Raw genomic sequence first — 135114 nt, 5'->3', positions numbered from 1 at the left:
GTTCAGAAATGCCAATTTGGAACCGACTCATTAGACTTTCTGGGACACACTATCGATGCTCAAGGTATCCGACCCCTTAGAACCAAAGTGGCGGCCATTCTGGATTACCCAGAACCGACCACGATCAAGCAACTACGAACGTTTAACGGCCTGGTAAGTTTCTATAGACGTTTCATACCCAAATGCGCATTACTTATGAAACCTCTGACCGACCAACTTCGTGGAAATGCGAAATCCATTAATTTGGACGACACCGCACGAAAAGCATTCTCCACAGTTAAGGAACTGATTGCTAAAGCAACAATGCTCGCACATCAGGACACCCGAGCACCCATTAGCATCGCAGTAGACGCATCCTACTCGGCAATCGGAGGAGTCTTACAACAATGGGTTAACAACTCCTGGCAACCTTTGGCATTTTTCTCTGGAAGGTTGCTAGACACCGAATCGAGGTACAGCACATTCGGTAGGGAACTCCTAGCTATGTATTGTGCTGTACGGCATTTCCAACACTACATCGAAGGTCGTGAATTCACTCTTTTCACGGACCATAAACCGCTCACTTTCTCGTTAAGCTCTCCTTCTGACAAGTACTCTCCCCGTGAGTCTCAACAACTGGACTACATTTAGCAGTTTACTTCAGACATTCAACACATCTCTGGAGCAAACAATGTAGTCGCAGACGCCTTAACTCGCATAACTTCCTTGAACAGTTTCCAAGGAATCGACCTTCTTAAACTCGCCGAGCTTCAAAAAGAAGACAGTGATCTTCAGCACGAGTTATCGTCCACAACACTTAAACTACGCACCAAAGAGATGGGAACAGGTAAGGAAACCTTACTTTGTGACACATCTACAGGTAGGGATCGCCCAATCGTGCCGAAACATTATCGACGCAATGTCTTCAATACATTGCACAAACTTTCTCATCCAGGTGTTCGTGCAACCATCAAGCTTATAGCAGAACGATTTTGCTGGCCTGGAATGAATAAAGACGTGAGGGAGTGGGCACGCTCCTGTGTAAGCTGCCAAAAATCTAAGGTTATCAGACACAATAAATCTCCCTTAGGCTCGTTTAAAACTCCCGATGCTCGTTTCGACCATGTTCATCTGGATTTGGTAGGACCTTTACCAGATTCAAATGGATACCCTTATCTCTTAACCTGCGTAGACCGTTTCACTCGATGGCCAGAAGCAGTACCTATCAAGGACATCACTGCTGAAACAGTGGCTCACGCCTTCGTCGAACGATGGGTAGCAAACTTCGGCTGCCCTTCAACCATCACTACAGACCGCGGACGTCAGTTTGAATCTGATCTTTTCCGTCGTCTGACCACACTTTTAGGAATCACTCGCTTCCGAACGACCGCCTACCATCCACAAGCAAACGGGTTGGTAGAACGTTTTCACCGACAACTGAAAGCTTCGCTATCAGCTGCAAACGTTTCACAATGGACCGACGCTCTTCCACTCGTCTTACTAGGTATCCGCAATGCAGTGAAAGCTGACATTGGATACACTGCGGCTCAACTCGTTTATGAAACGACACTTCGACTTCCAGGAGAATTCGTGGATCCTTCATCCTCTTCAATGAACATGGATCTAACCTCCTACACGAACAGGCTTACAAACGCAATGCGTTCAGTTAAACCTGCTTCCACTCGACCTCAATCAACTGATGTTTTCGTTCAACCTAACTTACGATATAGTACACACGTCTTCGTGCGTCGATACTCGCATCGACGACCATTCGAATCAGCATACGAAGGACCCTTCAAAGTTCTTCAATGTGAATCTAAGTACTATATAGTCGATAAGAACGGAACCAACGATAGCATCAGCATCGATCGCTTAAAAGCAGCGTATTTAGAAGGAAATCCTATCCACGTCGATTTTCCTTCGGTACAATCGAACGACATGACTCCGACACTTATAATACCTCATCCGACAACCAACACACGCGATGATACTTCGACAGTATCCGAAAATAAACTTAAAACGACGCGTTCTGGAAGAAGGGTGAGATTTCCAGAACATTTAAACGACTATTGCACGTAAGGCACTTTTCGACACTTTATATTATTTTTTAAAAAAAAAAAATTTCAATATGCTTATATATTTTTATTTCTATTAAAAAAACAAAACAAAAAAAAACAATTTTTTTAACGCTATTACGTGTTCATGAGTTTATTTTCCTTTTTTTCCGCCGACATTGTGTTTTTACGCACATACGAGTGTATTTTCGACATGCAATTACATTTTCTTTTTTCTTTTCCAGGACGGCTGGAAAAGAACGATGACGTTTATGAGGATCCGAAATTTTCATTGTACATTTTCTTTTTTTACTATGTTGTACCTCCGTCCCATATAGTAAGAAAAGACGACCAGACGCTGCTAAGTTTAGTAAGCTATCAGAAGAGTGTTTACCAACGACAAACTCGTTGGGTTTAAACTTCTGGCTGGCCACGTCTTAGGGTCGTCACTGCCCCACTAGGGAGGGAGTGATCTGTAGCGGTAAATAAATCCCCAAAATAAATAGCACTAAGTTTTCGACATTGGATGCTGACCATGTGTTTTAGTGAACTCATCTAGCTGAAGGCGCTCGGTCAGGCATCCGCACCAGATCACGTGTGGTAACGCCGTGCTCAACATCAACCGCAATCGCTAGCCAGATTAGATCAGAGAATTCCGATATATTGGTCATCGCCAAATATACTCTTCCGATCTCCTCGACTCTGTCTTTTGATTTCTCTTGGTGGTTACGAATTATATTAGAAGGTGTTACTGGTAGAAGCGTTGTCAAACACTGAATACCTGTGGCATCAACACAGGCACAGTCAGACCGTTACGCCGTGGGTTTTCGCACACGTGTAACGTTTTATCGAGGATGTCGAGATATCGTTATTTGTCAGGTATTAACGGTTTTTCCGTTTTACGTCAATTTTCGTAATGTTTGTGCTAGTTACATAGCTTTTTCGCAGTTTATTAGTAGTTTGACGTATTTGTTTCTCACAACCTGAGTGAATGTCCAGTCAACCTAGTGTGGTTATTCGTAACAATACAAACTCAAGCGAGTAAACTTCGCCATTTTTCAGGTCAAAATTAATCACAAATAGATTTTTAAAGAAATTAAGCTCTGAAACCTTTTACATTTGGTTCACCTCCTTGATTATGGTGACGATGAACATGGATTTTGGTAGTTGTTTTCAAAAGATGTTAAGGCAGTTAAGCGTTAAACGTTTTATCAATTTTATATAACTTGCTAATATACAACAATAAACAGTCATATCGATTATAAATATAATCTTTCAAGGTCGCCAAAATGAAACAGCGGGCAGATTCGAAAGACTCTGACGTTTTATGTGCCATCAATGCAAGTAACTTGACAGATGTTGTGCATAAATAACATAAGATGTAGGACAAAACTCAGTACAGTTGTTTCAGTACATCAACTACTATATATTAATATTTGATAACTGATCTTCAACTATATATATATATGCATTCATATATATATATAAGTGTATTATTGTATCCAGGTGTTATTCTGTTATAAATAGGTCAAAATGTGAAAGTATCACACAACCAATACGGTTTATATTTGTACTTTAGATATTAGACTTTTCCTTTGGATCGTCTGGTTAATCTAGTGAGAATCATTCAATACGTAATCCTAACCAGCTTTCACTTTTAAAAGAAATGGACAGTGCTCCTTTTTATATTAGACCTTTTTAATTGATGTGGAAGTTATTTCCACCATCAAATGGTATAGCTGGTATACGAACTGCAAGTGAAACCTAATGGTTCACATTTAGTAGGAAACACTTCAATAGTAATTGGTTTTCGCTTTGTCCATTCTTAACGCAACTGTGTCATGACATGAACGCGAAATAATAGGCAACGTTTTATTCTAAGCCTAAACTGCTAATCTTCACAATCTCAAAATCTTTTAAGAGGTCTGAATTTTTATTAGTTCATACAAATCTTAACATCATTTATTCGGTTGCCGGCGAATTCACATAAATTTTAAAGCAAATTCGTAAAAATATTTGTAGTCGCACGTATAACCTGGGAACGAATTAAATCCCTTTGTGGATAAGCTTTTGTAGAGGAAAAAACTAGAAAGAGCGAGGAATAACGTTTAAAAACTACACAAATATGATCGCAAAATAAAAAGGAAACGCGATATGGGCAAGCACTAGTCATACTATTTAGAGTTCAGAATATTGATAGGCAGATTAAAAGTAGTACATTGATAGTTTATTTCGTTTTCATTCTTTACTTACTTACGCCTGTTAACCCTCATGGGGGAGTATAACCCGTCCACCAGCATCCTCCATCCAACTCTGTCCTGGGCAGTCCTTTCCAGTTGCTACTCATCCTTTTAATGAATGCTTCCAATTCCCAACTCAGTGTGCTCTTTGGTCTTCCTCTTTTCTTTTTCCATTCAGGATCCGAAGTTAGCACTTGCCTCATACGCAGTTTGGTGGTTTCTGCGATGTATGTCCTATCTACCTCCAACGTTTTTTCCTAATTTCCTCTTCAGCTCGAAGCTGGTTTGTTCTCTCCCATAGTAGGTTGTTTCTGATGGTATTTGGCTAATGGACATTGAGTATTTTGCATTGACAATTGTTTGTAAATACTTATACCTTTTTGATGATGGCTGCAGTTGTTCTCAGAGTTTCATCTCTATACAGCAAAACTGTCATGATGCTCTTACTAAAGACTTTGACCTTTATGTTGGCTAACAGTTGTCTTGAGTTACATGTTTCCTAATTATAACAATGCTGCCCTTGTCTTACCAATCCTTTCCTTCACATCTACATCAGATCCTCCTTGTTCATCGATGATACTGATCAGATAGGTACGTGAAAGGTTCCACATCTTCCAGAGCTTCCCCATCAATTGTGATTGAGTTGGTGATCTCCGTGTTGTACTTGAAGATCGTTCTTTATCTCTTGTATGCTGGGGCCTATTGCTGCAGAGGCTGCTGCTACACTGGCTTTCTTCATCTGCATTTGCTGGTGTGTACTCCGTGCTTACCTTCAGATGTCGAGGTCTTCATAATCCAGTCAACCATCAGAAGAAAGAGAAAGGGCGATTGTAAACAGCCTTGTCTGACACCGTTTCTCACATATAATGCATCTGTTAGATTTTAGTAGCCCGTGGATCTGACTCCATTTAAATCGTATGGATGTTTGCTATCGCCTATTCTCGTATATCGTCGTCGACTTAAATCACGTTAGTCAATAACGGAATTAAATAAGTCGAATAACGAGAATTGATTTGTGAATACATATATTTTGTATATAAAGCGAATGAAACAGAGCAGAGCGAAACGACACGCAGGGAAGATGGCTGGGAAGCCAACTCCATTTCAGTCAAGCGTTACTCAATATTTATAGCCAGATAAAATAAAGCTACAGACATGTGATTAATAGGATAAAAAGGGCACACACATATATGCTCATATAAAAACAGTCTAGATTGATAAGCGAATAAATAACAAGGTCAAAGTATTGCTCGAGTATAATGAATAGAATGGGATGTCCGGAAGCTAGAATAAGGTATATGGGCTTGGCATAATAACTGACACTACAAGTTGTCCTTCATGCACGACTTTGCAGTATAGTTCATTGTATGAATTCTGGATGGTGTTGACGATTTTCTCATGTACATCATGGCGTTGAAGAACGTTCCATACTGTCAAGCGCTTTCTCATAGTGAAGGAAGTTAGTGTATAGTGACAAGTTCAATTCGATTACTTAATAATGGTGCTAAGAGTCGCAATTTAGTCAGTGCACGATGGATCCTTATGGAATCCGGACTGTTGATCTCAAAGTTAAGCGTTTACTGGGTCTTTCATTCTGTCCAGCAACACTGTTAAAAACTTTTCCTGATTCTGACAGTAGTGTGATACCTCTGTAGTTCTCATACTTGCTCAGACCTTTCTTTGGTACCGTGATGAGCTATCTTTCTTCCTAGTCTGTCGGTACTTATTCCTCTTCCCAGATCTTCCTGAATGGAACGTGGAGCATGTTTGCAGTTACTTCTGTGTATGACATTAGTACTTCAGCTGGTGTGCTGTCTGGTGCTGCTGTTGCTTTCTCACTCTTGATTCGTCTGATGGCCATCCTGATTTCTTCGATCGTTGGTGGAGTCACATTTGTAGCGAGGTCTATGTGTACTGCTTCTATATCCGATGGATTTAATGGAGCTGGCCTATTCAACAGTATCTCAGCGTTCTACTCATCTGTGATTGTCTTGCCTTCTTTGTCCTTAACCGGTCTCTAGTTCACTATCTTTCTCTACCAGCTTCCTTGTTGTGTCATATAGTTGTTTCACACTTCTTTCCGTCTCAGCTTTTTCCTTTATCGTTGCTAGGTCTTCCACATGTTTCTGCTTGTCAGCTCTAATGCTCTTCTTCACTTGTTTTTTTGCTTCAGTGTATTCATCTTGTGTCTTTCTCTGTTCTTGTTCAGCTGTTGTTAATTGCTGTTTTATTCCTCCTTTTCACGGAGATCTATTCCTTATGATAATAATCCTTGCGACCCAGAACGTTTAAGTTAGTGCTTCTTTGATCTCTTTCCAGTTGTCCCCCGTAGTAGTTTCTTCTTTCAATAGATCTCGTTAGGCTTGGAACCTGTTATGGAGAGTTGTCTTGAATTCACTGAGTTTGTTAGTATCTCAAAGGAACGCTGTATTGAACCTTTGTGATGCTGTTCCCCTGATTGTCCATTGTTTCTTTAGCCTCAGTTTCATCTTTGCCACAACTAGGTGGTGATCTGAAGCTATGTCAGCTCCTTTCCGGGTTCTAACGTCTGGCATCGACCTTCTGAATATCTTACTGATGCCAGTATGATCTATCCGCTCCCCCGTGTTGTGGTCCAGTGAGACCCATGTAACTCTGTGTATGTGTTTGTGGGGGAATATTGTGCCACCTATAACCATTTTGTTGAACGCACATAAATTTTCAAATCTGTCACCATTTTCATTTCTTTCTCCCCGTCAGTTCATGTCGTCCCATGATATCTTCATACCCGGTGTTGTCCGTTCCGACTTTGGCACCCGACAACCTAGTCAGCACCTGTTAATGAATGTCTTACTAATGGTATATCGGCCACTGAATCTGTTTTTGAAAGATACTGTAGTCTTTTCAAGTTTAAACAGCTGCTGCAAAATTATCCGACAGTATTTGTCCGTTACTGTGTAAGGGTTTATAATGCTTTTTTCGTCGACATAAACCAGGAGCATTTAAGTTGCAATATTTAGTATCTTTTGAAAGGATTTCACTTTTGATATGTCTACCGTCTTCATCCGTTCTAGGAAAGACAATATTCAACGACACCAAAGCGTTTAGAGGTGACGACTATACGTATCATCATTTGAATTTTGATTGCCGTGTAAAACAATAGCTTTTTGATTGAACTTTTTCAGAAGATATTCCTTGACAAAATCAAACAAGCAACTATTTAGTCAATCGTCCAGCTTTGCATTAATATTTCCTATATCATTACACAGCGTTCAAGATTAGTAATGAATGATCAACAGTCTGTTGGTGGAAAATTATCCCAATCCGTGCACTTTAGTGATGGTGTTTTCGATCTCACTGATGAACACAATGAAGAGTGCTCGGACTCAGTAAGCTTTTTCCCTTTTAAGTGTTCTATTCAGACTTCCAATATCTTTCATTTATTTATTTCAACACATAAACATTAGTACAAGGAAGCACCAAATAGATATGCGCCACATAAATCATTCGATATGTGTGAGGGCTGGGATGCTGCCCAGGTGCCCAAACCGAAGCAGGACTTCCAAAATCAAATTAGTGTGAATCCTTTTCAAGGTAGAGATCTATCTACTCAGTTTGGGGTTACACTTTCAGGATGGTGCTATCTGGGTGCTCTAAATAAAATGGGTGGATGCGAGATTCAAACCTCCCACTTGTTGGTTAAAAGCTTAATCCATTAATCACAAACCGTCTGCTTTCTAAGATTTTCTGAAAAAGTGCTTATGATTTATCATAAAGTTTTAAGGAATGGAAATCTAGGATTTGCGTAGACGTGGCTAGGTTGAAACGTTGGTGAAAATAGCTTGTATTGACCCCACAGTGGTTTTGTGTTTTATTAGTCGTAAATGACAAAACACCCTTGTGATGAGCCAAAGTATGGTTTCATGTTTGTATTCTTGTTATTTTCCGATTCTTCCAACATTTGTATCTTCACGACATAGTTTTCCTTATGAGATTTCTTTGTCCGCCATTGTCACAAGCCTTTTTCTGTTGTAAGCAATAAAAATGAATCATAGGAAGTATTACAGTATGGTTAAGCTACACACTAACAAGACTAAACCCGCTAACGTATTTCACAACTTAGTAAACTCCAATGGGGACAACGTCACACGCTCATAACCATAACCTGTTTGATTAAATAAAATATGGACTGTAGCATGAAGCGAAAACGTGGCCAAAAATCATACCGTATCTGACCAATCAACATCATATGATGTCCGTCAAATCATAGATTTGTTCAAATTACTACTTACAAACGGTAATCGGCTGATCGCTGCCTGTTTCTACTTACTGATCTGAGCCATCCAAAATGTAGGCTATGTGTCTTTATTTGCTGAGTGGTTAGAAATCAGTAACTGGAGACCCTAAGTAGCATAACTCATAACTTTTCGCCATTCCGTAAGCATGTTTGCTACTTTGTCTTTAGTTGAATATCACATATTTTATCAATCTATTCTATGCGTAACCAGCTTGTTGTAATATTCCTTCACTCATAAAGACTTCATTTTGCGATACTTTGAATTGTGATAACCTGAAGCATTGAGACATATGTTATTGTGTGTGAGTAACGTCTTCTCAAGGCCTTTTGGATAGATGATACAAGTTCTCTGAATTGTGAATAAAAAATGTGATAAATCCTCTTATATCTGTATCTATTTTAACTTTGATCATGAGCGATTTTGTTTTTTTGTTGTTAGTCCAAGTCTAACAATATTCTGTTGCGTGTTATTGATTGGTGTGGGGAAAAGTTGGCATGGAGTTTTGGCATTTCCTCACCGAAATATTATTATATAATTGAGAATGCCAAAATGAGAGCGTCAGAAAGAGATTTCATTGACTTGGGTGATATGGATGATCCACATGTCGCCATTCTTCAGGTAGTCTACTTGTTCATTATCAATCTCACATGTTTTAATTATTGCAAGTGCACTAACCGCTTGCATATAGTCTGTTTTTGTGTGATATCATGAATGTTTAGCTTTTTTGATTACATAACTATACATAAGTTCAGACTTGACAGGACCATCATCATTTGCGACTTATCTTGTTTATTCTAATACTGATAAATTCAGTGAAAAGTATTAATTATTAGCATTTCAACTAAAAGTAGTCCAATGGTTACCACTCTTTAATGTGATTGTTATTGTAGTTTTCCAACCAGACTGAAGGCAGATCAGCTTATTCTGCATTTATTTATCGTTTCTGCTAGTCATTAAGTTATTTACAATGTAAATAAATAAATAATATATTTGTAATATCCCGATGAGTAGAAAAATTAGATTTTCTGACGTTTCGTGATCTAGTGTAAGCCACTTCTTCAGAGAATAAATAACCAAATTAAAATTAATTTAAGTTTAAATAGTACAACGAAACAACACGAATTTTATGTGATCAATCTACTCATTGGGATATCACAAATATATTATTTATTTATAACCGTCTACCCAATGCTCAATTTATTCGAAATTATCAAATCAAACCTTGGTAATAATGCCTACAAATGTAAATAAATATTTCGTCCTGTAGTTTATACATCATATATACTACAAACCGAATTGAAATATAACTTATTTCCCTGTAAATCCTTTATGTAGTTATAGCACGAATATCTATAAATTTATCTCATTCTCCTACAAATTAAATGATTATTTGATGTAAAAATATTTATTATCTGGGATCTCGAAGCATTAAAATCTAATTATAATATCGATCAAGCTGTCGTTTAATTATAAATTAACACAACAGATTTATTTCGGTTAAGTTAATCAAATTTTCAAACTGTGGTGCTGGAAAATGTTATTTCAGGGCTGCCATATTTCGTATGAAATTGTTTTCAGTATGTTCAGTTTTTATCTTTCCATTACAATACAACTACCTTGAAAGCTTTCTCTTTTTGTTCATTCAAACTTAACCTTACCATCAACCATGCTTCTATGCTTTTTACGTTTTGAAAATATGTTTAATATATGGTCTCTGAAGTCGCATTTCTCTTCTTTTTCTTCCTTTTTACAGTGTTCGGTGCCAAATAAAAACTATACTCATCCATCAGTTCTTTCATCTGGCTAAACGTATCGTGAATAGTTTGACTAATTTTTCTTGAATCTTTGTGACTTTTCATTGTTTATTTACTATCTATAAAACAATCCAGCCCTTAAAGTAGTATTGTCAGATATTCTATCACATGTAGAATATATCATATTGTTTTAAGTATTTATATAATTCACTATGAACGTACTAATTACTTTCTGGCTGTAATTTTTGTACAATTTTATCTTCTGTTAAAAATGTGTAAAAGATGCTTATTTATTGTATACTTCAGAAGTGGTTTTTCCTTTGCTTATTGATACATATATTTCATCATATACTTTGTAGGCATTGCTTTTTTGTAACAATTATATTGCATCATTGTATAATTTACTTTTTCATTCTGTCGACAAATTATTGAAACTCAATTATCAAACAACACAAGGTCACGTAATTCAACTTCAAACATGAAGTATTATGTTAGGACAAATTCTTTGTTGCCCGAACCGAAGTGGATAGATCGTGGCTCAAATCTTTGATACGCTGATGAAAAGTCAGATCTTAACCATTAAGCCACAGCACCAATCTATCGTATAATATATATGATTTGACTTTTCTGACATCCGAACAAGATTCAGCGTAATTATAACACTTTAATGAATTATTGATAGCAATTCTTCCACTTAGTAAGAATAAACTTAGTAGTAATTTTTTGATTGAGATCATGAATCAATTGATGTTAGACCACCGTTGGAAACCTGGAAGCACTGGACGGCCGCTCCGTCCTAGTATGGGACTCCTCAGCAGTGCGCATCCACGATCCCGCTTCCCGCGAGATTCGAACCCAGGACCTATCGGTCTCGAGCCAGGCGCTTAACCAACTAGACCACTGAGCCGGCATCCAATGGTGTTAGTGTCTAACATCAACCAATCCACGAAATTGCGCGACCAACTTCCATTGTACTGAGATAGATACCTGTCTCTACCCGACACGGATTAGCTCCACTGGTCACGGCTTCTCACTAGAACTCCGAGAATTCCCTCACGAAGCTTGTCACTAGTGAGCACATATTAATTATCAGTATGGGGGTTGTGGATGCGCACTGCTGAGGAGTCCCATACTAGGACGGAACGGCCGTCCAGTGCTTCCAGGTTTCTAACGGTGGTCTAGCATCAATTGATTCATGATCTCAATCAAAAAGCTTAACAATCTCCACAACCCCCACACTGATAATTAGTAGTAATTGCTGATTATATTCATAACTAAATGGACATCCCTTCACTATTTGTTTAATTCTGAAAATACTGTTTACATTACTTCGCTATTATACTATTAATCCATCAGTTACATTTGTGTGGTGTTAAATGTCAAATATCAAAAATTGACATCTAAAGTTTAGTAATAATTTCGACAGGGAAACCCATCCACTTGAAATTTCGTAGGTGAACTGATTTGAACTAAATCTGAGGTCAAAGTGGGGTTTTAAGTTAGCCAATTTTCGCGAAAAATTCCAATTCGTAGCTTCTTTCTAGCTATGTGTATACATGTATATAAAATGGAAATTCTGCAACCTAATCTTTTTGGTCATAATTCGGAAAAGATACGGTATATATTGAACTACTAGCAAATTGTCAGTAGTTAAATGATTTAGACGAAAGCATATACCTTCTTTCTAATTGTACTGACTACCTCACCACCTTTGTCATATATTGACTGGAAGCAGTAAATTAGATCAGTAACCGTTTCAGAAAAGTTTTTTAACTACATGCCAGTCCATAATAGCCTTGCCGTGGAATATAAGTTGTTTTATGGTTTATGTTTCTGGTTTATAGAGCGTTGTAGGGAAGCTTCATTATTTATGCACTCAGTTTTACACGACAAGTAGGAAACCCAAAACGGTATGCTCATAATCTATTCCCATAGTTAATTTGTCGGTATGAGGTCTAGTTATTTTTGTAATGCTTATCACCTTGAATATAGTAATTGCAAAGATTTATCGTTTAATCACTGAAAGTCAATACCCAAAGTGCTAGTTTATTTCGAGTTACAAAACTTTGTTTTCTGTCCCATGGTTGGTACTGTCTCCAGTTTCTACCTCACTCATTGTTTATGTCTGTACGTAAGCTAGTGATTGGAGGTAGTCGTCAGGAAGTCTTGGGTTTCGTGCTAGTTGAGACGCGTTAGCAAATTGATTGGTATAATTAAGTCGCTATTGAGAAATAAATGACATACATGATACTCGCCACTAATCGGTGAACAATCTATTGTAAATATTTTTATGTCATTGAATTGACAGTAGTAATCATTATATACGTTTAAAAACTAACATCTAGAAGCATATGGATCACGAAAAAGTTCTAATTGGGGCTCCATTTCTTTTTAATACACTTCAAAGAAGTGATTTGAAACCATTTTCTTGTAAATCCTTTGAAGGATTACGGTAATTAAGTTCAAATCAACATTTTAACCTATATGTAGCATGTATGTACTTTTTATCCGTAAGTCCTAGTCAGAGTATTGATCTAATTTTCATTCTTCTTGAACTCCATAATTTCGTCGACTTTATTTATATCCGTTAAACTAAACTATATTAAAATAAAGGAATGATGAAAACATTACAACTGCAGGTGAAGTTGTTTCATCCTAGTATGCTGATATTAATTATTTGTCAGTTTTTAATCTCTGTTGAGGAACCAGGAAATACTGAATATATATTTCGTTCTAGCGCACGAGACTATCTACAAACTAAACGGGACTCCACAGGTCTATAAATCAATTCATCTGTCTATCAATTCAATTCTCTGGGGCTTTTAGTGTCATGTAAATTCTAGATTTCAATATTTTTCAAGCCGAACGTGTGTCCATGATTGTCTATATGCATTAACATAAGCAATGATGTTATTTTATATTCGTTCAGGATAGAATAAAGGGGGAATTTCGAAATCATGGATAGAGGACGTACTAAGAACATCAGAGAATTTGTAGAAGCTAGGCAACCAAGTCAGTCAAAAAACATTGGAATTGATCTAACTTATCAACCAATCACAATAATCGTTGACAAATATGGGACTAAGAATCAGGTCAAGAGGAGAAACAATCAAAATAAAGTTGCAAAGAATAACATGTTATGTCTACATTAACCAATCACGATCGAGGTCGACAGCATAAGCTGTTAGTCATCAACAAAGAAATCCGAATACTTCACTTCTATCTGAAGTTTATGCTGATGATGTTCAGAAGAATAATGAAAGCTCCACGACCAAATCATCCAGCTCAAACAAAAGAACTTCACCTTTGTCATCCACCTAAACTACACGTCTTCTCTACTAACTTATCCAAATTCACGTCATTAAGAATTGAAGTCACACTGAAATAAATAAACAGTTCAAAAAAGATTAGATAGAAGAACAAAAATATTAAAACCATATTGTAATTAGTTTTTTTCTTTTTGTTTCTTCAAGTGATTGGCATAATGAAGTAATATGGTAACACAGCTTTAGCAGAATAGATTATATTTATTGTGTAATCATCAAGTGGGAAACATAAGAACAAGAATAGAAATGGTAATAACAATATTAAAATTAAGTGAAAGCTACTGTAAACCATAATTTGTTTATTTGAAGTTCTCCTTTTTTTTCTTACGGTCCTTTTTTATCTACGAAATAAAGGTGTTTCACTTGGTTCTTAATTATTATGAAAACGAAAATGTAATTGGCATTTAAATAGCTTTCTTTATTTAATAGTTTGAATAATTATATATATATATATATATATATATATATATATATATATATATATATATATATATACTTGGGAATAAACATGTGTGTTGCAGAAAAAGCTGAAACTGTTCTTCTTTATTAAATTAATAACTAGGAAATATCATAACAAGAATAATGTAGATTAGAAAAAGCAAAATAGGAGTTCAACTGAGAGAGTAATAAAAACATGAAGAACAAAATCAAGGGATTATCAATTTGAATAAGCATGCGGTATAATATAAGTTTAATAATAATAACAATAATCACTTCAAACACCAAGTATATGGATTCATTATAGTCTAATTGAAGTATTTATGCGACTCCTGTTGGTAGATAACGATAATAATGAGGATCACGTCGGGAACGACACAAAAGACGTTTAATTCTTCCCCTTAGTTCAGAAGTCTGACTACCTTCAGGATACACTAATCCCTTCCCATAGCCCTACAAATAAAATACAAACATATTATAGGAAACTAGGAGACTTTGGTTATAACAAATATTTTACTTACATGCATACTTATATTTCATATCTAGGGATAAGTTTAAAATTGTTAGTAGCTCATAGTAAATCGAATTATATCAACAATATCCACTAACATTCTAGTTCTGATATCGCTTCTGTAAATATACATTTTACTGAATGCAATTGTAATTGAATACTTTTGCTTCAGAATTCTTAAATTTTTCACAAAAAATTCCGTAATTTCGTCTTACAAATATAAGTGATTAATAACAAGTTTAGTGATTCCAGTCACCCAATAATTTTGTTTATCACTAATCATAGGTTGTTTTTTTTGTGCATAGAACTTCATTCTTTCCTAATAGATTACTTGTTAACTACTTATCTTGATTGTATTTTATGTCACAGTTTGAATATGATTTATGTATACGGTTTATTATATAAACCATTATACTGAATATTCCTTTACATTACTGAATGTATATGATATTATGAACTGAATCAAGTATATATAAGTAAAAACATTTTCATAACTGTTACTTTTAAACAATTATGATGGGATGGCAAGTAATGTTCGTAGAATTTTCCTTTCAAACTACACACATTTATATGAATATATGTTATATGTAGTTTATTTAATGAAATAAGTAGCATTCCAAGAAATTTATAATATTTTCTATAATATCTGTTAAATTATTTGAATGGTTACATTTTCTTCCAATACATAGGCACATTTATAATACACATATTCATGCATCAAATAGGAATAGTTGTCTATTCAATACAATATATATTATGAAAACTAACAGTTTATATTGTTAGACTAAACAATATTGAATAATACTAAGAGTTAAAGTAAATCGTACCCATGCAAAATACATACATATTTCATGCATAAATATCAATGTTTCAATGTATTTACGATTGTTTCATTAAATGAATTCAATTTTAACTTATAATTACGAAAATTAAATAATCAAAACAAATGAGTTTTTCATTAAATCTATTCAATCGAATTGTTATACATTTTCGATAGCATTTTATTAAAGTAATAAATATAATAGTAAAGGGGTTTCGATATGATGATTACGAAATACATCATAATATTACTAATTATTTAGCAGGTATTATATTTCGTCTATAGGAACAACGATTTTCTTTTAGTAAGTTATTTAAACTAACTGTGTATCATAGCTGTATCTTATTAGCTTCAGGAGTAAACTACTTATTCCCTCTCTAACTAATATTAATCACAAATTATTATTATTATTATTTTTCCGACTATACCATCGTTGTTTTTGGACTTGTATAATAAAGATTTGTCTCAAGCTCCGATGTATTCAGACTTGGTCCATGTGATCTATATCCATTCATTTCTGGCATTCTAGTATGGAACAAATACTCCATTTGTTTATTGATTTATATGACCAAAATTATCATCAAGGAAGTCATATATATATTACATGCATTGCAAACAGTAGTTGCATAGGAATTTAAATGGTATCAGAGCCAATAACAGTGCACAGGTCAGCGATTATTCGATAAATTTTGCGGTGATATATAATTTCACAGCAATAATAGAAGAAGGTACAATTAGTTATATTAATATTGTAAAGACAGTTACGTAATTTAACGTATGTAATTTTAAATATATATATGTACATATATATATGTAAGCGTATATAGTTTATGGAAATAAACGGTATAATTGTCAATATCATGCAGGAGAAATTGAAAGAAAAGGAGAAAAAACAAATATGATAAAAAGAACAAACGAGAATCAATGAATTATTATTAAGATTAAATTATTTTAATGCTCAATTTTATAAATTTTCATTGGTTAAAGGAGATAAAGAACAAAATGGTATTACTTGGCTACGTCTAATAAAGTTATTTATTTTCATCATTTAATGACTTAACAAAAATACAATCCATCGTAATAACTGAGAGTAGCTCACTTATTTCTAGTAGTAGTGGTAAAAAGAAATACCATTAGAAAGCTTCTTATTGTTTTTAATTAGGGATAGATATCATCTTCAAGTGGCATTCTTATTGTTTATACCTAATATTATTGTTATTAATGAGTATACTACTCATATGTGAAATCATTGATGTAGAAATATATGCGTTGAAATCGATAATCATCAACCATACTTTAGAAGAGGTAATTTAATAACTAAAGTAAATGAATTCAAGCCATTAAGTTTCAAGTTTAAATCCTCTATCATACCTTCTTTAGTTTAGATAACCACTAGCATTTACATAGATACAAATAGAAAAAAAACCCCAGTGTGATTCAAATTTAATAGATGGTATGCAAATATCTAAACTAAATTCAATGAACAAATCACAGTCAACATAGAACTAAGGTAACAAATTTATTGGAAAACTTTCAATCTATAAATACATACAAATGTTAACAATGAAATAAAGCCAATCAAATAAACAAGCAAAACAGTGGAAGATTTTTTCTACTGTATTTTGTTTTCCATATCATTTGTATTCAACTAAAATTTGTGCATTATGTTCATAGGAGAAACGATGTGAATTCATATACAGTTTATTTTGCAGTAAGAATGTGACATAAATATTTTTCAAAGCAAAATTCGTTGAAAAATAAACATTTTAAGCAGTAACATCATGCTCATCCCTTTTTTTCATCAACCAAAATTAGCAGCGGTTTTTTTAATTTTCAGCTAGTCATATGCAGAACTCACGTGGTTCGACGGCCCATTCTATTGAAGAAAAGCGTGTTAGTACACTGCTTTTTGTTGTTGTTAATCTTATTAAAATACGTTAGTACTATGAATAAATGAGTTGTGGTCTTATTTATAAACCTAATTCTTGAATAACTTGTTTAATTTCCTTCCTTTCAACTTATTATTTCTTCAGTCTTAATGAAGGGTCTTTTAACATATACAATGTCTCAAGAAGTCTTAGAACAGAAATGACATTGACTGCGGGTTGTAGAGGACTTAATTCAAAAATATTGAATTCCTTACCAGTGACTTAAGCTTATGCTGGTTATCGTAGAATCTGTATATCACGGGTTTGATTTCGTGTGGGATTTTAGATGTGTATATGTGGAAAGTCCTAACTTGAAACAAAAACAACTGTTCTGTTTTTATTGGTTCTCAGTTATTCTTCAGCTAGCATTCAGTCTTGATGAAATTTGTATTCAAATATACGGAATATATAAACGTTATTTGTATGAACAATCACTACTATACAAGTGGTTTCTCATCAAAATAGAAACATGGTCGAATAATTCACCTTTCTGAATGTACTGAAGTAAAAATTACTAATAAACAAAATATATTACTAAACGTAAATTCATGTAGATCTACTTCAGAGTTGGATTTTCTTTTTAACCGAATTATTTATGAACTTGTTATAAATTAGTGTAATATAAAAAACAAAATTGGATACTTAATCTTGTTTGACGTAACAGACTGTTATTAATCTTCCAAACGATAATATTTACAATATTATTTATCAGTAGTATTAAGAAACTTGATATGTTGTTTTGATTCTGCGTTTGAATGACAACGTTTAGCGAATTGATGATAGTTTGTTATTATAAATCCTATTGAAAAAAACTAGAGAATCATTATCATAACAATTGCTGATTTTCTCCTCAGTTGGAGTAAAACTCCCTGCTGATAGATAGTTTATCAGCTCTGATTTACGAATGAATGCCATTTAAGCTTTCTTTTTAACCAATTACTTCCAGTCGGATATATTTTCATATTTATAAAATTTAACAGTTCCTCTCTCAAAACTGAAGTTACTTATTAACTTAACAATAAATTACCAATTTATATTTTGGGAAATTTTTTTAAGTATGAGATTATTAAGAATATTTGTAGGTTAGGATAGATATTCACAGTTTATTGATCACTAGGTGGTGATCAATGCCAGGTCCTTCTTAGTGCAGATCGAATCCTATCGACCAAGTATCAATATGGCTACCAGTCTAGGTGACTCGACATTGCGTGAACTATGTTGAGATAAGATGGTGGTTGGAGGTAGTCAACAGGAAACCCTGGACCTAGGTTTTGTGCACTAAGAAGGACCTGACATACATGACATTGATCACCACCTAATGACCAGTCAATTGTAAATACATCTCAGTCCTACAAGAGACCACTCGCGGCCCAGATAGCGCCTCTGATAATGAAGTTGGGTGACACGGGATGGAATCCGTCAGGGAGCATCAGTTCCCTCAAGATTACAGGTACGCCTTACTGACGCGTGCCAAGTGGTTAAGATAAATTATATGGAGTTGTATTCTCTCAGCTGGGTGGTTTATTTGTGAAGCTTCCATGATCCTTTCTATGACAAAATATATTGGAATAAGTACTTATGGAGAAAACTTAATTATTCTCTTGTAAATGCCTACCTTTTAGAGAAGTTCCCTAATACTTGAAAGATTCATGACTAAATTAACTAGCTCAGAGAATACTTTTTCTTTTAAGATTTTAAGTTATTCAGCCGGAGTTTGACATCGTAAATCAGCACTCTATATTTAAAGACTGAAGCATGTAAAATTGGATACAGTAATAGAAAGATTTTAGTTAACAAAACTTTGATGTACTAGCGCAACAGTGATAATAAAAGCCATAGGATCAATCTACAAACAGCCTGTGTAAGAATGTACTCAAGTCTTAATAAGTCAACAGTTAAATTTGTCAAAGTGTTATTTACACAAAAATTTAAGTCCGCTACAATGCGTACTCTCAGATAGTTTTTCCTTATACTAAATCCAATTTTGTGTCATTAGTTTTGACTGTTTTACATTAAGTTTAATGAGTAGCTTTACTTTTCCTCATTATCCTAGATGTTCTTATCTCGTAATTCATTTCATCTGAGTTTTATCTTTCTTAATTATCTTTCTTAATATCCGAACAATTTATTACGTAGTCAGGTTGCACAGAATGAACTGAGATGATACATGTATGCTACATGGTTCTGAAACATCTTGTCTTCTTGTCATACACTATCTAAATGTTTGAGAAAGACTATTTTAACACTCTTCAATTATGTTACCATTAGTAAATATTTTTTATACACTATTAACATATTCAATTTTTCGTGAAATCCTTACGTTAACCATAACGATGGTTTAGTGCTATGTTACTATGACAAGTGGTATATAGACATTGGAATTTGTTTCCAGGTCCACCATAAAGACCTAAAATACTTCTTGACAAGAATTGCAAACCCTCATTTTATTTTAAATTGTCTTATTTTCAAGATCACAAGATATCATCATCCGTTAACCACTAACGGAAAATTATTTCCGGTCCTTCAGAAATGTGGAAACTTAACAGAAAACAATCATTAATATTTTTAGATAGAATAATGTTTAAAGCATCAAAATATTTAAAGTTGAAATAATTATAAATTCAAGAAATGTACTTGTTCATTATTACTAATTAAGACTGGTTTTTTTTGAATAAAGCTAATAGTATTACTTAAAAAAGGAAATCGAACTAAAGGTGTAATGCTTAAATACGATAGCAATGACTATTGGTATTTTTTTATCATGGTGAATGAGTCAGTACCTATGAAGCTGAATACCCTATCACACTTAACGTTTCTTTTTTTTGGGGGGGGATTTTCAGTTGAATTATTTCCACTTAAATTTTATGAAACTGGTATATATGTCTATATATAATAAAGTGTAGTGAAATTCTTCCATAAATTAAATATAATACTCTTTGTGAAGTAGGTTAGTGTGACAATGTAATGTTTGTCAATCCATAATTTATTCCAGGAACTAATCATTGGAAACGTTTAAATAATTAACACTGGCTCTGTAATCGTATCATGAACTAGACTGAAATATATTTTACACCTTTTATAACTTTACCATCGATATTTTTGTATCAACTCTTTTTTATAGATAGAATGTTAACACATTCACACAAAACAATAAATTATAGGAGGTATTTACACACCCATCATATAAAACTACTCTATGTATAGCATTCATATAACAGTACATAGAAAAAAGTAAATAGCAATAAAATTTTGTTAGATAAGTCGTTTGTTAGAAGATACCAAATTCAAATATCTGTCCACTCAACGAACCTGCTTGCAAGTTGTTGATATTTTGATTCGATTCGATCTTGTACTGATGCAGTTGTAGCGTTCATATCAATTCCGGAGTAACGATCAAGCATTTTCCGATGAACATCTAATTTGTCATTCAATGCACGTAGGGATCCCCTCATTTCCCTGTAGTATTCAGGTGAGGGCAATTTGTATTCCAGTAAATCGTCCATACGACGCTATTGAATAGCGTGAAATTACATATATACGATGTACAATTATAAAAATATTTGAAAACTTATTTTTGACATAAAAATAGTGTATATTAGTTTACATATTAGAATACATGGAAATTGTACACTGTAAAATTAAAAAAAACTGGTAACAAATCATATTAATCTAGTCGATAAGCATCAGTCTACATATTGGTTGTGTAATTAATGTTCATGTTGCAGCTTATGAATAAGCAAGTGATATTGCAAAGTATTCACGCAGTTTCATAATCTACAAACAAAATAAACCCATGCTGATGACCAATGAAAATAGTTTCAGTGAAATTAAATGCTTTAATTCAAATCGGATTTGTGTAAATTGTAATTATTTATTGATAACAATTACTCCTGTCAAATCAGGTAATTTTTGTTATTAGTAATAACCAACTGGGTGGTCTAATAAATTTTCAATGTTTCGCAGTCATGTGTGATCCTGATCTTTAAAGGATATAATCTAGAATAGTAACAGAAAGAAAGAATGTCTAACAGTTGGTGAATATTAGAAAACATAAAGTGAACTATTATCCTGTCTGTTTAACATAAACAAACAAGATGTAATTTTTTTCAAAACATCAAAATGTATCTGAATAGATGTCTGAGTGAAATTTACAGTGAGAATGAATAATTCAGTCTGTGTTTATATTGGTTATATTTTTTCAAACAAGTTGAATGGGATATTTATGACATATAGTCTTATTTATTTGAATGGCTTCTATGTTTAGCACAGTTGAAATAAACATTCATTGGAGTGTCTTGTCTTTCTTCATACTTACTAAAGAATGTTTTGAATTAAATGTTCTCAATACTGACCTTATGTTTACTAGCTTTATCAGTCAAATATAGTCTATTCAGATGTTCAGTTGGTGTTACAATGTACTATCATGGTTTCTTCTTTAATGAAGTAGTTTTTGAGTACTATGTAGGAATGATATTTATTTAATGTCTTCTGAACTTTGAAGTCAGCGGAACATTCTCTTGAACATTTATATAATATAGGAAGTCCTCGTTTTTTTGAAAAATGAGACTAAATCTGATAAGTGATTTATCGTCAATAACCAAACATTCATGATCAAATATTACAGCTTGAAGAACTATTCAACAATCGTGTAAAATTGACACACTTTACAAGATACGTTTCATCCAAGTCATTTTGTAAAATATTGCAAACATTGTGAAACCTATGAATAATTGTACAGTATAATACATCTCGTGAAAATAAATTCACATGATCAGGATTCAATAATAACTACCTCTGAATTATTGCTATTAGTTTAATTCATTTTATATCAAATTTTAGATATCAGTAGGAAAGATTTTAAAAACAGAATTAAGACTAAACTTCATTTATAAATTGAATGACATTTTAGTTTGTATATTAACTTACACACTTGATCAGATGCCAAACAACAAAGAAAAGAAATGGAATCATTCAACAGATAATGAAATATAAGTAAGTTATGAAACTGATTATATGTAACATGAAAAGTTTATCAAAACTGTAACCAAACGTTTTTTTTAAAAAAAAACAACAGGAAATTGAGAATAACTAATTATCAATCGAATACCTATTTCTAGAACAAGAATATGTTATGGGTCATTTTAATCCAGAGGATGCTAATAGACATACACAAATTATTGAGTCTAACTAGTCCGTTATATATTTTAATAGAACAATGAGAAGACGGAGTTTATCTGAAAAATGTGATGTATTTGCGCTATACATTTCGAACAATCTGGTCCATTATATATGTTTGAAATGTATTGTAAGAAAATGGCTAAGCAGAAGTGTGCTCGTTTTAACATTTAATGTTTTCCAAACGAACATATTTTCTATGAAACTTCATGCAGAGATATTTGTATGTTAGTTGATATTGAATAAATTCTATATGACTATTCTCAAAACACTGGTGAATTCATAAAGAATCAATTATGAGATTTATTGGAAATATAACATTTAAGTTTAGTAAAAGTCAGTCATATAAAGAAGGAAACAAATCAAGTAAGTAATCCTGAATCATTAATATTCAAAGGTAACAGAACAGTTTGTGGATATATATTAAATGTGAAACATCTTCAAATATTGTCGAGCTTGTAGAGGATCAACTGATGGGCTTTAAAAAATGATTGTAAAATAATTAATTACACAATGTACTTGCTTCAATCTCAGATATGTCTTTTAGCTATACTTATTGGTGTCATTACCCAGCTGATCATTGTTATACTTTGTTGAATGTATTTGATTGTGTGTCTTTAAAATTAGCGATATGCGTTCCTGAATTGTATTAATTACTACAAACAAAAGTTTGTTACCATAACGTTTTAGGGATAACATTTTTCAACTAATTTGATAATTAGTTACTTTTGATAAAAATCAGAAGTGTTTTGAAATAACATTGAAACACAACAATACAAGAAATTATCAACTATATATACTTACATTGTTTCTTTAAAAAGAAATATAACAGAAGCTACCGTTTTTAAATAGATTTGTCATATGTGCCTATGAAGCTTAATAGTATATCAATTTGAATGAGAAATGGAGATTTTATTATCAGAATGGGTTTTGTGGAGATTTTTAGAAATTTCAATGGTTGAAATCATGAGTCAATTGAAGCTAGATCACCATGGATTGGTTGAAGTTAGGCATTAACACCGTTTTGTGCTTCCAGGTTTTCCATGGTGGTCTAGCTTCAATTGACTTATGATTTCAACCATTGAAATGGAGAGTTATTTATTTATTTATTTAACAAGGAAATTGTTTTATCAAGAATTTCAGGAAAATATTTGAGATCATCCAATATAAAGATTATGCTATCTGAAATTGAAATATACAGCCATGTTTATAAGATTTCGTCAAATATAGTTTGCCCTTACGTAAATGATTAATAATATGTTCCCAAATTCTAGAGATGCTACAGAATGAAAGAATTGTACAAACTAAGTATTATATAGAAACATTAATTTCAGTGTTGATTAACACATTTCTTCTGTAGATTTACTATTTGTTGAATTAAACTTAAAATCCAATATTTGAGTTTCAGTGTAACTATAAGTATCGAATATTAAGCCTAATGCTTTGTAAAGGCTGTCATATATATAATACAAGTGTTTTTCAATGTATGGGGTCATGTATATTGATATTATCTAAATTCAACCATTATATTATTATCTTCAAGTTTTACTAAAAAATATCATATTCATTTGTCATTCCAGCATTTACTCTCAAAGTAATTGAACAACTGACAAGTTATTCAACTCAATGTTAACACGATGACGTAATAATCATACATACAATTTAGTATCTTCATTAGAATGTAGTTTATTCAATAAGAAGAAGAGAATTCAGCGAAGAAAATTTTCTTTTCGACGAAATCATTTACTTAAGCTGTACATTCGTATATATATAGTTATATGGAATATGTATGTCTATAGAAGGATAGAAAGGATTGTATCACAAAAAAAGTGGATTCGAGAATAAATAACAAATGAGGTTAACGTACTAATCAAGGGGTAAGGAAGAACAGAATTTATGGGTCAGATAATAGTCCAATATACGAATGTACAGCTTAAGTAAATGATTTCGTCGAAAAGAACATTTTCTTTGCTGAATTCTCTTTTTTCTTATTCAATGACGCTATGGGTTATTTTAATTATATAGTTTATACATTTATTTTCTTTTAAACTACCCTTATATTGAAGGGATAATGATATTTATAACATTTAATTAAAAAGTATTCATTGCATAATCAGTTTATGATATTGCTACTACCGTTAAGTTGTGTGATGTAATTTCTGTATTTCAACTTAACTATAACTATGACGCGATTCCAAATATTCAGTAAAGAAAAAAATTGAAAAAAAAACGTAACTTTATTATTTTTTTTTCACTTTTTCGAAGTTCACCTATTTAGATGTGAATGTATAAGTGATGTTGTAAAGTGTTTTAGAATAGAAACTGTTATTATTTTCCACCCCTTAACAAATCTTTATTGATTTCTAGTAATTGATTTGAAATAGTTACCAAGAGTTTAAGATCTATATTATATTGATCAATGTTTTATTTGATGAATCTACTTTTTTAAAGGTCATTTGGTGTAAAATTTATTTTAAAAAATCTTTGGTAGACAATGATAGTGTTTTTCGCATATTTAGAAAAGTACAAAACTACTGGTAATTATGTAAAAAAAGGTGTTATAGAAGAAAAGATAGCATGAAAAATATTTGTAAATTTTGTAACGTATATCGTTTATGATACTGGTTAGGTGAAAGAATGTTAAATGTAGTGTGTTCTGTCTACAAATCTACTTAGAGTTGAATCAACACATTTTTATACAAACATGATAATCTCATTATACACACTTTGTGTATTTCAAGCATTGAATGTACGCCTCTGGAATGATTTCATCAAGGCATTTCTATCAAAACTGTAATTCTCAGTCCATTAGACCTATAGATGATGATAATTTCATGTATAGCTAAAATATTTATACGACATAACTGACGGTCTTATTGTATGTATAATATTGAATTAAACAGAATGAATGGGTAATCTTTTATCTCAATGAATAAATCATCTATCTTGTTTTAAACTGTTTGGTTTCTTTATAAAGTGATCTAAATTAAATTTTATTATTCGAAGCTGAAATGCCATGCTAAAATGGGTTCAATATGACTTTGTTTTACATTTAATTCTAGTATAACAGGTAAGATGCTTATAGGTAAAGTTCCGGAAAGTTCTCAAACAACATAACTGACCAACTGATCAAAACATAATAGAGGTGATCAGTTATCATAAACTTATGAGAATTAAATTATGTACAAACTGAGACGTATTCAAAGTCAAATACGTTTTCATTATTACAGTATTCATGAAAAACAAAATAAAAATTAACAAGATAATCAATGAAAACTTACTTCAATTCGTCTACGTTCAGCTTGCATATCACTAGACAAGTTACTATACGAACCTGAACTCGACAATGGTCTTGTAGTAACAATTGATGGATAATAATATGTATATCGTCTTGGTCCAATACTTGTATAAGTAGTTCTTATAGGTTCAATATTACTCTAAACGATTGTAGAAAAGTCAGGTGAAAGATTTTAATAATAATTTGAACTTCAACAAATATACTCCGACTTAAAATAAGGTTACATTGAGAGTTTATTTATTTTCCCTGTATTTATAAACGTTAAACTGAAAAGTATCATTGTAACTATTCTAAAATTCTACATTATGTAAGTCAAAAAATTGTAAATTGACAACTAAAAAATTAAACTACAATTCGCCGTATACTTTTATAGAATTCATTTGCATGTCAAGCAGAGATGGATAGTGGCTAGCAGTGGAGTCGAGGATGCGCGTTCCATCCTATTCAAGACTCGTCAGCTAGGTGTACCTGTATCCCAGAGTCGATGTTCACTTTGGGACTCGAAATCAATAACATTTACTTCAAACGCCATCACGTTATTCACTTAGCTACTGAGTTCTGATAGCCACCTGCTTGTGCAATGAAGTGAAGTTTAAATTCACTTGATATTGTTTGCTTGTATCTTTTCATTGTTGTTTAGGACTGCATTTGATCAGGAACAATCAGAGACTGATCAAATACAGTCCTAAACAACAATGAAAACATACAAGCAAACAATACCAAGTGAATTCAATTTGGATATCCTTTAAAAAGTGAATACGTTGCTTTATGAATAGAATGTTTTTTGAACCGATAAGATAGAGAAGAATAAAGATTCATGATCAGATTTTATTCGTGAATGATTTTCGAGAACACACTTATTCCATAAATGAAAAAAAAATATTTAATACGATTAATGTGTTGAATGTATCTTATATACATATAGATGTATTAGTTTACTTTGATCCAATTAAGAATTTTTGCTCATTTGTTTTATCTTTCAATATCTAATAATTAGAGAGAGATTATATATATATATATATATAAAAGGTAAGAATTTAGATTTTTTTTACATAATCAAAAGTTAGATATAACTCTTATCACTGTGTAATAATGATAAAATGTACCAAATGTTTTGTTTGTTTGTTATTTAATCAACAAAATGACATTCATTTGAAAATGGATAATCTTCGTCAACTCAGTAATTAACATGAATTTCATATTGTAATCATTAAAATAAAAACATTTAGAAATAAGCTGACTTAAAATGTCATACGACATTTTAAGTTTTGTCGTATGACAACCAAAAGAATTTCATTCTTTCTTTCTTTGAAAATAAAGTCGAAATAAATCTATGGAATGTTGTATTACAATATTTAAACAAATGTGAATGCACAATGGTAAAATGTTATTTTTCTTTTTCGTTTTTGCAAAAAAAATGAAGGAGACAATTAGAATGTAGAAAATGACTTTTGCCTTTTTGTTTTACACGGGATTTAATATTGAATAACTTTTTCTGATTTAATCTTAACCATTGAGATGTATAAATGATTGTGTTAAACATATTGAATACTCGTTTCTTTTTGTTTAGATTGTATATCATAAGCAACTAAACTTTAAAGCTTAAGCCTAGTTCCAATCAAGAACTCTTAGATAACTATTTAGGTTCTAACATTGGTTCAACAACAAGATGTTGTGTAACCATTCGGACGAATTTATATGTTGAATTGCTAATTTGTATACAGGAAATCCTGTAGAAAACTTCAATAAATATGTTAATTATGTAAAATTGGTTTATCTTTTGACAGATTACCGTTATCGTTCCATAAATTGTAATGCTACAAAATCTGTTTCTCAAATTCTTAGTAACTTACTAAATTCGTTTCAATCATTTTAACAATTAATAAAAGTCGTTTTTATATCACAATTTTCAGAATCGACATGAACCACTAGTTCTTGAGTAGTCATGAAGGGTTTTAACTATGATGAACGTTCTTGTCTGTGGTTTGATAAAGGCATTCACATCGTAATTATAAAAACATTCTTTGTAATTTTAAGAACCTGAATGACCGTTTAAAAATATGGGATACATTCACTTGGATTAAAAATTATTTTTAATAACTTGACACTCAGATTCTACACACACAAGTTCATAAACATTTTGTTACAGTGACCAGTAAAACGTCGGATTATAATTCTCAGTGGGTAAGTATATAATACCTTTCGAATAGCTATTATATTAAAATATTGATAAATTTGTAAATGTCGAACCTGATGAGAAAAATACTGAAGCAAATTGTTTTGGCTTATATTTCAGTAATATATCAATGGTGCATTCTAATTGTTTATAACAATGTTTTTTTACCTGTCTACTTTTAATAACGGTGTAATCAACATGAAATTCAAATGTTTTGATCTTGATGATATATGATTATTTCTGATAAGCAATATCAATAAACATTATCAGTGAATCTATAAGTTTCGTCAGCAAGTCAGGAAATACTTTTGTAACCTATGAAATGAAAAATATTTTCACATAGATTGATTGGTTTTGTAACCTTTCAAAGTTAACAGTAACCTCTCTTAAAATGTGGCACTTATAGGTTTAGTGTTTTTTTGATTAGAATATTAAAGAATATCACTAATATAGAAATTCCTCTTTCATGTATAACACATAAGTAGATTATATATATTGGTGCTATTTTTCTGTATAACCTTTTCAATGATGATAAAATACTTTTATTTATTACTCACTACTAAAAATAACTGATAATAGTATTGGTAAATTTTAAAGCGTTTCTAAGGAATTTGATATAAAGTAATTTCTTTATCAATAGTTAGAATTCTAAAGAAATCCGTTTAGATGATAATGTCTACAATGCTTGTTTAATGAGTAATTGTAAAAATATAAACGATGATATAAAGCCATCTAAGAAAGACAAGTAATATACAGTGATACGTATTATGAAACTTGAAATTTATATTTCCGGGGTTTCTGGGTTTAAAATTTTCAAAGTGCTTTATCTTCTAATGTTTGTATTTACACGGTGGTTAATTGTTATGATATCATTATTCATGCAGTTTATATGGCGTATTATATTTTAAATCAATTCATCAACCATGTTAAATTAATAACACAAAACTATTAAAACTTCTCTGATGAAATGATTGGATAATACATGCTAAAAGACATGATGTACAGTAGTAGTATAAGCATGGGGAAAATAGTACATTAAGTTACTATGATCGTACAAAGTATGAACTACTTACGTATGTTGATGTATAATATGGTGTTTCATAAATATACCGATTCGTTCTGTAATTTCGATGTACAACAGGTGGCAATCCATAATCTGTACTAGTTATTGTTGAACGATACGTCCCAACTGTTGACGGTGGCACTGAACTCAAACGACTAGTATGCAGTGGAAAATTACGGCTATATGATGTATGGATTACACGTGGCATACCGTTCTCCTGTGATTAAGAAAATAGAACAAAAAGATTTGCGTAAATAATTATAAAGATAGATTAAAGATTATAGAAGGTTTTGTACTTTAAACTAATTTCCTTCAAAGTATCCGATAAAAACTTTAGGAACTTATTGATAAGAGCATCAAGTAAAAACCCTGACGCTGGGTTTTGGGTTAATCGGCACTTGTCAGTAAGATGTATTTATAATCTTTTGAGAACTTATGCTATCTGTTAGATTTGATTCAGATGGAGTTTTGTTCTCTGAGATGGGTGGTTTGTTCGTGGATCTTTCATCGTTCTTCTGAACGACATCATAAGCACTAACATCCACCTAAGCTACAAATCTTCAGCATCATCTCAAAGGTTTGATTCCGTTTACCCCAATACGACAGATAGATGAATCGAATCAGTAGTTTACGCATCAACTGATCTCATGTTGATATGTGATGTTTATATAAATTTATTTACTTTGGCTTTATGTTGAGATTTCATAAGATAACTCTCAATAAATTATATTTATGATCAGATAAAAGTTGAAAGTTGATATGATGTTCAATAAAAATAAAGTTTACTGGCAGTTTAATATAGAAATGTACAAGTTCTCAATACACAAAGAGCTCTATCTTCAAATAAGAAAACTAGGTTAATTGCATCAGATACTAACAATTTCATATCAAATATTACTAGAATTAATAGTGAGACGTTACATCAGTAGATAAGAAAATGTTGTCTTCTAAATAGTGTTACATTGACAACGTACTTGAAATAAAAGCGAAGCAGAGCATTACAATGAAAGCAGTGAAAAATAAGATTCTGATGCTATGAAACCATAGGCTCTGTTGCAATAATCCCAAGAAACTAATCTTTAAAATGTTAATTTTCAACCAACTTTTTATTCATAAACACATAAAATATTATATTTAATATCAGGAAGGAGATTTTGTGGATATTATAGTAATTTAATGATTGAGATCATGAGTCACTTGAGGCTAGAATACTATAGAAGACCTGGAAGCACTGAACGGCCGTTTCGTCCTATTGTGGAACTCCCCAGCAGTGCGCATCCACAATCCCGCCATGCGAGATTCGGACCCAGGACATATCGGTCACGCACGTGAACGCCTAACCTTTAGACCGCTGAATCGGCAACCCACAGTGTTAATGTCTAACTTCAACCATTCCACGAATTTGAGCCACACGTTCACCATTGTCTTCAGTGAGTTACTATCTCACAACAGACCCAATTGGACGCCAGTGGTCACTGCTTTATGTTGGTTTTTGCTAAATATAATATCACTGTATCTGATATTTTAAGTTCTAATACACATATACATTGAATTTTTACTGAGTGTAATACTTTTAATCTATCCTATATACTTCTACTAGTTTGTAAAATACCACTGAAACTGATTACAAAACTGTACAATAAATGATTTTTTCAGAAAAAAGCCATTATGCTAATTTACAATTCATCTTTAATGGTATCAGTCCATGATAAAAAAAATCATTTGAAATTGAATAATCTTTATATATTTACATTCCCTTACGTTGGTCACTTCGGAAATAATTAAAATGATCATGTTTTCTATGTTTAATTTATGAATATAGTGTATGTCACTTATGCTGACATATATAAGTAGTATGTAACACTAATCATAAGTGGAATATCTGTCAGCAGAAGATTGAATTGAAATGAACAAGAATGAAAACAAAGATCCATTGTAGTGACAACATAATTAGAAAAAAACATTAAACATGTAAAGAACAACTGAAGGGATATTTTACGAAATCACTTGTGTATTCTGCATGAAATAAATAAATTGATTTTCCCCACCTAATTTATTATCACTACAGTAACATGTTAATTATCTTTACTGAATGTAAAAACTAATAATATCCAGCTAAATAGAAGTTATTACTATACATATTTAAAGTGATTGATTATATTAATTTATCTTTATTTAACGAAAGTAGTTTTATGTTTCATCAATATTCACTGTATATTTAAGCCATATATTATGTCATACACTGATAGAAGTAAAACAATTATCATTATTCACATGGTATTCTTTTACTTGAGTCTTCCCATTGATGTTTTTAGGACTGAAATTGATCAGTCTCTTATTGGCATATGTGCATATTGTGCGTATGCTTCGATATTGCCTTAATTTACAAGCACTATAAGCAAAGATGGATAGTGGCTAATAGTGGAATCCAGGACGCGCGTTTCGTCCTGTTTGAGACTCGTCATCTAGATGTACCTGCATCTCGGAGTTGATGTTCACTCTGGGACTCGAACTCGAACATCAACTCTGAAATGCAGGTACATACAGCTGACGAGTCCCAAACTGGACAAAACGCGCGTCCTGGATTCCACTGCTAGCCACTATCCATCTTTGCTTATAATTATCATTATTGTTTAATAAAAATATTAAACAGATTCTATCGATCTTTCATTATCATAACCCTTTTTCTATGCAAGAAATATGACAAAAAACAGTTGTTATTCCTAAACAGCCACAAAGAAAAACAAAAAAACGAACACTTTCTAAGCAAAGCATCTAGTTACTAAGCTCTATTTCATTATGAACATAAAAATTAGTCAACATTCCATAAAACTATCATAAATGTGTAATAAAAAATGATGAAGATTGTTGTTTTTTGAGTAGAAAAAGAAATTGTGTAAACTAGTAACAATTAAAACAAGAAATGAATTGAATATATAAACTAATATCGAATGAAACTATGTGAATAAATCAAATTATTATTGAAGAAAGTGTTTGTTTTTACTTGCTAATCTTAAAACAAGCATAAATTATGTAATATGCACATTGATTAACATAATTATCATACATATTCATCACATCCATTTACATAAAAGAAAATAGTTTCTATGAATAATGATTATTAAAATGTATCATTTAAATTATGTTAGCCGAGTAACTAGGAGGAAAAAAATAGTAACTAATGATTACAATTCTCATTTGAGAAAAAAACTGAAAACAGAACGAAACAATACAAGAGTCTTTTAACAATGAAACATTTCGGATGAAAATAAAAATTAACTTGATTTCCTTGGAATATTTTTTCTGATTTCTATTTAATTGTTTTAGTAATTAATGCACAAAAAAGCGCAAACAGTTTAAAAAAAGAAATCAAAACATACACACATGCATTTGGGTACTTTGCAAAAATGTTGATTTCATACATTAAAATTTCATGTTCATTTTACTTTGTCCTCATCCTCATCCTCATCCTCTTCCTCATCATCATCACCATAACAATTGAAGCGTAATGAAAAAAAATAAAATGACCGAAATCAAATCAAACACTGTGAATGATGAAGTATGTTGTATTGGTTCTAGACGTGTGTGTGTGTTTTATAAATAATTAAATGTTATTTTATTACTCGACTCACATCATCTGCACCGTCGTATAGATTACTTAAATTTTGAAGAGATCGATACTTCAGATAGACTTTAGCTTTCTGCTCCGAAAAGAAATATTAGGAAAGATGATAATAATAGATATATTTATCGAAAGGAATATAACAGGTGCATTTATTGGAGTTCTATGTTGATGTGAAAATAGTATTATAAGAGCCATTTAAATATGTTCTTTTCCAATATGTATAATCAAGGATTGTGTGAATGTTAGAATAGTGAATAGTTCCATTGATTTCCTTTCTTGGTCATCAAATAGATAATCAGTTAATGACTCAACATTCCGTACTACTTAGATTTGACATTAAGTACCCTAATAATTTAAAACTGGGTATAACTAATGTATCATCAGAGAATAATGAATTTAAATCTGGTTCACATAAAAAACACATCCTAATATATTTCGTAGTTGATTTACATCGACTTATTAAGGTAAATATCTTATTTTACAGATGATTTGCTCTTCTCAATAAATTTTTGGTGGTGAACAAAGCAAGTCCATTGTAATGTGGTGTGATAAATCATATTTGCTGTGAATGTCATTGCATTCTGCTTAATAGCGACAATACATTTTCTCATTAGCTTAGACTGTTGTCTCAACTAATTCAATGGTAATTACTATTTTAATTAGTAGTTAATGTATGAAATTTTATTGCTGATTTACTTGTAAACTGAAATCTAAATAACTGCTCTCACTGTTACCCTCACATCTTTATCAGAGTTTATGAATAAGCGCTATTCATTTTTACCATTAGTTCTGATCTCAATGAACTGAGACTTCATAAGTTTACATTATGAAGTTTGGGATAATTCCTGTTTTTTTTATTATCTTGGATTGAAAACCGAATATCTTCTTTATGATTCAAACTAATAATGGCTCATCTTCACAGTTTTATAATATTAATGTTGATATGTGCCACTATTCAATAAACACAAATTTACCGATTGAAATTTTCAATTCATTCAGATCTTATTCAATCTTTGAACATTCTTATAATGATTATAAAAAAATATGTCATTTCTTTATTCTTCTATTGAGAATTTTAAATATCTAAGTTGAATTTCAGTTTTTAATTAGAACAAACCATTCTGTCAGTAATGAAGGAGGAATTTAGATATTAACTTATAATATTAAACTTTGAAAATAAAATAAAAATTGTCGAAATACCGGAGATAAAATATGTTGTTTTGGCGGTGAACTAGCATGTAAGTATGATGTTGGTAAAATTTCATTGTTCATAGGCCTGTTGACTTCATAATCACGCCAGATCGTTGGTCTCAAATGAGGTCGATAATAACCGTTTGATTCTGGAGTTTGGTATAAACTACTGCCTGCACTGTTATACACAGAATATGGACGAGAATAGTTGGACATGGATTTACCAACCAAAGTGACTTTATTAGGTTCAGTATAGGCATTTCGCTGAGTGGAAAATGAATAACGACGCCGTGGAACACAAAGTGATCTTCTTCCGGGAAGTTGTGTTGAAGAATAGTAAATCATTGGATAACAGCTAGTTCTAAATGGTGTTCCGCTTAAACTTCGACGTCTTGGTACCCAATCCATTGGCGGTGGATAAATGTTATTTGAACTCTATAAAAGGGGTGGGGGGTGGGAAATCATTGATCTATTCATTTATTTTTCAAAAGATGATTTTTTGTGACAAGATTAGTTTTAATTGACTGCTTTATTTTTGTAAATTGTTAGTTAGCACGACACTCATAATAAACTCATCTATCAGGCATAACATCAAAAATTGCAATCAAGAGAAAGTCAGTGTTAGTGATAATTTAAAAGAAATCAAAATATTATTAAAGTAATGTCATAACACTAGTTATTTTTATTATTAGTGATAAGTAAGTAGACTCCACTCTGAGGGATAAACTAAACAGAACCTATAATCTAGATTAGTATAATTATTACTAGTGTGTGTTATATACGGTAAAAATATATATCAATTACACATGCTCTATTAAACTGTACGTTATATATGAAGTTTTACTTAGCCTTCTTCACATTATTGGGTATCAAGTAACAATGTAATTTGAAATCCTGTCAGTTTTTTTTACAGTGAATAAATAATTTGGAATTGTGTTCGAAGAAAAACAACAACACTTTACCTTTAACAAGAACATTACAGCATAACCCTAATAGCAGTTGACTTATATAACATAAACTATATTCATAGGGATTAGAGTTTATGGGAAAGAAAATCAGATTGATAAATTAAGTAGAATTTCTTAGTTCTAGACTATTGATTATCTTTCCCAATAAGTAGTTATTATATACGGAATTATTATTTAAAGAATGTATTGTTTTAAAGTTTCGACAAGATATCATACTCTTCTCTTTTTTCTAATCATTACCATGTTGTGTGCAATTTCCGTTGTTATCATGTTATGAAAGTTTGTTTATCTGATACTAAAAATCCCTTTTTTAACTTATTCAATATTGATTAGATAGTTTTTTTTATTGAATTGTTGCTGTTCAAACAGCCGATTACAAAAACGTATTGTCTTATTTAGTTTATTAAGTTATGAAAACTATTTTGATGTGAAATCTTGGGAACTACTAGAAATCAGGAGACATTGAACAACTATTGCAATTCATTACTGAATTTCTATTGAGAAATCTTGAATGAAAGACTTTTATCATATTTGAACTGATTCAACGATTACTAATGAAGATAAATTGATTGATATAAGAAATCTTAAGCACTATATTGCAACTTAGTTATCTGAAAGTAACGTACTGGCTGCGATGACTTTTAAGTTTATAGGTTTCCACTGTTATGAACTCCTAAACTAGAATAAAAATATTTAACAGTGTTTTGAGATTTCATTTTAATGAACACTCAAAACTGTTTGTGTGAATAACCTGGTCTATCGGTGAACCTGATCAAAATCTCTTTTAAGCGGTTACCAATGACTTTTTATAAGAGAGATATTTGGGGCCACTAATAATATGGATTGTCACATGGTAATAACATACTTTACATAGGTATTAATTGAAAGTACATAACGGTAAAATTTTGTTGAATTGGAGAGAGTTTTATATATTTCATTGAAGTACTCGATAATTACTGAGTTTGTAAATCTTATGGTTTATTCTTTTAAACCATACCTGAGTGAAAGATTATTAGCTGGTCCTAACATCCTTTGACTGGTAAACTACTAAAATCCATAGCGTTTCTTTAATTTAACATTAATTCTTTGAATGACGCTAATCTATGACAAGCATTCATTATACTATACCAATTTTAAGAATTTTTATCATCAAGCCACATCTATTATATATCATAACTCTTGTCAAAAAGAAACTCATACAACATGTTAATAAAATGTGATAAAAGTTTACTTTATGTAAGATTTAAAATATGAGTGCGCCGCAATACATGTCGTGTTTGTATTTTGGTTCCTTAGGAATTTCACCTCTGATTCTTTCTTTTTTCTTATGAATAAACTATTTGTCTATTGGTTGTTAATCATGAAAATTTTGTAATTCATTTGTATTTTGTATGTAAATGGAATCTAACAACAGTATAGTACTGAAGATTAATGTAGTAATCATAGTGTTAATTTTATATACAAATAGCAATAAAATCTGGATAACTTTCTAGTCTACCCCACAACTTTTATATTATGGAGTTAATAAAAAAAATAAAGAAGAAAACAATATTATAAACAAATCTCATTATTCACACTGATGTTGGTCGATAAACAAAGAAGGTACTATATATGCAATGGATTACATTATTTTTTTGGCTTGAATTCTAGACAACTACAAAAAAATGTACAAAAAATTGCTGATACATGTTTTATGAGAATAACTGAATGGGAAAAAAAGGTCCAGTTCACATATTTTATTTTTGAATATTTTTAAAGTTATTCGTTTATGAAAATCCAATTTATTCTCTTTCTTATCTGTTTAATGCTTCATTAACACTGAATTTGCTTGAAATTTATAACATCAACTATCAGTTTACTTATTTCTGTTAAATTTACTGAGAAGAATTGTAATGTTCCTGGTGAGACTATATCTCATGGGTGATATTTGAGCGACTCTGAAGTGATCTTGAGAGTGGACACCTACTGATTAGGACTTAATGGGGGGTTATAAAGCAGTTAGGATTCTCATTTACAGTTGATCGTTAAGGTCAAAAATTAGATTTAGGGTTTTCATCAAAAACTGACTTCAGCTATAATGCCAAAATTTTATTTAACCAAATGTATGGATGAATTTCGCGCCGAAATTCGTGACTCGTTATCCTATATCTGATTGGTTCGTCTATAAATTATATTCTCGCCATTTTCCTTTATCATTTTTTTATGACATAGTAACATATACTGCTAATAGACTTCCGATGATATCAGTCTATGATATAAATTGTCTTCAGTTAACATTAATATTATGATGATATTTTCTTGTTAAAAGCTTGAACAATTAAACATGACTAAAAGATCATAATCATTGTAACTTTTTTCACCCTCCCTAAAGCTGCTTTTTTTAGTAAGTTTTCGAGTAGAATCACTGAAATAAACTTTGTATAATAAAAATATATACAGACAAATAAGTATCATCAATATTTGTACTCTGCTTATGTTTATTTAGACAATATTCACCGTTTTCATGGTGATTTTTGAATTTCTTAATACGTCTTACATCGAGATGTAGTTATCTCATTATATCAGGTACGTTTTCATTACTGCATACAATAATAGTTTAAAAATTTGAACCATATAATCTCTAAATCTAACCTAATCTGTTTAAAAATTAAAAACTAATGAGTAAAAAGATAAAGAGCAATCCATTCCACCCTGAAGCGGATTTTGGATACTACAGGTAGATTCCGATGAATCTCAATCATCATAAAGATGTATTTTGAAAGCTTACATCATCTAACCCAAGAATTTGCTTTTAACTAATATCTTGTGGTCAAGCATAAACAGATATACAATTTAATGTATTGTATTTGCCTGATAAGAGCTTTAGATATGTGATCATTTTTCCATATTCCTAAACACCTAGTGTATACGGAACACAGAGTTGATATCAAATCAGCTTTGTGATAATGAATCTAAGTGTTTAGAAGCGAATACTGAAATGTACTGAAGCTGTAGTCATAAAAAGACTGAGAGCACTTTCATGTGCACTGTTAAATTGTTAGCCAGAGAAATGTGTTACGTATCGTCTTTTCTCTCACCTCTTTGTTTTTTCTTATTTTAAAATTTGTGAAGTCTGATCTTTTATTTTTCATGTAGAAATATCTTCATAAGTAAATACATGATCATTTTAGATATCCTAATCAAGCTGGAATTTAATGCCTTAGAAAAATTTGGACATTGGGCCAAGTCAATAAAAATGATCTTATTTCCCTCTCTTATTCAGTGGAAAAAATGAATATTTAATGACAGTGTAACCAGTTTGTTTTATAAGTACTGAGTTAATTCAACAAATAGTTGTGGTAAACTTTGTTTACTCATTACATTATTTAAATGTAACAAGCTTAGTCAATTCACAAATTAGTCAACTCACAAATTATAGTGACAAATAACACCTACCATTGTTAAAGGCATAAGATGGTCACGTGACATCACAGATTGTTTGAAGTTAGACACTAACACCATTAGATCCCAGTTCAGTGGTTTGGAGGTGCTGGGTTTGAGTCTCGCGTGCGGGATCGTGGGTGAGCACTGCTGAGTTGTCCTATACTAGGACAAAACGATCATCCAGTGATTTCAGGTTTTCGATAGTGATCTAACATTAAACTGCTCATGATTTCAATGGAATCCAACAATCTCTAAAACCTCAAACTGATGATTCGGTAATTTAAACTATACAATGTAAGAGTAACCGTGTATATTTTATTTCTCAGCCAAATATTTCAAATTCATCACTATTATTTACAACTATATTATTCTTCCTGAAACAAGTAGCTTTTTAAGTTATTGTTTTTAGTTTCTTCAAGTATTTAGAAATACTAATTTTATAGTTGCTTCGTATGGGAAAAAGTTCAAGGTCATGAAGAGACCTTTACATGTGATCACTAGTTCTAATTAGTTTACCAGTGATAAATTCGTACATTAAGGCTTTTTTTCCCTTAAAAGTAATAACAGAAGTACATTTATGATAATATTCATATCACATTTATAATTCAGGGCAATTCGGAAGTAAATATAGCAGTAAATTGTTCAGTAATTGTACATTGATTTTAGTGATACAGTCATATGACTACAGTAGGAAAATTTAGTTATTACCTTTTATAAACAAAATGTACTGTAAGAAATTACAATAATCTTAATGAATAGATATCAATCATCAATGTACATTGATCATCTATTACCATTTTGTTTGAAATAATTATCATTATTTTCTAATTTCACTGAAATCATCATTTCATTATAATTTATGACATTATGTTTATTTCCTTAAGAATTATTAGTATTCGAAGTAAAGATTACTTCTTAGGTTATTAGAATAATAGTAAACTAGAACATTGAAATTTTCTTAGTTATAACTATTATCTGACCCATAAACGATTTTCTTCCTTACCTCTTGATTAGTATGTAACCTCATTTGTTATTTATCGTCTAATCCATTTTGGTGATACAATTTTTTCTATCCTCCTATAGACATACATTTTCCATATAACTATATATACGGATGTACAGCTTAAGTAAATGTTTTCGTTGAGAAGAAAAACTTTCTTCGCTGAATTCTCTTTTTCTTATTCTATAACTTTTAAATTGGTTATTATTATGCCCTACTTTTATTATTTTTTTTTAGACTAATGGTATAGGTGTAAAACAACACAACTACAGTTTTTAATAAGTCTCACTATACTGAAACTTTGGTTACTAACTTATGTTAAAAACAATGCACATATACTACTGTTAAAATGAATTTATAGACTATAAGTTGTTTACCAATGTAGTTCTTTGGATACTTAGTTCAAATTAAAGATAGTTTCGTCATGAATTAGAATGGAGAGGCGTAAAAAATCAGGGAGAAGTCAAGACAGAGCATAATACCTTTGAACACTTGTGGATAATTCTAGTGTTCCACATTTTCAGTGATATAGTCATATAGTTGGACGATCACCTAATATGATCGATAAATAACTGATGAATTCATAACATCGGTCTCTAGCTGATGAAAGGCAATCAGAAACTTATCTGTAAACTGTGAACTTTAGATCGTGTTCTGAGCTACATCACCTAGCTAGTCAACCTATTAAGAGGACCTTATTTTATTGTTTTAGTATTCTTTACTAGCTTTGTTCGAATGAAAATCAATAAACTGCCTTTGCTTAATTGAAAGTAAATAAAAATGGCTATTATGAAACAAAAAACGTTTACTTTTGAGTAGATTACACTTAAGTAGTATCGTGTGTGCACAAAGATCCGATTCACGTCCATGGTTGTCTGCTTGCATCAACATCAGTGTAAATCTATGTCGTTTAGCTGTTAGTCTAAGTTCGTGTATGTGTAAGTGAAAGAAGGCTTTCATTTTGTTCACCGTGCTGTTTTCCCAGGTACTGCAATCTATTTTGTATTTTTGTCTTTTTTTGTTGCTATATTTTTCAGCTTACATAAACTGAAATTAACCGATTTTGTTGGCTAATGATTCGTACGTGATTTTAAAGGATTTCACTATCCCTGAATAGATTTCTGAGATGTTCATATTATATGAATGAATATGTTTTTGATTTCCGAAGTGGATTTTGTTATTATGGGTCAGTATGCAGGGCACTTTTCGATAGAGTTGCTGGAGTAGCCATCTCTATGGAAGCCAGAAGAGGATGATTATAAGTTGACTCACGACATACTGAGACAATCATCTAGTACCGTCGACGATAATTTTTTATTCTCAATATAGTTAAATGCCATCAGTTATGACTTTCACCAAAACTTTTGATGTTCGTGTCAAAGCTAGTGAAAAATGCTTATCTATATATTGTTCAGTTTCTTGGTTTACATAGATAAGAGAAATTTGAAGATGATAATCGTTACGACCTATGATTAAGTGAAAAAAAAACACTGGACAGCCTTTTTTCCATGTATTTCAGGTGATCAGTAATTATTCACAACTGCTTTCAGAATTTAAGTTGTTGTCTTGAATGCTTTAATAACAAAAACTCTCCTTAATAACTATCTCTACTTGTAATTGCAGAGCTTTATGACAAATCAACAAAACTCTGTATTTCCATAGATTTCTTTCTCAATTTATCATCATGGGAATGTCCAACATATCGTGTATCTGTAAAATTCACTGAAATGATTATACCGTATCATAATTTAGAAATGTACACATTTAACCAAGTGACTTATATACTGATCAATATATGTTCCAATCAGTAGTCCACAGTGTATTTTCATAAATCATTTGTATGTATATGGAGTTAACAATGTCAGATAAATAGATTATTTCCATTTATTGTAGTTTATAAACTACTAATTAAATATAAAGTACAAGTCATATGATATAAACAAATCTGTTACCTTCATCTGTAATGTCTTTAACTCGGTCATATTTAAATACACAACAAGTGTATAAGTAAATTTACCTTTAGTACAATATTCATTTTTCGATGTACTATTTAGATTATACAAGAATGAAAATATGCGACTTAGAGAAAAGTGTAAAAGCATCAATTAATTCGATTATGAACTTTAAAGTTACATTTTCTTATAAACAACCCTAAAAAAAAACTAATGAGATTTATCATTTACTTTCAAGAAAAAAGAACTGACATGATAGTTTACTTCACACTAATGCATATTAAGAGAATCAGTACATGAAAGTTTTCATATGAATAAAACAAAAGCTCCACTTATGAATAGAATATTAAATTCATAACGTTATCAAAAAAGATGGATAGCGGCTAGGACACGCGTTTCGTTCTATTTGGAACTTGTTAGCTGGATGTACCTGCATCTTTCTTTGCTTATCAAACTGGTGAATTAAAGCAATATCGAGGCAATAGGTAAAGTATACATATATACCAATAACAGACTGATCAATTGCAGTCTTAAACCTCAATAAGAAGATTCAAGCAAACAATATCAAGTGTAGTTACATCATCGATACAAAATTACTAACATTGGGAACAATAATCAAAAGTTTTTTAATTTAATCCACTTCATAATTAGGAAATCGTTTGATAGGCTTAAAAGATTATAAATATTTGCAACGGATGAATTTTATAAAAGAATCAGTGTGAATAACACTCCCATTGAATAACTTAACTTTTTACTATAACCTATTTTGTGGATAATTTCTTTTTTTGGCACATTATGTTTCGATTAATAGTTGCTATATTTTACCATTGTTATTCTTTACATGGTTATATTGAACATGGAAGGTTGTACTAAATATATTTGGTGTAGGTTGCACTTTAATCAATGCATAGTTTTAACATTAACCCACACTGTTATGTAATAGTATTATTATTTGATAGGTGGTTAGCTTTTATGTGTTTGATTTAATTTAAGAATCTTTATGATTGATATAAGATGAGATTCCTGGTTTGTGTACTTTCGGCAATCCATGCAATCTTGGCAGATAGATTCACACTGGTTTAATCATTTCATATAAACCCGATGTAATAGTCTGTTAGTCTATGAGCTTCTTCAAAGATCTGGTAATCTCATTCTCCATCTTGTAGACTTATTTGTTAAACATTATTATTTTTTGATAATTTTGAAGAAGTCCAGACACGGATACCGAACTAAACGTTGGAATGATTTAAATCCTAATCTCTGAGATAAGTTCAGATGTAGTTTGTAATCAATGTCTTCCATATCGATTCCTAATTTTCGACAACTATTTTATTCAAATAATGAGAAATATTCATATGAAATAACTTATATTCTCTTCTCTCTTCTTTTTAGATTAATGTAAGCATAATAACCTAACCGATCATATTTGGAATGTATATGCTGTTAGAACTTAATTATTTTTATTCTGTTAAACCATAACGGAGAGAAATACTGTAAAGATCAAATGAATTGTTAAAAAAGTTTTAGATTGATATATATTCTATCTGAAAGATTAAAGCAAACTTTCAAGGTAATTATGTCATTCAAGTTCGACAGAAATCATGTTATTAAGTATTTCATCTTATTTATAGCCAGTCAAGAGGAATACTTGTAGTTCACTTTACCGCATTTGTGAGTAAAATATTGAATATATAATAATCTAATACATTACATAATGTATATATAGATGAGCCAAACGAATTTCAGTCAATTTGTGTATTTTAAAGATCATATGATCTTGACAATTGGTTCTGGAGAAATTGAACATATTCGAATCATTTCTTACATAACTATTTATAAAAAAAGAGCTGTATTATCCTCCAATAAAGGACTAATCATATTATGTCAAAAAGAAATATAAAAATTCTTTTACAGCCTGAAAGCTTTAACATAATGTTTCGTTTTTGTGAAAATACTATTTTCAAAGGATATTCAGTCCGAAATCTAGTTAATAGACATATCTTTAACTGACATTTCCTATTTCCATATCGGTGTTTACCGAAGTCTGTTCCATATTCTATATTCTTCTGTGTAGTTGGTTCCAAGGTTTCATTTTTGATTTTAAAAAAACACAACAAAGAACGTTTTTATTATATAGTTACTTTAAAATAAACAGAAAAATGATAATCTATAACTGGATATTAGTAAAATAGATAGGATTAGGGTAACAAAGAGTTAGTAACATAAATATAAACTTTTTATATTGATTAGTTGAAAAGTAAATTGACCTCTATTTCCACATTAATTGATTAAATTTGATTTTTATCTTTCGTTTTTCAGGTTTATAAATTGAAATGAAATTCTAGTTTGATTTTTAATGAATAAAGTTAAATGAAGTTACGTAAAGGTTTAGTGCATTTGTAGTGTCGGTTATTATGTTAAGCCCATATACCTTATTTTAGCTTTCGGACAGCCCATTCTATTCATTCCACTTGAGTCACATTTTGACCTTGTTAATTATTCGCTTATCAACCTTGACTGTTTTTATATGAGCGCGTAGGTATGTGTACACATCTTACCCTATTACTCATCACATGTCTGTAACCTATTTTTGTGTAACTATAAATATAGGTTAACGCTTGGTTAAATGGGAGTTGGTTGACCAGCCATCTCCACTGCTCGTCGTTTTGCCTTGTTCTATTCCATTCGCTTTATGTACAAAATATGTGTGTTCACATGTCCATTCTCGCTATTCGACTTATTTAAATCCCGTTATTGACTAACGCGATTTAAGTCGATGATTATATACGAGGATAGGCGATAACAAACATTCATACGATCTAATTGGAGTCAGATTTCGGTCCACTAAACATTGAACAATTCGATATTCTTACCTGAAAAACGTTTATTTTATGAAGTATGATATATGTAGAGGTTACATACTATTAACTGTTTCACTCAAGACAATATTCGTTATATTACCATTGGATTAGGTTTTGAATTATCCTGATGTTGTTAATAACTGACTGAATCGCGATCAATTTTATTGACAAATGTAAATCCTATACGATGCTCAATGAATAACGTGTTGTCAGTTTAAGGCAAAAAGTACTAGGTTATAGAATTGATGTAAAATTCAACGATGGGAAACACGTGTATTCAGTCGATGAGTACCAATTATGATGAAACAAAACACCTTAATTCCTCTATTAACCACAATCCTTTATTCATATAACGACTAAACCTTGTATTTCTATAAAAAAATATACTTGTTATCAGCTTTGGTACTGAATGCATCATGTATTCACCAATTTCACATCCGATATAAATTTAAAGCTAGTTTTAATCAAGTATTGATATCACCTGAAAATCTGATGAAAACTACATCGGATTGAGTGACTGTTATGCTTAGTCTTATTATAAGCCGAAACTGTTTAGTGCTTAATATATATATATATATATATTAATGATAAACTTCCGCTTTGGGCCACATCAATGTATATCTATAAATTTACTTGCTCATGTGGTGGGACTCTTCGGCAGCGCACATCTACGATCCTGCACCCCGCGATATTCGAACCCAGGACCCATACTAGGACAAAACGGCCGTGCAGTGCTTCCAGGTTTTCCATGCTGGTCTAGCTTCAATCGACTCATGATTTCAATCTGTGAAATTTCTTCATATCTAACAATTGGACCTATAAATTATTTTCTTCCTTACCCCTTGATTAGTATGTAACCTCATTTGTTATTTAGCTACAAATCCATTTTATGATGCAATCTTTTGTATCCTCCTATAAACATTTGTTTTCCATATAACTATATATACGAATATACAGCTTAAGCAAATGATTTCGTCGAAATGAAAATTATATATATAGCAATTATTGCTTGAGAAAACTACTATTTAATGACGATAAAATTAAGTAGTAACAACATAGTAATGATTACAGTCCTTATCATAATGTATGTGACATGTTTACATTGTCCTGAGTAAAATATTGTGAATTTTGAAAATCATGGCTAAACTTAATCCCTCATAAATCAAATATTATTGAAGTGAAATTAAAAACGTTTCACATTATGCACTAAGAATAGTTATTTTCATACATTAAAATAATTAGAATATTCTTTTTGTTTTTTACATTTTTATAATTGAGTAATTAGATGTTTCTGTTCACATTATAAAGCCCTTGTTACCAACCCAATCTATCAGACAATGTTTTCTATTTTCATATTTTTAAAGTTAAGCTGTTTTCTATTTAATGTGATATTTTTCATCAATTAAAAATTCTATACTTTCACCTGACCTTAGGTATTTATTTATGAATAGAAATGTTATCTTAGAAACAAATTGAACATTGAATCATATAAAACATATTACTCTAGCAAACTTAACACCTAATGAAATAAAAATGATAATTTTTGTATGTACAGGGAGTCTTCTTTTAAGGAATTTAAGACAATTAGTCCCTTTGATAAATTTCCATAGTGTAATAAGAAGATGAAGATTATTAGAACTATGTAATGGTATATTGGGGCAATACAATTCGAACAATCTGATCACACATATACTTGTAAAGAACATTTTCATATAAAAATAAAGGGTTAACTAGACTCGAAATGGGGGGGGGTTATAGGAGACAATGATAACAAAGAAAATATGAAAAATAATGTAAAAACCCATTACACTGGATATTAATTTAATATTATCACGATAGGTTTAAGGTGAAAACAAGCTGTTTTTAACTACACAGAGGAGGTATGAATTTTCATATGGCTAAGGCTTCAATAAACCATAGTAGACGCCCTTTTATACTTTTGTACAACACCAAAAAAGTCGAGTTAAGATCAATCTTATGACCTGTTTCAATGATGTGTTTGGCAATAGAGGATGATGGATGTTTATCCTCTACTCTTATTGGATCATTTGATTTTATTTATTTCTGCAATCATTTAGGTACATGTGCACATATGTTCTCATCTTAAATCTACCCTGATAATCTAAGCTTATTATCCAGATTGATGAGGTTTCAAACTATTTTCACATCATTTTGTTTTCTGATAATCTTCGTCTTCTTATTACACTATCGAAATTCATCAAACAGACTAATTGCCTCACATAAATATACGTAAATATTTTATGGTATTCAAATATTTTTTTTATTGTATTAAAGGAAGTAATAACAATCGTCAAAAAGTTTCATTTAGGTACTGCATTACAATTTTTAAACCGCCTTATCTGTCTTTCAATGGTATTCATGTTGATTTAACATATAATTTCAATACAGATTATTATTTCTCCAAATTGCTGGTCAACTTTGGTTTTCTATAAAAAGTAACTTTATATTTATAATTTCACTTATTATATTGTTATTAGCCGTTAATAAGTTGACGAAACAAAATGATTCCATGTTATTTAACTCAAATCTATTCAGATTAATAGACATTTTAAAGTTTTATATAATACAAATAAACCAAACTTTGATGAAAATCTTTTCGAACTAGTACACTACCATTCCTAAAAACTAACCCAATGGTTTAGTTTATTGATAAATATATTTGAAGAAAGAACCACATATCTCAATTCAGAAAACATGTAATATCTTGTAAATTCCAATACTCTTGGATCTTTTTTCAATTATCGTGAACATGACTATTTGCTTAATCATTTCAGATGATGAGTATCTTGAGCAATAACTCAATAGTAATTAAAAACTTAAAAAATGATTACGTTGACAGCTATTTCCTCATCACTTACAGTTCTCATCATCAACACCGTTAGCATAATCTGAACTGAAATGTAATTTTGATACTACTATTTGTTTTCAGTGATAATTTATGCGATTCTTATTCATGAACTTTGTAAACACCCTGAGAAGTGATATATATATAATTACTTTTCCAAAAATGTTTATATTTTTGTACACCGATTACTACTATTAAATAAATATATAATGCTCAAAAGATTAAAATTAACAAAATATAATGTAGACTTACCACAGAATTAGTTTCAAAATGACTCATCGCCCGTCTATCTCTTTCACGAGAAGCTTTTTGTATTGCTTCCATATCTTCAAGAAAATTTCCAGCTAATCTTTGAGCATGACGTGCTGCACCTTCCATATTCTCTCCTTGTACTTCAATTGTTACATAACCCAACATTATTAATAATGAATAAGTTTGTTTAATCACGCATTAAAGATATAATATATAATAAATCAGTAATAAGTATAATCACTTTTAAATTTAAAAAAATGATGTTGATTATTAGTTATTATATATGTTTGTATGCTTTGTAGTCAGTTTTAACACCAAGTTTTCACGTAGTTTCGAACTAAGCAAATTTAAATACCTTGAAAATATTTGAATAACCCTCGTTATCAAAATGACCTTTAGAGTGAAAGTATTGGGTCTATTTATCTGATAAACGATTCATTTACAATAAATACTGTAGGTATTTATGGAGTATTTAAAAAAAAGTGTTATTATGCTTCCCAGATGACAAAATCATAACTACCAATACCTTAGCCCAATGAATATTGGCTAAACAAATTGTGATTGGTTATAGTTACCACACAAATTTATACATTTCTGAAAAATTCCTCATTTAGATAATAATATTCTTTAAACTCTTTGTCTATATGTGTGGGATGTGAAAATTTCTTTATGAGTGTGGGTGTTGAACACACATATATACACAAATACACATTGGATATAATGTAAAACATTTGAAATGGTCCTAAAATTGTACTTTCCAAAATTGTCCCAGGTTATATATTGATGCATTTTATTTGCTTATTATAAAACTTCTGACAAATATGTGAATAATTTCCTCTTTATATCAATCTAATATATTAGTCAACTTACATATTCTTATCCATTTGTATTGAAATAGAACAGAATACAATAAAGTGTCTGGATTGTTTTTATTCATTTAAAAAAGATAATAATGAATTTCCTATTAGTAACTTATTTAAGTAGTACATATGAATTTGTACGAAAAAAGGGAAATATTCTTTGATAAACTATTTATTTTATTGAATTATAAAAAGAAATTATTAAATTTATATAAAAGCATTAAAATAGTGTTTACTAGCTAAGCTTATTAATGAAATATGGTTTGGAATTGTCTATTGTGAAATAAAAGAAAGGCAATGGGGTGCTTATTTGTTTGCTAGTGATATTTATTTGCGACGAATGGAATTTATGGAATTTAGAGACTAATTAATTGCAGTTCTGAAGAACAATGGGAATTAAACGACAAGTAAACAACACCAAGTGAATATAGTTGATATTTAGTTAAAATAAACAAAGATCATAAATGAATTATTAAACTGATGAGAAAACATAGATTGTAAAGAAGTACATGGTAAGTATTCACGCATGGCATGGTATTTCTAAAACAGACAAATCGATATCATTATAAATGATAACAGTATGAATTGAATTTTTCCGACTTACTACAAAAACAAATATGAACAGAAATACTTTTTTTTAAGGTTTTTGTTTCCATAGTCATCATTTATAAATGATATTCTGATATGCTTGAATGCTATTACGAGTCCACTTTACTCGGTAAACGGAACGAAGGTCAAAGATAAAGTGACACGATAGGCTATTCTAATCCGTTGTCCTCCGCCCTGCTAACTAGATCAAGAAGTCTTGCTGAGGCGTAGAGAATGTATTCTACAAGCACCCAGAAAATACGAGGTCACTAAACACACAAATTAAGCTTATTTATACAATGATAGAAACACCCTTGGGAGAGCCGAAAAATAACGTACTAAAAATAATCCATCAACCGATGACAGTCAAGGATTTCCGATTGGGAAATGTAAGCTGTAAGTCAAATAAGTGTCTCTTGGCACGAGAACATAGAACTCAAATTTACAGAATAAAATTACAAAATTAGGAACTTTTCCAAGTGAGTTCTGGGGATCTAACATCCTCAACATATCCAAGTTCTAAATTTTGTATTTAATTATTATATTCTATTATTCTCAATCATTTATACTAATGAGATTTATTTGAATGTCATCCAACAGTTACTGATTAAATCCTACTACAATTTACATTGATTTACATTTATTTACTTTGTAAAAACTGCATTATTTAATCATATCTTATGAAATATATTGTAGAAACTACTTAAATGCACACTTGTACAGATCTATAATAATGTAATATTGTTTTAACTCTTTTTTCTATGATTTCGTGTATTTGTATAGTTGTTTTCGTTGATTTTCTAAACACTTTAAAGTATTTCATTACAGATGATTTACAAAATAGATATATTTGGTCCTTACTCCTATTCTCAAAGAAATTCTGTATGTACTGTAATTTCTCGAGTTCGACACTAAACTTTGGTGGACAACCTTAAACGACCTTTTAGCTAGTTGGTAAATATGTTATATAAATGAATAGTTGACTTCAGAAAACCAAAAAAAATTAAGATAAATATATACTTTCTAAATGAATAATAAACAGATCAGAGCCCGCCATAGGATAGGTGGTTTTTAAATCAAAGTAGCTTAGATATGAAAAAGCTCGTCCATATAACTTGAGTTTATTTTACTTGAAGAGGCATTTTAAGCTCCAAAATAATTTCATAATAATGACTACATTGGCAATGATCGCACTGGTAGAGTTGACAAAATGACATTTACGGATGATCAGTCGATGACTGTAACCTTTAAACTCTTTAGTGGTGGAGATGGTATCATTCACATAAATTGTAGTCAATAAATAACTTTTCTGTATTGATTAGGTTATGCAGAACAAGTAAACCTGAGGAACCTTGATTATGTACTGAATCACCCAAAGTGTATCAACTAGAAAACTGACGTTTCAGATGTGCTTATAATAGTTTAAATTTCAAATTACATCATTTTACCCTGTGATTGCACAACCGTTATACTTATCAATTTTGAGCACCTTAGGAATTCAGTACAGACAATTTCTACTTAGCATCTAATCAGATACACTCCATTTAATGTGATGTTTTGAGTTTCTCACAAAATCAAAGATCCACTATCCTAAATCGTTCGTTCACCTTTTTCAGAAACTGTTATAAAGTAATTATATTTGTGCTGAACGGAAAAGTAATCAAAAAAATTAAAAAAGTTATCTAGGCAATTTAACAATCAATCTTTCTGACAAATTTTGTTGTTTGAATTAATGCTTTCCAAAAGTACTTTAAATAGACGAAACATTCACTGTTTCTAAGACGTGAGTTCTCTAAGAAAAGAGGGGAAATAATAATTTCCATACTTTAAAATTGTAACGAAACAATTTACTTTCAGATACTTTGAGTAATTTATAGTATTAAATATACTCGTAAATTTGACTTCCATTCATCTGAGAAATTTTCTTAAACTATAAACTAACTTAATAATGACTTGGTTGTTTTATTTATACTAGTTTTAATTCTAATTCAGGGATGAAACTATAAACTACTATAATAATGCAGTGTGTGTAATACGTATTATACAACGGTGGTCTTTTTTACAAAATATATCTTATGCATAAGAAAATGACGTCCAATCATTATGACTTAGATGCATTTCAGTATATGATAAAAGGAAAGAAATCGAAGGGAACTAACTAAATATACTTGTCTCCATGATAGTCACACTAAATAATGTAAGGTATAAATGTTGAAAACAGATTATAAAGACTGATAAACATCTAGTTGTTCTCATTTGAGATACTGAACATGAAATTTGAGTTTCTCAGAAAGAAATTTGTAACTTCTGAATAGTTTTAGTGAGAAATAGAGAATCTTTTTATTTATCTGAGTTACATATTGTGTTTTCCAAAGTTGACTAATGCAAGTTCGAGTAAAGTACGAACTGCCGCCTTGAGCTAAAACAAGGCATATTTACCGGTTTACTTGCTCTTGCATAGTTTTTATATTGAAAGCACCAAGTTTGCTCTTTCCAAACACATCTACGATCACTGTCCAGTATGGATATAGAAAGGTGAATATAAATCAATCAGCAGCTCGATTGCTGAACATCTAGTCTATTCCGGTCGTTTGTCTTCACAGAAACCTCAATCAAAATTATTCGCAAAGTAAAACTAACTAAATCGAAGGGAAGCTGGATAAGAAACTTATGCATAGTAAGGGCTTTGGCGATTCATTACTCCACGCTTAGTTTCTTTTGTCCAGAAGCGGTAAATCCAATCGCTTATTTTAACATGATCTAACCACTCCTTATTTTGTTGATTATTCTCAAACACATAACCTTTCTTCAAATGGACAGTCATCTTTTACTAATCTGTTCCATATCTTGTCTTCAGGTTCTTTTTTACGTGTTTGTTGATTCATTTATCTTCGTTTATAATCGTCAGGTGGATATTCTTTCAAATCTCTTTTTCATACATTTTTTCATCATTATTATTATCCGTTGATCATGATATAACTTAAAATTATGTGTAACATCTGGTACCGCTTTCAGTAACACAATAGTTCTCCATTTCATTATCGACCACTTTAAGTGAAAAATAGCTTTAAATACGATTTTACAGCACTAGATGTGTATATAAACGAAAAGACAATTCTGTCGACTGATGTTTCGCTGTTTTATTGAAACAGAACGGCGCCATTTTTGTGTTAAGTAGTCACACTATAACTTTTACTAGAACAAAATGTATTCCTTACTAACATCTAGATCTACGCTACGAAGATTTTATACTAAATTTTCTTTTCCATACGATAAAGTTGTCAAAGATATCAAATATTAAATGTTGTCAAACGTGTTTTGTTTCCCAGTAATACAGTGAAAAGTCACAAGTTGTTCGCGCACATGAAAAACAAATGTATGATCAACAACATCATTTAATTTACACTCTTTAACTTTAATTATAAAAACAATTGGTGGTGATTTACACACTACTTTAGGCATGTGGTAAAATCAATGTCATCGGATTATTTTTCACATTTTATTTTATACTACTATTTAGTAGTTTGTATGAAAAGGCAAAGTTGACTGGAAAGTCTTAAGTAGGATACATGGTTTTTTAAAAATTTGAAATGATTTTATTGTCTCTACTTTTAAATAAAGCTTTACATTCTAACAAGCGACGGATTAAAAGCGATTTTGTTTCTTTAATTCCTTGAGCATGTTTCCTTCTATTTGATTTGATACTGATATCTCAAAATAATTATAAATAACTAATCATAAAATCACTGAAGTCACCAATACATATTTAGATACATTTTGTTGAGAGTGAAACTATTTTTCCCCTATATGGGACAGTTGGTATGCGTCACTGAATTGAATAATGTCAAGGAAGTAGTGCACTGACACCTAATCAAACATAAAGGATTAAATTCAATTCTTATCTACGTTTATTCACATTCCCTGAAGTATAATTCAGTGTCGAGTGAAATAAGGAGTGAATTCATCAAACCAATACATTGGAGATACATAAAACATTACTTGATTTTTTTGAATAGAATTAGGGTTTATAAAATGTGTCCAGATTTCCGTACAAATGCAAATAGCTTGCAGAAAGCTTTAAAGGTTATTACATTGTTCGTTAGCAAATGTCTCCCGAAATAGTACTCTAATTCAATAATTTCATGCTGTGTAGATATACGGATCAGAAATTATTTTACCTCGTTAAGCGATCTTCAATGTTTAGTCTTTTTTTAACTTTTATATCAGTTGTCTTAAAGTTTCCACTGATTCTCTGACTAACACAAGAGATTAAAACGAATGAGTAGTTCCCAAAAACATCCGGTGTGTATTCATAATCAACTGGAAAGTATTAATATATTATTCAAGAAATATTTATCATGTTTAACCTACAAGCGAATGATATTTTGCATATTTGACTTTTTATCAGTCATACACTACCAAACGTTTGACAGAAATCTTTCAGTGACCACTTAATGTCTCTTAATAATTTGTAATGAATTAGTGATTCTTTTAGTAATCTCGATTCCAAATGATTTTCAAGAGCAAACAAATGTTGGCTTTGAAAGTGGAGCTTTCATCTTTCTTCTGAACGACATCATCAGCACAAAATTCAGATAGACTTCTAGCAAATAAATGTGCTAAGCTGTTACCTCAATTAAGTCATTTTCACATATCCGTTTGAATCATTAGAGAATATAAGTGAACGTCAAGAACATGATTGTGATTCTACGTTGATATTTGGTTGTATTTTGAAGTAAATTACTAATACAATAACAGTATTATGTTGTGTAAATTATTCACGTAGGAAAAGATAAATATAAATAGCAAACACTAGGCAAATTGATTCATAAATATACGTCAACCACAATATGATAAATCTGATTTGTTCAATACTGATTTTATGGTTTAGTCGGAGTTTTTGTATCTTTAAACCAATTCCCATCACAAACATAAATCAAGTGAGGATCCCTCAGGAAACAAAACAATTGATTTACATATTAAAGGACTTATTTCACGATCCTCAATTTTCATTGAGAGTGCATCAATTTAACAACCATTGAGTTGTAATACAATGTTTAGTTTTATTCTTGTTTTAATTTACCACCACCCATACACTCACAATCTCAACTTTCAGTTCACAACTTCTCATTGCGACTTTAAGAAATTCATCTTTAAACTAGATCCTAGTATGGACTCAATGCTTATCCATTTAACTGTTTTTTACAGTACAAATGTTTTCGATATAAATAATATAGAATATTCTCAATTTGCGTGGGACATCGACAGGTTCCGGGTTCGAATCTGGCGAGTCAGGATCGTGGATGTGCACTGCTGAGGAGTCCCATACTAGAACGAAACGATCATCCAGTGCTTTTAGATTTTCTCTGGTGGTCTACCTTCACCAGATTCATAAATTCAACGAATAAATTTCTATAATATCCACAAAACCCCTCTTTGATTATTCCTAATTCATTGACATAATGAGAGGCAATAAAGTTCATCATCCGAGAAATTTTCTATGAATGTAGATCATCACAAGTAGTTTCGTTTTAAACAAACAATTTCCTGTTAATTAAGTCAGTTATGTAATATTTGACAGAGTCGATTTAACTAACTAATGTTAACAAGAAAAAAACCAATTTTATTCAATATATAGAGACTTCACGCCTTCTTAATTAACTCATTTAGAATGTAAATTAAAGTAGATTAACATGAAGATAATTAAGTTTTTAACGCGCTTAATTATTTTTGAAATAAATTGTTGCAGTTGTTAGTAAAATTTAATTTTCAAATAAACTATTTTATGTCTAATCACAATGTATCAGGTTTTAATTGAAACAAAGAATAAACACATAAAAATGTTGATTATTTTCTAACAGCCAAGGATTTTCAATGCAATAATTCATGGATTAGTTGAAGTTAGACATTAACACCGTTAGATGCCGGCTAAGTGGTCCAGAGGTTAGGCGTTCGCGCCCGAAGTCCTGGGTTCTAATCCCACGAGGTGGGATTATGTATGTGTACTGCTGAGGAGTCCCATACTAGTATGAAACGGCCGTTCAGTGCTTCCAGGTTTTCCATGATGGTCTAGCTTTGATAGATTCATGAATTCAACTATGAAATTAGAAATAATTCATCCTCAAATCAAGCAAAATTAAAATATAAACAAATGAATTTTGATGAAGTTTTGTTCTCTGAAATGTATGGTTTGGTCGTGGAGCTTTTTTCGTTTTTTTGAACAGCATCATCAGCAGAAACTCTAAGTAGAAATGAAGTGTTCAAATTTCTCCACATACGGCTCCCAGCTTGTCATGTTGACATCAATGTTGATTAGTCATTGTTGACCTTTAACAATTCATGGAGAATTTCTAACTCTTCAATTCTAACTAAAGTTTGTGCTGATGATATCATCAGAAGAACGATGAAAGCTCCACGATCAATCCATACAGCTCAGAGAATAAAACTCTCTCAAAATCATCCACCTGAGCTACATTAGAAACATTAGAAATCTTCTAGATGATAATAGTTCATGAATTTATACTGACTTTAAGATGGTTAGTGTAGATATTTGTGCAAAGTTCTTGCACAAGAAAATCTGCCTCCTAAAAGAGTTAAAAATCACAATGTATGATAAGCTTAAATATATGCAAATAAGAATCGTCTTATCTCATAAATGAAGTTCATCAAGGAAAATTCTGGATCCAGCAAGCACACCAAAGTGTGAAGCATAAACTATTATGAAACGACTGCCATCAAAAATCAAAGTTCTTTACTCTCGATTATTGCCAAACACGATCAAAAAGATATTGTTTAGCTATAAAAGCAGTAATCAACTGGATCTAGAAAATTAGTTATTCAAATTTCAAATCTCGTATAATCTCGTATAACAGCTCCTGTAAACGATGTTAAAAATACGTTTACTACTTACAAATAGCCAGTAGTTTACGTTTTGTATATAAATAAATAATAAGGATCAAAGAGGGTCTTAGCGGATTTTATAGTTTTTCAATGGTGGTCTAGCTTCAACTGACTGATGATTTCAATCTGTGAAATTTCTAAAATCTCCACAAAACCCATTCTGATAGTAATTTAATAGTTGGATTCATGAATCAGTCAGCTGAAATTAAACCACCACGGGAAACCTGGAAGCACTGAACGGCCGTTTCGTCCCAGTGCGAGAATCCTCAGCAGTGCGCACCAACGATTTCGCCTCGCGAGAATAGAACCTAGGTACTATTAGTTCCGCGCGCGAGCGCTAAATCTCTAGACCACTGAGCCGAAATCCGACGGTGTTAATGTTTAACTTAAACCAATCTACAATGTTGCACCACCGTTCATCATTGTCATCAGTGAGTTGTTATCTCACAACAGAACTCCACTTACCACGGCTTCTCACTAGAACTTAAATCTTCTAAATACTAAGAAATAAATTGTATTCGGAAAAGTTTATGGTTTTAAATTTTCTAAATCGACGATAGTTTTTATTACCTTGATTAATTATATGATTAGCAATAATATTATGAACTCAGTAACTAAATTCAAATTTTAGAACTGGTCGATAAATGATCAGTTTTGTCAGATATTTAAATCGTATGAACGTCATATTTACCGATGGGTACAAAGTGTTAACAAATTATCAAATGATCTATCACTAACTTGATTGAAATAGGTAATTTCATCTATGGTCAATGGACAATAATTCAGTGGTAAATAACTTTATATAGTCAAGTTATATTTCATAAAAATATGCAATTTATCCTCATACAGAGAGCGAGTAGGTAGTCTGAAAGTTAAGTTTTTCTGTCATTAGTGGGCTAGTGACCAACAAAACTTGTATCACAAGGTCTTCTGTGCTACATATAACTAATATCTCCATTTATACATAAGAATATCACTAAAAAGTATCAAATCAGAAAAAACCTTACACTGTTGGTCACTTGTGTTGTAACAGTTGGAAGATAATAAACATAACTATCAGGTTTGATAAACTAATGAATGACTGATACTTTTAACAAAAGTTAGACTTTTTTAAAATCGTTCTTAGGATAACGATAACAACTGAAGTACTACTAGGAGCTAGTCCAAGTTTCAGGAGAATAGTTTCACAACATCTCGGCACCGTTTACGTAGAAGACGTAGAAATGATGAAGATCTATAGCTCAAATGGATACTTTTACTGATGTTAAGTACTCTGAACTGGACAGTTTACTTGTAGACACCTACATAATTACCTATTTACTTGTAGATATCTTTGTTATACTTTAGTAAATGAAACTAACTGATTCCATCTATATGCTGACTATTTTAATCTGAGCTAATAAGGAAACATTCGGTGAAATATTTTTAAAGCAATTTCATTTATATACTTAGCTTGCAACTAAATAAATATTAATATGTAGTTGTGACAAATCTAATTGAACACTTGATTCAGTTTCTTAAACTCTTCTAGTAACCCACTGGCTAAATCTTCAAGGCAACTTGAACACGAGAGAAAAGGCACCAAATATGGTAAAAGCGCTTTACTCCAAGGTTAGTTTATGTACAGAAAATCTACGGTGCTTATAGCCATTCAGTTGGCCTTTGGCTTCTGGAAATTCCTGGAACTCTTCTAAACACAGTAGCAGGATAGGCAATCATTCAGTCAGAAATGTGACACATGACTCTTCACTATCTAGATGTTTCTGAGAAACCTCTATTCAATGCTGATTGAATAGGATATTTCCCAGCATTTTCAGGGCCTCTTTAGGCATTTTTAGAGAAATTCTCTGATTCTCTCCAACAAATAGGATTTAAGAATAAATGTGATGTCCTTCAGTATTATGGCGAGCTCAATCTTGGTGAAAACAAGAAGTGTACATTAGTAAACACGCATATGGAGACCGTTTCATATTGAGAACGGTCTGTTATTGATGCCACCAAACATTAAAACGCTTGATTGAATTGGGTATTAAAAAAATGCGTTTCATTTGGCAGAACGATAGTATTAAAAAGAACTATAAGCGTAAAATAATAAGCGATAATAACGTGTGTTCTAGCCATTTCATCTGGGACAAGATAAAAGCGGACGGATATTTTATTCAGTTAGTAGAGCTATCCCTCAGTTCTAGAGGAATACATAAAGAAATTGCATTCTTATCCCAATAAAATAATGTTGGTTTTATTCCTAGTGATTTGCGTGACAACATCGCATTTCTAACAGCTGAATCAACATTGTTCATAGATGAAAAATATAATTCCTATGCTCATTTTTCCTGAAATTCATAACTGTAAATTTATTTCTATATCTCGTCTTCAATAAAGTCTAATCCCTTTCAGCTATGAAATCAAATGTATCATAATTCACAAAATCCAATAATTTATTGCGTAATCATTTACATGACAAATACTTCCATAAATTTATATAAATCTGGTTGTATATTGGTACTAACTTAAGTAAATTATGTTATTTATGATTTCTCTCATACTAAGCATAACAACGTTATACATATATAACATCAATCCATCTATATACAAAAAGCAAATCCCTAAGCTCTTGTCACATTATTTTGATACAAACATTTCGTTTTTACACCAAAAGTTAAAATAAGAAATAATAACTTAAACATTTCTCTTGATTATTTGTAATACTATTTAGTAATATAATAACTAATTTACATTTGTATGTGCTAGTAGTGTATATAAGATGTATAATCAATTTAGAGAAGTTGACTATTTCACAAATATACCTAACCATAAATAAATGTATACAATGAAATAATAAAATGATCGTTTCATTGATTTTTTATTTGCCTTAGTTTACATAGATACAAAATGTTATCAATCCCTTATTGATTAAAAGGTAAAATGTTTATCAATTTAAACTGTTACTAAGTAAATTGTTAACTATTTGAATTTAATCCCATGAACATACATCTACAATATTACAATTGTAATTTCAATTTTGAATCATTACAATATCAACATTTTGAATCTGACTATATCAACTAATAAGCTAATGTTAAGTATATATATATATATACGCTAAATATTCTCTTGTGTTTTATATCATTTTATCTAAGTTTACCATCAGGATAAACAAAATAAATAAATTTCTTTTATCTAGGTGATGTTTTGAAAAAGTATTTAATGTAATGGTAGTTTAGGGTAATTGATATTAACTTATAAATCATAGAAACAGTGTAATAATAAATATCTATTTAGTGTTAATTCATAACCATTCATCAGTGTACATAATATAACTAATCAAGATGACCAAACTAAAATGTTTCGTGCGATCATGACATGATTAATTCATTGATTTACGATTTCAAGTCCAATACATTTGTGATATACGGTGATCTTCAATATTATATTGTTGGTAAATAAAGACTTCAATTCTACTTTGTCGAGTTCTCAAATACAAATTCCCATCAGAAAATCGGAAAATCTACCTTACAGATATTCGTTAATGATAACCTAATCAGGATTTGGTTAAATAATTCTTGAGGATTTGTTCTGAGTTCTGCAAAGTATGAATCGAATGACTAGGAAGATCTCTATAGTTGCTTCATTTTAGTTGGTATTGAAGCATATGTTTTACGAGAACTGAAGAATCAAAGTTTGGCTTTATGTCGACTTAGAGTTGTGAATTTTTAAGGTGTCCAAACATTGGACACAATACTGATATCTCATTCATTGGTTTTTAATAATTATTTGGTTGATGTTAATCTATGATGCAAATTTATTTCAGCACACTTCATACACTAAGCAAATACATTAGTTTACAGTTAACAAAAAAAGTCGATTGACAAACTAAGAAAAATCATTATTATAATATGTTATGACCGAAACGTATCATGATAGGCAAATGTTATCTTCATTGTTTCGCAGTGGCATTTTCTACATAGTTACCAAATATTGTTAGTTTTAAACAATCTAGGAAATCAGAGAATATTTTATTTGCTTTTCAATCTCGTTACATATTTTCACGAATACTGTCTGTTACAGATGAATTCTAGAAAGGATCAAAAGACGATGATCAGTTGATTTATGCATAGTATAATTTCTTTTAACAATGTGATGTGTATTACTGATCTCAACAGATATAAGTAGTTAGCACCAGTAATCGAAAGTGAAATGACTGGAGGCAGAAGGTTTAAGAAGATAAAAGAAAAGAGAACGAGAACAAAGAATAACTAGTGTAGAATCGATAAAACAACGAAGTCTGAAACGATTAATTAAGATTTTCAAAAGGAATAGTCAAATTTGAGACAATTGATTGACATTTCGCAAATGAAGGATATACTGTACGGTTCTCAGATTTTACTAAGATATTTTGTAATTTTGTACTCAAATACATTCGATTGTCCTTTCTTGTGCTTTCATTCGTTACAACATTAGTAGTGATTGATGGAATATTACTTTGTTTGTTTATTATCATAATAACTAATCTTAAAATAAGCTAAATAAGTATAATTTCAACCTGATTGATGAGTTATATCATCAACACATACTCACCCAAGTAATATATCTGTATATATAGTAACCTTTTTAAAAGTTAGTTTCTAAGTGGAATGAGATCACTTTTGATTGTAACAAGCTATGATCAATTAAATATGTATTTATAATCACTTCATTCAATCAGTTAAGTATAAATAAGTAAATTAGATTAAATAAAATTGATATTTTATTTGAATTAATAACTAATTAAATGAATGAAATTCAATATAAATTTTGTCCAATAAAACAGATAACGACAATTTATGATTTGAAAAAAAAACAAAAACAAACAAAATGTAAATGAACCAATTGAAAAATAGAAGAAAAAAGAAAACAAAGTCAATTGAACAAACATTTGCCAAAAAGGAAATTACGAACTTTTTGCTTAGTGTATACATATGCATTATCTATGTACAAACAAGAAGATTTTTTAAAAAAAAAACATGTATTATGTAGAACATTTAAAACAAAATGAGAAACTTTGATTGATGAAATAATTCAATGTTGATTATGAAAATACTTCTTCATGGTGTCAATATATTTTTTTTTTATTATGGTAATATATTGTTATCTAAGTAAAGAGTTTTACTTGGATAACAATACATTTAATGATATAATAGTTTAACAAAGAAATCAATGGAAATTGAGTTAACCGACTAACCGATGATTTTATGAATCTAGTTAAGTTAGTATAGATTCTTTTTATTTAAAAAAACATGCAACTTATAATTTATATTCATATTGTATTTGAAGCAATGAATCCCTTTGATAGATTTCAATAGTGTAATAAGAAGATGTAGATAATTAGAACTATATGATGATATATTAGCGCAATACATTTCGAACAATCTGATCACACATATATAATTGTTCAGAACATTTATATATAAAAATAGAAGGATCAACTATACTAGAAAGAGGAAAATAAGGGAAACAATATGAAAACAATTCGAAATCTCATCACTATGGATAATAAGCTAAAATTACCAGGGTAGGTATAATGTGAGAACACACTGTTTTTGAGTGCATTGCATTAATATATCACATAGTTCTGATAATCTTCGTCTTCATTTTCTACTGCGTGTATCAATCTTCCCATTGATGTTTAGGACTTAAACTGATCAGTCTCTTATAGGTACATAAGTATGCTGGGCGGATTACCTCGATTATGAGTCCCGGAGTAAATATCAACTCTAGGATGAAGGTAGACCCAGCTGACCAGTGTCAAATAGGACGAAAGTGCGCCCTGGATTCCACTGATGAGCACTATCTATGTTTGCTTATAATTTAAAGTTTCAATGGGAATGGTTAGTATATTAAAATACAAATACCGGTGATATTTTTTTCTCAAATTTATATCATTTGAGGAATCATCAACAGCCTAGTAGTACTGTTTGATAATCTTGCGTACAACACAACATAGAATTCGACAGAAAATCTTTCAAGTATTGCAGGTGGGAGTCTTATCCTTGAAAAATCGATTTTTCAACATGAAGATTTACATTTCTAAAGTTTGGTCAAGTCAAGATATAGTGTAGCGTTTATTGGAATCCGTCAACTATTATACTAATGGATGAATTACCGGGGACTTATTAAGCAATTGAGAATAAAGTACAAAAATAAACCTCAACGTGTATACATCTAACCATCACTCAAATCTCAATTATTAAATAAACCAAAAAGCAAAATAGAAGTTAAAATGTTTTCACAACATTAATTTACGTTCATACACCAAATAGTGACACTTATGTCTACAACTAATTTTCAGTTAGGTTCAGGAAAACATTAACCAGATGTATTTTGCATTTTAGTCAAATTCTGTCAAGATTTTAACAATGAATACTAGCAAAACCTATTATGTTCATACTTGTGATATTTTTTGATTACTTGTCCTAATTTTAGTTAAGGTAATATAGATTTGATAAATATTTTTAATATCAGAAGGGGTTTCGTGGATGTTATATCAATTTCAATAGTTGAGATCATGAGTCAACTGAAGCTAGACTACCATGGAAAACCTAGAGGCACTGGACGGCCGTTTCCTCCTATTGTGGAACCCCTCAGCAGTACGCATCCACGATCACGCCTCACGAGATTCGAACTCAAGTCTTATCAGTCTCGCGCGTGCGCGCTTATTCTCTAGACCACTGGGCCGGCTTCCGACGGTGTTAATAACTAACTTCAACTAAAACACATAATTGAGCGACATATTCATCACATAATAGTTATGAATTGATGTAAAGCCGTGGTATGTAAAAAGATCATACAAAAAGCAAATCTGTTTTTCTGAAGAAAATACTTTGCTTTTATAAACAGTAGTTAGATATTGTTACGAATACATGAATTCTCCTTTTTTACTTGTTCACATACGAGCTTACCTACCAATTAAATTCAATGAAGCAATGTATAAAGGAATCAAAAATACAGATAAAGGAAAAATAAATAAACTCTGTTAATGGCCAGGTAAATCAATCAACAACTTCAGTATCTCAAACTTTGTGATCGGTTTGAACTTTAGATCAAAAGTTTTGCTGATCGAGTCTAGGGAACAATTTTGATTTTTCATTCAATATCCATGCTAATCACCCTTATACTTGTAGACATTCCTTCTGACTACCTATAATATTCAAATGTTGATAGAAATTCAATACTTAGTGACAATCACTCTCAATATTATTCGATCACAACTAATGAGAGAATTTTGTTGATATAGTTGTTTTATTACGAAGTACTTCTTAATTCCATATGATAAACAAATATCCAATACATTTTAACAGCTGTTACGTATTCGTGTTTTACTAGATCGCTTGAGGTAGATTAAACAACTTAACCTAGAAGCTTAGATTAACGTAAACAATTAATTCTTCAGTGATTTGACTTCTTGTATATTACATAAAAACAATTATATATACATGCATTCCATTCTCGTCCTATTCTGAACAAAATATATATTATAAACAAATGAAATATTTTGCCTAACATAATCACTATGCAGTTTTCTTGGCATCTTACTTTTGTATTTCGTGTATTTATTTATTGAAATTTCCGTTTAAAAACTTTTAAAACTGAAACAAAAATATATAAATCACTAATATGTAGTTATGTAACCCTTTTGTTTTGGGGCTTATATTCTTTTGTTTTTTTATCTGTGCACATTTACACATTCAGTATGAACATTCAGACTTTTGTACTGATCAATTATCGATTTCTGTTACATAACTTTCAGGGTTTTTTTTTTAGAAAAAAAAGTATTATTTCAAACATACAGAACACAGATGAAGATGGACACAATATAGAAATTGCTTAACAAGGAAATTTCTACTTTATTGACCCAGCATGTGTTTAAGTGAATATGATTTAGTTTGAACTAATAAAGTGTAAACAAACTTTGATTTTAAAATAAACATTTGGCGCTTTATATTTATTATTCAATTTCTGATCTTATTACGGTAGATCAGTTTTTTTGAATCAAATAAAAAAAGACAGGTTAAATCAAGATTGTTTAACGTAAGTTCAAATAATGTTTCTAATGAAATAAGTATTTTACAATAATCTACATTATCTTGAGAGAAATATGATTTAAAATCGTTCTTGATACTAAAAACTTGAACCAAACCAGAAATGACAAACCTTTCTGAATAGGTCTTATTTTTATAAATTAATTCTGAAAATTTAACCAAAAATCATCCTTTAGTTTTTCAATTAACTTGTATAAATGTAAGTTCTGACCCAAATAAATCAATATCATATTATGTGAAATATCTTTGAGTTGTTAGTCCAGACTTTTTAGTAAAGCACACTTATTGATATGATCATTGAATAAATGAGTAATCTACCTTGTACCATTGTCTAGACCTTAATGATAGTTTAATAGTATTTATGAAATTCGGATTAAATCACTAATCTATGTAACTCGATACTGTACCTAATTGTATTTGTTTCTTATGTAAATCATATTTGAAACAAGTGAGGAACATTAGTTTCTTAAAGATTGTAGAGATACCTTGCTGATCAGTATCAACATGAAACCGATGTTTAGCTCTTCCTATTAATTGCCTTCACTTACCTAATAGGTATTCATTTATAGATGCACATATATATGTTTTTGTATGGGCATGTATATACGTATGGAACTAATATGCATTTGTGTAATAAACAAGAATGAATATGACAGCAATTTATCAATAAATAGTTCATGAAATCTTTATAGTTTATACAAACTATAACTAAATTCAATGATTATTGATTAAATATTCCAGTGCTGAAATATTTGAAAACTGAATGACACAATAGGTTTCTGATACAAAGTGATTGTTGAAAATCGACCAAAAATATCAAATTTAGGTTATGTAATCTAATGACCACATTTCATCATGATCTATAAGATGTACTCAGCACTAAATATCTATTGACATGACATCGTTTACAATTAATCATTCATCAGTAAAACTCTATATTATTTTGCTTTGCAATTAACAATTAGTTTGATTATTCTCATATAACTTATAACATTAGCTTTAAACTCAATGAAACAGTTTCTGCCAATGATAGATGTTTTGCTTTTGGACACTTTAGATATAGATGAATTAAATATTTAAAACAAGTCAAATACACCAGATATTACGATCTATTCCAAATGAAATTAAATCAACTAGCATATCTCTAATTAGCTGAAGTCGTATTTAGTCGAATTTCTATATTCTAAGACAGTAAATGAATTTAAGAAATCTGGGTTTTTGTAGTTCTCGGATCAGGTTAATACAACATTATATATATATATATATATATATATATATATAAATATTGCAACGAATTCTTTTATTTCAAGCCAACAATGAAGTAATGACAGAAATAACCATGTTGTTTCTGACAAGCTCCTAGTTGAATACTTACTACTGAAATGTAATTCTTGTTGATAATAAAAATTAGTGAGAGAAAATAAAACTAAACGTATCATCAATCATGGAAAGCTTTAAACTTATCATTTAGAACACAAAACCCACGAAGTATTGTATGAACGTTTCATCCTAGTTCTGACCTACTTTTCAGTGTATACTGAGGATTCAAATGAATCCAATATCAATAGATTCTATAGAGATCAAAATAATTTTTCGACCATATAGCAGAAATCGAATTTGTAAAATTTTCACCTTCAGCTTATTATCAATAAAGTGAAATAATCAAATGTAATTGATGTTACTGTTTCATACTCATTAGAATTTAATTTACCACGTCTACTTTATATTCAGATTAAATAAACAAAAATAATGTATATTCAAAATTTGACATTAGTCAGAGTTTATCCAGTGAATATAAAGGGATTTAACAAAATTAAAACTATGAAACAGACTTACTTTTAATATTGAGATTTGTCTATTATTCAAATGAAGAATCAGAATACACAAATATTTTGATTTTTTTTCACCAAGTGAACTCACGTTAGTACTACGATCAGTTGTAATAATTACAAATATTCTTTAAAAATATATATAACAGTTACTAGGATATCACGTCTTCCTATATGGAAATATTTTCCATATGCATTGTGCTTTATAAAAGGAATTATTATTGCGTAGGCTGCACCAAAGTATTTGGATAAAGGCATACATTACAACACCTATGTAGATATATCTATGTGTGTGTTGGTGATTTTTAAATGAATCAGGCAGACTTATTTTCCCAGAGATTTTAGTTGGCTAATTGTCTGGCATCAATATAGAATAAGCTTTACTGTTGCTGTCTGTTTGCCTTATATGTTATGCGGTCTGATGAAAAAATCTAAATATGATATTAAATAAATTGTGGAATGTATGTGTGTATATCTTTGCACGCAAAATTAATGTGAAATTAGTGAATAATGGTGATGTCAGTGATTGAATATGTATGTATTGAAAAGCACACACAAATATGCACACAGGTATGGATTTCTGTATAAAGTATATAACTTATGAAAAGAATAAGGGTGACCATTTATATAAGCCGCCATATTGATCACTTTCATCCCTTTTTTAATGTACACTATAGAACTTGCCTGACAATGAACATTAAAAAAGTTTTGGATAATATTTTGTTCACTGACTGAAAATATCTTCGATTCGGTGTAAGAATTACAAGAGATAATAAAAATTTCAAAGTGATCACGATTAAAAAAAGTAGTAATGGAAATTCAACTACTGCTAAACATCTGAATTTTCATATTTCTGTACTGACTTGCATGGGAATAAACCGTAACATGCAAAGAGCTCTGAACAGTTGTTTTCATCTTCATATGAAACTTTTCGGCAGTGCTCATTCACAACCACATGTGGAATGGGACTTGAAAATTAACAATTATGAACTGTAATTTGAATAACTAACAAAGAGCTTAACAACATCTGTACTACTGAAAATATAATCATATTAATAATAAATATATATTTGTTATATCTCAATGAGTAGAAAAATTATATTGCTGGCGTTTTGTGACCTAATGTAAGCCGCTTCCTCAGAGTAAATAAACATCTGAAATTAAACTAACACACTTTTCGTTAGTATGAAGGAAATAGTGCAAAATATATCAACCTTCTACTTCACATCACAAATCCATACATTTTTCATACCCACATACTAACACATAAATTAATAATGTAACAGGTCATATAAATTTATTTTGACCAAGAATAACTTGACATTGACATATTCAGACCTATTATGACTTTGATTGTTCTAAAAATATTTTGCATTGTTTACCTTATACTATTTAAACTGTTGCCAATTTAATGTCGGTTATTTATTTACTCTGAAGAAATGGCTTACATTAAGTCACGAAACATCAGAAATTAACTTTTTCTACTTTTTGGGACACAATAAAAAATATATTTATCATTAAGTCTCTACTCAATTCTCAATTTATTTGAAACTATCAAGTCTAATATTGGTATTAATACCCATAATCAGATTATATATATATATATATATATAAAGATTAAGGTTACACTTGATTAATTGGTTGTAATTATCCAAGAAATACACATTATCCATATTTCTGTTGTGTTTATATCTTTTTGCATGTATCCTAAAATGAAAATAGGGAATGACCTGATTAGAAACAAGGTCAATAACAAACTTAAATTAGTACATGTCTTGCCTTTCTTAAGCACAAATTAAAATTTTTCACTTCTGTGTAAAATATTTAGCTATGGAATGATTATAAATAATTGTTTTATATATCATTACTAATTTCTTATGATAAAAATGATGCAACATTAATTAACTACATCAGACATGAGCTATATAACACTAATATTAAATTATGATGGTCGCACAACATCATAAAGTTCATAGATGAACGCCGATGAGGAATCTCATATTAGGATGGGATAGCTATTTAGGGCTTTCTAAAGTTTTCTAAGCAAAGTCAGTTTGTCATGAGAAACCTCAACATCACTAATCAGTCTTACAGAGTTATAAAAAATTATTTCAGCAAATTCAGTTACCTAAATTCCCTAAATATTTCACTTTACATTTTTAGCAGTAAAACCTTTAAAATTATTTCTACATAAGGACGCTATTCGTCATGATAACAACTAGGTCTGTTTAATATTCTAATGTTAAATATTTAATTACCTAAATGAGTAACTGGTACAATAAATCTACAAAAAACTGATGCATAGACTAAGGTATAATGTTTCGAATTATTTGGATTGTAGTACGAACTAAGAGTCTCATAAATAAAGCAATTAAATCAAGAAGTACTAGACAAGCACGAACGAATGTATTGTATTTAGAATTCGAAATCAAGCATTCAACAAGTACAATGGTATATTAGTTCATTCAAACACCACATAAAGTCCATAATTTTAATACAGTTTTATCATGAAATTGAAATACAATTTTAAATAAATGTAAAGCAGCGAATATGATTGGTTCTACATTCCTTTATGACATATACTAAATTCATTTTCATTAAAAGATTTAAATTGGATTGGTGCATATACAATGTTACTGTAATTCATTATGAATTACCTAGTTGTCCACACTTTCTATTGTGCTCTTAGATAAACTGTACAGGACTATAATTCAGAAGACTAAAGACATAATTCTCACTGAGATATCGAAATACCCTACTTTTCAGTTCGGTATATTTTATTTGGTATACACTTCTAACGAGTTCTAAGTTGAGACGAAACAACAATACACTCGACCTACATCTTCAATGGTTCTTCGACTAATGCTTGTCTGGAATGACATACACATGTAGAAGAGTTGTATATCTTTTCTACAGTTTAAAGTCATTTTTCCATTCAGTTATGTTTTGTTGAATTTCACTATTAATACTTTAAATTCAAGTAATTGATAACTTGGTATAATTCAAACAAACTATCATATTAATGAAAGTATAAAACAATTGTTTATTGACTCAATCATTTACCTTCAATAATCTACTTGTATTCAGCATTGTTTTATTACCTTTTTTTTCTTTTCAAAATAACTTCATTCTATATTTTTAGAAGGATCTTCTATTGTTACAAAAGTAAATTGTTTTTCTATATTTCCTTTTTCTTTAAAACCGAGATTTCTATACATGACATTTCCACATAAATTGTATTGTAGATTTGTTACATGGACGCCTTTTACTAAAACTATAAAATAAAGTGTCAGATTCAATAAATAAGGTTTCATTAACATTAATCAATAATATGTAGTTGAATTCATAGAATCAATCCCTTTTGTATGAGGGAGGGGGATTGTAACATCTATATCTAACTTTATATGGATGAATATAAAGTGTGCTACTTATTTATATTAAGTAGCAAAATCTTTACACAAACAAAAGCACCATTAAATTTATCTATCTACTGATTATTAAATAAACAGATTAATCTTGTTGTTGTCTGGTCAAATAACAACTTTTGAATTAATGTTTATCAAAATATGTAGAAACAAGAATTATCGAGTGTTTGATTTAAATCATTAAATAGTTCCATGATTTGTTCTGCTAAGAAATATGAGACGAATGAATCATAGATATGAATAGAAACTAAACTGAATGCTTCTTTTTATCAATTTTAGTGTTTGACTAATTTTTACTTATCTGTGTTGTTTGCTATAATTAACGAAATGAATAAGTGGCAATATTATGTTGTAACTTAATGTCATAACTAATATTTCTCTCGATTATCTTGTAGTGACTGTGCTTCGTTGATCAATCACCCTCATAACCGTTACCATATAATCCTCAACGGTGTTTGAAATCAGAAGGCAAAGAGAGAAGCAGAGACTACAGTTTTATTAGCAGATAACTCATACCACAAAGCAATGAGGCGAATGAGTGAGTCAGCGAACCGAGAGTGTAGAGTGTTAAATGTACGTGTATATATATAGGGAAATGAATGGGTCATCGAATCGATTAAGCAGTTAATAATAAAGCTAGTAGAATGAATATATGCGTAAGCGGTAAGCAATGTTTAAGCATACATATTTTTCATACAAGCACAACAATAATAAAGGTACAATAAGTTGTTATAGTACGGATGACTTTGTCCGCTAAATAAGTTAACAAAAGGGCTAAACTGAGTTAAATGAGAACAAACTCAATTGCACGTGAGTTGCTATAATCTAACTTCCAAGCATAAAAGAGTGTAGTTTTTATACGTTTAATCTTTATCTTACTTATTGAATCAATTTATTCTCTAACCAGTGATCATTGTTCTTATAATAGACTAGCATTCGATAAATCATAGATTATTAGGAAAAATAGCCATAACTACTTCATCAAAAGTTAACTGAATTATAATTCAATAGTAGCCTAATGTAATTATTCATTATTATGCCTCAACCTCTAATGTTATTGTCACCCAAAATATGAAAAATTGAAACGTTTATCATGTTCAGATACCTATTGGATACATTAAGCTGCCCTTTTGCAAACCATTTGGCTAAAGAAAAATTTAGTGTTCGTTTTACAATTGGTACAATCGAGTAAATTAATGTGAAATCGCGCATAGATACATGTGGATAACACGTAAAACTATAACAAATATGACTGCTAACCTTAGTATAGAAAATCTTCAATAGTTTCATCTCATTTGAGTTCTGTGAATTAATGATAATACTGAGTAGACTTAGGTAGTAAAAGTTTGCTTTTATACAAATAATTTCATCTGTGTGTATATTGAAGATCAGTTTTCTTTGCTAAAGCTAAATGATATTATGTAGCAGAATAACTATTTAATTAACGGTATATTCTTGTCTAGGCTAATTACAGTGAATTCATGAAATCCATTCTTATACTAGTTTACGCGACCGATTGATTATAAAATTTCTCGTTTTTTTGAAATCTGTAATTTGAAAAAGGTTTGAATAATTTTTTCTGGTTAAGGTTTTTTAGCGAGTTAGTTTTCTACGGGATGGAGTCGCTAACCCCATGCCCAACCCTTCTCCTTTATTCGGGCTTGGGACCGGCATTAGCCCCTGGAGAGACTCCAGGCGGAGCTCAAAACAACTGCAAACCAACACCAAGGTCAGGATTTTCAATACAAATGTCAAGATAGTTCTACTGTATGGGGCGGAATTATGGAGAACTACGAAAGCCATCATCCAGAAAATACAGGTGTTTATTAAAAGTTGTCTACGCAAAATACTTCAGATCCGTTGGCCGATCACTAATAGCAACAACCAAATGTGGGAAAGTACAAACCAGAACCCAGCAGAGGAAGAAATCAGGAAGAAGCGCTGGAAGTGGATAGAACACATATTGGAGAAAGCATTCAACTGCGTCACAAGACAAGCCCTCACATGGAATTCTCAAAGCCAAAGGAAAAGAGGAAGACAAAAGGACATATTACGCCGGGAAATGGAAATAGACATGAGAAAAATGAACAAGAATTGGATGAAACTAGAAAAGAAGGCTCAGGACAGAGTGGGTTGAAGAATGCTGGTCGGCGGCCTGTGCTCCATTAGGAGTTACAGGTGTAAGTAATTGGAAAAAAAGTGGATAAGAAAAAGGGATAGAAGTGATCAGAAATATCTTTTGTTATTTAAACACATAGTTTGCGTGACTGGATAAATAAAGAATAAAATTATAATGGTCACAAAAAAATCGATTAAATTCTATAGGTATATAATACTAGGGTATTTTATTCATAAAATAAAGTAAAAGATAAGAATGAACTGATTTTGAATAACAAACTTTGCAACAATTAAAACAATAGAATACTTATGAGATAACTTACAATGGTAACTAGATTTAACAAATACCCTGGATATTTGCCAAACGAACACATATGGGACATTATAAACATGTCTATATGATATTTCATATCATTTTTAAAATAACATTAAGAAAAGAGAAATTACAGGGTGATCTAATCTATTTGCTTTTCATTATAATCTCTTTAAGAAAAAAATCATTACAGTCAATCCAAATTAAAGGTTATCAAGCCTGTAATTACAGTGTTAAGTATCGGACCGTTTAGCTAATAAATTCGAGTAATTTTAATATCAGCTGTTATCGACTTTACTGACCATATTTTAATGTAATTTGCAGGCAACTAATCTGATGATATTAAGAAACTCGGAGGGTTGTGTATAAATTTTATGTTTATTTCTGAGCTATACAGTTCGTAGTAACCTAACTAAAGATACTTTCAGTCATATAAACAAACTAAGCTCAATCCCATCGTCATTTATTTGCGTTTACAGCCGAGTTAGTAGAACAACACCAAAACGGCTATTATTAATAAAATTAACGTCAGTTTGAGTAATATGTGATGTTTTTGATCAAAATAGCTATATAGCACGACTATCTAGTGGTAGAGAGGCCCTTACTAAATAAAACTGTCTTTTAAATGATGCAAGCTTACAAAAAACATCTAACGTATCCCTTGTTAACAGTTCTTTTAAATATTGTAGGAAATGAACACTAAATTAACATTATGATGATCGATAGAATATTATCAACAGCCCATTTTAAGGACCAGTTAGCGGATTACGTTGAACTCTATTAATCTTTAAGTTTCATATCCGTCCGCTAGTTCAGGACATCGATTTCATTAAAAACAACTGAATTTAATTTTTAACTGAAAGTAGAGGGTTCTTTAACATGGTTGGAAAATAGTGTGTCTATTGTTTAAATCATTTAGAGCTTATTCAGGAAAACTTCTGGCTGATGAAAGTTGCTTTCTAGAAGTAATGTCGCAGAAACATCCCTTTTGATAACACATCTAATCACTCATATTATCTATTAAATTGCAAAGTCTTCATGTAGTGAGTATAATCAATGTACAACTATTGGTATTTTATTTTTTTGTTCCTAAGGACTGTTGTTTTGTTTTTCCTCAGAGAACTATTGAAGGAGAGTGACTTGTTCATTCCAACTAATAACTTGAAAGAATACTCCAAACAGCTGAAAGGTTAACACCATTTGTTTCGTATAAATCTGTTTACTGCAAAACCATTATAATACATCATTGTGCCATGAACGAGGATTTGTCTAGTTTTGGAAATGTTCACGCTTTCTATTTAAGATCACAGATTTCACTATACTAAATTATTGTCAGTAACCATGATTCAAAATTTTATGTAATCGTATATCTTCTCCCATAGAAGCTACTTCATTAATCCCTAAATATGTGCTTTCATTGTATCTACCAACAGGATGGCTAAGGTTTAATTATAAATATATTATCTCTTACGACATTGTTTGCTAAAACGGAACACTCCTATGATAAAATCTTTTCACATCACAGCAACAGAATATTGTTCTAGTACAAAACTTATTTAGACAGTCACAAGATCATCTACGAAAATAATCAAAGTTTTCCCTGGAAAGTTTCTATCACTATTGAAAATGTTATCATTTCATATGCAGCCTATTACTTCTTTTTGCTTCTAATTACAAATCTCCAAAAAACTATTCAGTGAAAACAACCATGACGTAATAAATAAAATGAATGACATACAGATTATCAGAATATGAAATGAATAAATGAATGAATGGTATTTTGAATAGTTGTTTTGATGAATATAAATAAGGCTAAAATATTCATTAGACAAACCAATATTAAACATTCAAAGTGATTACTCTTAATTTCGCAAAATTATTTAATAACATCATTAGTTTGACAGACAGTAAGTAGTGTATCATGTTACTGAACAGAAAAAAGCTTGAAAATACTTTTCTTCGGGAATTGTTCACACCTAGAAAACTACCAAAAATTAGAAAAAAATGTTGGATAAGTGTTTTTGTCCCAGTTTTAAAACTTTTACAGATGTACACACTCACTATTCAACACTAGATGGAATCTAAAACACGTTTTACAGTAAATAAGTAACCTTTAGACAACTTATTCTGAGTCTAATATTTCACTTTTTCAACTACAATTGATCTGATATAGAAAGTGATGAGAGTCTTTAAAATTTACTATTCTCTACAAACGAATTGACTAACCATCGAAATTGTGTCAAATAATGAAAACAAATTTTCTTTAGATGTTTTAGTTCAATAAGTTAATCTTTCTGATCCATTCACTATGTTTCTTTCATTTGATTCGGTTTGTAAAAATAACATCAGTGAAATGATTTTAATTCTTTATTGAATGTGATTAGAACCAATTGACATATGATCTAAAATGTTACATCATTTGCATAAATCACAAAACCAATAATTTAATAGATTCGAACCCATTTAAATTTCTTGCTACAAATGTTCAGATAAACAATAACTCTGGGATACAGGTATATCCAGCTGATGAGTTCCAAATAAGACAAAACGTGCGTTCTAAATTCCACTGCTAGCCATCACATATCTTTGCTTATAATGAATTGTTAAACGATTTATTTTATTTTCTGGTTCAATAATATTAAGTATTTTTCTTACTTATTTTTAATGGGTAAGAAACCTTGTAAAGATAAAAATTAGAATGAAGTGTATTTGACATTTTGAACAGAACTTTAATGGATATCCATTCCAAAACATAAATTATCCATAATAATAATAATAATTTCCCATTCAGAACTAAATCACTCTATCAGATTGTATGATGATTAAAGCCAAACAAACACACTACAAAAAAATAATTCATTCCTAATCAATATAGTTGAATTACACCATAATGGAATGTTGAATAGTGGAACAAAATATTTGTTTTTGTTTTTTTTTAAAAAGCAGTACAACATAGCGTCATTATTAAGGTTTCAAGAAAACTGGTGAAAATGAATAAAATTCTATGAAATAAAAAGCTTAGCAGGAATTCGTATTTCGTTTAACTTCATAGTATTTGGATTAGATCTGTAAGCTAACTTTGCGATAAGAAAATGTTTTATTAAAAAAATAAGTAAAAAGTGAAAGTGATACTGTAGTGTCAGTTATTATATTAAGCCCATATACCTTATTTTAGCTTTCGGACAGTCCATTCTATTAATTCTACTTGAGTCACATTCTGACCTTGTTATTTATTCGCTTATCAATCTTCATTGTTTTTATATGAGCGCGTAGGTGTTCGCACATTTCTTATCCCTTTACTCATCACGTATCTGTAACTTACTTTTGTGTAACTATAAATATCGATTAATGCTTGGTAAAATGGGAGATGGCTTACCTGCCATCTCCACTGTGCTCCGTTACTCTTCTCTCTAGTCCATTCTCGTTGTTTGACTTATTTAATTCCGTTATTGATTATATACGAGGATAGGCGATAACATAACATTCATACGATCTAATTGGAGTCAGATCACGGGTCACTAAAGTGGAGAGCCCTTTCGACAACATCGTCTGATCTAAACAATGACACAATTCACGGGCCTCCACAAAAATACCAATAAATATTGGTAAATAAGCAAAGACAAATTGTCCTTGTGATGATATGCCTTGTTCTATTCATTATTCCATACCGTAGTATGCATCTTCTGCTTAGTTATATGGTAAGCTACTTGTTTCATGTGAAGCCTAGTAGTAAGTACTCTGGTTGTGAAACCAGTTGATGATAACCATAACCTTTTGTGTCTTTTTGTTGTATGTTGGTTGAAAACTAATATTAGTTTACAGTTGCTAACCAATTAGTTATGACCAAATAATACTGAAGTCTTAAAGTTTTCCGTTTCTTGTTAAATTCACATGTTTTTTTTTAAAAATAACAAATGAAATTAAGATGAATTATACGACAAATTATATAATCAATAAAATTGCTCCAAGTGCTGTTATCCTGACTAAATTGTGAGCTGTACTAAAATTCAGACCACAAAGAATAATCCTTGATGAAACAGATTTCATTGAAAGAATCAAAATCGTAGGTATATACCAAGTTCCATCTACACAGATTAAGCACATCCTTTTTCTATCATATAAACTGAAATTAAGCTAGTGAGTTTTGGTATATTCACTGAATATTGTTAACTTAGCTGACTTGAATCCTTTCAAAAGTCAAATAAATATCATTACTAAGGTTTGACTTAATCATTTCAAACAAGTTAATAATCTAGTAGATTGTTTACAATGACAATAGCAATAATAATATGTTTTTAATGTCATTAAGAATGAAGATCAGTTTCTTACGTTTGATTAAAGGTCAAGTAATTACACTACTTTTAACTTACAGCTAATTAATTCTAAATATTTTCGAAATAGAAATAAAACTTTAAAATAAAGATAAACAGTGGCTAGTAATGGAATCCATAAGGTGCATTTCATCCTGGATAAACAATCATCGCTATGATACAGGTATATCCAACTAACAAGTCCCAGATAGGACGAGACGGCCGTCTTGTGTTCTGATATTATTCACTATCCATCTTTATTTAAAATATTTATGACCTATTAGCAATATGAAGGCAACCCTCTCATAATGCACATACGCCAAAAGAATACTACCAAACATCAGCCCTTAGCAATAAAAACGGTTAGAAGACGGTTATATATATGCACTATAACAAGAAACTTGTCCAATACCTATGACGTTTATCAATATTTTTCATAAGCTGATCAAATGCACACTTGAATCTTGACGACTGGTAAAGTGTAAATCTTTACGAATAATTAACAGTATTGATAATTTTAACAAAAAGTTTCATTGAGTACAATAGATTAGTTTCCATGCTCAAGTCGTACATCGAAAACATTCTTTATTGTTCTAACTAATAAAGAATAAACTATTATCAAAAATCCCAATAAATGTCTTATTCACTTATTAAAAAAAAAGCAAATAAATTGAATTAAATACACAAGAAATTATCAATAAATCACAAATATTCCAGAAAATAATCAAGAGTTCACAAAATCAGGAACACAAAAGAAAGAACCCAAAAAAATACATGTGATTATAAACAATGAAATTACTAGTTGTCCTTTTGGAAAAGTATTTCTTCATAACAATGATAGTAATAATAATAATAATAATAATAATAAGTAGTAGTAGTAGTAGTAGTAGAAGAAGAAGAAGAAGAATTCACATGACATATTTAATATACACGTGTCCAAGAGATGAAATAAACAAGTGATGAATATAATCTCTTCAATTTACAACGTAAATATAACCATGCACACACAAAACTATAAACACCGTATATCACCAATATATCTCCACATAGCTTAAATCTAGCAAGAAATGAATAAAAAATAACTGAATTGAACTATTCACTGTAATCTATGTCGTATCCAACAATTATACATATTTAAGATAGTGCAAAATATTAGCTGAAAATATATGGTTGGTTAAATACAATCGTTTGTTGTTGTTCTTGAAGTGACAAAAATAATATAGAAAATAAAATAATAAATGCCTAGACTCAGGCCTACCTCCCAACACCACCACCATCACCACCAGCACTACATACATACATGTATACTAATCAACAGACTTATTTACAAATAACAAATAAATAAACAAACAGACACGTTTCATCACAAGCGATACTCAATGAATAAGAAAAAGAAAACAATTGCTCATAGTACATTGATTGAAAGATTAAACAAACAGACAAACAACTAGAAAATATTGGTTAATAATAAATTAAAAGATGAAATTGTAATAATCTTGATTATAACATGGAATACCATTGTTTTTAATATTGACTATAAATTAGTTCTAAATAACTTGTGTTTATATTAACTTCCTCTGTCTTCTAATGAATAATGGGTATTTTGAAATTTATTTGTAAAATTTTTAGTTTCATAATTAATTGTAATTGAATCGTTTGATTCAATCCAATGTAGTTTATTTGGATTAATATAAGGTCTACCAGTTAATATACTTTTACTCTGAATATTATCAATATTGCTATGTATATGATCAGCTGATGTTCCATCAATTCGTATTGATTGATTCCTTGATTTAATATGTTTCGGTGTAGTTGGTAGAATCATATTTATGTTATTATCATTTGACTTTTTTAGATTATTATTAATACTATTAGTATTATTATTATTAGTATTAAATACTTTGTCAATATCTGAATTAGTTATTAAATGTACTTTACTGATTTGTACAGGTTCTCTATGGATTGATATTAAATTTAATTTTGTTTTAGTTTTTCGTTTACCAGTTAATATTTCATCTTCACTGAACACTTCCAAATCATGTTTATTCTTTGTACAATTGTATAGATTAGATATTATTTGTTTTCTAGATTGATTTTCATGATTGATTGTTATTCGTCTACCCTTATAGCTATTATTAATGGTACTAATATTCTTAGTACTAGTATCATTACTATTACTACTATTACTACTATTTGTATTGATTGTCCTATTTTGATATTTAGGTTGTTTCACAGTAATAAATGACTCTGGTTGGGGAATCTTCTCAATGATATCTTGTAAATTAATAGTTTGTTTTGAATTTTGTAATGATTGTCTAACCAAAGTATTTCTTCGTGGTAATATTTTGTTATTAATTGTATTAGGCGTAACAGGGTATCGTCTTAAACTGGATTCAAAGGTACGGTATTCTGGTAAAGATAAACGTGAATGGAAAAATTGATTAGATACAGTATTTTTTGAAGTATTTTGCTCTTTTAAAGTACAATTAACTATATCTGTAGTATGAAATGATGATATATTTACATTTTCGTTGGTTGCACCTGTTGACCCACACGTTTGTAGTGATACACTACTAAACTTGTTTTGTTCAGTATTGTTATCATTAACAGGCCGTTGTAAATTAGAATTATTCTGAATAATAGGTGGTTTATATCTAGGTGGAATCCAACAACGAAGACTGCATGATTGGAGTATTGGCCAACGTGCACGAAATGCAGCTTGTGATTCATTGTATAATAGATTCCAACCAGTTGGTACACCTAAATCACCACTAATTTTATTCACAATCGGCACTTCATCTAAACTTGCTCTCATATGTCTATTACTTCGTTGACAAAATATGAAAGCAGATAAATTGTCAAGACCGTGTAGTGGAAGTAAACACTTTTGATGACGACTTTTCTCAAAACATTCAATACTGATATCTACAAAAGAATAAACAATGCAAAATATATTTCTTCATAATGGGTCAACAGTTATGTATTTTTTAGTATTACACCGAATTGTTCCAGTCACACTTAGAAACTTGATTGTAAATAAAGTCGGGTAAATCCTCTAAAATCAATTTTCGGAAGCATTTAAGCATCTTCGCTTACTAAATATAGTAGAGGTATCAGCAATTAACTGCATATATTTGAAAAACCTTTGTCCAGTTTATTGTATCTTTTGATGGCCTTCACCTACCACAAGGTCACTGTAATTCTGTATTATTTTTAAGGCCACATAGTCCAAGTGTAAATATGATTTTCATTTGTAGTTTGATCGTGATTATCATTACTATTTATATATTCATGGTCCGTGTTCACTTCATGTTTTTTGTCTTCTCATGTTATTTATGAATTATTGATCTGCCTTGGTATTCAAAGGCTATTCAACAATATTGTTTCTCGATTAATTCAATAAATGATATTACATAATTCATTATGCAACAGACTATAAATGCTATTCAGCCACATGTATGATATTTTGGTATTTTCATTACAGTCGTTATTAGTTTTATTCACATGCTTACATTTCGACTCTATCAATTTCTGATATATGATTCAGTAAAAATAGTGATTATTTAAATTGTACCTACTACTTATACGGACGAGATTATTATCCATATCTGTTTTAATGTCTTTGTCATTTTACTCTTAATAAATGACTGACAACTTGATCATCAGTATCGAAAAGTATTTGTTGCTCATATGTCTCCAAAGAATGAATTTACGTGATGAAAATGTGTATTTTCGAGTTAATATTTTTGTTGGTGTTATGCTATATGAACTAACTGTGAAGTACCCAGTGTTATTCAAGTTGACATTATTGTCGAATACTTCAAATTCGAATGAGCTTGGAACAATTCTGATAATTTGGTCCGGAAATATTTACAGGAAGACAATCTAAATCGAAGAACATAAATACGTTAGATTTATTGACGATTCTAAATCCATAATTATAATGAAGATTGGTAAAATGAATAACGCCTAAAATCAAGGTTGTTTATGATAAAGTCTGGTAAATCTGAGTGATCCATTCAAATCACGAACTTATCTAAGTTAGACCACCATTAAAAAGCTGGAAGCACTGGAAGGTCATTTCATTCTAGTATGGTTATCCGGTGCTTCCAGGTGTGTTGTACGCGAATTATGTTGACAGCTATAAGTACTATGGAACATCAGTCAGAAGTGGAATACCTGGCAGTAGAACTGAAAAGAACAGGAATGTAAACAGAGAGATATCGTTGTAACAATAGGACTGAAAGACTCATGATGTATGTAAAGGACAACTGAAGGAAAATGTGCAAATAATATATTTAATGTATAATTTTATATTTTGCGTAATTTTGCGTTAAACATTAAATTGGTTTTCTATACCAAATCTTCATTCACTTTAAGGTTTTATATGATGATTCAACTTATGTTCATGATTTTAACGAATTTTGACAACCTTCACAACTCTTTTCTGATAAATTTGAGAGAGATAAGTAATTCTCTATGCTTAATAACAACCACATTCATAACTAATGATAAGATTATATTCATTTCACAGATGAAACAATGTGAAAACTTTAGTAATTTAGTAAAAATTTGATAATCTCCACAACCGCATACTGAAAAATTTAGTAGTTGAGACAGCAATAGAAAACCGTTCACTCGTAAGTGCTAAGCTTAAAAGCTGCAATAATTAATTGAATAACACACATGTAAAATATCCTAAAAGCAGTAGATATCTTTCAAATGAATTAGCTAGATATATTGTCAAGTATTTATTTTGATCATTAAATATCTTTGACTGCATGTATTTGCTTGTATTTTCAAGGGTTTATTGATTCATTCTTCTTAGAAAGCAACCATACTAACAATTTAGTCAGATTGTGGTGCATGCTACTTATGTCTATCGATGAACGTAATATGTAACACTAATCGGAAGTGGAAAACCGAGCAAAAAAAGGCCAAGAAGTTTGAGTTGAAGAGAGTAGAAGGGATAGTATAAAGGAATTGTGGACTGGGAGAATCATACAAATTGTGAAGGGCGAATGTTAAAAGTTTGCAAATGAAGTATTTAGTGTTTGGTCTTTATATTTTACAAACATAGTGTGCAGTGTTATCTCCACATTCACAAAAACATGTCCGCTGAAAAGATGGCTTATTTGAGAATATATTTTATTCTTTAGTCCATTTACCTATCCCTCTGACCCTATGAAATACATTTATCAGAGCTTATATACTGTGGACTGATCCCTCAGTGTGAAGATAACAGGAGACCACCTGAAATGTTTTCAGTATCTGTTCATAATAAGATAGATATTTATTATATTAAATTGTTTAGAAAATGATGCAAGTTGAAGTACAGTTGCAAACTTGAAGGAGTCGATTGCTATTTCATTTTAAGTCGAGTATTCGAAATACCAGATGATAATGATCAAAAGCTGAATCAAATGAAAACCTTAAAGTCTTGACAAGGGCATAGTACATTTAAACCACCATATTAAAATCAAGTAGTGCACGTTTCCAGAATTCCGTCAATTATGCCATCCAATGTGATGAAAACTGATGTTAGGTAGAGGACACGCCTTGAATATCGTTCACCATATATTTCGATATCAGTGAAACCGGCTATTATTATCATGTCTTATGATGTTTACCTTATCACATTATGGTCCTATTATTTATTTTTATATTGAATAAAAGTATTACACTGAATACCATGTGTTTTTTTAATAATTAAATTTTTTGACATTCATGCTGCAACTTACGTAAAGCATCTTTCACTACAGCTGGTACAACTTCTTTTAATACATCGCAATGAGTTTGTAATGCTGGGTTTGAATTAACTTCAAGTAGCCACACCTGTTAATGATTAAATATTACTCATGAATACCACTTAGTAATAGGATATCATTGGTACAACATTAAAATCTAATAAACCTTTTTAATCCTAAAGGTTACTCATAATACCAATTAACATAAGCCACTAAGAGTACTAACCAACAGTTTTGGCCCAATGTGGGATATCTTAACATCGGGGATGTACGAACTTCAAATGGGTACGAACTCGCTACTTTAATGTGCTATTATAAGTAATAAACTGAATGATTTCCTTACTTGATTACTCATTTGACCCACACTTTATTGTTAATTATATTCTTCAAACTTGAATTGACGATTACATATATCAAGTAATTACAGGTAATTTACTCGAATTTCACGAAAGTCTGACAACGAATTAAGCTGTTAAGTAAATAGAATGCCTTAATTTTACATGTAGATATACTAACAAGTCACAAACAAGAAAGAAATTTTGTCTGCATTTAATATGATATTACTATACTCAATATATTTTATGGTCAGTTTCAAGATGTGGCTGGAAAACACAAAGATATTCGTGATATCCAGTTATTCTTGTCTAGTTTAGACATGAAACAGTATATGATTACGAGTGATGTTAGAGTGAGTTTTAAAAATCATTTCTGTATGCAACGGTATCAGGTAATCACACATAATTTACATAAGATCAAAAACAACCTTATCAGTCACTTCAGTTTTCTAATATACAAAAATTCTAAAATGAGTTCAGTGAGCATTTGCAAAAGTATTCACCGGTAATAAGCTTTGAAGCAACTCCTGTTTTTCGAATATTATCTACACAACTCAATGTACAATGGTCCATAACTTATATTGATTAATCGACTACCTATGCAGCAGTAGGCCTCAACATACACAAAGGGAAAACCAGGATCTCCAAATACAACACGGACGTCAATTGTTGAGTGAATAGCTCAGTGGTGTAGGTGGGTGATGAGAGTTTGATTCTAGTGATCTTCATCAGTTTCATCAATATTACAGGCATAACTTGCCAACATGTGCTAACCGGTACTTAACCCAGGTAAAGGTTTTCTCACCGACTACCGTTAACCAATCACCATCAAAATAATGTCCAATAGTGCGATTGTCTGAGAATAAAAGATTTATATCTTGAAACTTTTAGTTTCCTTTCTCCATTCATCAGATGGTTCAAACTGGTAAGCTGGAAGGAGTTTTCTTAACTAAACAACAGTAACATTGTTTTTGAAATTTTAATCATAGGAAGCAAACGCGACTACAAAGAGCCAGTTTTGTCATGCTGAAAACTTATTAGTCAAAATAGATCAATATTTTGTCTTTTATTTTTCTATCACTAAAACAACGTTCTTCATTTCAGAATCCGTAGCTTTATCTAGTAGACTCTTGGGTTATCACTCATGTCTTTATGATATATAGATTTCTAATTACTCTGGTTCTCTTCGTTTGACATTATCCTGAATATAATCAACTTGTGAATCTAGATGGAGTCATTGCTTCTGTTCATAAACCGGTTAAGGCCAATAAATTTAATAATAAATACAAACAACCGGACAAAACAAATGTCTAAGGATTTTATAAACGTTGTTTGTCTGTGATAAAAATGACTTGCAGAGTAGAAACAAGAGTTTAACCTATGAATCGGAAAATTTTCCACTACTTTCTAACAGTATGCACAACTTACTTTCATATTTTCATCCAACATGAAGTCCAACCCAAGTAATTCAAAAAATCCAATTTTTGCAGCTAATCTATTTTTAACTGTAGTAAATACATGATGAATAATTCTCTGAATCTTCCACTAGATTAAAAATAATAAAATAATATAAATCAAAATAGAAACCGGTTATCTTTTGTAAGTGACTTATTGATATAATTAAAGTGTTTTGTTTTCAAATATTAAGGGTAAGTTTCACGTTGCATTTGAGAAAAACAGGAGGCTAGAGGGCCTGTCTTAAATCTTATGATAATGGTCTTTAAATGGATACAAATTTCTTTTGAATAAATCAACAGATGAGGCTTCAACTACAGTCTCAGTTAAGGAACTCTAATATTTTATGATTCAATGGTCGAGAGGGTTTGTAGTTAGCATATAACTAATTGATTCTGTGCCCATGCTATTAGTGTAAAATATATCATTCGTGTATTTGAATTAATAACATCATTCAAGAAGAAAGTTATTCCAAGGAATTACAATCGTTAGCCATTCTTTATTACTTAGTAAACTAAAACTGTAATTTCAAATATTTCACTCATTATAATAGTCAGTCAGGAGCATGGTATCAGGAGACCGGAATAACTTTCCGAGTACTCGAATGGTTTGCATTGGCGGCGAGAGGTGACAAAGGGACGTGGGAAGGGTTAGTCGTGGAGATAAGAGAGTTATTAGGAGGCGTAGGAAGGATTTGAATGTGACCGACTTGATCTCGTGTGCTGTAACGAGTATGAGGGCTAATGTCACTTCCCAGCTGCTCTCATCGTGCAAGGGTATTTCTTGAGGAACCTAAGAGGGAAGTTGGATTAGTATTGGTCTTAACGACCCGGGAGCGTGACCGCAGGACCCACGGGACAACTGCCTGAGATCGGTCGCGCACGACCTTATTGTGGGACGTTTTTAACGTGTTGGCTTTGTTCTTCAAAGAGCCTTACCGCCGGAGATGGAAATCCGTGAGGTAAGGTGATGTGTGAAATTTTTAGGGTTGACCTTCCCTAACCCATTCCTTCTTTGTGAGAAGGCAGCATCATTACAGATGCTGGTTGTCTAATGGAAACATCTTACTGCTGTCACGTCAGTCAGCGGTACGACTTCACCTTCAGAACTTGAGTTGCTGCTTTTAGTCTTACCGTCCTCCAATCGACCTGCCTGGCATGGTAGAACCTACAGGAACATATGTTCCAGCCAATATAGCTCGGTTGGGTCATCACGATAGGCAAGCCCGACGATCACGTCAAGGTAGCAGCTACGGTCGGGACTCATTATTATAGGCGATAAGCAGATTGTAGAATTTAACCTAATTTATTTCTTCTATGAATGTGGGATGCATTACTTTCATTGAATAAAGTAGATGAATAATCATGAGAAAACTACCTGAAGAACTGTTTTAGTCCAATCAACTGGTAATTTCTTTTCTTCTTGATAATGTTTATTGATATAGTCATTAACTTGTGACCAGCTCCAAACTGTGTTATTTTTTATTTCTGCATAGGCTGGATCCTTCTTTTGAACAAACTGATAAATTAAGTAAAAAAACAGTTAATGAAACAACATCATATTATTATTCTATTCATTAAATTTGTTTTATCAAACACATAACTTAGTATCTATTTTCTTTAGAAGATAGTAGTATCATCCAAATGACACGCTGTTAGCAACTATCATACAGAATAAAGATATTACTTTCCAATACAGATCCATATCAGCCAGTGAGTATTTTGATTACCAGGATTTACTAAACAGTTATTTAATACTTATGTTGAACTTTACTCAATGGACACGAATCCTTAACACTAAATTTCTAGTAAAAACTATTGTTTTGTGGAGTTTATCATAGCGTAGGTAGAGTATTGAACCTGATAGTGTTAGATGATTATCCTATCTCATAAATTGAATAAAGTCATGAATTCAGATTATAAAGTTTTTGTTTAAATAATTAACAGCTTCAAGCTACTGATGATTTCTGAACACTCTAATTTAGACAACTAAGAAGTTTTTAACGAAGTGTTCACAGTGATTATGAGCTTTCGAAAGTCCTTCAGCATTTTTTATTTAACGAGAAAAATATTTCTGAATTAAACAATTAGATCGTACATTATTTAGTATAGTCCGATGTTTCCTTCTGAATTTCTTAATAATACAACAGATTAAACTATATCACTTTCCAGAATAGTTGTTTTACTTCATTGGGAATAATAATCTAATGCATTATGTCTGGATTACAACAGCGACAAATTTGGTTAGGTTTTAATTTTGGATATATTAAAATCAATATTTATTTACTTCTTGTCAACTTACCTGATTAGTCAAGTGTGTTATAAGATTTTGATCTTGATTTGAATACGGTTTAGCAGAACGCCGAATATAACCAGGATGATAAAATACTAAATAAGGCATTGTACAGGCTATAAGAACATAACATCGTATATCAAATTTACAACCATCAAGTAATAAGGGATTGATGATGTATCTGAAATATATTTTAAAATAAACGTATAAACAGATAAGTAGTATCTTGCCCAATATCGAATTCTTTTGTTACTATACTATTACACCGGTTCAAATGTTAGTTAACAATATAATATTATGTATTGTAATTTCCCAGGAAACAATAATTATGTAGCCCGTAAACAAGCAATAACTGTGTCAATACGTATAGATTTAAGCATGGTTGGGATTTTTCAGCAACACATAAATCTTTTGTGACCTGTTCTGTCGTTATTATCGTCAAGCAAAGAATGAAAATCACTTAACAATCAATAGAATATTTGAATAAAAATTGAAAACCATTTAAGCTAAGTAAAAGTCATCTTCATATGATAATTCTCAGCCGTTACAAAAATAGCATGTGGCATTGTCATACTACTAATTAAATAATAGACTATTATTGAGTCCAACAACTATCAAAGTCAGATAATCACTAGAGACCTTGAAGTGGATAAAACATGTTACTTGTAAACCCTGAACACAACTTTTGTAGAAAATGAAATACAAATAGTTCTAGGGCAGTACTGATTTATACAACAAATATCTAGAATACTTTACATAAATAAGACAATGTTCCTGATTACAACAGGTCCTGTTATGTCAATTGAAGCAAATTTCACACTGAGGCAGCCTTTGTATTCTTATTATTTGTACGATGAATCATACAGCGCACGCAAAACAGCCAATAATTATTATCTTAAACTTGTAATCCCTTAAATGATATTCATAGTCTAGTGAACAGAATACGGGTGGGGACAACCGAATGTATTTAACACGGAATTACAGGACTTGTTAATAAAATCTAACAATCATAAAGTAAATGCTTAATTTGCAAAATGTCCACTAATAGTCTCAAAATGACTCAGACTTCATCGTTCTTGCATTTTCATACAAATTGCATCCTGCTTCCATTCTTTACTGTCCGGTCCTCTTGTTTCTGTGCTGCCAGACCTTCTGCTCACGACTAACATCATATACTACTTATGTCGATATAAGTAGCACACATTACAATAGTAGTTAAACAATCTGTTTTCAATAATTATCAAATCAAGACAGCAAGAACCACAAGGTTTTTAAAATAACATGAATTCATTCTAGTCCACGGCTTCTCGTCAGCTGCATACAGCTTAAAATAACAATTATTAATATACCTATTAACAAATGTTTAACATACTGTTGTTTGTAAAGTTTAGGTAAATGTTCGAAACGCAACCGAAATAATAGTAATAAGAGGAATAGGATGCAAAGTATATGAATAAACATAGTTAAGATAGATGTGTGTTTGTATGATGGAATCAGTTATGTAGAGTAGAACAGGTGTTATAATTATCAGTAACCATTATTGAAGATAAAAAGGGTTGTGTAAGAGCAATGAAATCAATAAGTAATTGCACAACCGTTGAACATGACAAGAAACGAAATAAAATAAATGTGCGAAAATCAGTAGGACTAAATAACAAACAAATATTAAGCAACGAATACAGGGAGGGGTTTTAAAAATCAATAGTGATTATTTGACTAGCAGCCGGTTAACAAGCCAAAAATGACTAATTACACTTTTCTCCTGTATACATACGTCAAGTCAGAAACGTCTGATACCGATTGCTTCAACAAAGTGGAACAAATTGGTATCGTTTGTTTGTTAACTGTTCCAAAGGCATTACTAATGTCTTCATTTCCATTATCCGAAAGATTCCTGCCAACCATAGTTGTAAAGATTTTACTCCCTTTTTTGTCGTAGGTTCCCAGAGATATGCTCAGAAAGCCTTTTGTCTTTCATATGTATTTACCACCTCATGTACATGTAAAATTATAGATTCAAGTGAAAGTGACACCAGATGATTGTTGATTTACTTCTGAATAAAATCTGATGTAGAATTGTGTAGAACAAGGCAACGAGTTTATAGAGTACATATAAGTAGCCCTCGATCATAAATTTGCATACGGTATTGTGTTCTATCAACCAACTTGTCTTCTCTTCTGATCTTCAAGTGTTCTGCCTGCACTGTGTTTTTGACATACTGAACCTCTTTTATCCGTCTGACGACTGTGATAGCTACTAGGCCACGTTCCATCACATACTAATTACAAGCAATCTTGTGAGTAGCGTCCATCATGCTAGTCCTCATGATAGTTACGTATTCTTATCGATGCAAAATACTAAGCAAACAAACATATCTGTATATATTATATTCAATTTTATAAAGGCATATCTCCAAATCTAAAAATATGCATACTTTCTGTTTTATCTGAATTCGTTTTACCAGGTTTTTCGGCTATTGGTGTTATTTCAATTAAAACAAAACACTTTTGAGACTAAATTAATTACAATAACTATCATTAGTAATCAATAATTAAGACATTTTCCATTATCTCCCTATAGAGTTTAAATTATCTCGTTTCAATATAAGTGTACCCTTGTTCTTTTGATTTAATTGTTAGCTAATAAGAAATAAAATACGTCCCACGTCCAACACTGTGAATTACAGAAATATATTATATATAATTATCTTATATTATTGTTTATAATTAACACAATACTCTTAGGCTTATTTTTTGAATGTCACAAGTGTTTGTCAGTAATTTATTACTTATAATTTTGAAGTAGTTTAGGTGTAAACTACCAGGTAAGTATTTCTTTTAGTAACTCACTGCGTACTTCTTAGTAATTTAAGTAACTAACTCGATATCTATATCTAAATGTTAATCTTAACATATTACTCTAATTGTACGATGTAATCATTTGCCCAAGTAAATAATTCACATAGATTTCCAATGTACAACATTCCAATAAACTATTTTTTCCAACATTTACAAGACATTAGTAAATTGACTTACTTTCAACTCTTATTAAATTAAGCAGAAATTGATTCTTTAAAGAAAAACTATACAAGTTGTCATAAATCAGTAGGTCTATTCTATGATTAAATAAATTAAATTATGATTTATTCCAACATCTGTATCTTCTTTAAAGAAGAAAAACGCAAACCTCACTACTTCATATTGTTATTTGTTAAAATAAAATCAAAGATAATCGAATTCAATAATCATATAATCAGACAATAAAGATAAAATAAAATAACCTTTGGATTATTCTTGGTAAAAGTCCGGATGGCTGATTACGTGCTTCATCATCTCGATTTTTTAAATGTACCTTAAACTCTTCAATATCTCTTACTAAAAAAATACCTTTGCCTTGATTTTGACCAATTGGTTTGCATATCCACATATGTGGTACTTCATCATCTTTAAAGAAAATAACATTTAAAAATGAAAACAATTCTTTATTATATTTAGATGTAATATTTATGGTAATCTCAAATTAACTGAAGAGCAGATGAGAATTAGAAGAGTTTAACATCTGTTTAGGATGTTTTAACGATTCATTCATATGACTCTACAAAGAATAGGACCGAAGTCCTTCGCGGATTGATCTTCAATTTTTCTTGGTTCTTTATTACATTTTCAATTAAATTAAATGCTGATGTATTGAAAAAGAAAACGAGTGGAAACAATCGAATGTAGTAGACACGAAATTACAGAGCATCTCAATAAAATCTGAGAACCATAGTTAATTTGTGAAATATCAATCCATCGTCTCAAACTTAACTTCCTTTGCATTATCTCAAATTTCATTGTTCATGCATTTCATACCAATTGCGTTCCGTTTCCGTTCTTTCCTTCTCGATCTTCTACTGAAATACATTCTATGCCTGACCACTGTTATATACTACTTATATGGATATATGTAACCCACACCACACTAAATGCTATAAAGATGTCTTGTTGATAAACAGCAGAAATATGAAACTTTACTTCTAATTATTTATATCATCACACTCAAATTGGCAAAGATAATGCAAAATTTTTTCTTCATCAATTGGTATCATAAGTTCCTTATTAAAACCTATCAGTAGCAATATAGTGATAAATTATATTAGAGGGTTTGTGGAGATTGGAGTAATTATTTGATTAAATTGATGAATCGACTTGAGCTAGACCACCATGGAAAACCTGAAACCACTGGATGGCCATTTCGTTCTAGTATTGGACTCCTCAACAGTGCGCATCCACGATTACCCAAGTAAAACTCAAACCCAGAACCTATGTATTATGCTAATTGTAAGTTACCATTTTTACGAAAGATATTCTCAATAATTAATAGCAAACTAAATATAAGTAATAAGATGAATAAAAGGTGATGTCACTAAGTAATAGAATTTATAATAAAGTTAAGTTTCATCTAAAGCTTTTGAAGGTAATTCAAACTACTGTTTACATAACATGATAATTAGTAAACAAACACAGATTACACTTTTATATACTATGGACATCAACAATGTAAATCTATTAGTCTCTAAACAGACATGAACAGATGTTTATGTTTTGTCAAAAATTCAATAATAAACTATTCATGTTCCAATTGATCAGGGTGAAAGTGTGATGTATGGAAAGATGTACAATTCAAGATGATATGTATGATGGATATGAGTATAATCAGTTTAAATTTGATTTTTCAAAGATTTTGAAATGAATTAAAAGATCAAAAATTAGGAAACCTATTCTTATAATGTTGAGACGTGATGAACGTTGAACTTGATAATTAATCTTCATGGGTTCATATCGAGTCTCAAGTATTGTACCTGATTCTTAAAAACTACTTTAATATTCTTAATTCGTTACTAACTTTGGCCGTCATCGAGCATTTTACGTAACAAGATAAGCATGTTCCATCAAGAACCATTTAATTACTCCTAAGGATGAACGTTAGTGAAAAGACATTCACCGATAAAAATTTATATAGCTTTTTAAATCAGTAGTCACTTCTATATTTGGTAGACATCAAACTAATCTATTAGCCAAAATGTTTTAGCAAGTGAATCTGAACCAACTATCTCAAAGTCAAATAGCTCGTTTAAGAATCTAAATCAGGTAAATTTTAATGATAGATATGTACTAAGTTTAGATAGTTTTATAAATCATTTGATCGAGTCACGGAAAACATTCTTCATAGTTATATTAACAAGATTACTTCATAGTCTTATATGCACCATTCAACTTCATTACACAATTTTTTAGAAAATATTAAATAGTCATACACATAAATATAACTGTTTTCTTACTTTCTTGTAATTTAAAATAAGCTTCTCGTTCCTTTAGATCATCAACAATAAATGTTTTTGGAAAGAAATCATCCATCACCATAATGGGCAATCGTCCAAACCTATTTTGATATCGTCTTTCATAATCACGAAGACTTATTAATAATCCAAGTTTATTTGTAAGCAATCCACAATTCGGTATATGGTTCACCTTAATAAGATGACAGAAGTGGTGTTTTTCAAAATCATTTCATCTTCATCAAGTTCAATGTAAATATTATTAATTTCAAAATATATTGAATACTGAACATGCAAGTCAGTGAAGTTGATGATTTCATAGATAGAAATGATCATAAAAAATGATTTGACTTTTCCTTGAAAAATTTAACTCCAAAGATTTTTCAAATATATTACATGACAATCTTTGGGTTAAGCTGTATTTCACAGAGAAACCTATGTACTCATAAAGTATAACCATTTCGGCATTGTCGATGTGTCCATGAATATCTTAGCCGTACTTCATATTTCATAGCGAGCGACAGACAGGATTTGACCATGTTAATCATGATAGAAATGTCGATATATTTTATGACAATTCAGTCACCTTGGTAAGTGAAATGAGGGAGAAATCCCTTTCAAAACCCTAAACTTATGGTTACATTATCTCAGTGTCAAAGTTTGAATATTGTTTCAGTTAATTTAATGATTGGATTCATTCTATGCTGTAAAAAATATGAGCGCTAACAGGTCCTAATGGTCATTATGAAAGCTGGTTCACGATAACAGCTCATACCCTTATAGACCAAATAAATCTCCAATATAAATAGAGAAATGTATTTCTAACTAAAGAAGGTGAATACTGTCTTCAAAGGAACCAAATTCACAAAATATAATTAGTTTAATAACATACGTGCTTATATATATATATGACTTTAACTGAAATATTTATTCACATTTTAATGTACTCACAAAAACTCACAAGCTGTTCACCTTCTTTAAATATCCCATAATTAATTTGAATACTGTTCTCTGTCCAACGTAGTGTATAATCTCCATGTCGATCAAATGTACGTTTCCAGCCTAATTCAGTCATAACTGTATCAATTCTATCAATAAGATTATTGAAGTAAATAAAAAGGTGGTTGCTTAATTATGAAATATAGATTGATGTTATACATGTAAATAACTGTAAATAATACAGCAATACATACAAATAGTTTGGAATGTAAACTATTGAATTTCATAGTTCACATTTAAGAAATAAACTAAATATTTCAGTAGAGAAATACTTCTTTTCTCATAGTTTTATTTTAAAATTTTGTACAGTTATTTCACTGATTATTACGTCATACATTCTACAATTTGTTATTATCATGTTTACATCACTCCGTTGAATATAAATGAATAATAACTATACAGTACTTAGTTTCTAACGGTTGCGTCACGTGTTCAAATCTTGTTTCGACTACTGAAAAGTTTCCGTATAGAAATTATATTTCAATACGAAAAAAAACAGATTTTCATCTAACAAATTCGTTACAGGAAGAAAAGAGGGGGACATACATTAAACAATCATCAAAAAACGTTTTAACTCAATGCTACTTTGATTTTCAGACAGTCAGTATACAAAGGCATTAAATTACATTACATTAAATTTGTTAATGTCAATTTACTCATCCTCCCTTCGTCAATAATCATTGATATTCTTTATTTTATAAGTTAGTTTTTTAAAGAATCATTAGAATTCTTTTCATAAATGTTTTGTCTATAGTAAGTATTGACTATGTATTATTATTATCATTATCAAGCTGTCTAGAAGTAATATGTTGAAATGATTTCCTGTTGATATGCATAAAAACAATCGAGAACAAAGTCTTGATAGTCTTATTTCATTCCCTGTTGTGCTTGTAGTAAGTTAACATCACAAAGTGAATTAAGCTATTTTTCATTAGTGGACAGGTTCAAGACTATTCAAGTTTTTTTTTAAATATTTAAACATCCTAAAAATGATAAATGATAAAAAGAAATATAAATGAGAGTGATGTAATGAAGTTGATCAAGGCATTAATTTTGGATTAAAATGTAAGATTTTTTGATCAAAAGTAAATAACCTAACGATTGTTCGTTGTTCATTTAGTTCTTATTTGATTAAATATACAATTATGTAATTCATATCAACGCTGTACTTTGTTTTGGTATTATGATTTTCAAAAATGTTAAATCTAATGTGTTTGTTTATTTTTTATATGTATACAAAAAGGCTTAGTAACCAAGTGATTTAATTTCAAACTAATTATTTGAAAATTGAAAATCATTTTTGGGATAAAAAAATTCAGAAAGAGATGTGATGTATGAAAAAAAGAACGAAGTGTTAGATTTGTATGGCCAGTGAAATGTCATTGAGTGATAGCCAAAACATCCAGCAGTTGGATCACTGAATATCGAACAGAACATCGATCCTCACCAAGGTGAAGGATAGCCAATATGCATCAGTTAATCGCACGTTATGAAGTGGCACATGCGGTGGTGGTCGCACTATAACTTGTACCTACTCTAACTAGTATATTTCTGTAATAACGTCCATTGTGTTATATGCTCTTCAGAGCAGCCACAGTACCTTGACACGTCACAGGGGTAATCCACGTTAGGTGCTGACTGCGAGGTATGACTTCGGAGTTAGCTTTTGGTCACACCATTCCTGTCTGACTCGAGTAGTCCCCTAATCATTCGATATAGATAATCTACGTTAGTGATCTACAGATTTATCAGTATAATATAAATATCATTAAATTAAGATGTGAAGAAACAAATGATTAGTCTAAGAAATCTCATACAGATATTTCAGATCAATAACTTTTGAGTATGTTACTAACTATCGACTCAAGTTGAGAATAATGAATAATAGATGAAGTCAAGACACATATTGCTCTGATTATTTCAACTTGTTTGTAATAAAATTCATTCGTTCATTAAAACAAGAATATTATCTCTAAGTTTAGTTTCAAAGATATCTAACCGTTTGAACTTATCAGTATGATCAAGAGAATAAACGTATTTTGAAATTATTTATATACGTGAAATATAAATGGCTCATAACATTAACGATAATAATCCAATCTCTTTAAACAGATAATATGGTACTGATATCTGTTATCAAGGGTAGATAAATGCAACTCAAGGTATCAGTGTTTTTCAGTGTACTCACATTATATTTTTATATGCAAACATTGAAATTTCGGTCTAAAAATCATTTCCATTGGAATTTTATAATCCAATTACAACATTAAACTGTACAACTTCATTATGAGTCAATAAATAATATAAATCCTTATTCTGTAATTATACTTGTTATTCTAATTATACTATTTTACTTTATCAAAGCTAAAATAATGATTACATTGCTCCCAAATGCCCTGATGTGGTCGAGAGTGGGGAGAGTTAACTCTCCCTTTCGAAATGCTCTCACATGGCCACGTGCATACAACCACTGCCAGGGAAGTCCCATTAACTACTTTCTCGTGGCATTACTGTTGTTTATGAAATCGAGAGGACGAAAAGCGAATATCCGGTGCTTTAATCCGGTTGGTGGACACAGGGAGTCCACCTAGAAGAGTTGAAAAACTCTGATGGTGCACATGTGCTCCAGGATTCTGAGGGAACAAATGGCTTGTGAACCAATCTTTGGTCACTGACTACCATAGAACTGCATCTCCTGACGTTGCTCCACTACCTTGTGGATCAGACCTTTAGGTCAAAGGCTCCGGGTTTGGCCTCCTAAGGATACCACCTAGTTCGTTTTGGGCACCCAGGCAGTATCCCAGACATCACACAAATTGAATGATTTATGTGGTGCATATCTGTTTGGTGCCTCATTGTACCAATGTTTATGTGTTTCATAAATAAATAACAAAATATTTCAAATGACTATTTCCATAATAAATCTGCATATTTTATAAAGAAATTCATTGAAATAAAGTTAAATACCAACTTTTGGATAAAAAAAACCTTCAAGTAGTAGACGTATAACCTTAGAAAAAGTACTTTTAATCAGTTGATGTATATAATATTTATAAAAATTCACGTGGTTTGAACTATTTCCTACATGATCACCTGAATAGTGATAGATTGATTTTTTTAATAACAAATTTCTTTTTATGTCTATTATTCAATTAATGAACAAGCAAAACAATTTATAACACATTAATTTTCTATTTAATGTAACCAGTTTATAATAATTTTATCTGGAAATAACAAACATAAAATAGTGGTCACAATGATACCGATCGATACTGTGTCTATCTTTCCCTGAATCTTAAGATTTAATAACAGTCTACACATTCGAACCATTAATTTCATTTGTCTTTTTCAAATATACTACTATAATGAATGATAACACCAGTGGGAATAAGTAAGTGTGTTTAAGTACAACATTATCGAATATCGTCGTAAAATCTGAGAACCATATAATCAATACTTCATCTGCAAAATTGCTAGTTTTGAAGCTATCACGAGTTCACCTAATCTGCGAACGAGAACAAAGACTCAGTGACCAAAGACCAGTAAGCTAGCTATTTGATGCGTCTCAGCCCCGCTAACTAAAGGGAGAAGTCCAAGCTTGGAATGGGAAGTATATTCTGTAAACAGCCAGAAACGAGAGATCACACAGCACAATTCAAAACGTATATATATCAATTATATGTGTATAACCGATATTGCCATGGAAGTATTTCTAGACATTTAGTCGATGAGTTAGTCAATCGATTGTTATAGAAATATTTAAACATTTAATCGATAAGAATAGTTTAGTTAATTAACAATTATACGGTAAAATATACGTATAGTATTGGTTCACAAATGGATCCCGAAAATTACGGCTCATTATTTTTATCGGGGCATAACAAAACTATCCATAAATTGTCGCGGACTTGACTGCTCCTTTGTTTTTACATCGATCACGCTATGTCCTTGTTCTCTTCCCTTCGATTTTCTCAACCTTCTACTGCTAAGTATTTCACTTTCGATTGGTAATACATATTACTTATATTTGCGGACATCAGTAGCACACATCACACTACAAGTGTTGAGTTTTAGTTAATATTTAGACTTTTTAACTTCGTATTTAGCCATTTTTTTTCGTCTCATGTAAATGTCAAGTATAGCAACTTATATCTACGTACGTTTGTTCATTCTTAATTATGATCGATTATATTACATAATTATCATAGATTCCTTGCAGGAAAATGTAGATATTTCTTGACAGAAATTAATTCATGAAGTCAACACGCACTACATAAAATGAATTTGGAATATATTATTTGAAGATTAATGTTCTTGAACTGTAACAAAAATGATAAAATTTCCTTTGATGAAATATATTTCAGAACACCAAAGTTTGTTCTAATAAAGCCATCAGAATGTTTGTTCATTTGTTTGATTAAATATATTCACTTTTCTCTATGAATATTGTAACATTAGAGAGTTGTGAACATAGTTGACTTAAAATGGTTATTACACATAATCAATATATTTTATGACGTTTTTTCCCTTAAAATCACAATCACTTTAACATTACTCAAGGATCAAATCAATATTCACGTATTCATCTTTGAGGAATACCTATTACGTAAGGTTTTGTGATCCTAACCGGTTATCCAAAACAAAGTGAACAGAATGGGACTCAAACTCACTTCAGAGTTATTGAAAGACATGTCCTTCAATTAAGAACAATTGATTTCTAAACTTCGAAATTAGAAAATCTGTATTATTCTTACTTCAAGTTATGTAATAAAATTTATCATTATATAAAAAATACATGTAAGATTAACGATTTATATATGATGCTTAATTCAATATTAGTTAGCTATCGTGTTGATCACGAGATGTTCTGGTTTTGACTTCAATCACTAATTGGATCGTTGTTGCCCACAGCTAAAACAAAATTCTAAGCAAGGAAGAAACAGTTGTCCAATGCTATCATTGTTTCCTCATCTATTTTGTTAGTCTTGGATGAAAAAATGACCTCTGAAATGTACATTGACGTAACAAAATTTTTATTTTATGCAAATTTGAATACAATTTAGTTGTCATAAGAATTTTTTTCCAACTACTTTCATGTATGAGAGGTAAAATGCTTATGTAACCACGGAAAGAATCAATGTACTACAAATCAAAAACTTTAAGTATGTTTTTGAATTGACACTGTTACTAAGCAAAGTTAATATGCTTCAAAAGTGAAATACTGATAGACTTTTTACATTGACTAAGTTACATAGAACTCAACTTGGACAAATCTACGAACATTTAAGAACAAATTGTACAAATTTTAATTAATCTATTAGCTTAGTAAAAAAAATCCTTTGACATTGATCGATCGATATATTTTTGAACGGCTTTGTTTTGCTTGACATTACTGCTATAACTTAACTAATACACAGATTATTGATAGTAATATAAACTATCCACTAATCCAACAGTTAGTGCTTCGAATTTATTTCACTCTAAAAAGTGGTTACTTTTTTTAGAAGCATTAGTCAATAACAGTGAGATTGATTTATTTGCTAAAGACGTAAATATGAGTAAACAAAAGACTTGGATATTTAGATAGGAACTTAGATAAATTCTGTTAGATGTGATTTATGATCTTTTTTATTATAACATACTGAACAACTGATGAATAAATATATATGAACTTTAGAAACTGTATAAACAAGAGGTGGTATCAAATTCAACTGTAATTTTTAACTCGATGGTTCCAGAGTGCATAATGGCATCAACATTTTTGTTTATTATTATGGATATTATCTTAATGACTGCAGAACGAAACGATATACAGTGATGCTTCTCTGAGACGTTGATAATTACGTAGAAAATTAATGGGAGCTAAGAACATTAAAATATGTTTTCCTTTGTGAAAGATAAACGTAATTAGAAAATGGGTACGTAGAAATGTAGTTAGATGGTTAGTATATGAAATAGTTTAAAAAACGAAAACGCATATTATGAATGTGATCGATTTTATAGTCTGTCTAGAAATGTTGTCACTTATATCTGAAGTCATAGACCACGTTGAAATAACCTACACCAAAAGTGATTTGCAATATGAACTGATTGATAGTATTCCTAGCTATAGTGAACAATAATTCCTATCTAACAAGAAGCATAGAATAGAATCATTAACAATGCCTCAGGATGTTCAACATGCATATAAAACCGTCTAAGTGGACGAAAGCTACTAAACTCAATATCTCGTAAAATCAACCACCCTGTCATGCTAGAATTTATAGAAATAAATATTTTTATCATCATAATTTAAGTTTGTTATTGAAATTTAATAAGTAACTTTGTGAGTCAACTGAAGCTAGACCACTATGGAAAACCTGGAATCAGTAGGCGGCCATCTCATCCTAGTATGGGATTCCTAAGTACTGCGCACCCATGATCCCACCCCGCGAGATTCGGACCGAGGACCCGTGACTAGTGGAGTTCAACCGGGTCTGTTGTGAGATAGTAACTCACTGAAGACAATCGTGGACAGTGGCGTAATTTCGCGGATTGGTTGGAGATAGACATTAACACCGTTGGATGCCGGCTCAGTGGTCTAAATGTTTAGCGTTCGCGCACGAGACTGATAGGTACTGGGTTTGAGCTTCCTCAGGTGGGATCGTGGATGCAAACTGCTGAGGAGTCTCATACTAGGATGAAACGGCTGTCCAGTGATTCCAGGTCTTCCTTGGTGATCTAGCTTCAATTGACTCATGAATTCAATTATTAAATTAATACAATCTCCACAAAGCCCTCTCTTATTTGTTATTGAAATTAAAAAACAGCATCTGTTTATCTAAATTTCGTGCAGCTAATATGAATTCCATTAAAACCCTTAGAAGTACACATTTATATGGGTAACTTATGAGCTTCAAATTATGTATTAATATTAATGATATGAAGCAATTATTAATCACGTTATTATTTTCCCTTTCATATCAAATCACCCTCAGGTTAAAGATTTGTCAAATTGTTTTTTTAGTTAAATTCTTTATTCAAAATCAAATAAACACAAGCATTATATTCTTCTTTATTTCATTGCAAGAATCTATCAATGATACATTAAAATTTCTTTCATTTAAGATATAGCAATAAATAGTAAAACTATTGTTTTCATATACCAAGTTCACACACACACACATAAATCTGATTATTTTTTCAGTACAGAATCATCAACTTTCAGCAATCTCAACAGTTTAATCTTATATAAAGTGAAAACAATGTAGAACTTTATCATTCAATTTTACGGTATCGTGATACCTTGTAATGCGCAGTCAAAAGTATGGGTAAGTTAATCACAAATTAACAATACTTTTATAGTTTCGAAAAGTATACCAAATACTATGTGCGTAAATATATGATCAAATGCTAAATTGATTTGTTTCTTGATAGTGAAATCATTTTAATGTTTAACAACACAAAAATGATAATATTTGCAGAATAAGATCAATTCACTGAATTTTGTTGTCGTCTCATTAACTACGTACAAGATAATTAGTTTGGTTGAATTTGTAGGAAAACCGGACTGTCTATCAATAACAAATTGATGGACAGCCGTCTAGTGCTTCCAAGTTTTCAATGGTGGTCAAACATTGATCGATTCATGGTCTCAATTAAAAACTTGACAATCTCCACAACGTCACATTAATATTAACAAATACGCTGTTTTCAATGTAAAAGAATTTGGAATCTACAGTTTTAACAGTCTTTGTAAATGTTTGTAGTGTTAGCTCTAAAAGTATTTATTACAATATTGCATTGTAATATAACAAAAGATTAGGTATTTGATCTTTTTAAATACAAAAGTATTTAAGTCTTCGAACTGCGATAACATACACGATCACTGACTAATCAGAGTTTTACTGAATAATGGTCACTTTAAATGTGTTCGTTATGTTGGCTTTATGCTCGTTTCCTAGTAGATGGCAAGTAACCAAACTACAAAATCTGTTTAACTATTATTGCTTTAATTAGAATTATGGAGAGAATCAAGTAAAATTGATTTCAACACTTTTTATTCAGAAAATTAAACAAAACGTCAAATGAATTTCAATTATTCGACTTGTTGATTACTGAGGCAAAATTAATAGGGATATAATCAATACTCACTGAACATCGTAACAAGGCTCAATTTCTCATGTAAGAAGCTAGTAAGGTGGTTGACCGTTCCCCCTTTTTCCATTTTTATCACTTTATATCTTAAATAGTCGTAATAATGTCAATATATAACATCATTTTGGTTCTTCTAAGACCGGTCATAAACAAAGCCATCACTCAAAGATTAAAAATAAGCACTTTAATAAAATCAAGTCACGCTTCCTTTTTATCATAAGGGTAGAGGCCGAAACTCTCTTTTAATAAAAATGATGTAACATGTATTTGTGAAATGGAAATATTAGATCACCATAGTGATAAGTATTCCATGCGTTAACAAAAACCAACTAACATACTAATTTAGTAACGAAGGTAGAAGATAAAGAAATGTTTTTATATTCATTGGATGAGACCAGCTTTTATATACTTATTATTACAGGCTTTGGAATATTACCAAATTTATGTTCAATATTAGTTTACCACTGTTCACTACATTAAACGATAATTAAAAATTAGGCAATTTCATCAACACTCTTTGTGTTCTTCCATTCCCAACAGCAACTGAACTCCAACTATAGATGAACCCATTATTTATTCTTTACTCTCAGTATACCTTTATTTTATAGGTTTCAGGTAATAAAATTTTACAAATCGAATAGCTGTAAACTGTAAATCATCTTTGTAATGAAGTTAAAATTGAAAACAAACTACACTATCCCGCAAATTAAACCAGCAGTCTCTAAGCAACCAGTCACACGCCCTAATAAATAGGGCTAAAAGATGAAAGTCTAAACAGTTCAAGTAGCCAGGCTTTCATTCATTTTGAGTCTAAACCATAGTTTATCTAGTAGAATAATTACTCATTGTAAACATTTATTGAACTCAATTAATCCATTAGTATAACTTAATGAATAGGACGAAAATCACATTCTCACTTTCCATAAAATGAGTAATAATACATTTCTTCATAATAATAGTGAAGTTGTTTAGATCATATTTTATTTTATATTGACGACGAGAACACAGTGTCAAGATATAGAAAAAAAATCCCAAACTTGCTTGAATTGAAACTGATCTAAATGCAAATGATTTCAGTCATATTACTAATCAAGCTAAAAGTTTGAATATACTTTAGATAACACAATAGTGATTGTTAGAGAACTAAGTTCGGAAAGTCCGAAATATTGATTTTTTACATATCTGACATAAGATTCACAAGAAAAATAGAACTATTGTCTAGTTGACTTGATCAGTCAATCATATAATGAAAAAGCCTAACATAACAATCGACAGGAATCCTACAGAATATCTAGATAACAAAACTTTTGAGAAAAACTATTCACAGATACGTTCATTAGAAAAGCTGATTTATCGTTTGTGGAATAAGTCTTAAATGCTTTTGATTGAGATCATGAATCGACTGATATTAGACCACCAATAGAAATGCGGAAGCACTGGATGGCCGTTTCGTTCTTTTATGGGACTCCTAAACAGTGCGCATCCACGATCACTCACCCCGCGGGATTCGAACCCAGGACCTACTGGCTTCGCATGCGAGCACTTAACCACTAGACCACTGAGCCGGCCGGCATCCAACGGTGTTAATGTCTAATTTCAACGACCGGCTCAGTGGTCTGGTGGTTAAGTGCTCGCGCGCGAAGCCAGTAGGTCTCGTTTCGAATCCGCGGGGTGCGGGATCGTGGATGAGCACTGTTTAGGAGTCCCATACTAGGACGGAACGGCCATCCAGTGCTTCCAGGTTTTCCATGGTGGTCTAACTTCAATTGACTTATGATTTCAATCTGTGAAGATTAAATATTTATTTATTTTATCCATAAGTGGTGGGTGCTACTGATATCAACAGATATAAGTAGTATATATCACCAATCGAAAGTGGAATGCCTGGAGGTAGAAAGTTGGAAAGATCGAAGAGAAAAAAACGAAAACAGAAAGTGAATAATGTGGAAGAGAAGATTAAGTTAAGTCTAAGACAATTGATTGACTAGTATTTGCATAAGGAACGGTCAAGTTTGTGATAATTAATTGACATTTTGTAAATGAAGTATTTGCTATATGCTTCTCAGATTTTACTAAGAAATTCTGTAAATTTGTGTTCAAATACATTCGATCATTCCCACTTGTGTTCTCGGTCATTACAATTCTACTCGATTTACTTCGAATAATAAGTATCAATAAGATCTGAGTTAGAGAAAAAGTCATTTCATTATTATACTTTTTGTTCCGTTTCTAACTATTTATCATGATGTTTATTTTGAAAAAGACATTTTACTGTCTTGAATCTATATCATTACTATCTGTTCATGATTGTTTTGATAACTATAATTAATTATAAATAAATATGATTTGATCTTTCTAATGTAATAAATCATATTACGTCACAATTATGCATGAATTTAATACAATGGAAATGACCGATAGAAGCTTTCTATAATATGGTATTTCTATTAATGATTGTATGAAATTTACCTGGTTGATTTAACAAATGATAATGGAAATATTCAAATATTCATATTTGCTCATAGTTTCACTTTTCCAAATGAACCGTAGATGCATTTTTGCGTAATCTATGTGTTCTAAAATGTCATCCAAATTGAAAAATATTATTAATGCTTATTTTGTTTAATTAATTAAATCAGTTGAAGAATACGGTGTGTAAGTGTTGGCTTCTACTACAATCTAATAAAGTAGCGAATAGTTTGAATCAAAAAATAGGAATCAAAAGCAATACCATATTTGTGGCATTATGATAAAGTAGTGTAAATATACAATCACTACACATTCATATTCTCATGAAACTGGTCGGAATTACTTATAATGCACGATCAATGTGGAAAAGAATTTTTCATGTCATATAATGTTTTATGAATAAAACTGTCCAACAAGTCTGTTTTAAAGCGAAATATACAGCTAACTCATATCCTGCTCGCAAGTGATTGATGAGTAAAAGATTAATTTTAAAAAATAGGAGAATGACTAGAATAATCTTACTGATAATTTACTCTTCAAATTGAACCCGAATTTTGAATGAAATAGTTTTCGAACAAGGGCCCTTCGACCTACTAACCAATTAGATATCAATATATTATCAGAAGGGATTTTGTGGAGATTTTAGAAAGTTCACAGGTTGAAATCATGAGTCAATTGAAGCTAGATCACCATGGAAAAAGTGGAATTACTGGACGACCGTTTGGTCATAGTATGAGACTCTTCAGCAGTGCCTATTCACGATTCTACCTTGCGAGGTTCGGACCCAGGACGTATCAGTCTCGTGCACGAGAGCTTAACCTCTAGACCACTGAGCCGTTATCCAACAGTGTTAATGTCTAACTTCATTCAACCCATAAAGTTGCACCACCGCCTACCATCGTGGTTGAGGAGTCCCATACTAGGACGAAACGGCCGTCCAGTGCTTCCAGGTTTTCCACGCCGGTCTGGCTTCAATTGACTCATTGTTTCAACCAGTGAAAAATCAATATATTGTCAGTAATTTAGGCTTTTATTTATATATAAAATGTTTAAACAGAATCTTATCACTAGGCATTGATGGTCATTTATCTAGATTAAATACTCAGGGATGAATTTAACAAATCAAACAAATATCAATCACCTATAATCGTTGTAAGAGATGAATATTCGTTATTTTTGTGTTTTTCCATGACAATATAAAGTCAATTTTCTTGAATGGAAAAGTTGTATTTGCATTTTAGAGAAAATCAATATAAATTTGATTATAATCGGTGAACTTCTTGCATGTTTTATATTTTATATAAAAGAATAAATCAGGTTATGATCAAGTATACTTGTTTCTACGGTACAGGAATAAAATATTCACATTTCAAATGATTTATTTATGCATAACAATATAAAACTAAATATTATAAGATACAATTTCTTTATGCAACCAATGAACTACCATAACGCTACACTTTTTTGTACAGTTCTAGGTACTTGAAGAAATAACGTTTTCATTCTTCAAAAATTACAAACTATTTATCGCAGATTGCATTTTTGTTGATTATCAGCTATCGTAAATAAGATTAATGAGTAAGTTTCAAGTCGTTTTGTCTAATTACATTTAGTATACAATTTTAATTTCCCTTATCTTGTTCCATACTAGATTTTATAACAAAATGAAATTTTTATAAAGGAAAACTATTATCAGCAAAGATGGATAGTGACTGGCAGTGGAATCCAGGACGCGCGTTTCGTCCTATTTTGGACTCGTCAGCTAGATCTACCTGCATCTCAAGGTGGGTGTCCACTCTGAGGATCGAACCCAGTACCATTCGCTTCAAACACCATCGCGTTATCTACTTAGCTACTGAGTCTTGATAGTCATTTGTTTGTACATTGGGTTGAAGTTCACACGTACAGTATGCACATATGCCAATAAGCGACCGATCAATTACAATCCTAGACATCAATGGGAAGATTCAAGTAAACAATATCAATTGAATTTAAAAACTATTATCATTTAAAGAAATAAACTTACAATTGAGAATTATTTCCACGACTTAAATAATATATTGGTATTTTATGTGTAGTTGCAAGAATATTTCGTACTGTAGGTTTGTTTGATACATTTAACTTTACATTTTCATCAGAAATTTTATTTTCATCATGTTTTAAAGATGACAGATTAGGTAGAGGTGATGAAGACATTGATGATGTTGATGATGATGATGAAGATGATAAAAAGAAAGATGATAATTTAGGATTTTTAATAGAAGTATTATTTATAATTTCTGGTGTGATTCCATTCGAAGTAATCTGTTTATTCATTTCATTAGGATCTAATTGAACGTTTATCAACAGTCGGACAGATAAGTTTTGAAAAGAATTATTAAATAATAATGGTTTTATTTAATGATAACCAGAGTTAACTTGTTACTCTCAATGTATAGTTATCGATTAGATTCCTCTTATTCTTTTATTCTTCCTCGTTCTCTCTGTTTTTTCACAAAGTAGAAATAGTGTGATGATTACAACTATGAACTAGAATATCGCAAATTTGTTATTTGTACTTTTATTAATTGCATATTCAAATCGGATTCAATAAATGTACAAAGTATATATATATATATATATATGATAGGAAAGTACACAAGAAAACCTATTACTTATATAAGTAAGTATAGATAATAATACTCACCAATTATAAACTTTTTTTTACAAATGTACTTTTATTAACTTTATTCTTCTTCTTTCTATTTGTTTCTACTCATGACACATTTTTCCAACAAATTAAATACTTTATATAATGAAATTACTATTGAGATAATAGAATATAACAGTATTGAGGATAGTAACAATACTATTTCAAGTATTAGGTTTTGCTTGAGATCAGATTTACACACACACACACGCATATATATATGTATATGTACACATACATTCATGTACATAAATACATATTACAATTTCGAATTAACCAATCATTTGAAAATGATACTACAAACAGTTTAGATCGACAACAGAGTAGAAATAGAATGATAATGATGATATACATGACATACCTGGAAATTGGACTGTTGATCTAAAGAGATATAACTAGTTTAGAGATTGTTTTCATGAAGCGTATTGATTTAGAACATAATTGGAAATCAGGAGAAAAAGTTACTTGGATATGTTATTTAATGATTTATACTTTACTGGTTATTACTATTAGATTTCTCTATATACCTGGAATATATATGGAAAGCTAAATGGAATATTAAAATCACATTAGTTACAATCTATATTATTGACTTGAATATTATTATTATTGTTTTCATCATAGTTGAAACAATTGAGCTTTATAGCGATATAAACTATACAAATGAGATATTGAAATCAATTCTCTTATGTAATAGTTATTAGCTTATTACTCTGAGACTAATTACAAAATTCATAAATTATTTAACGGATATACTTAGTTATTTAATTTTTTTATTATAAAACTGAATCTATTTTAAAGTATTGTATATTTACACTCATTTAAAGAACGTTTCTATTCATTTAAATACTGGATTGTTTGATGAAATATATAATAAGGTTTAGAAAATTAGTGTTTATTAACAGCTGTCTAGGCAAAATACTTCGGATCCGTTGGCCAGATACTACCAGCAACAACCTACTATGGGGGAGAACAAACCAGATCCCAGTGGAGGAAGAAATTAGAAAGAAGCGCTGGAAGTGGATAGGACACATATTGACGAAAGCACCCGACTGCGTCACAAGGCAAGCCCTCCCTTGGAATCTTGAAGGCAAAAGAGGAGAGGAAGATCAAAGAACACACTACGTCAAAAAATGGAGACAGATATGAGAAAAATGAACAAAAATTGGATAGAACTGGAAAGGAAGGCCTAGGACAGAGTGGGTTGGAGAATGCTGGTCGGTGGCCTATGCTCCATTGGGAGTAACAGGCGTAAGTTTAGAAAATTATATGAAATATAATCACTTATGATAAGTAAAATATCGATTGAGTAAAGTTGTGGTCAGATTTCAATGTTAATCATCGTTCTATCTAGAGCGTAGATTCTTAATATACTGTGTACAACTTGCTCACTCGAGCACTAGAATCCTCCAATTTGCAAATGAGAAGATAGAAGACAAGTGAAAGGAATGCTATTCCAAACAGTGTCAATTATATTACAAAACTATCAAGTATTTATGGTTTTTAGTAAAAACGAAATCATCATTATAGTCATATAATGCGCATACAGGAGGTTACTAGCATTTGTTCAATAGAGAAGCTACACGTACGGATTCTGAAATATTCTTCCAAAAGATGAATGAATGGAATATCTTCAGTTATTTCCGAGCTTCTTAGAGCTTCCTCGAATTCACCCATGAACCGTCCTCACAAGCATGATAAAAATATCCTAGTTTATCATCATGTATGTAAGATTGATTTCTCTTTCAATGGAAACATTTCTAGGAATTGATATGGAAGTAACAGAATTACTGAATTTTGTCATATGTGTAACAATAAATAAGGTTTATTGTACAATCTTGATAGTTATTACATTAGAATTCTGTGTACTGACAATAACTTAACACTGACAATTGCTAAACATCCTTTAAAAAAATAATATTGAAGCTGACTATTTTTAAGAAAATAATATAAATATCATCTAATTCATATATGTATTTATTATTGATACGGTATATTTACCATAGAAAAACCCATGAAACTAACCAAGTTGGTTAGTGAAACTTCAAATCACTATCATAAATTTGAGAAAGTCAAAAATATAAACTGCTAATTAACGTTATGATCATCTATTAGAATTATGCCTCTAAAAATCACAATTATGAAGCATTGACTTCAGAAATTGATGAGAAAATATTAATCACGTACATATGAATGATGAAACTCAAATCATATTGACCACTTATACATATACAGATATTGCTTAACTCGATAAAATAGGTTACTATCGTAAAATATATTCCTAATTTCATTCATTTTTAATGAAATGGTTATTTTCTTGAATATTACTACAACTCCTACATGTTTTGTTGTTAATTTGTGTGTTTCAAATGAAGCACCTCACTAACGTCTGGAAAAACTTGGCCAATAGAATCCAATCAAATTTACAGACCACATAGTAGGCTAGTAGTAACTACTCGATGCGAGACTGATATTCTTTCATAGTTTAATGCTAACTAATCTAACCTCACTATGTTGGTATTATATGTTCCGTTTTATGGCTTCCAAACAATATTGATATTGCTGTTTATTTTTAAATATTATTCTAGTAATTATTAAATTTATTATGTTTATTTTATTAAGTGTGTATAATATGCTTTTAAACATTATCAGTTTTGTTTGGACAGAATGAAAGTCACATGACTACGGTTCATTTAACAAAATGTAAACAATCCCCATAAATTTAAATACATTCCAAGTTATATTGTAAATAATTGGAATCCTCTTTTAGAGTAAAATACTTCAAAATTATTAAATTCTAAAACAATTCAAATAATACCCCAGTCATATTCTAATATTTTCGTTAAATAAGGTACTGCATAGCAAAATTATGACAAGATTAAGTGATCGGTCCTAAGTTCGAATCCCATGAGCGGGATCGTGGATGCACACTACTGAGGAGTCTCATACTAGGACAAAATGGAATATATTGAATTCGATGTACTTTTCTTTTTAAAATAATTTGTCGTAAAATTTATTACCTTGTTTTGACAAAATCTTATATCCAAAGACTATTATAGAGTAATGTAAATAAAAAGAACAGTTTATATCTAAAAAGTAACATTAATCATTCAAGTCAAGTGTTGACATAATACAAAACATAAAAGCATGTTGAATTTATTTTCAACAAAATAAAACATCTGATGTTATTTTCATATGAAATCTATTCAACTATGAATTTACCGATAGTATTTAAAGTATAATTAAAATAGAATTTATTTTGACATTAATCTAAGTTTGATCCACTTCAATATATTTTCTTTTGAAAGGTGAATAACTTAAGTCCTTGATCATTCAGTACTTTACTTTTGATCTAAGTCATGAACAAATACCAACTATTATTGTTATTATCATTATTATTACTATAGTTCTTTTTGTACATAATACACAGCAATGAAAATTTTATTGAAAACAGATAGTTTTCTTTAGAACAAAAAAAACTATATATAATAAATGGTATTTACCAGTGTGATATTCATATGACTTCCCTAAGTTAATTGAAACAGTCAAATAGAAAAGACTTGAAAAGAAAAGAAAATTCACTTTTATGCAAATATGAATCCTAATACAGAACTATATACATATATGTATATATCTATTTATACCATTCATTTGATATTAAATATTACTCACATGATTTACTCAAACAAAAGTCATAGTCTTCTGACAATAGAATGGTTATTTAAGGTTATACTGACCGGATAAAAATAATTCTTTGCGGTTAATGAATTAATATAGATAATGGAATGATGATGAATAATTGACTTAATTTAAAGATAGAATAAATAATGGCGCATATTATATACTTCCATTGTGTTAAAATGGCTATGCTCACCAGTTGTTTATATATTCAACGCATTAGTGAATCTTTCACAACTAAGTAACCAAAAAGATTCTTTTATGTATAATCGAACCTATTTTTAAAACATTTTTCAGTTGAGTACAGATATTAGTATCTAACATTTAGTTCTTCGGGAAAATAGTGGTACATTTTCTTCTAATACCTTACAGGTTAGAAAGTAGTTTAAATCAGTCGGTTACTCCTCTCGTCTTAAAAAAAATGAAACTTTTTTGACCTGTTCTTTTACATAAAATAGAAACCTTTTATCTCTCTATCAAAATTGAATTGGTTAAATTTGAGGTAATATTTGTATGCTATTATAAAGACATATCTAATGTTTGGTGTTTTATGTACTGATTATTAAGAATCGTTACTGATATAATTTATTCATACTACTGAAATCATCCAACACATTGTCATGAAAAATAACTGTGATTTAATATATTTGTAACTATGTTCTTTATTAATCATTTAGTTGGTAATGTAGATGCAACAAAAATGTAATCAAATACGGTTACGTATAGAAGAAAATAATTTATGGATCTAATAATATTCCTCATTTAATATTTATGATGCAATCTGTTCTATCCTCCTATAGACATATTTTTTTCCATATAAAAAAATGTAATCATTACTTAAAATTAAAAGTATATTAGATGAATTATTATTTTTGATTTAATAAATTTTTGTGTATGAAATCTTAATGGTTTTGAATGTGCTGTTACAGAACTTGGAACCCAATGATAAGGCTTACATTATTGATCAAATTATCAATTCATGATCTCAATCAAAAACTTAATAATCTCCACAATTTTTATACTAATTCATATTTGCTCACCAGTGACTGGCTTCGTGAGGGAATTCTCGGAGGTCTAAAGAGAAGCCGTGACCAGTGGAGCTAATCCATGTCGTGTAGAGACAGGTATCTACCTCAGTGCAATGGAAGATGGTTGCGCAATTTTGTGGATTGGTTGACGTTAGACACTATCACCATTAGATGCCGGTTCAGTGGTCCAGTAGGTTAAGCGTTCGCACGCGAGACCGAAAGCCTTGGGTTCAAATCCCGTGAGCGGGGTCGTGGATGTGCACCTCTGAGGAGTCCCACAATAGGACGAAACGGCCGCCCAGTGCTTCCAGGTTTCCAAAGGTGGTCTAACATCAATCGGTTCATGATCTCAATCAAATACCAAACTAGAATTCTGTTAATTTGACATAATTATCATAAGAACTACAAAACTATTCAATAATGTCCATATAACTAATTAGTCACTTGTAAATATCATTTTAAAATGTACCAACAATTTCACTAAAGTATTTTATACATGGGAATTAGGACTAATTTAATTATTTTCAAAACATTATTTTTTCCTGTATATCGATTATTTTCTCATACTCTTTTATATTGTTGATAACAACCATTCAACATATTCGATTATGTGAAATCATCGATAACAGATCATATTTGTGATACAAAATATTAATTCATTTGAATAATCATAACATTTATTGAGTAAATGAGAGCCATTCAAATGATACGATCTTTGACTAATCTATTCTTTTAATTTGAATGATCAATCATTTGAAATCATTTCTGCTAAATCCTTGAATAGTTGAACGTTTTTGATGATGTAAATGTATGCATTTAGAAAAAAATTGGTAAATACATTTATCCTATTGCGGGACTGATGAAGAGTCGCACGATAGGACGAAACGGCCGTCCAGTGCTTTCAAATTTTCCATGGTGGTCTAGCTTCAAATAACTCATAATCTCAACTATTGAAACTACTATAATATCTACAAAAACCTCATCTGGTACAAATACATTTATATTTCAAATATTTTCTCGTCTCAGTTTATCTAGGAAAGTAGAAATTCATATCCGTCTATCCTAGTGTACTAACAATAAAATTTCAGTCTTCTAAGTAAAATTTTCACATAACAATTACTTTATATTATTAGTATTTTATCATTGCTTAGTAAAATATTTATTTTTCATTCAAAAATATACTTATTTTATACGCATGTGAATATATGAAGACATTGTCATCATGGGGAAGAACTGACATATATAAATATGTGTTACAAAATCTGCTAAACATTTTTTACACATCCGGGTTTAAAACATCTCAAGAGTTAAAATGGCTGGAAAAAATAAATTGAGTTTCTTAGGGCATGTTTTAATCTTGATATGAATCCAGAGATTGTCGTTCTTTTTTAATTCGCAATTTACTGTCGCCTAAATAATCCTGATCTATTTAGCTTCAGGCAGTGTATAACAAACAACTCCGCCTGTAGCTCTTCTAGAGTTACTGCCGGTCCCAAGCCCGGGTAAAGGAGGAGGGTTGGGCATGGGGTTAGCGTCCCCATCCCGTAGAAAACTAACTCGCTAAAAAACGCTTACCAGAAAAAATAATTCAAACCATTTTAACTCTGCCCTGAGAGTTAGAAGGTCTTCATTTAGAAGAATTATGACGCTTCATGGTGAAAGCCGAATTCCTTCGGAAGCCACGAGGCCGATGCCCCTTCTAACAACCAGAGCAAAAATTTTTATAGGTACATGGAACGTTAGAACAATGTGGGAAACCGGGAAGACCAGCCAAATAGCAACGGAAATGAGGAGATACAACTTGGCAGTACTGGGAATCAGCGAAACCCACTGGACCCAAGTTGGACAGAAAAGGCTAGCTACGGGAGAGATGCTGCTATACTCCGGTCACGAAGAGGAAAATGCTCCACACACACAGGGAGTTGCTCTTATGCTGTCCAAAGTAGCACGAAATGCACTTGTAGGATGGGAATCCCACGGATCCAGAATCATCAAAGCATCATTCAAAACAAAGAAGGAGGGGATCTTAATGAATATTATCCAATGTTATGCACCCACCAATGACAGCAACGACGACATTAAAGATCAATTCTACGAGCGGCTGCAGTCAATCATAGAGAAATGCTCAAGAAAGGACCTCACCATTCTGATGGGAGATCTAAATGCCAAGGTCGGAATAGACAACACTGGATATGAAGATATTATGGGACGACATGGACTGGGAGAGAGGAACGAAAATGGAGAAAGATTTGCAAATTTGTGTGCATTCAACAAATTAGTCATAGGAGGCACAATATTTCCACACAAACGTATACACAAGGCTACATGGATCTCACCGGACCACACTACAGAGAACCAGATAGACCATATTTGCATAAAAAAATTCCGAAGGACAATGGAAGATGTGAGAACCAGGAGAGGAGCTGACGTAGCTTCAGATCACCACCTAGTTGTAGCCAATTTGAAACTGAAGCTAAAAAGGACTGGACAAGTGGACAAACAGCAATACAAAGGTTCAATACAGCCTTCCTTCGAGATACTGACAAACTCAATGAATTCAAGATAGCTCTCAACAACAGATTCCAAGCCTTTCAAGATCTACTGAAGGAAGAAGAAACTACCATGGAGGACAACTGGAAAGGCATCAAAGAAACATTGACTTCAACGTGTCAAGAGGTTCTGGGCCTAAAGAAACACCATCATAAGGAATGGATCTCTATAGAAACACTGGACAAGATCAAAGAAAGGAAGAACAAGAAGACAGCAATTAACAACAGCCGAACACGAGCAGAGAAAGTCCAAGCACAAGCTGAATACATAGAAGCAAACAAGCAAGTGAAGAGGAGCATTAGAGCCGACAGGAAGAAATACGTGGAAGAATTAGCAACGACGGCAGAAAAAGCTGCTAGAGAAGGAAATATGAAACAGCTCTACGATACAACGAAGAAACTATCAGGGAAATACAGTAAACCAGAGAGGCCGGTCAAAGACAAAGAAGGCAAGCCAATCACTGAAATTCAACAACAGCGAAACAGATGGGTAGAATACTTCGAGGAACTCCTGAATAGGCCGGCTCCAATGAATCCACCGAACATCGAAGTAGCACACACAGATCTTCCTATAGATGTCAACCCACCAACGACGGAAGAAATTAGAATGGCCGTCAGACAAATCAAGAACGGGAAAGCAGCAGGACCCGACAACATACCAGCTGAAGCACTGAAATCAGACGTCGAAGTAACCACAAGCATGCTTTACCCTCTATTCAAAAAGATTTGGGAGGAGGAACAAGTGCCAATGGACTGGAAAGAAGGACACCTCATCAAGATTCCAAAGAAAGGAGATCTGAGCAAATGTGAAAACTACAGAGGCATTACACTACTGTCAATACCAGGGAAAGTCTTCAACAGGGTGTTGCTGAACCGGATGAAGGATGCAGTAGATGCCCAACTTCGAGATCAACAAGCTGGATTCCGTAAGGATCGGTCGTGCACAGACCAAATTGCAACACTACGGATCATCGTCGAACAATCAGTTGAGTGGAACTCGTCACTATACATCAACTTCATTGATTATGAAAAGGCATTCGACAGTGTAGATAGGAGGACATTATGGAAACTTCTTCGACACTACGGAGTTCCTGAGAAGATTGTCAATATTATCCGGAACTCATACGACGGACTACAGTGCAAAGTAGTGCATGGAGGACAGCTGACAGATGCATTCCAAGTAAGGACCGGAGTCAGACAAGGCTGTTTACTCTCTCCATTCCTCTTTCTTCTGGTGGTCGACTGGATTATGAAGACCTCGACATCTGAAGGAAAACACGGAATACAATGGACAGCTCAGAACCAATTAGACGATCTGGACTTCGCAGATGACCTAGCCCTCCTATCACGTACACGTGAACAGATTCAGATAAAGACAGCCAATGTAGCAGGAGTCTCTGCATCAGTAGGCCTCAGCATACACAAAGGGAAAACCAAGGTCCTCAAATTCAAAGCGGAGAACAGCAATCCAATCACCCTTGATGGCGAAACTCTGGAAGATGTAGAATCCTTCACATATCTGGGAAGCATCGTCGATAGACATGGAGGTTCAGATGCAGACGTAAAGGCGAGGATTGGCAAAGCAAGGGTCGCATTCCTACAATTGAAGAACATATGGAACTCAAGACAACTTTCAACCAATATCAAAGTAAGAATCTTCAATACGAACGTCAAGGCAGTTCTACTGTATGGAGCTGAAACTTGGAGAACTACAACAACCACAATCAAGAAAGTACAAGTATTTATAAATAGCTGTCTACGCAAGATACTCAACATCCATTGGCCGGATACCATCAGCAATAGCCTTCTGTGGGAGAGAACAAACCAACTACCAGCTGAAGAAGAAATTAGGAAAAGACGATGGAAATGGATAGGACATACATTACGCAAATCGTCAAACTGCATCACGAGGCAAGCTCTAACTTGGAATCCTGAAGGGAAGCGGAAAAGAGGAAGGCCAAAGAACACATTACGTCGGATAATAGAAGCAGATATGAAAAGGATGAATTACAACTGGAAGGAGTTGGAAAGGATTGCCCAGGACAGGGTTGGATGGAGAATGCTGGTGAGCGACCTATGCTCCTTCACGAGGAGTAACAGGTGTAAGTAAGTAAGTAAGTAAGTAAGTGTATAACAAACGAGTGGGCGGATCTATGATTGGATAGTGAAAACTTCCATATTATACTACAGTTATTTTTTAACTCTTCAAATGAATAATAAATCAGGGAGATATCATAGTCTTTCATTCTTCTTCGAGAGTTTATTACAAACCACCATAGGAAAATAGTAGCATAGTTATAAACCGAACAATATTACTGATGTAATAAGCTTAAAGTTTCTTGATGACATGGTTTACTCATTTGAATTAAGTAAATAAATATGTTATTTCTGAAACGACTAAACTACATATAAGAATAAAAATGAAATGAAACGTGGCGAAATGGTAGAGAACGTTATTGATTAAAAAATTCTGGAAAGTAAGAATCGCATAATAGCAAATTCGATGCTGCAGAATTCGATGAAAATTTTATCAAGCTTTCAAACAAAGTGCACAGCAGTTGAGTAAAAACCTGGTAGACTGTTGATAAAGATATTTTGTCAAGGATACAAAGTATATTTAGTTGAACGCATGGAGAAATTTATCCGGCTAAGTTCATTAAAATAACAAACTCAACGTGGGCGTTTAAGGCTTTTTCTAAACTAAACTCAGCTCATTTTACTCCTGATGAGTGAAGACCCACAGATATTGCTAGCTAGTAATTTAGAACTCACAACACATGAGTTCATACATACTTATTTGTTAATTCGTTAAAGTTGATGGTATTTGACCATCTTTCCATATACTAAGACCTACTGCAACAAACAGTGTGTATAAGAATGATTGACTTTGTTCTATGCTTTTCCCTAGTTTCCATTAAGCCTTAAGAACAAAAACAAGAATACCTGTTCAGAAACCACCTCGGAAGTCAAACACAAGACTCTCAGAACTGACGTGAGCATTAATTGTACACAAAATAAAGACAGTTGGGATGAGCATATAGAATTGGAGAAGTAGGTACGTTCAAAGTGTTTACACAAAATCAATCAAAAACTTAAGTGTATTTGACATTAAAAAAGTACAGAAACTCGTCAGAGTTGTTGCTTGTAAAACCAGTGAAATTGCACTGGAACTTGGCCATGTATTCTGGCGGTCGGGCTACTAAATATCTAACAGTTTACTGATCCCCGTCAAGGTCAGAGGCAACCAAAGCTGACCAATCAACTCCACACTATGAACAGAAGCGTGAGACAGTGGTCGCTCACTGTTCTTGTACCTATTTTTTGCTGATACATTTTTGTCATAACGTTGAATTTTAGCCATACATCCATTATAGTGACAATTGCACCTGGTTACAACTACAGGATAATCCGAGTTAAGTATTAGCCACGATATGTGATCTCAACGTAAGCTGGGAGGTCACTATAATCCCGTACAATTCGAGTTAAGCCCAAATCATCGATGCAGATCACCTACGTTGATGATCTACATGTCTTTAGTAGTTGTCTCGGTGGTCTAAGAACCGAGTTATGATGTCAGAACAAGTTATTTTCACTTTCATATTTGAAGTCGATTTGTAGTGTCGGTTATTATGTTAAACCTATATACCTTATTCTTGTTTTCGGACAGGCCAATCTATTCATCCTACTTGAGTCATATTTTGACCTTGTTAATTATTCGCTTATCAACCTTGACTTTTCATATGAGCTCATATGTGTGTGTACATTTCTTATCCCATTCATCACATGTCTGTTACTTATCTTTGTGTGGCTATAAATATTGATTAACGCTTGACTAAAAGGGAGTTGGCTTACCCGCCATCTTCACTGTGCGTCGTTTCGCTTCACTCTGTTCCATTAGCTTCGTATACAAAATATATGTATTCAAAAGTCCATCCTCGTTATTTGAATTATTTATTTCCATTATTGACTAACGCGATTTAAGTCGATGATTATATACGAGGATAGGAGACAGATATATTTTGACAACGATCATTCATGAGGTCTACTTGGAGTCAGATCCCTGGTCACTAAAGTGGAGAGCCTGTCAATAAACACCGTCCGGCCTAAATGACGACAAAATAAAGAGCCTCAAAGACTCATCTCTGTGGTAATTTAGTAGCAGATTTTGCAAAGCAAATTAGCTTTATTTAACGTGCATTTGGACATTCACCTTAGCTCCGTGAAACTGAACAGTTTATTTATTCTCGGTGCTAGCCTTTTTTGTTTGAATTCTCATTTGATTTTACATTGTCCACTCTGAGATTAAATTTCAGCAAAACTGCACAATTATACATATAATAATTTAATACTAACTACGGTCTGGAACGATGTGATAATTAACTGGAGAACAGTAAAGATTCATTCCTAAGCTTCAGCCTTTATGTCGCTCAAGATTTTTCCTTTTCTCATTATCTTTTTACTTTAGTTATTAATATTGTTTAAGAAGCTGTTGATGCAACAAGAGCTGATGATTCTGGTATCAACCTATTTCAAAGAAGGAGACGTTGCGAATTCAATATAGCTATAATATTTCGTCGTGGACAGACGTAGATTAATCAGTCAATCTGCCTTTTCGAACGAAAAGGAGATTCCCAGGTTGACTATGGTGGAATATGAAGTCAATAATTAACCGAGTAGTAGCGTTCATTAGTATTGACAAATTCAGCCTAGAGAACACTATGTTGTTTTACATGTTCTCATTCTTGCGAATTGTTTTCCAAAAAAACATTCAGCTTTCTCTTCAAAGTACCCACTATTTGGACTGACTACATTTGCCGGATATGGCTGTGGCGTTTGAATGAACTAACGATTCCTTGGTACTTGTTGAATGCTTGATTTTGAATTCTAAATACAATACATTCGTTCGTGCTTGTCTAGTACTTCTTGATTTGATAGCGGTAATTCTGGGATTCCTAGTTCATACAGTAATTCAAATACTTTCAGATATTATACTGGCGTTGCCAGCAAGATCCTGTGATGGAATCGTTGGATATACATTCAGATTTTGGTGGTTTTGAGGATTATTTTGAAAGGTTCGAAATCTGGGCTATGACCAAGGAAGATGCTGAAGATGTTAATATTGTGGCACATTTCCTCACATTCATCGGAAAAGAAGCATATAGCTTATCAAGAACTCTGGCTATGCCGGAAAAGTATATCTCGCTTCCTTATACAACTCTCAAGGAACTGCTGCAAGACTATGTTAAGTATACAAAACTCGGACGCAATAAAGGAAGATTTTGTAAAGTGATTCATGAGGATATAAAAAATTCCACTACATTACTACGTCCTTCCGACCCAGTGCATACTCAAGCCTATACACAAAATTCGTTGAAGAGTTCAAGGAGATGGCCACATGTTTGGTCAATGTTTATCCTGTGGTAAGTTCCACTCTTTTAATTCATGTAAATTTCGTAATTCTAAGTGCTTTAAATGTGGAGATATTGGACATATTAAGTCAGTTTGTAATACTAATGTTCATCTTATTGCAACTAATATTAAGTCTTGTAATTCTGAATCTGCTAAGTCGAGTATTTATAATGATCATTTATCTTTACCAACGATTGCAATAGGCAGTGAAGAGTCATATAGCAGTTCAGAGTTAAATGAAACTCAGAATTCTTGCGAGACAACAGTTTCTAATCAATCAATTTGTCAGACTTCTCATGTTATTGTACTAAATATGGTTTTTCCTAATGACTCACTTATTTTTGACGAAATCCCTTGCAAATCTGAGGAAAATATTTTGAATGAACCTAATCATGATCGGAAACCTGATGTAGTTTTGATAGGTGCTAATTTTTCTGATGATCCTTTAATCCGCAATGACATTCTTAATAAATTTGAGGAAATTGTAGTGACTCACGTTTATCACGAGAACACGACTGGTTTAATAAAAAAACAATTATTATTGTAACCAACTGTACCAGTGTTTGTTTTAATGTGCTTTTGTTTAACTGTGCTAATTATAGCCATTTTGTGCTTCCATTACCTTCCATCATTGTTCCGCGGTTTTTGGTACTGTTTGCACGTACTCCTGTCTTCTGCTTCCACTTGTACCATTCCTTGGCACGATCTTGGTATTCGTTCAATACCACGAGATCGCCAACGAAATAAATCTGGTTACGTTCAACCTCCGCCTTCTGATTTACCTGGCACGTGTTTCTTTGTAGCGGTGTTCATAGTTAATCTCAACTTGACGCCACGCTACAATTGGTGATCCCAAAGTTTGGAACACGCCTCAATCTCTGGTCGAATCTTCCAAAGAAGCCAATTCGGTGAGTCTATTATTTATCTAGCCACGTCTATCGTATATTTTCATATTAATTTTTAATATATAATATACACGGCATGACGGATAGCGACAAGAATACTATTAATGTTATAGACTCAGACGTACAGGCCATTCATTTTCGACCTGTATCATTCATCCCCCACGACCCAGAGGTCTGGTTTGCTGCATTAGAGTCTCAGTTTGAGACTCGTCGCATCACGAGCCAAAGGCAAAAGTACGCTTACGCTCTCGAATCATTACCCGGGGACCATTTAGTAGCTGTTCGTGAGGTTGTCCTCAATTCTAACGTGCCTAATGTTTATGATCGCCTCAAAGAGGCAATTCTCCGACATTTCCTCCCATCGAGGGAGGAACGATTGAGGACATTGTTAGCACGTCACCCCCTGGGTGATGCTAAACCAAGCCATCACCTCACGCGCCCGCAATCTCTTGCAGGACCAACAGCATCTGACTCGGAGATAGTTAAGGAATTATGGCTCGAGTCACTACCAGCTCATATCCAACCTACTGTGACGGCACTGCTCGAGAACGCACCGCTTAACCAGGTAGCCCTCATAGCAGACAAAATTTTGGCGAGGACTAGTAATAGAGACACCTATGTAGTTGCTTCGACGGCACGTCCTAAATTAGACATGGACGCCGGTCATTCCTCAGCTCATGGTGACAGGGACGGGTGTATTCACACACGTCCTAGTTTTCGAGACCGTTGTAACGTACCCCAACCCTACGTCCCCCGAGCTCGCTCAAGTTCTCGCAAACCCGTCACCACTCGCCTAAAAAGGGAATCTTCCAAGCCACGCCGAAAGGCGGCTACGGAAGCGAGTGACAGTTGGTGCTGGTTCCATAGGTCCTTCGGGTCTGGCGCCCGCCGTTGTCGAGCACCATGCTCATACAAGGCGGGAAACGCCAGCCCCGGCGATTAAAAGCGGCCGTACTCGCCGGCCCTTCTCCCCAGGTTGGTCGCCTATTCTATGTGCACGATTATCGCACAAACGCTAGGTTCCTAGTAGACACTGGGGCCCAAGTTTCTGTCGTACCACGAGGTAGCAGCAAGTCACAAGCCACAGTGCTTCGACTATGCGCTGCGAATGGCTCAGTCATTCCTACCTACGGTACACGACAACTCACGGTCAACCTGGGCAACCGACGACCGTATCTGTGGACGTTCATCATTGCTGATGTTCCCACAGCCATACTAGGTATCGATTTTCTACAGCACTATGAATTGCTTGTCGATTCACGTAGGCTGCAGCTAATCGATACTTCGTCGAACAGCAAATTCATGGGCTGTAAAGCCCACATGAACGCGTACCGAATCCTCGGCACTTTTTACTCGCGTGACGATAAATTCCACGCTTTATTCGAGAAATTCCCCGTACTCACTAAACCACTCGAGGAGCTTCCATTGGTGACCAATCGTGTGGTACACCACATAGTCACCCGCGGACCGCCAGTCACGGCACGACCTCGCCGACTGGCACCGGACAAATTAACTTTTGCTAAGCGTGAGTTTGACAATTTACTAGCTACTGGTATTATTCGTCCTTCTCACAGTCCATGGGCCTCTCCTCTTCATATGGTGCGCAAAAAAGATGGGGTTAGTTGGAGACCATGCGGCGACTACCGAGCTCTAAACGTAGTTACGCGCTTTGATAGCTACCCCATCCCCCACATACACGACATCACGGCATCGCTCAAGGGCACGACTATCTTTTCTAAGATCGATCTGGTACGAGCATATCATCAGATCCCAGTCGCTCTTGAAGATATCGAAAAAACTGCTATCACCACTCCTTTCGGTTTGTTTGAGTTCCTACGAATGTCATTTGGATTACGGAATGCTGTTCAAACTTTTCAAAGGTTTATCGATAGCATTGTACGAGGCCTCGGTTTTGTTCACGTCTATATTGATGACCTGCTAATCGCATCATCAAACGTAGATGAACATTATCAACATCTTACGCTATTATTCCAACGCCTTTCGGATAATGGAATAGTAGTTAACCCAGACAAATGCGAGTTAGGTAGACGAGAAATAATATTTCTGGGTCATGTTATCAAGCAAGAGGGTATTCTACCTTGTGAGGACAAAGTGCAAGCAATAAAGGAGTACAACGTGCCGTCCTCACTCAAGGAACTGAAGGCTTTTCTCGGTTTGGTTAACTTCTACCGTCGTTTCATCCCACACGCGGCAGAACGGTTACGACCACTAACCGACTTACTACGCGGCAACCCACGCAGATTGGAAATGAACGATTCTGCACGTACTGCATTCACTGAAATCAAAATGGCTCTTGCGCAAGCCACTCTTCTCGCCCATCCCGATCCATCAGCCACGCTTAGTATAGCGGTTGATGCATCCGATGTTGCTATAGGAGCAGTCATGCAACAAAACATCTCCGGTAGTTGGCAACCTCTCGAGTTTTTCTCACGACGCCTTACTACCACGGAGACGAGATATAGCGCTTTTGGTCGCGAGCTGCTAGCAGCCTACTGCGCCATCAAACATTTTCGGCACTCAGTAGAAGGACGTCGATTCACCTTGTTCACTGACCATAAGCCCTTGACGTATGCTTTGCATACCAAGTCTGACCGCTACTCACCACGAGAGTGCAGACATTTGGACTATATCTCCCAGTTCACGACAGACCTTCGTCACATCCAAGGCAAGTCGAACTGTGTTGCCGATGCTCTATCACGAATCCAAATGAATGCAGTTACCCTGCCGGTGCTCGATCTTCCTGCTATGGCCGCTGCCCAAGCAAACGATCCCAGCTGTACAGAAGCACCACACTCTACGTCCCTTCAGTATCAGGAAGTACCTCTAGCCACGACTTCTGGCACCATTCTACGTGATACTTCTACCGGTCTTCCTCGACCTATCGTACCCTCTGCTTATCGCCGTCTCGTATTCGATGCCCTGCATGGATTATCTCACCCAGGTATCGCAGCTACATTACGTCTCATCGCTGCACGATACGTCTGGCCGGCCATGAATAAAGATCTTCGTATGTGGGCTAAGCAATGCTTACAATGTCAACGATCAAAAGTGCATAGGCACGTAGCCGCCCCCTCGGTACATTCGCTACGCCTGATGCTCGCTTCGATCATGTTCACTTAGACATTGTAGGACCACTGCCACCATCGCACGGGTATGATCACATACTCACGTGCATCGACCGCTTCACCAGATGGCCCGAAGCTATACCCATCACGTCTATCACGACGGAGACAGTTGCTCACCGCCTCGTAGAACGATGGATAGCTCTATATGGTTGTCCCTCGACCGTCACGACTGACCGAGGACAACAATTTGAGTCCGCACTATTCTCCTCACTTACTCGGCTGCTTGGTACGGAACGCATACGCACTACCGCCTACCATCCAGCTTCAAACGGTTTAGTTGAAAGGTTTCACCGTCAACTTAAAAGCGCTCTTCGAGCACACGAAAACGACGACTGGTACGAAACCTTACCGCTCGTTCTCTTAGGTATTCGAACGAGTTTGAAGGTAGATATCCAATGTTCCGCCGCTGAACTGGTATACGGCACGACATTGCGTCTGCCCGGGGAATTCTTCACACCACGGAGCAGACCTAATTTCGCTAAATCAGACTACGTCCAACGACTGTCTGCATTTATGTGAACGCTGCCTCCGGTGTCAACTCGAATACAACATCGACAGGTCGCTCTCCCTCGAGAGTTATCTACCTGTTCACATGTTTTCATACGAGTAGATTCGGTACGCAAACCTTTGCAACAACCTTACGAAGGCCCTTTTCACGTGATCGCTCGTCACGAAAAGACCTTCAAGGTTGATCGGTATGGACGCGTCGAGATCGTCAGCATTGATCGTCTCAAACCAGCACACGTCGATGACAGTGCCCTATCTGACAACCTGAGATTCAATGCTAGACCTAGCAAACCTACTAGCGGGATCCTCAAACCATCTTCAGGTCCCACGCTAGATACATCTGAGACCTCATTCTCACGTCCCAGTCAACAGCACGCGTCATCTGCGCCGTCTACGGACGAGACAACAGTCTCACGTCCAGATCAGCAGACCACGCCGCCCTTGACTTTGGATGAGATTGCAGGCTCACACGACGCAAACGAGACTACTGTCTCACGTTCCGGTCGCCGAGTACGGTTGCCCATACGCTTCCGCGACTAGTCGCACAGTCAACCGATACGGTGTAGGACTATTCCTATGCTACACGCATGCTACGCTCTTCTCTTTTTTTGATTTTCTTTTTGTTTCCTGAGCCCACGCCTTCGACCATCTCCGTTTGGTACCGTCGACTTCAGTCAACTTTGGCGAAAGCTGGCCTGATCACCCACGCTCTTGTCAACGCACTCAGTCGATAAATTGGTTTCGAATGCTTGGCATACGCTTGGTCTCGAACTTGGTCGTTACGGTCGCTTCTGGTCTTTTGGCTCAACCTGGTTTCGTCCTTCGCCTGCAGCGTTTCTGGTCCGCATTCCCTACGAACGCAATCTTCAGATTCTGGATACAAACCACTCTGGTGTGGCATGCCAACTCAAGTAACAAATACAGCACATCGCTCCTGGTACTGTTCTCCGAAAACGACCTTCGTTGGCAACTCGACGATCAACGATCGCTTTCCTGTTCGCCAATTCTTCCGTCCTACAATCGCTCGTCAGCCGATCAGTCCCACGATTTAAACCGCTATTTATCGAAAGTGTAAACCCTTTCTAGCGGGGGGCTCCTGTAGTGACTCACGTTTATCACGAGAACACGACTGGTTTAATAAAAAAACAATTATTATTGTAACCAACTGTACCAGTGTTTGTTTTAATGTGCTTTTGTTTAACTGTGCTAATTATAGCCATTTTGTGCTTCCATTACCTTCCATCATTGTTCCGCGGTTTTTGGTACTGTTTGCACGTACTCCTGTCTTCTGCTTCCACTTGTACCATTCCTTGGCACGATCTTGGTATTCGTTCAATACCACGAGATCGCCAACGAAATAAATCTGGTTACGTTCAACCTCCGCCTTCTGATTTACCTGGCACGTGTTTCTTTGTAGCGGTGTTCATAGTTAATCTCAACTTGACGCCACGCTACAAAACTATTTCAGAAGAATCAAATCTTGATGTCATATCAAATATTATTTGTCCTCATAATGCATTTGTTTCTTGTGGGAAACTTGTTGAATGCGAACCACGAGTATTAAATGAGCTCGATCCTGATTACAATTCAGATTATTCCATATCAACTGCCCCTTATCCTTATCACGAAGTCACGAAATTCACTCTAACAAATGTGAGAAATATGTTCTAAATGAAGCCACATCACTCATAAATTGGGTATATAAAGATTCAACATTATTTTGTGGGGGGAGGATAGTGTTGAAAAATCTATGGTCAGATTCTAGATATTAATGATTTCAGTACAAAACCATCACGCTGATTTTATACAATTCCAGGTGAGTCTGTTCCGATTTCGGTTGTTAATTCCAATACTAATGAGCACATTCTAGATACTACAAAGTTTTTATCCAATACAATGTAGAATAGACACAGGATGGACTTAAGAAGAAGACGTATAATTGATTACAGACACTTATACTTCTATTTAAGCTGTGGCGGATGTGATGTTTGAATGAACTAACGATCCCTTGGTACTTGTTGAATGCTTGATTCTGAATTCTAAATGCAATACATTCGTTCGTGCTTGTCTAGTACTTCTTGATTCGATTGCGTTAATTCTGGGATTCCTAGTTCATACGGTAGTTCTATTACTTTCAAATAATGTAATGGCGTTTCAATCACTGACCACCGTATGAGAAAAACGGAATCCCACTTCAAGTTTACTTGGTCGCGGATTTTAAATATTATTGCTATATACTTGGAGGTATGCATCTCTGTTGGCAACAGAAAGATGAAATATGTTAACAGTTGGATTATTTTATAAGATACGGAATACCAGTGTGTGGTCACCTCGCGTCCCACGATAAGATGGAAGGAAAATATTTAAGCGCTTTGAGTGCTCATCAAAAGAAAGCTTAGAAAGATCTAGAAGGTTAAAAATACTGTAATTTTTGGATATGAGCAATGGAATTGATACCACCCTTGTATTCTGATTGGGGTCGTTCGTGAATATGATGTAAAGTATGGGAAGACTTTACATTTATGAACTGTCTACAGACAAGGGCTACTTGTATTGCGTTTATCAACTTGTTTTTATTTTGAATTTCATTTATCACTAAGCTGTAAGTGAACGCCAATTTTCTTTTCAATCTGAGGCACAGTACAAGAGGTGATTCAATAATCAGCATTGAAACCATCGCTTGAATAGCATAACAACAGTGCTGATAGTCACCTACACAAATACGGGACAAACATAAAAATGTAAATAAACGAGAAACTGCATTGGACTGGTCTAATATGCATTAAATTGGAATGAATACAAACCCTTCAGACTTTCAATTAGTCAGCATGTTTCAAGTATTTATAGATCAGTATAATAAGAGAATTTGAAATACGGATATTCATATAGATAGACGGACAACAAGCCAAAGGAATAATAGAGGGGTTTACACGTACGGCATCGGTCAATTCACACAACTGAACACAAGCTAACCGACAGACACATGGCTAGTTAGATGATATATTCCAAAGTAAATTTACAGCTATGTCCACCTAACATACCTGTAATGAATACCGTACAAAATCCTACTTGTGGTCCATTAACACAGTTCACATAGCTAACACAAACGTATTTTTTCTTCCAAGGTGAGTAGCAATTTATGCAGATATTGACAGCGAAGAAGGTACATGAAGAAATAGTGCACATCCTGCAATTGGCACACGCCCCCGACTAATTACCATATGAGGGGAAAGAAATTCTTATCTTTTATATTTCCAACTGCTTCCCTAAGTCAAACCACTCTTAACCTCTTTATAGTTCAAATGGCATACCGTCAACCCTCACCCTCCGCCTCCGGCAACTAATGACTCTTCTTCTCACACACTTCCGTATGGTACATGATATTCCGAATTTTGAGAGCCTCTATGAAAGTACAATGCTAAAATCCAGGAATTTCTTATGGACAGACAAACCGACATCTTAGACTGTTGTCAAATCCTACCCCACAATTAGCAGGCTGGTTAAGCATTAATGCTCATTCTGAGACCCGTGTTGCTCGGGAGTTTCTAGATTGCATGATTTTACACGACTTAGTGACTTAGCCTGAATCATTTTTTGAAGTAACGTGACTAATATGCTAGTTAGACTGGTGGTTTGATAACCGGACATGATCTGTCTCTTTCAGCACTTTAACACAGGGCTAACTACAGCATTCCTCAAGTGACTCAGGAGTTGAGTGTTGGAAAGTGACACGGTGAAACTCACCGTGCACGGCTCGGAAAGTGTCCCTTCGGGTTGACAACAATCGTAAATGTAACCCGATGACTTGCCAAGTTTAATGTTGATGAGGAGCTCAGTCAAAAACACCGGTCCCAATGCTGGTGCTTCAGTGGTGTACGATCCAATGCGATCCAATGTGGGCTGTGGTGTATTTTCTCCATAGTCACTTACTCGTGTTGAAGATGGCACAGGTATTCAGTGTTTGACAACGCTTTTACCAGCAACACCTAATATAATTTGTACCCACCGAGAGAAATCAAAAGACAGAGTCGAGGAGATCGGAAGAGTGCATTTGGCGATTACCAGCATATCGGAATTCTCTCATCTAATCTGGCTAGCGATTGCGGTAGATGTTGAGCACAGCGTTACCACACGTGATCTGGTGCGGATGCATGACCGAGCGCCTTCAGCTAGATGAGTCCACTAAAACATATGGTCAGCATCCAATGTCGAAAACTTACAGAGCTACTTATTTTAGGGATTTATTTACCGCTACAGTGTCAAGATTGGATTGTACAACTAGCTACCTCACATGTGCCACTATTATGTGCCTCTGATTTACTCGATTGTTCGCGAATGAAATCTCTCCAACCCAACTAGTTTAGCTGATTTTTACTACGCATCAATTGTCAGCACAATTAAATCGCTGCTATTGTTTGTGGTTACCTCATTCTTCCCTCCTGAAGTCTTCTGATTCGTCACAATGATCAATTAGACAATATTTATAATGGCAGCTGTTAGCCCCACCAAATCAATCGCCTTAAAGGAAACACACATGGACAAAACTATGTTAAGACTTCAGGACCTAATTACTAAGAAACTACTTAACTTTATTCAGCTTATTAGAAGCATATTCTTTATTGGACATATAATCCTGCAAGTGGCAAAAATAGTTTGTACGTTGCGATGGCCCAAACATGTCAGCTAAAAGCCTTGCTTCAGGTTACTGCGGCTAAAATGGATATTGAAGATGAACTTCTTGAGCACTACCTGAATCGGGTTGTGAATGTAGTATGTTCGTCTGACTTGTCAAAAGGTTTGTAGTTGGCTTTTCCAAGTTTGAATATATATATATATATATATATATATATATGACTTAAAAATGTATGCACGTACCGCTTATGGTAGATTACTAATAGGATTAAGTCTCAGATTTTCATCATCGCCCTGATTTTATTGGGCGTTTAAGCACGTAATTTTTAACCTCCAGTATTTATGTTTCCTTTTGGTGTGTATATTATTAGCCACATAGTCTCTTTCAGGATGTCTTGCTTGATCCTAGTCGCTTACTTGGCTCTAGACCTTCAGACAGTTCATTGAAAGGCCACATCATTATACCTTCTTCCCAAGACTTGTGACATGTTTACATACAGGCCTTGACCTTGACGATAAATAGCTGATTTTCGGGCTAATTTTTACTACATTACATGTTATGTTCTACTAATGTACACCAAATTATCCTGTTGTGTGTGATTTCGATCGATTTTAGTGTGTCTCTTCAGTAGAATATGTCAGTCTGTTCGATTCCTGAACCCCAAAAGCTTGTCAGCACATTTCTGTCCTATGTCTGGTGTTGCCATATTTCATGCAGTTATTTATGGGATCAAATGTATAAAAGACAAAAGAATATATGCTTTGTGTTAAACGGTTTCATTTAATCTTTAATGTGACTACGACATAATCTGGAGTGGTAGACGTTAACGAGTTACAATCATTAGTAATATGACGGTACCCAATCTCACTATCTTGGAGAAATTTTAGGGTTTTCCCCAAAGTTGAAATAGATATGGTAGTTTTCCCCAAATTTCGGCGAAAAACCTCAAAGTATTATAAAATTCTGTGGAAATATTGAGAGAAACTCAAAGTTTCCCCAAACATTCCGGGGATTTTCCCTGATTTGGGGAAAATTTTGGGGTTTTTGTGCCTTTTCCCCGAAATAGAGAGGTTGCGAATAGTCACTCGACGGACGACTAGTACCGTGTTTTTGATAATTCTGAAGTGTCTCTAAATCCTGTTCTGTTAAACTAATACTAAGTTCGCATTAAGTACAAAATATCCATAATCCAACTGTGACTCGATCACTTCTAGTCCGTTTTTATGGAGGTAGCAGGTTTAGTGCAACTGTAGTCCCTACATATTTTAGCCTTAGGGTTCAGTAGAATGCCTCCAGCTGACCACTATCTTCTGTAGAGACTGATACTATGCAATAATGTAGTTTTAAACAGACAAATAAGCGGTAAATAGTTCGAATGGCTTAGTATCTAGACGACACTCGATACATCGCTTAAGCTTTCAGCGGCTATCGCGCTTCAGTATTCAGTCCTTTCAAATGTTGACTAGCTTCTGCCTGTAAAGTCAGTGTGTGTCTAGATCAATAAAAACTCAGTGTCATCATTGGGTGTGGATTTTTGCCTTATTTATTTATTTATTTGAACACATAAATATTGGTACAAGAGGGCACCAAATATATATGCGCCACACAAAACAATGAAAACGGGAAGGGAGAAGAAAAAAGAACAGTAACGACCAGGTTAGTGTAAGGTAGTGTAATAATAATAATAATAATGGGGGAAACGGAAAGGTACAACCAGAAGAAATCTTTCAGTTAGGAAGAAACAACCACTTTTTACGAAGAAAGTAAAAGAAGGTTACAGCAGGATCGCCACTGACTTCTATTCTGAGCCATATCTGATAACGTCTCTAGCCACTGTGTAGCACCATCTCTCGGACCCCAACCAGGGAGTCGTAAAGGACCAACAGAAGCCAACCCTTGGCAGCTTTCTTTCATACCCCGACACTATGTTATACACTGACCACCTCTCCGCTTTCTCCAACCAGTCCCAGCGTCAGCGAATAACGCACGACGCGGAATTCTGTGGGACGACATTCGTAGAACATGTCCTAGCCACCAAAGTCGATGTTTCAAGATGGTGACACCAATTGGATTATCATCTCTGCACCCGAACACACGATGCCGAACCTCTGCATTACTAACATGGTGTTGCCACTGGATGTCAGCAATCCTTCGGAGACAGCGATGATCAAACACAGAGAGTCGTCTAACATCCTCAACTCGGAGAGCAAAACTGCTCTCACCGATGCGTTGTAGATCCGACCTTTTACAGCCAGAGTAACATCACGAAGGCGCCAAAGGTGGCTCAGATTGGCATAAGCCGCTCTGGCTTTCACTATACGTGCATTGATATCATCACTCACGCCAACACCAGCACTTATGCAGCTACCTAGATACACGAACTTCTCGACTACTTCTATCTGCTCACCATCCAGGGTGAGTACATGATTAGAATCCTGCCAGTCTTGTAGAAGTACTTTGCACTTCGAAGGTGCAAAGCACATACCGTACCTACGGACATTGATTGCCAACTGATTAAGTGTGGATTGCATGACTTGGACATTGTCGCACAGTAAGACAACATTATTCGCATAATCAAGGTCGAGAAGTCTTTCTCCAGGCAGCAGATCCACACCACTATTACTTACATTCATCAGAGCTGTTTACAGAATGTCATCGATGGCAATGTTGAAGGGGAATGGTGAGATTGGGCAACCCTGTCTAACCCTACTGCTCGAATGGAACAATGGAGAGAGGTGGTTGTATGCCCTCACTCTACCTGAGGTGTTTGTATGTAGGGCCTTTAGGATGTTAATAAACTTCTCAGGCACACCCTTCTTCAATAGACAATCCCAGAGAACAGTCCTATCCAACGAATTGAAGGCAGCCCTGATGTCAAGAAACATAACGATTGTTGGCCTTTGATAAGTATGGTGGTGTTCTAACATTTGTTGGAGGGTGAAGATATGATCAATACATCCTCGACCAGAACGAAACCCAGCCTGCTCCTCGCGAGTCAATGTTTCTCGGGTTTTGAACAACCTACGAAGTATGACGGAAGCCAATAGCGTGGACGCAATCGGAAGTAGACTTATCTCCCGATAGTTGTTACAGGAACGACGTGAACCTTTTTTAAAGATAGGGACAACTATCGACTCATTTCATGACGGTACACTCTCTAGCTCCCAGACCTTTGTAAACGTCGTCAGTTCCTTAGCCAGAAAGTCACCACCATCTTTAAAAAGAGCCGGAGGTAAGTCATCTGGGCCAGGTGATTTGTAACGTTTCAAGAGTTGGAGTTCCTTGCGGACTTCCTCCTCATTTGGTGGATCAGTCGTCACCGGCCATGGAGGGCAGGACAGTCTGACCGATGTTGCCGGAGCAGCAGGCCAGTTGAACTGCCCATCGTCCAAGACGTCGATGGATGTTAGTGATTGGCATCCCATCATCCCCGCAGATTGTTTCACTCACACCAGACTTCTTGCTGCCAGTGGCTCGGATGAGCTGGAAGAGCTTCCGGTAATTACCAGATGCAGCTGCTGCTTCCAGCTCATTAGCACGCTCCGACCACCAGGCTTCTCGGTCCTTACGCAAGCTTTGCCCGATTTCATTACGTAACCGTCGTCGTTTGTGGTCAAATTCGTTACCCAGAGTAGACCGATAGGCTTGGATGAGTTGTAAGGAGCCTGAAGAAACCCAGCGCTTATAAGCGGGACGTTTCGCAAAGCCGCAAGTGGCTTACTCGCCATTTTCATGACGTCATGAAGTTGCAACCAATGCTCATCTATACTTTTCGGTGGGATGGTAGCTTACTAGCAACAGAAGTTGCAACCAACTTGCTGACATCAATCCTTTGGAGGCGGTCACTTTGTTGGCCACTGATAAGTAAGGTAAGATTGGCGCAGACCAGGGCATGATCAGAGTCTAGATAGGTACTCCAAAAGGAGTGGCAGTCTTGTACACAACCGCGCCAGCGGTAGCTGATCGCGATGTGATCAATTTGAGTCCAGGCCTGAGATGCAGAGGGAGGACACCAGATGGCACATCGGCAATGACTGTACCGGAAGTTAGTGCTAGCCAGAAACAGGTTGTGGTCTGTGCATGATTGCAGTAGACGGTTCCCGTTATCTGTCCTGCGACCAACAAGTCCCCATCGGCCATCTAAACGACTCTCTTCTATGCCTAGACACCCGGCCTGAGCATTCAAGTCTCCGGCTAGTACTACAATTTCTGGAGAAGAACAGTTAACTGGTGGTAGAATTCATCCTTGATTGCATCCGGGCTGCAATCTGTCGAGGCATAGGCGGAGATGATGGAAAGACACCATTTCCCACGCCGACTTCTCACTTTGATGGAACTTTCTAATCTAACAGCACATAACCGACTGTTAGTGGGTTCCAGTCGATTAGTGCTGCCTCAACTCTAGCGCTTAGTGCAACACCAACGCCAGCAAGATCAGACGAAGATACTACAGGGCCCCTGGATAGACACGCAAAACGAGCTTTTTGAAGCGGCAGATGGAGAGTAAATTTGTAGCACTTCACCAGAGTCTTGAATACGGGTCTCGGATAGACAACAAACATCGATATTAAAACTTTCCAAAGACATAGCCAGCCCTATTTGTCCGATCTGCATAAGTGTGCAAACGTTGGAGGCAGCCAGTTTGAATGGTGCATGTGGTTTCAGGACGACTGCTTCAGTATTCGTATTTGGTGGTAGCATAGAATTTTCAACCAGGCGGTGACTCAAGAACGTTTAGAGAGAACCGAGTTTCCACCATAGGGGAGCTGCTGTATAAGTCGAAAAATAAGGATACATAAAGTGGGAATAAAAGAGAGTGAATAAATTACGTAGTAAGTAATAACAATAATTTGAATTGTTTGACTGTAAATCGAAGCGAGAATAGTTTTCAGTGAATATCATCATTTTCATCATAATTGTGTGTGGGCTGTGATACTGACCGGGTGCCCAAACCGAAGCAGGTGGTTTTCTTAGGGGCCACGCCCCGAGCCTTTGACCTAAAGGTCTGGCCCACAAGGCAGTAGAGCATCGTGAGGAGATGCAGTCCCATGGTAGCCGGTGACCAACGATTGGTTCATACGCCATTTGTTCCCTCAGGATACTGGAGCCCATGTGCACCATTCGTTTGGGATCCGGTTAAAGCGCCGAACATTCGCTTTTCGTGAACAACACCCCCGCCACGAGAAGGCAGTGAGTAGGACTTTCCTGGCAGGGGCTGTATGCGCGTGGCCGTGTGAGAGCATTTCGAGAGGGAGGGTGGGCCTACCCCTCTCGGCCATACCAGGGCATTTGGGGGCGGATTTGTGCCTTACTGACCAGTATATATCTTAATGCACTCGCATACAATGTCTAATGGTTGCCGACTGCTTAACTAGTTTACTAGAACTTCTCGTGAACCTCCTTGCTACCCTCTACTTTTTGTACCACTTTATTTCTTGGTATCATCGGAATATAAAGATATCGATGATAACTAAGGTTGCTTATGCATCTTAATATTAACCGACTTTCCTCTAGTCTATGTAAGCTCACTACATCCTCTATCCAATTTAGTCCGAAATTTTCGTACTGCACTTTTCATATGTTGATGTATATATACCACATCTCAATTTCCATTTTCCTATCATTTCGTATGTCGAGTGTTTTCTGTCTTGTAATGTGTATTCTCCAGTTCATCATTATAATTTCTCTCCTTTAGCACTCACAGAAGAATTCATATTATCTGTAAAATGCTTAATTAACATTTGTTCAGCTGTTCAAGGAACACGTCTTTTATCAACTGTGCTGTCAACTAAAGAAAAACGTGAAGAGTTCACTCGGATCCTTACTACCCTCTCTTTGGATAATTCTAGAAGTCATGCTGATTTAGCGTCTCTAATTATTGACTTGATTTCAAATTTGACTAGAGATCCTGTTTGGTTGGGTCATTTCGGTGAACATTTTGATAACAAACATATTAGATCGATCCTCAGCTCAGGTTCTTCTATCCAGAAGTTTCTCCCAGTAAGTTAATTTTACTAACTGAGTTTGGTTATTGAAGATAGTACTTAACCTAAGTAGGTTAACATCAGTACGCCACTCCATATGCTCATCAGAACTATTACGAAAGCTGATCGGTTTATTTTCAAATGTGCTTTCCGTCCCTATCAAAATTCTAATAGCTGGCATAATAAAAAACTGCTCATTTGAAGATGGTAATCCGTAATATTTTAACTTATTTTCAAATATGGCTTTCCAGAGCTTCATAGTGAGCTTTTCAACAAGGGCGTTGGTTTGCTCGATGCAGTTTTAGTTCCACTTTGTGGTCCAGAAGATTGTATTGACAAAGAAGACCGTGCTATATTGCCTAAATCTGTGCAGACTATAACTGGGAGCTCCCAGTTTTCTCGTTTGTTTTCCACTGAGTTGTATCTTACTATTTGCCAAACATTTTTGCAGGTAATCTTTTTTACTTACTCTTTAAGTGTCAATTTAGTTCTGCTCCACCAGTCACGGACGAACATTTCTTCGGTCCAATGGAGTTTATTTTATTTTGCGTGAGTTACACAATTATATAGCAAAAGCCGAAGAACAAACACAATGTCCTAAAACTGATGAAGCAGTTACAAACAAGGAATTATTATTTTGCATCGAACAAGTAGTAGATCAACTCATTTGTGAGGAAAATGAACGTGATGAGCGCTGTGCAAAATCCAGTCTTAGAGAAATAAATATTGACGCAGAAACTAAAGAGAAACTTGATAGAGTGAAAAAAGACTATTTGGAATGCAAGTAATGTCTGATATCTTTAGTGTATTTCATCTTGGCTTTGTAAATGCTCAGTACTCCAGTTGCTGTTTCTACTCTTTAATTTTTCTACACCCCAATCAATTCTAATTAACACTTACGACGATGAATTTCAGTTGTTTAACGTTAAACCTGTGTAACAACCTTCGTTGATAGCAATCATCCTTTCTTATCACTAAGTGAAATATTAAACCTTATCTGCGAACGCCTTGTAGACACTGCTCTGTAAAAAACATCGAATTCTAACGTTCTTTATAATCTGAATATATTCGACAGTGTTTTCAATTGTGAGCTAATTTTCCGTCAGTAGGTTTTAAAGAGATCCAACGTATGCAATAAAATAAATGGGAAAGTAACGGGAAACTTGATAATCTATACAGCTTAAGCGCAAACTCAATTGAGATAGTTTTTTTTTCAGTTTCATTCCAGACTTTGCTCAGTTTCAAGGTGTATCATTCTGTTTTAAAGCGTACATAAATGTATTTATTTTAGCAGACATCTGGAACTATGGTAGAAATATAAAGGCCAACTATAAACATTGATTATTCAGTACAGTTTCAGAATGATCATTCAAATGGTAGTATTCAATTTGTAAGTTCTTCCATTATCCCCTCTTTATTACTCTTTGCTTGATATTATACAAGTTGAAGAAAAATCTAATCTTCCAGTCGAGATTAAATCTATAAGTTATAATTATTCCAAAAATAGTTATCTCTGCTCATGTCCATATTTAGTCCTGTCACAGCTAATGTTAAAAGCTGAAAGTAAGAATCACAGTCGTGTTAGTTTTGTGTTGAAACAGATACAGACTTGGTAATTGGGCAAAAACAACACTACGGTTCACTTTCACCTTATTCGTTCTAGCTATGCATCAGCAGATAAGTCCCACAGGGAATATTCTAAGAGTAATGTGGGTGCACAGTTTGTGTCATAAATAATGGTCAACTCTTTGCAAAGATACAATGTATCGCTTACAGTAAAAATGAACAAATGCTGAGTAAATAATACCATCAATAACCGACTTGAGAAAAAATTCAGTAATAAGTTCACAGTATGAAGCGTTTTGAGGTTCATATAAACTGTTGGATACTAAAGAATTGGGTTACTATTCCTTTTATTGAACCAGGTTATTACTCAGAAAAACATGGGAACAGTGAGCGTATCATCTGAATTCGAATTCGGAATTGATTTATGTGCTCAAGTGGTTTATGTTTGTCTCTCTAACGTCTAGCGTCCGTTACCTTTCGGAGTGTTCGTTGTTAATTTTGTCTATTCAGCAGATTCCCAAAACATTTAAGCACTCCCTTCTAATTAGTTGGAGGTACTGGAAACATTTTCAAAAGAAATTTAAACATTTGGATGGTTTCGAAATAAATTGCATTGTCATATTAGCAGGAACAGTGGAGGAATAAGAAAGCCTACGCATAACTACCGTATA

The 135114-nt window shown here is 32.6% G+C and overlaps 4 protein-coding genes across 5 annotated transcripts in view; 2 read left to right on the top strand and 2 right to left on the bottom strand.

Moving 5' to 3' along the window:
* The first annotated feature begins 3316 nt into the window (after positions 1-3316).
* On the top strand, positions 3317-11093 carry MS3_00008754 (uncharacterized protein). Its single transcript, XM_051217095.1, has 4 exons — positions 3317-3373; positions 7327-7641; positions 8989-9168; positions 10304-11093. Exons 2-4 carry the CDS (start codon positions 7537-7539, stop codon positions 10355-10357), a joined length of 339 nt encoding a protein of 112 aa, XP_051073876.1. The 5' UTR covers positions 3317-3373; positions 7327-7536; the 3' UTR covers positions 10358-11093.
* Positions 11094-13705: 2612 nt separating this feature from the next.
* MS3_00008743 (uncharacterized protein) lies at positions 13706-66461 on the bottom strand. Of its 2 annotated transcripts, XM_051217086.1 has the most exons (10): positions 65440-66461; positions 47178-47317; positions 33865-34290; positions 32672-32740; positions 29050-29256; positions 25784-25939; positions 20637-20836; positions 17258-17275; positions 15828-15924; positions 13706-14521 (listed from the first exon to the last, which is right to left on the bottom strand). In XM_051217086.1, exons 2-10 carry the CDS (start codon positions 47301-47303, stop codon positions 14390-14392), a joined length of 1431 nt encoding a protein of 476 aa, XP_051073875.1. In that variant the 5' UTR covers positions 47304-47317; positions 65440-66461; the 3' UTR covers positions 13706-14389. The 2 variants fall into 2 exon arrangements, with proteins under 2 accessions (XP_051073875.1, XP_051073874.1); XM_051217085.1 differs by lacking the exons at positions 15828-15924; positions 20637-20836; positions 32672-32740; positions 33865-34290.
* Positions 66462-75971: 9510 nt separating this feature from the next.
* On the bottom strand, positions 75972-104471 carry TTLL10 (Protein polyglycylase ttll10). The gene is made up of 9 exons (XM_051217073.1): positions 104376-104471; positions 91707-91833; positions 90749-90938; positions 88709-88871; positions 85437-85608; positions 84513-84653; positions 83109-83225; positions 81340-81433; positions 75972-78523 (listed from the first exon to the last, which is right to left on the bottom strand). Exons 2-9 carry the CDS (start codon positions 91818-91820, stop codon positions 77166-77168), a joined length of 2349 nt encoding a protein of 782 aa, XP_051073873.1. The 5' UTR covers positions 91821-91833; positions 104376-104471; the 3' UTR covers positions 75972-77165.
* Positions 104472-126874: 22403 nt separating this feature from the next.
* The window catches only part of MS3_00008720 (uncharacterized protein), a 10430-nt gene continuing 2190 nt past the window's right edge, over positions 126875-135114 (top strand). The window contains exons 1-5 of the mRNA XM_051217064.1: positions 126875-127055; positions 132589-132893; positions 132931-133084; positions 133129-133328; positions 133366-135114. The exon at positions 133366-135114 is cut by the window's right edge and continues 2190 nt beyond it. Of these exons, the coding sequence (XP_051073872.1) occupies positions 126977-127055; positions 132589-132893; positions 132931-133084; positions 133129-133328; positions 133366-133665 (1038 nt within the window). The 5' untranslated portion in view covers positions 126875-126976 and the 3' untranslated portion in view covers positions 133666-135114. The remainder of the gene's footprint in view (positions 127056-132588; positions 132894-132930; positions 133085-133128; positions 133329-133365) is intronic.

The sequence above is a fragment of the Schistosoma haematobium genome, chromosome 1 (genome assembly GCF_000699445.3).
Source record: "Schistosoma haematobium chromosome 1, whole genome shotgun sequence".
NCBI lineage: Eukaryota > Metazoa > Platyhelminthes > Trematoda > Strigeidida > Schistosomatidae > Schistosoma > Schistosoma haematobium.
Note: the sequence above shows the minus strand (reverse complement) of the source record. Positions and strands in the feature narration are given on the sequence as shown.

Bases quoted from the DNA above. Each gene is read 5' to 3' on its own strand.
- MS3_00008743 (XM_051217086.1), bottom strand. From the start codon at position 47,303: ATGGAAGGTGCAGCACGTCATGCTCAAAGATTAGCTGGAAATTTTCTT. The intron at 25,940-29,049 runs GTAAGTAGTTCA...ACAATCGTTTAG, and splicing joins CATATTATACATCAACATAC to AGTAATATTGAACCTATAAG. The intron at 14,522-15,827 runs GTATAGTCGGAA...TTTTATTTGTAG, and splicing joins CAAGTCCAAAAACAACGATG to GGCTATGGGAAGGGATTAGT.
- TTLL10 (XM_051217073.1), bottom strand. From the start codon at position 91,820: ATGACTGAATTAGGCTGGAAACGTACATTTGATCGACATGGAGATTAT. The intron at 88,872-90,748 runs GTAAGAAAACAG...TTTTCTTTAAAG, and splicing joins TTATTTTAAATTACAAGAAA to ATGATGAAGTACCACATATG. The intron at 84,654-85,436 runs GTAAGTTGACAA...TTAATTTATCAG, and splicing joins TAACACACTTGACTAATCAG to TTTGTTCAAAAGAAGGATCC.
- MS3_00008754 (XM_051217095.1), top strand. From the start codon at position 7,537: ATGAATGATCAACAGTCTGTTGGTGGAAAATTATCCCAATCCGTGCAC. The intron at 7,642-8,988 runs GTAAGCTTTTTC...TTTTGTTGTTAG, and splicing joins ATGAAGAGTGCTCGGACTCA to TCCAAGTCTAACAATATTCT. The intron at 9,169-10,303 runs GTAGTCTACTTG...TCCTTTTTACAG, and splicing joins CACATGTCGCCATTCTTCAG to TGTTCGGTGCCAAATAAAAA.